The sequence below is a fragment of the Leucoraja erinacea genome, chromosome 29 (assembly GCF_028641065.1).
Source record: "Leucoraja erinacea ecotype New England chromosome 29, Leri_hhj_1, whole genome shotgun sequence".
Taxonomy (NCBI): domain Eukaryota; kingdom Metazoa; phylum Chordata; class Chondrichthyes; order Rajiformes; family Rajidae; genus Leucoraja; species Leucoraja erinaceus.
The window spans coordinates 5,362-110,125 of NC_073405.1; the positions used below are offsets into that span (position 1 = coordinate 5,362).

The 104,764-nt window shown below is 44.4% G+C and overlaps 1 protein-coding gene across 6 annotated transcripts; it reads left to right on the forward strand.

The window, feature by feature from the left end:
- Window positions 1–11,345: 11,345 nt before the first annotated feature.
- Window positions 11,346–85,431, forward strand: chaf1a (chromatin assembly factor 1, subunit A (p150)). Of its 6 annotated transcripts, none has more exons than XM_055658257.1 (15): window positions 11,346–11,591; window positions 16,260–16,313; window positions 34,949–35,748; window positions 47,000–47,047; window positions 51,139–51,371; window positions 52,674–52,734; window positions 53,911–53,991; window positions 56,530–56,759; window positions 60,788–60,956; window positions 68,775–68,852; window positions 70,420–70,512; window positions 71,067–71,319; window positions 72,180–72,706; window positions 80,316–80,424; window positions 85,050–85,431. In XM_055658257.1, the coding sequence occupies exons 1-15, from the start codon at window positions 11,522–11,524 to the stop codon at window positions 85,232–85,234; spliced, it is 2,991 nt and encodes a 996-aa protein (XP_055514232.1). In that variant the 5' UTR covers window positions 11,346–11,521; the 3' UTR covers window positions 85,235–85,431. The 6 variants fall into 6 exon arrangements, with proteins under 6 accessions (XP_055514232.1, XP_055514233.1, XP_055514230.1 ...); XM_055658255.1 differs by having other exon boundaries at window positions 11,403–11,591; window positions 51,136–51,371; XM_055658259.1 differs by having other exon boundaries at window positions 11,588–11,609; window positions 51,136–51,371.
- The last annotated feature ends 19,333 nt before the right edge of the window (window positions 85,432–104,764 follow it).

The window sequence follows — 104,764 nt, forward strand, 5'->3', positions numbered from 1 at the left end:
CAATTGAAATTAAATGTCATGAGACACAGGATCAGCCATTGAAAGGATTGTAGTGAACCCTACAGGGTAGCAGAATACATTGACTACTGTAATTCACTGGCACAGCAACATGCCAGCTTTGTTGAAGGGCAGCACAGTGGCAGAGTTGTTGCCTTACAGCGCCAGAGACACGGGTCGAGACACGGGTGCTGTCTGTACGGAGTTTGCACGTTCTCCCAGTGACCAAGTGGGTTTTCTCAGAGATCTTCACTTTCCTCCCACTATCCAAAGATGTGCAGGTTTGTAGGTTAATTGACTTGGTATAAAGTCAAGTCAAGTAAAGTTTATTCGTCACATACACATCCGAGATGTGCAGTGAAATGAAAGTGGCAATGTAACATTGTCCCCAGTGTGTGTAGGATAGTGTTAATGAGCGGGGATCGCTGGTCGGTGTGGACTCAGTGGGTCAAAGGGCCTGTTTCCACACTGTGTCTCTAAATGTGAAACTTACCATGTCGCATGAAGTGTTCTCCCCGACACTGCCCAATACCGTGCCCTTTACCTTGGACATTGAAACCCTGTCCACAAACAGAAACAAGCGGTCAGGCAGTTCAAATAACCATATAACAATTACAGCACAGAAACAGGCCATCTCAGCCCTACAAGTCAGTGCCAAACACTTATTTTCCCTTAGTCCCATCTACCTGCACTCAGACCATAACCCTCCATTCCTTTCCCGTCCATATACTTATCCAATTTATTTTTAAATGATAATATCGAACCTGCCTCCACCACTTCCACTGGAAGCTCATTCCACACAGCCACCACTCTCTGAGTAAAGAAGTTCCCCCTAAACATCTGTCCCTTCATTTTCAAGTCATGTCCTCTTGTTTGAATCTTCCCTACTCTCAGTGGGAAAAGCTTATCCAAGTCAACTCCGTCTATCCCTCTCATCATTTTAAAGACCTCTATCAAGTCCCCCCTTAACCTTCTGCTCTCCAAAGAATAAAGCCCTAACTTGTTCAACCTTTCTCTGTAACTTAGTTGCTGAAACCCAGGCAACATTCTAGTAAATCTCCTCTGTACTCTCTCTATTTTGTTGACATCCTTCCTACAATTGGGCAACCAAAATTGTACACCATACTCCAGAATTGGCCTCACCAATGCCTTGTACAATTTTAACATTACATCCCAACTTCTAGACTCAATGCTCAAATACTGGAGAAACCATGACAAACCAGATACTACTTTAACCGACAAATAAATACTTTGAATTAAATGAGACGTACAAGTAAAGGAACAGTAGTGAAGTTTGGCCCAGTTTATGCAACATTTGGCAGAATGGGGAAGATAGTCTAACCCTGGCAGACTCTTCCAGCATCAGAGAACCCAGTCTTTGGAGATCCTGGGTGGAAACCAACACTAATTGGTCACCCCTTTAGAAAGGAGCAGAGAGGAGAGGAAATTGATTCTGGCAACACAGACAAACACACTAAACCAAATATAGATTTAGACCAATTCCAAACAAAGCTACAGTTGGGTGAATGGAAGGGGCAAGTTATTTGTAATTAATTGTAATCAAGTGTCATCAACATTAAACTGCTTTCCCTGCAACAGCAGCCAACTAGGATTACTTCAACCAGGGGATGTAACCTGGTCCAAAACAAAGTGCTGGAGGTACTTGGCAGATCAGGCACCATCTACCCGACCACAAAGGGAATGGACAGATGCTGTTGTTTCCCCATTGGGACCCTTTCAGACGGATGGAATCGGGCAGAGAAAGTGGGAAAGAGGTGGGAGCAGGACAAAGCCCGTTATGTGATTCATGGACACGGGGAGAGGGTGTGATGGGTTGTGACATTGGCTAGAGGTGACAAGGAGACAAAAGGTGCAACAGATGAGAAGAGTGAAACGTAAAGCTGGAGGGAGGGAGGGGTACGGGTGGAAGGGGATAGAGTGAAATGTGAGACTGGTTTGGGAGGCGAGCATACAGAGGGAAGGAGCAGATTGACCAAGGTGTTGAGGGAAGTGTTCACACCAGAGTGGGGGTGCAGGGAAAGAGGGGGTTTCCATCATCAGGGTGGGAGGTGCAGGGAAAGAGGGGGTTCCCATCACCAGGGTGGGGGGTGCAGGGAAAGAGGGGGTTCCCATCACCAGGGTGGGGGGTGCAGGGCATGAGGGGGTTCCCATCACCAGGGTGCAGGGAAAGAGGGAGTTCCCATCACCAGACCCAATTAGGGAATATAACCAAGTCTAAAAACAAAGAACGGGTGGTTCTCAGCAAATGAGGCAGCATCTTTGTCACCACAAAGTGAATGGACAAGCATCATTTAGATCAGGACCCTTTTTCAGATTGAAGATGCAGATGGGGAGAATGTGGAAAAGATGAGGTGGGCCAAACCCTTGCGACTAGTAGATGGATATAGGCACCTTGTACCTATCCATGTTCTCCACAGATGCTGCCTGACCCACTGAGTTACTCCAGCACTCTTTGTTTTGAGCAAGAACATCCAAATATCTTTACAAATCTCTACAACAGTCTGTCCAGCCCACAGCTCAATGAATGAACACTCCACACAACGCACACAGATTCCTTTCACCTGAAAGTCCTTCACAAGAACTCATAATAAACAAGCTGTGATTCAGGTAGTTAACATTAACCATTTCACATAAGTGGTTAACAACTAGTTCACATTAACTTCCCTCAACCAAGTACAATGTAGATCCACTTTAAATTCCTCGCTGTCTTCTTAATCATCAACTGAAAACTAGTCTTCATAAAGTGAATGCCCCAATTAAAACACAATTGGACAGCTATCCATGAGACAAATTCATACTTGCCACTGCCTTCATGAGGTAAACAGAACCACACCCAGAAATCAGTCCAAGGCTCCCAACCCAAAATCCCACCTATCCATGTTCTCCACAGATGCTGCCTGGCCCGCTGAGTTACTCCAGCACTGTGAAACGTCACCTATCCGTGTTCTCCACAGATGCTGCCTGACCCACTGAGTTACTCCAGCACTTTGTGTCTTGTTTTGTAAACCAGCACCTGCAGTTCCTTGATTTTCATCCCAAATCTTCCCTGGTTTCAGGGCTTTTACTAAGTTTGGCATCTGGGCAATGGGTGCATTACGGGGAAAGGTAAAGGGTCACAGACTAACAAAGAACCATTTTGCAGTAAAGAGCACAATATCTGAAAGGTGGCCGATTAGGAAAAGGGGGAGATGCAACGAGACCTGGGTGTCATGGTACACCAGTCATTGAAAGTAGGCATGCAGGTGCAGCAGGCAGTGAAGAAAGCGAATGGTATGTTAGCACTCATAGCAAAAGGATTTGAGTATAGGAGCAGGGAGTTTCTACTGCAGTTGTACAGGGTCTTGGCGAGACCACACCTGGAGTATTGCGTACAGTTTTGCTCTCCTAATCTGAGGAAAGACATTCTTGCCATAGAGGGAGTACAGAGAAGGTTCACCAGACCGATTCCCGAGATGGCAGGACTTTCATATAAAGAAAGACTGGATAGACTTGGCTTGTACTCGCTAGAATTTAGAAGATTGAGGGGGGATCTTATAGAAACTTACAAAATTCTTAAGGGGTTGGACAGGCTAGATGCAGGAAGATTGTTCCCGATGTTGGAGAAGTCCAGAACAAGGGGCCACACAGTTTAAGGATAAAGGAGAAATCTTTTAGGACCGAGATGAGAAAAACTTTTTTTTTTTTCACACAGAGAGTGGTGAATCTGTGGAATTCTCTGCCACAGAAGGTAGTTGAGGCCCCACAGTTCATTAGCTATATTTAAGAGGGAGTTAGATGTGGCCCTTGTGGCTAAAGGGATCAGGGGGTATGGAGAGAAGGCAGGTACAGGATACCGAGTTGGATGATCAGCCATGATCATATTGAATGGCGAATGGTGCAGTCTCGAGGGGCCTACTCCTGCACCTATTGTCTATGTTTCTATCTAATTTGTAGACAGGAACCCCCAATATGCAGTGAATTCACACAACAGGTCGCTCCAGTTTGTGGTCAACACTCCCACCGTGTGGATTAAGAAAGAACACGCAGATGCTGGAAAAATCAAAGATGGATAAAAATGCTGGAGTAACTCAGCGGGTGAGGCAGCATCTATGGAGAAAAGGAATAGGTGACGTTTCAGGTCGAGACCCTTCTTCAGACTGATGTTGGGGTGGGGGTGCGGGATAGAGGAAGGAAGAGGCAGAGACAGTCGGCTGTGGGAGAGCTGGGAAGGGGAAGGAGGGAGAAAACACTGGAATTGGAGAATGGGAAGATGTGGCCAATGTTGGGATCCCGTTGGAGGTGGAGAAATGTTGGAGGATTCTCTGTTGTATGTGATGGTGGAAGGCGAGGACAATAGACAACAGGTGCAGGACTAGAGGCCATTCGGCCCTTCGAGCCAGCACCACCATTCAATGTGATCATGGCTGATCATCCACAATCAGTACCCCATTCCTGCCTTCTCCCCATATCCCCCGACTCCACTATCTTTAAGAGCCCTATCTAGCTCTCTCTTGAAAGTACCCAGAGAACCTGCCTCCACCGCCCTCCGAGGCAGAGAATTCTACAGATTCACAACTTCTGTGAGAAAAAGTGTTTCCTCATTTCTGTTCCAAATGGCTTACTCCTTATTCTTAAACTGTGGCCCCTGGTTCTGGACTCCCCCAACATCGGGAACATGTTTCCTGCCTCTAGTGTGTCCAAGCCCTTAACAATCTTATACGTTTCAATGAGATATCCTCTCATCCTTCTAAACTTTAGAGTGTACAAGCCCAGCTGCTCCATTCTCTCAGCATGTGACAGTCCCGCCATCCCGAGAATTAATCTGGTGAACCTACACTGGGCTCCCTCAATAGAAAGAATGTCTTTCCTCAAATTAGGGGACCAAACTGCACACAATACTCCAAGTGTGGTCTCACCAGGGCCCTGTATAACTGCAGAAGGACCTCTTTGCTCCTAGACTCAACTCCTCTTGTTATGAAGGCCAACAGGCCATTCACTTTCTTCACTGCCTGCAATGGGGGACATGGGACTCTGTCCTTGTTACGAGTAGGGGGATGGGGAGTAAGAGCAGAGCTGCGGGATATAGAAGAGACCATGATAAGAGTGCTGGAGAAACTCAGCTGGTCAGGCACCATCTCTGGAGGAAAAGGATGAGTGATATTTTGGGTAAGACCCTTTTATTCCATCCCAAAATCAACCTGACCCACTGAGTTACTCCAGCAATGTCTATCTTTGGTATAAACCAGCATCTACAGGTCTTTGTTTCCACATTTACACGAGCCAGATTCAATTTCAGTTGTGATAAGGTTAGGGTATCATCACTTTAGTAAACATAGAAAATAGGTGCAGGAGGAGGCCATTCAGCCCTTCAAGCCAGCACCACCTTCATTGGGATCATGGCTGATCATCCCCAATCAATAACTCGTGCCTTCCCCCCATATCCCTCGAATCCACCAGCCCCTAGAGCTCTATCTAACTCTCTCTTAAATCCATCCAGTGACTTGGCCTCCACTGCCCTCTGTGGCAGGGAATTCCACAAATAAGATTCCAAAGTTACATTCTTTTATTCTGACACTGTGCCCTCTGGTGCGAGACTCTCCCACTAATGGAAACATCCTTTTAGTTTGGAGATACAGCACAGAAACAACACAATTCCAGTTGCACCAGAAAAAAATCCTCATTAAAAACCCTGGACACTTCAAATGACAACAATTGAAAGGAAAAGTCAGCAGAATTAATCAAAGATGCAACACAATGCAGTAGAAAGCTGTAGTGTTCTCACCAACCTCATGCCCTGGAGATGTAGATCCACATCAGACACAAGGGGAGACTCCCTGTCTCTACCCAGGACAACTGCTCCCATCCACAGCCCAGGCCAACTGCACTCAGACACTCCACAACTCCGCCTTTTATACACAGCAGCTGACAATTTTCTAATCAGCTTCAATCAAGCCAATGACCACATTAACCCTTCGCCCACCAGTGGCCAATCAATGTTTGTATCACACATCATGATATCCACCTGGGGCAGTAGTTGTCTGTGGGACAATTATTGACCAACATGCCCCATCTACACTAGTCCCACCCCGACCAACATGCCCCATCTACACTAGTCCCACCCCGACCAACAAGCCCCATCTACACTAGTCCCACCCCGACCAACATGCCCCATCTACACTAGTCCAACCCCAACCAATATGCCCCATTTACACTTTTCACACCCGACCCACATGCCCCATCTACACTAGTCCTAGTCCCACCCCGACCAACATGCCCCATCTACACTAGTCCCACCCCGACCAACATGCCCCATTTACACTAGTCTCACCCCGACCAACTTTCCCTTTCTACACCATCTACACTCTCACTCCCCCCTCTCTTCTCCCCCCCCTCTCATCTCTCCCCCCTCATCTCCCCCTCTCACCTCTCCCCCTCACTCTCATCCTCTCTCTCCTCCCCTCCACCTTTTCCCCCTCACCCACCCCACCCTCCCTCTTCTCCGCCTCTCCACCCCCCTCTCCCTCTTGCCCCTCTCTCTGTGTCCCTGTGTCTGCCCCCTCTCTCTCTCTGCCCTAACTCTCCCCCCCCCCCCCCCCCCCCCTCCCCCCCCCCCCTCTCTAGATGTGACTGCAAGTTGGGGGTTATGCGTCAGTAGATAGGGTGGTTATGGGTAAAAGAAGCAAATTAAATTAATTAATATCAAGGGGGGTAATTAGCGTGAGTGCGGGGGGGGGGGGGGTGATAGTTAGTGTGTGTGAAGCTGCATGGCGCCCTCCCCCCCCCCAACAACCGCAAGTTGGGGGAACAGACCCAACGGTCTGCACTTGGTCTAGTATTTATTAGTCTACTCACAGTACACTTCAGCAAAGTGTTAAGGCAAGCATAGCAGCTACTTAAACTGACTTTATGAACTGAATTCTGATAATATAAACTACATAGTAACCCTAACCCTAACCCTAATAAAGCACTACAATTGGTTAGTATGAAGTAACCAATCTACACTAACTAACTTCCTTCCTTTCTTCTATACATCCATCTATTCATCTATACATCCATCTATACAACCATCTATCCATCGTCTATATCTCTCTATACATAACTATAATACAACTCTTGAGACCTGGGTGTGCTTGTACATCAGTCACTGAAAGTAAGCATGCAGGTACAGCAGGTAGTGAAGAAAGCTAATGGCATGTTGGTCTTCATTGTGAGAGGATTTGAATTTAGGAGCAAGGAGGTCCTAATGCAGTCGTACAGGACCCTGGTGAGACTGCACCTGGAGTACCATGTGCAATTTTGGTCTCCTAATTTGAGGAAAGACATTACAGCTATTGATGGATTGCAGCGTAGGTTCACCAGGTTAATTCCCGGGATGGCAGGACTGACATATGATGAAAGAATGGGTTGACTGGACTTGTATTCAATGGAATTTAGAAGGATGAGAGGGTATCTTATAGAAACTTTTAAAATTCTTAAAGGATTGAACAGGCTAGATGCAGGAAACATGTTCCCAATGTTGGGGGAGTCCAGAACCAAGGGTCACAGTTTAAGAATAAGGGGTAACCATTTAGGACGGAGACGAGGATAAACTTCTTCACCCAGAGAGTTGTGAGTCTGTGGAAGTCCTTGCACAGAAGGCAGTGGAGGCAAATTCACTGGATGTTTTCCTTTTTTTTTAAATAATATTTTTATTAGAAGCATGTTCATATCATAATCAAAACACATTTTGTATATCAATTACATATTGTTAATAGATGGGATTTCAAATATCAAAGTACTAGTGGTCCTCATTTAACAATTGTATATTAACTCTAATTCTATTTGGTTTTTGTTTTATAGATAGGAAGTGAGAAGTAAAAGAAAAAAAGAAAACATGATAAAAATGAATAGAATAATTTACCGATAATACAACTTTGGAGATAGCTCCGTAGATTATAAAACATAACTATTTATCTAATCCTGAGTTCGAGCTTCAGTCAGACTTCCGTGCCGGACTAATTTACCCTTTCAGAAAGTCAATAAATGGAGACCATATTCTAGCAAATAATTCTTGTTTGTCAATTAAGACAAGTCTAGTTCTTCCCAAATGTAAGATCTCCGACATCTCCATAATCCACATTTTAATTGTGGGGGTTGTAGGACCTTTCCAAAATGTTAATATTAATTTTTCCCAGTTATTATACCATAATCAATTATGTTTCTTTGGCTTGTTGTGAGTTTTAGGCTTTGTTCTGATATTCCTAATATTATTAGTTTTGAGTCGGGATCCAATTAACAACTTCAGAAATTATTCTAAAAATATCCGTCCAGAAATTTTTAATTTTTATACAATTTACAAAAGTATGAGTTAAGTTAGCCTCTTGAGTATTGACATTTATCACAGATAGGAGAGATATGTGGGAAATTTTCTATTTAATTTTGTTTTAGAGTAATGCAGTCTATGTAATTCTTTAAATTGTATTAAAGAATGTCTGGCATTTAACGAGCATTGATGTATATGTTGTAGACTTTCGTCTCAAATATCTTTTGTTATAGGTTGGCCTAATTCGTTTTACCATATTTGTCAATATAATTTCATCGATGGGACCTCACTTTCTAAGAGGGTATTATAAATATGAGATGTTAATTTATCTGTATTAAGATGTTTATTCAAACATTCATCAAGAGTTTCTGGTTCTCTAGTTCTGTAATCTTGTGTATGTGATTTAACATAATCTCTAAATTGTAAATATCTGAAATAATTATTTGAGTGTAGTCCGTAATTCTGTTGTAACTCCTGAAATGAAAGAAAAATACCTTTCCTATAAAGATGTCCCACCTTTTAAATTCCATAATTTTTCCATTGTGTAAAACCTTTATCCAACACTGAGGGTTTAAATGAAGGATTGTTTACAATGGGAAGGAGTGATAAATTATCTAATTTTAAAGTCTTCCAAATTCGTATACCACTATAGGGTTTTCAATGTAGCTTTTTTTGTTCAGTTTTGTGGGAGCTAACAGAATCGAGCCAATCTCAAAAGGCAAGCAGTCTTCCTTTTTCATTTTTAACCAGTCTAGTTGCTGGTCCATTTCTTCCAACCAGAAGTTCATATTTTTTTTTAATATTGACTGCCCAGAAGTAAAACAAAAAATTTGGTAAAGCTTTCACCCAATTCTCTCAAGCTGATCACAGAATTTCTCACGCTCTGTCGTGAGAACATCAACGTGAATTTCAAAACTAATACCAACAGATGGGCTGCAACTCCTCCACCAATACCAACCAGAGGGGGTGCAGCCCCTCCACTTTTTTTGGCGAGACACGTTTCATAACCCAAAATTATCCGGCCTGCAGGTTTATTTTTCTCTTCTTCTGAGGACCTCCGAAATCCAGAATCTCAGAACAAGCGCACTGACGGTGAGCGTGGCAAAACCACGACCAGCCATGACGACCCCGTGAAGTGCCCCATAAAAGATTAGATAGCACCTGTAGACTTGAATATAATAGCCCAGGGGGTCTGATATGGGCTTCATGTGTGGGCCAGATATGTGGTCAGAGGGTCTAGAAGCAAGGCCAAGTGTGCATCCAGAGTCAAGGTCTGGAACTGTACTAGGTGTGCAGTCAAAGTTGAGACAATGGAAGTGTTCTGCACTGAGAACCAAGTCAAGTCAAGTCAAGTTTATTTGTCACATACACATACGAGATGCGCAGTGAAATGAAAGTGGCAATGCTCGTGGACTTTTGTGCAAAAGACAAACAACAAAACAACCAAACAAATTATAAACACAATCATAACACACATATTATTTTACATAATAAATAATGGAAGGAAAAACGTTCAGTAGAGTTAGTCCCTGGTGAGATAGGCGTTTACAGTCCGAATTGCCTCTGGGAAGAAACTCCTTCTCAACCTCTCCGATCTCACCGCATGGCAACGGAGGCGTTTGCCTGACCGTAGCAGCTGGAACAGTCCGTTGCAGGGGTGGAAGGGGTCTCCCATGATTTTATTTGTTCTGGAGTTGCACCTCCTGTTGTATAGTTCCTGCAGGGGGGTGAGTGAAGTTCCCATAGTGCGTTCGGCCGAACGCACTACTCTCTGCAGAGCCTTCTTGTCCTTGGCAGAGCAATTCCCAAACCAGATGGTAATGTTCCTGGACAAGATGCTTTCCACCGCCGCTGCGTAGAAGCACTGGAGGATCCTCAGAGACACTCTGAATTTCCTCAATTGCCTGAGGTGGTAAAGGCGCTGCCTTGCCTTACTCACGAGTGCTGAGGCGTGTGATGCCCATGTCATATCCTCAGAGATGTGGACTCCCAGATATTTAAAACAAAAGCAGGTAAGCAGCTATGATCAGGGTAGAATAGGGGGGCAGGTGTAAGGCTGGACTCAGGGTCAGGAATGAGATGGTATGCAACTGGAGTCAGGGTCAGGAGTAGTACCAGGTGTGCAGTGAGACCCAGGTTGGTCAACATGAGCCAAGTGCTTGATTATAATCTGATTTCCATACATGAATATACTAAATTAATTCATTTGCTGCACCTGTTGATCAGAGCCTGGCTCTACTGAGGAATGTGATTTAGCCTAACCTTATTCCTAGCTAATCCAATTTAAAGCACAAATGTTGCATTCAAGTGTAAGTTACAGTAAGCTACAGTATGCAGCTGATTGCACAATTTCAAGCTGAAAAATGCAAAAGCTCCGTGCCATGCGAGGGTGGACACCCCCCTTCCCCCTCCCCCCACCCCCTCCCCCCCTCACACCCCTCTCCCCCCCCCCCCCCCCCCCCCCCCCCCCCCCCCCCCCCCCCCCCCACCCCCCTCTCCCCCCCCCCCCCCCCCCCCCCCCCTACCCCCCCCCCCCCCCCCCACATTCTCCCCCCCCCCCCCACCCTCTACCCCCCCCCTCCTCTCGGTCGCAAGGCTCCCTAGGGGTTGGTCTCTCGCAATTTCTCACTCCCAACACCCACCCACCGTTGGCAGCCCTGCATCATGTTCTATGTGTCTATGTTCTGTGTCCGATTGGAGATATTCTGCGCCCACCGGTCACTGAGCTCACAGCGTTCTGCCTTTGTCACCGCTTACGAACACAGTTTAAACTAAAGATTACTCCAGCCTATCCGTGGCAGCCCGTTAGGCAGTTTGTGGAGCATCTTTAACCTTTTGAAAATCTTTGATTTCAACTTCACATTTGTCACATTGTGAATATTACTGGAATGTTGGCGTGACGTTACTGCAGGGCCCACGTGGGAGGCGCCAGTCAATCAGCAGCCAGGCGAGGGTTGCTGGCGCTTCCCGCCAAATGCGAGCGGACGGCAGGGGGCGGTGCCGCGGGAACGCGCGGGGGCGGCGCGAGGGACCGCGGGAACGCGCGGGGGCGGCGCGAGAGCGGGTTGGCGGTTGGAGCGCGCGCTGAGCGGGAGTGGGGGGAGGGGAGCGCGGGAGCCGAGTGCTGGCGGCGGCTGGAGAGAGGGAGAAGGAAGGAAGGAGGCAGTGGCGCGGTGGCCGGGCTCCTCCACCAACAGCCGGCGGGAGGCAGCGCCGCCGGAGATGCTGCAGATCCCGAGACCAGGACACGAGCAACAAGCGGCCACTGACAAAGCGGCGGGAGAGAGCAGAGGTGGGAATGAGTGAATGAGTGAGTGAGGGGGAGGGAGAGAGGGAATGAGGGCCTGTGTGAGTGAGGCCGCGGTTGGTCTTAGGCCCCGGCCTGGCCCGGCCCGGCATTGACAGGGCAAAGAAACACCTGAGCGGCCTTGCCCAAACGAACAACGGCTCCATGCCGGCTCTGATGAACGCGTTTTATTCCGTGGCAGCTTCTTAAAGAAATGAAACCTGGTTTTAAGGCGCTGACAGGAAGTTCACCTTGGCCCCAGTCACTTGTACTCAGCTGCTGAGCCGCAGAAAGGCGGGAGAGCGAGTCGGGCACTCGGATTAAGTAGCGCCCAATCCAACAACGATCAATCGCTCGAAACAATTGGCTTTTTACAACAAATCACATGGTTTGAATGGCTAGTTGGTTTATGACCAGGGTTGCTGAAACTTATGATACCGTTGGACTGCTGTTTTGAATTGGTATTGTTGACATGTTTCTTTTCTGTATTCGGATTTTCATTATCTCCGGAGGTATTCCTGTTTGCGGAATTCTTTCTATGATTTGGTGCTTCGGTAGAGGGAGTACAACTTTTTTTTTGTCGTAAAGTCACGTGGAAATCTGATACATTAAGAGTGATATTTCAAGTTTTGCAAGAAAAAGTTGACTCGTGCAATTTGATGTTCAACATTATTCGTGCTGAATTCGAGTATACCTGCTATATTTCGTCTAGTACGTGCAGCATTTCATTGGGGGAAACTTAACCCTTTGTGAATATTTGAACAGTGATATCACATGTTATCTTGCTGATCAACGGGACAGGCAGCATCTCTGGAGAGAAGGAATGGTCGTTCCCGCTGAGTTACTCCAGCTTTTTGTTATCTTCGGTTTAAACCAGCATTTGTAGATTCTTCTTGCACATTAAAATTTGTATTATACGTGTTCTGACAGTTTTCATATTTATCTATCCATCGTATAATTTGAAAAACAACTGCACAAAACCACCTTTGCCTGTTCTTGAAACTAAGTAAGAGGCAAGATTGGACGTGGCGGAGTTGTCTTTAAAAAAAGCAATATACCGTGGCAGGAAGCAAAACGGTAATGATTGACAAGTATACTTTATAACCATTGCTCAATGCATAGACCCATTTGTAATATATTAATCGCGTACCTGAAAGAATGCACGATAAGTTTGCAGATAATTTAAAAATGTTTTTTTCGGAGGGGGATAAAAAATTAAATTCCACGGAAACCTCACTGACCTGGTCAGTTGGGTAATAGATAGAACTTAATCCAAACAAGTGAAGTAATGGATTGAGATGGAGCAAGTCAAGGGAATATACATGTTGAATATTAAATTGTGTTAAGGATGATAGGGTACTGTAATTGTTATTGGTTCATTATTGCCACATGTACCAACATTGTTTTGCATACCACGTTTTACACTATCGAGCAAATCCTACCATTGCAATTTAAAACAAAATGCAAGGGCTGCACTGAGGGATACTGGAGAATTCCCTCCCTAGCATTTAAGGTGGCCATTCAAGAGACTGGTAATGGTGGAAATAATTGAAAAATAAGGAAAGGAAAACTAATTATGTCCATATTAAAATGCAGAATGTCACCAATATTCTGATGTACACAAGTTGAAAAACAAATTAAACAACCTAATACCATCTTCTAATCCAGAGCGCATCGCCATGCAGGTCTTGACTCTTTGGGTACATACCCAAGTACCGTTTAAACATAAGGTTTCTGCCATCATCACACTTTCCTACTGCAAGTTTTACATCCTATCAACTTCTGTATGAAATAATTTTCCTCATCACCATTCTAATCCAACTATCAATTGCTTAAAATCAAATGTCTCCTGATGTTTGATCCTTTTATGGACGAAAATACCTCCGTTGTCTTTATCTTGCCCTGAATTTTTTTTTTAAACTCAACAGTCTCATCTGCTCCGTTCCTGAAATAATCCCGAGCTTGCACAATTCAACAATTCTAGCAATATTCTTACTCTTGGCTATCACCCCCCCCCCCCCCCCCCCCCCCCCCCCCCCGAAGTTTAGTGACCAATAGACTATAGGTGCAGGAGTAGGCCATCCGGCACTTTGAGCCAGCATCGACATTCAATGTGATCATGGCTGATCATCCCCAATCAGTACCCCGTTCCTGCCTGCTCCCCATATCTTCTGACTCCGCTATCTTTAAGAGCCCTATCTAGCTCTCTCTTGAAAGTATCCAGAGAACCGCCCTCTGAGGCAGAGAATTCCACAGGCTCACAACTCTCTGTGAGAAAAAGTGTTTCCTCGTCTCTGTTCTAAATGGCTTCCCCTTATTCTTAAACTGTGGCCTGGAGTCCCCCAACATCGGTAACATGTTTCCTGCCTCTAGCGTGACCAGCAATGTAAACGTTACTTGGGTTGCAGCACAATTGAACAGGGAAGATAGAAGACTTTTGCCTTCCATCACAGTGAAGAGGTGTTTGGAGATTAACTGATGGATGTTTGTGTGGAATTGTGTTAATTGTGTGTTTTTTTTTGTTGTTATGACTGCAGGAACGTAATTACGTTTGAACTTATGTTTAAATGACAATAAACGGCATTCTGATTCTGCATTGTCTTGTGAAGCGTTGCTATTGCCTCAGCTTCTGGGGCTGGGTTTGATCTGACTTCTGGTGGTTTGTGTGGATTTTACACATTCGCTCCATGACTGAACCAGTGTTCTCCAGATGTTCCAATTTCCTCCTGTATCCCAAAGATATGATGAGAGGTTAATTGGCCATGTACCCAACTGGTATAAGTTAACGGTAAAGAGGATCAAAGGAAGTGGGTGGGCTTGTATTGGAGAACAATTTGTGGGTACAACAAATGAATGAGATGTGTAGATCGCCATCTTGGTCGGCATGGGCAAGTTGGGCCGAAGGGGCTGTTTCATTCTGTGTGACTCAATTGCTTGGAGTTAAAAGAAACTGCAGATGCTGAAATATTAACAACAAAGTGCAGGGGGAACTCTTGGACAGGCAGCATCTGTGGAGGGAATGGACAGATGTTTTGGATGGGATAAAAATGGTAGATAAGTAGGAGTGAGCAAAGCCTGGGAAGTGATACTGCTGAAGAGTTGTGATTGGCAGATAGGTGGAGTAAATGGCTACAGGTAAAGAGGTGTCAGTGAAGAGGAAAAAAGAGATGTGACATTTCTCCAGCCATCCAAGTCACTCTGCTACTTTCCCCTCCATCTCCCATTCCTGAGTCTCACGTTTCTTTTATCCTGCTTTTTCGCATCCCCATCCATCCACATCATTCCCTCTGGGTTTACATTTCATTCCCCCGTTCCTTATCTGAAACCCTTTTGCCTGCATCTGGCCGCAAGAAAACATACCAACACCTCTACTCCCTCAGGAAGTTAAGGAAATTTAATGTCTCCATTGACTTACCAATTACACCAAATACACAATGGAAAAAGTCCTGATGCTTCTCAGCTCGGTTTGGCTCCCCCGCTCTGCCTGAGAATGCAAGCAATTGCAGAGAATAGTGAACACAGAAACCAACCTATTCTGACATTTTGGACGATTTTGCTACTTATGTAAAACTACTTGCCGTTTGAATTAGAATCGTGAACACTCATCTGTGTTTTTCATCATCAGCCTGCTGCATATTACTTTTCCTTCAATGATCAGTTGAGATTTAAAACATCTCACTGGGATGCAATTCTTCCTTTTGTACTTGATGGTAGCCCTTACTGGGCACACTGCTATTGTTCGCATGGGAAAGATAATTCGTAAATCAGAGGTACTGCTTTGTTACTACTTGAAGATATTTTTTCATGTCTATCCCCCTCCTCCATCTTTGAACCTTTTCAAATCACATTCCTGCTTTTTTGTTGTAGGTTATGGTGTGTGTCATTCAAACTTCTTTTCACAAAGTATACTGTAGATTCTGTGCTTCTGTAATTAAGACAATCCAATGTCTTCCTAAATATTTGAAGTATTTTGTTAAACTACCAGATATTAAACAATTCTATAATAACATTGAGATTAGGGTCTGAAGAAGGGTCTTGACCCAAAATGTCACCCATTTATTGTCTCCAGAGATACTGACTCTGCTGAGTGACTCCAGCATTCTTTGTCTCTTCTTTCTATAATAACATTGGATGTCTTGAAATACTCCCCTACAGTATATTGATTCTTACTTATTATTAAGCTGCTGAAACATTGCATTTTAGTCTGATAAAGACTGAATGTTCTTGCATTATCAAATGATTTTGTTTTGCCAATGGCTAATTGAATTTAATCAAGGTTGCCAAATTCACCTCTTTAGGCCTTAATTGGGATTAATCCTTAATCAATACTTTTTGTCACTGTTGTAAGATTTCAGCATTTTTTGTAAATGCTTTTTCCATTAAATGGAGAATTTACCCCTCTGTTAAGCATTTAATTCAACTTGGTTGATGCAACGGCCTACTCGTATTTTCACTGCTACCCTGAATAAACAAAATATAGATGTTCAGTTTTTTGTGAAAAAATTGAACCTGAAATCCAACATTTTAATCCTGTGTATTTTAAATTAAATTCAAAATACTGAGTTGCTATGGTTGGGTTGTGCACTTTGGCAATATTTAAATGACATTGAATCAACATTTCAGCTCCTACAATTTTCAGGTTTTACTTTAAGTAACTTTTTCTTTCCTTTGTAGTAATGGAGGAATGCAAATTGACAGCAGCGAATCCAGCAAAGAAACTAGTCCAAGGTAACTTAATTATTACACTACACTTGCATTTCCTGAAGTTCATATAATAAATTATAAAGTGGTCTTTTGAGATTTGTTACAGTCCTTTCGAAGTCGGTAATGACTACGGTTGTTTAATCCGGTAGAACATTTGATTCATTTTCTGAAATCTCCTTTGAAGTTTATTTCATAACTTTTATTCCTCGCCTTACACCTGGTGTCCCCAGAGGTGTTATTATCCATCATCCGTTGGTATCTCTGGCACCTTTACAGTGATCCTGAAGTTGTTTGTCTTAGTTTTGCGCTGCTGATATTGCGGTATTGCTATTTGTTATCACTGCAGACAATGCCTAATGAGCGTTAGGTGGATACAGGTGAGGGGAGGAATAGATATAAAGTGTGACATAAGGATAGATGATGTGCAAATGGTGAAGCCAGAGAAAGGATTAGAGGTGGAGGGGAGGAAATGAATATGAGTTTGTGGAGCACAGGGAAGGTGGCAGGGTAGTTTTGCGGGTTAGTTACCTAAAATTGGAGAATTCAGTGTTCATACTGTTTGGGTGTAAGCTACCCAAGCAGAATATGAGGTGTTGTTCCTCCAGTTTGCGTGTGGCCTCATTCTGGCAATGGAGGAGGCCCAGAACAGAAATGTCAGTTTGGGAATGGGGAGAGGAGTTCAAATGGTTAGCAAACAGGAGATCCAGTAGTCCTTGGCAGACCCTGCACAAGTGTTTGGTGAAGCAGTTGGCAAGTCGAGGCTTGACCTTGCTGATGTAAAGGAGGCCACATCGGGAACACCAAATACATTCGATGAAGTTAGAAGGGGAGCATGTGAACCTCTGTCTTACCTGGAAGGACTGCTGGGATTGCTGGATAGATGTGTGTGAGGGTGGAGGTATAGAGATCGGTGTTGCATCTCTGGTTGCAGGGGAAAGTACCTGGGGAGGAATGGCCTGGGTGCAAAGTGAACCAAGGATTGCAGATGGAACAGTCTCTGCAGAAAGTGGTAAAGGGTGGGAATGGGTAGAGTGGGGACGCCGTCGACTGTGGTTGCCCAGCCTGCAGCTGTCCTTTCACCCTTTTTTATTTCTAGTATGTTAAAAAGTTTCGTTTTGGAGGTCTAAGCTTTTTTTATGTGGGGGAGAGGGGGAAACTGTTTTTCGCAGTCCCTACCTGGTTGGAGATACGTCATTTCTTCGAGCTGCATCGTGGAGCTGTGAGGGTCTACGGAGCTTCCAGTTGCAACGGCACTGACTTTGAACACCACGGAGCCTGGGATCTCTCGCCGAGGTCGCTAGTGTCGGAGCTCTGACCAGCGCAGCCTGTGGAGTTCAGGAGCCGCGGTCTCCGGGGAGGAAGCGGCCGTTCCAGACGCTCCAAGCCGCTGAAGAGTGTTCTCCTGACCGCGAGCTCCATCATCCAGCGAGAGGGCCTGTAACATCGGACCGCCGTTGCAGTGACTGCGGAGGCCTCAAAAAGGTCCCGACCACGGGGTGAAAATAGAGGGAGAGGACTGACTTTGCTGCCTTCCCTCACAGTGGGAACCATTGTGGGGGGGATGCTTTTATGTTTAATGTCAAGTTCTTTAATCTTGTGTTTTTTTTTTTAAATTGGTGTGCTGCAAATGGCAACTCAAATTTCACTGCACCAGAAATGGTGTATGTGACAATAATTGTCCTTTGTAATATTCCTCGCTCCCCGACCCCGTGACCCACTTGGATACGCACCCATTTCTCCCTTTTTACCTGCTGAATGTGGATGAGGGGTACTGAATGTGGATGATCAGCCATGATCACAGTGAATGGCGGAGTGGCTCGAAGGGCCGAAATACATACTCCTGCACCTATTGTCTATTTAATCCATCCCTGAGCTTCACAATTTGTACATGTTGTACCCTTATCTCACACCTTTTGTCTTTTGATCTCTGGCATTCATCAAACCATCAGCGAATTGACCATGAGACCACATCTGGAGTATTGTGTACAGTTTTGATCTCTTAAGTTGAGGAAGGACATCCTTGTGATTGAGGCAGTGCAGCGTAGGTTCATTGAATATTGAATATTTATTACATGTCATTTGAACCTCAATGAGGCTCAAACGAAACTTAATTTCCACAGCCTTACAAACAGAGACAATTCCTACAAGACACACACACAATTCAATTTACACAAACATCCATCACAGTGAATCTCCTCCTCACAGTGATGGAAGGCAAAGTCTTTCTCTCCCCTGCACCATTTTTCTCCCGATGTTGAAGCCCCAGACGGGCGATGGTAAGTTCCACGGCCATGTACGGCCCTGCTCCAGGCCCAAAAGTCACAAGTTGGAGCCCCCGGCAGGCGTTCGAATGTCCCGCAGCCATTAAAGCTGCGACAGGCGATGTACGGCCCTGCTCCGGGTCGTTCCAACCCTGCGACACGGGCTGGAGAAGTCGCGTTGCGGGAGCACCGGAAAGCGGTCTGCTACCCGGACTCGCGAGATCCCGATGTCACAGTCCACCGGACCTGCAGCTGGAGCTTCCGAGCTCCGGGGTCGGGCCACAGCAGCGAGCCACCACCGCTCCCCACGCTCCGAGGCTGGCCAGCCGCACGATGGTGAGTCCGCAGGCTCCGGGACTAGAGTCCCGAGGTCGTTCCGGCTAGAGGCCGCTCCACTGTGCTAGGCCCCAATGACAACGGAGACCCGACAGGGAAAAGGTCGGGTCTCCCGTGCAGGGAAGAGATTTTTTAAAGTTTACCCCCCCCCCCCCCCACCCCCGCCTGCCCACATATACACAGTTAAAAACACTATTTAAAAAACAAGAACAACTACATTTAACTAGACAAAAAATTTAAAAAAAGACAGACAGACTGAAGGGGCCGCTGCAACAGTGTCACGCCCAACATGTTCACGAGATTGATCCCTGGGATGGCGGGACTGCCCTATGAGGAAAGATTGAAAAGACTATGCTTGTATTCACTGGAGTTTAGAAGGATGAGGGGGAAATCTTATAGAAACATATAAAATTATAAAGGACTGGACAAACTAGCAGCTGATTGGGCGCAACCTCAGGTTAGCATTTGTGCTTTCTGGTTAAAGGGGCAGTGCTTTAGTAAAGGTACAGTGAGCCAAGGGTACAGTGGGCTAAAGGTACAGTGCTTTTTGTTTATATAATAAAGGTGCAGTTTAAAGGTCACGAGGGAGCAGCTGTTGTGAGTCAGATACCTGCTGATTTCTCCCAGCAGTTTCTAGTGTATTATACTGGTATCAGACCCAGGGTAAGGCGGGAGAATGACAGTCAGAGCAGTATACTGTTCCGGATGTCAGATGTGGGAGGTCATGGTGTCGGATGGCCCTCCAGACATCCACATCTGCACCAGGTGCAGCGAGATGGGGCTCCTAAGGGACCGTATTAGGATCCTGGAGCAGCAGCTCGATGACCTCGCTCTGATCAGGGAGAGTGAGGAGGTCATAGAGGGGAGTTATAGAGAGGTGGTCACTCCAAAACCACGGGAGAGAGACATATGGGTCACGTTAAGGAAGGGCAAGGGGCAGAGGCAGGAACGAGTGAGTACTCCAATGTCGGTACACCTTGCAAATAAGTACTCCTGTTTGAGTACGGATGGGGGTGACAGCCTACCCGGGGGTAATGACAGCGGACAGGCCTCCAGCACAGAGTCCGGCCCTGTTGCTCCAAAAGCTAGGGAAAAAAAGAGGGCAATAGTAATTGGGGACTCTATTGTTAGGGGGTCGGATAGGCGATTCTGTGGACGCAGTCGGGAGACCAGGATGGTGGTCTGCTTCCCTGGTGCCAAGGTCTCGGACGTGTCTCAACGCATCCAAGATATCCTTAAATCAGAGGGAGAGGAACCTGAGGTCGTGGTACATATAGGTACCAATGACATAGGAAAAAAAAGGGAAGAGGTCCTGAAGGGAGGATTTAGGGAGTTGGGAGGAGAGTTAAGAAAAAGGACCAAAAAGGTAACAATCTCAGGATTACTGCCTGTGCCACGCGACAGTGAGAGTAGGAATGGAGCGAGGTGGAGGATAAATGCGTGGCTGAAAGACTGGTGCAGAGGGCAGGGATTCAAGTTCCTGGATCATTGGGACTTCTTTTGGGGAAGGTGGGACCTGTACAGAAAGGATGGGTTGCACTTGAACCCGAGGGGGACCAATATCCTAGCGGGGAAATTTGCAAAGGCAGCTGGGGAGACTTTAAACTAGAATGGTTGGGGCGAGGGATTCAAATAGCGAAAGGGAGTAGACAGAATGGGAGGCAGGAAGCAGAAATGGGAAGCACTCGGACACAAGAGGAGAAAGGAAAAAAAGGAAATAAACAGAGAATAAGAGACGGGGGTTTTCTTAAATGTGCATATTTTAATGCTAGGAGCATTGTAAGAAAGGTGGATGAGCTTAGAGTCTGGATAGACACCTGGAAGTATGATGTTGTGGCGATCAGTGAAACGTGGTTGCAGGAGGGCTGTGATTGGAAACTAAATATTCCAGGATTTTGTTGCTTCAGGTGTGATAGAATTGGAGGGGCAAGAGGTGGAGGTGTTGCATTGCTAGTCAGGGAAGATATTACAGCAGTGCTTTGGCAGGATAGATTGGAGGGCTCATCTAGGGAGGCTATTTGGGTGGAATTGAGAAGTGGGAAAGGTGTAGCAACACTTATAGGGGTGTATTATAGACCGCCAAACGGGGAACGAGAATTGGAAGAGCAAATATGTAAGGAGATAGCAGAGATTAGTAGTAATCACAAGGTAGTGATTGTGGGAGATTTCAACTTTCCACACATAGACTGGGAAACACATTCTGTAAATGGGCTGGATGGGTTGGAGTTTGTAAAATGTGTGCAGGATAGTTTTTTGCAGCAATACATAGAGGTACCTACTAGAGGAGGGGCAGTGCTGGACCTCCTGTTAGGAAATGAGACTGGACAGGTGGCGGAGGTATGCGTTGGGGAGCACTTCGGGTCCAGTGATCACAATACCATTAGTTTCAATATAACTATGGAGAGGGTCAGAACTGGACCTAGGGTTGAGATTTTTGATTGGAGAAAGGCTAACTTTGATGCGATGCGAGATGATTTAAAAGGAGTGAACTGGGACATTTTGTTTTATGGGAAAGATGTAGAAGAGAAATGGAGGACATTTAAAGGGGAAATTTTAAGAGTACAGAATCTTTATGTTCCTGTTCGGTTGAAAAGAATCAGTAAAAATTGGAAAGAGCCCTGGTTTTCAAGGGAAATTGGACATCTTGTTCGGAAAAAGAGGGAGATCTACAATAATTATAGGCAGCATGAAGTAAATGAGGTGCTTGAGGAGTATAAGGAATGTAAAAAGAACCTTAAGAAAGAAATTAGAAAAGCTAAAAGAAGATATGAGGTTGCTTTGGCAAGTAAGGTGAAAGTCAATCCAAAGGGTTTCTACAGCTATATTAATAGCAAAAGGATAAGGAGGGTTAAAATTGGTCCATTGGAGAGACAGAGTGGACAGCTATCTGCAGAGCCAAAAGAGATGGGGGAGATATTGAACAATTTTTTTTCTTCAGTATTCACCAAGGAGAAGGATATTGAATTATGTGAGGTAAGGGAAACTAGTAGAGTAGCTATGGATACTATGAGGTTCAAAGTAAAAGAAGTACTGACACTTTTGAAAAATATAAAAGTGGATAAGTCTCCAGGTCCTGACAGGATATTCCCTAGGACATTGAGGGAAGTTAGTGTAGAAATAGCCGGGGCTATGACAGAAATATTTCAAATGTCATTAGAAACGGGAATAGTCCCCGAGGATTGGCGTACTGCGCATGTTGTTCCATTGTTTAAAAAGGGTTCTAAGAGTAAACCTAGCAATTATAGACCTGTTAGTTTGACTTCAGTGGTGGGCAAATTAATGGAAAAGATACTTAGAGACAATATATATAAGCATCTAGATAACCAGGGTCTGATTAGGAACAGTCAACATGGATTTGTGCCTGGAAGGTCATGTTTGACTAATCTTCTTGAATTTTTTGAAGAGGTTACTAGGGAAATTGACGAGGGTAAAGCAGTGGATGTTGTCTATATGGACTTTAGTAAGGCCTTTGACAAGGTTCCTCATGGAAGGTTGGTTAAGAAGGTTCAACTGTTGGGTATAAATGCAGGAATAGCAAGATGGATTCAACAGTGGCTGAATGGGAGAAGCCAGAGGGTAATGGTGGATGGCTGTTTATCGGGTTGGAGGCAGGTGACTAGTGGGGTGCCTCAGGGATCTGTGTTGGGTCCTTTGTTGTTTGTCATCATGTACATCAATGATCTGGATGAAGGTGTGGTAAATTGGATTATTAAGTATGCAGATGATACCAAGATAGGGGGTGTTGTGGATAATGAAGAGGATTTCCAAAGTCTACAGAGTGATTTAGGCCATTTGGAAAAATGGGCTGAAAGATGGCAGATGGAGTTTAATGCTGATAAATGTGGGGTGCTACACCTTGGCAGGACAAATCAAAATAGGACGTACATGGTAAATGGTAGGGAATTGAAGAATACAGTTGAACAGAGGGATCTGGGTATAACCGTGCATAGTTCCTTGAAGGTGGAATCTCATATAGATAGGGTGGTAAAGGCTAGCATACCAAAGAAAGCTTTTGGTATGCTAGCCTTTATAAATCAGAGCATTGAGTATAGAAGCTGGGATGTAATGTTAAAATTGTACAAGGCATTGGTGAGACCAAATCTGGAGTATGGTATACAATTTTGGTCGCCAAATTATAGGAAGGATGTCAACAAAATAGAGAGAGTACAGAGGAGATTTACTAGAATGTTGCCTGGGTTTCAACAACTAAGTTACAGAGATAGGTTGAATAAGTTAGGTCTTTATTCTCTGGAGCGCAGAAGGTTAAGGGGGGACTTGATAGAGGTCTTTAAAATGATGAGAGGGATAGACAGAGTTGATGTGGACAAGCTTTTCCCTTTGAGAATAGGGAAGATTCAAACAAGAGGACATGACTTCAGAATTAAGGGACAGAAGTTTAGGGGCAATATGAGGGGGAACTTCTTTACTCAGAGAGTGGTAGCGGTATGGAATGAGCTTCCAGTGGAAGTGGTGTCGGCAGGTTCATTGGTATCATTTAAAAATAAATTGGATAGGCATATGGATGAGAAGGGAATGGAGGGTTATGGTACGAGTGCAGGCAGGTGGGACTAAGGGGAAAAAAAAAAAAAATTTGTTCGGCATGGACTTGTAGGGCCGAGATGGCCTGTTTCCGTGCTGTAATTGTTATATGGTTATGGTTAACTAGATGCAGGAAAAATGTTCCTAATGTTGGGCGAGTCCAGAACCAGGGGCCACAATCTTAGAATAAAGGGGAGGTCATTTAAGACTGAGGTGAGAAAAAACTTTTTCACCCAGAGAGTTGTGAATTTATGGAATTCCCTGCCACAGAGGGCAGTGGAGGCCAAGTCACTGGATGGATTTAAGAGAGAGTTAGATAGAGCTCTAGGGGGCTAGTGGAGTCAAGGGATATGGGGCGAAGGCAGGCATGGGTCATTGATAGGGGACGATCAGCCATGATCACAATGAATGGCTGTGCTGGCTTGAAGGGCCGAATGGCTTCCTCCTGCACCTATTTTCTATGTTTCTATGAATTGAAACCATGCCCCCAATCATTTACTTGTATGTCACTATCACAGGCTTCGCTCTCCCCTCCTCTCTTCCAGCTTTTTCCTCCCTCCACCACCACTATCAGTCTGTCCTTGAAGAGTGTTGACCTGAAAGGTCACCTATCCACGTTTTCCAGAGGTGCTGCCTGACAAACTGAGTTAGTCCTTTTTTGTAAAGCCGCATCTGCAGTTCCTTGTATTTAAAGTGTAACAGGAAGTGTTTACAAAGATGGCTCACCAACTCTGTGTGCTAGCTCTTTGTATTAGTTTATATAACAATCATTTAGGATTGTGATATATTCTTTATTTGCTTTCTATAGTCATAAATCAGAGAACTCTTATAATGGAGATTATTCATCCTGTGGTGCCCTCACTGGTACAAAAAAGATGCTATCAAGCTTTATTTCCCCAACCCCACTACACTAGCTCTGCCTTGGATCGGCCTTTACGTTGTTAATTAGCTTGCTACGTGACACTATAAAAACCTTGCTGAAATCCTTTCGTCAAACCTCTTTGTAACCATCTCAGAAAATTCTAATGAGGCTCAGTCAGACACAATCTTAAGGAATCATCAATAGACAAAAGGTGCAGAAGTAGGGCATTCTGCCCTTCGAGCCAGCACTGCCATTCAATGTGATCATGGCTGATTATCCCCTACCAGTACCCCGTTCCTGCCTTCTCCCCATATCCCCTGATTCCGCTCTCTTTAAGAGTCCTATCCAGCTCTCCCTTGAAAGCATCCAGAGAACTGCCATCTGAGGCAGAGAATTCCACAGACTCACAACTGTGTGGAAAAAGTGTTTCCTCATCTCCATTCTAAATGGCTTACCCCTTATTCTTAAACATTGGCCCCCTGGTTCTGGACTCTCCCAACATCGGGAACATGTTTCCTGCCTCTAGCATGTAACCCTTGATAATCTTATATGTTTCAATAAGATACCCTCTCATCCTTCTAAACTCCGAAGTTTATCAGCCCAGTCGTTCCATTCCCTCAGCATATGACAGTTCCGCCATCCCGGGAATTAATTGAATTTCCTTTATTGTCATTCAGACCTTACGGTCTGAACGAAATTTCGTGCCTGCATTCATACATACAATGATACAATAATAAACAACAATAAACACAAATTAACATCCACCACAGTGAGTCCTCCAAACACCTCCTCACTGTGGTGGAGGCAAAAATCTTAGGGCTGCAGTCTCTTCCCTCTTCTCCCTCTGCGCTGAGGCAATTCCCCACCAGGCGATGGTACAAACAGTCCCGCAGCTCACCGAACCCCGCGAACGGGCCGGTTCGGCAGCCGCCGGCCCGCGGCTGAACCCAGGACTCTGGACACCGCCGCCAGAACGTCGTCCCAGCCACCGGAGCACCGTCCCAGCCCCCGGACCGGATCGCCCTCACGTGAGTACCGTTCCACCCTCGGGCTGGGCCGCTCCAGCGGGAGTGCCGTTCCTCCCTCGGGCTGGGCCACTCCGACGGGAGTGCCGTTCCTCCCTCGGGCTGGGCTACTCCAGCGGGAGTGCCGTTCCTCCCTCGGGCTGGGCCACTCCAGCGGGAGTGCCGTTCCTCCCTCGGGCTGGGCCACTCCAGCGGGAGTGCCGTTCCTCCCTCGGGCTGGGCCACTCCAGCGGGAGTGCCGTTCCTCCCTCGGGCTGGGCCACTCCAGCGGGAGTGCCATTCCTCCCTCGGGCTGGGCCACTCCAGCCCCTCACCATGCCGCTCTCACGGGAGCACCGTTCCATCCCGGGCTGGGCCGGGAGCGAGCCCAGGACGAGTCCTGTCAGCTGCCTCCAGAGTCCCGAGGTCGCCGGCTCCGCTAGGCCTCAGCGTAGACGGAGGCAAAGAAGGGGGACACGACAAAAAGGTCGTATTCCCCCGAAGGGAGTGACAGCAGCCCCCGTTTCACCCCCCACCCCCCTCCCCACATAAACACAGCCTCAAAACCATAACTAGACAAAACGGGAAAAAAAACAACACAAAAAAGTAAAAGACAAACGGACTGCAGGCGAGCCGCAGCCGTTCCCAGAGTCGCCACTTCCGGAATTAACCGTCTAAACCTACGCTGCACTCCCTCGATAGCAAGAATGTCCACCCTCAAATTAGGGGACCAAAACTGCACTCCAGGCGTGGTCTCACTAGGGCCCTCTACAACTGCAGAAGGACCTCTTTGCTCCTCTTGTTATGAAGGCCAACATGCTGTTCGCTTTCTTCACTGCCTGCTGTACCTGCATGCTTACTTTCATTGACTGATGTATAAGGACCCCCAGATCCCGTTGTACTTCCCCTTGTCCCAACTTGACATTTCGATAATAATCTGCCTTCCTGTTTTTGCTACCAAAGTGGATAACCTCACATTTATCCACATTAAACTGCATCTGCCCACTCGCCCAACCTGTCCCAGTCATCCTGCATTCTCATAGCATCCTCCTCACAGTTCACCCAGCTTTGTGTCATTGGCAAATTTGCTAAAGTTAATTTGAATCCATTCATCTAAATCATTGATGTATATTGTAAATAGCTGCGTTCATAGCACCGAGCCTTGCAGTACCCCACTAGTCACTGCCTGCCATTGGAGGGGGGGGGTGAAGGGGGTTTAGGGGAGAGGAAGGGGGAGAGAGAAAGAGACAGAGCGGAGGGGGTGGAGAGAGAGAGAGAGGGGGAGGGGGGAGAGAGAGAGGCACACAGAGGGGGGGGGGGGGCAAAGGGAGAGGCACACAGAGAGGGGGATAGAGAGAGAGAGAGAGGGGAGGGTGGGTCGCAAGGTTTATTTCAAAGCTTGCTCGCCAGCTTAAAAGATTTTTTCAAAGGAGTTTGGTTTGAAGCTGTGAGTGAGCGGCGACTGTGAACGGTCACCTCCGGATCTGCAGAAAGCTTGTTCTTTCCAAAGATCCTTTACCCGCTATGGGATCTTTGGTTATTTCGGCGCAATTTGAACAACGGGGGGGGGGCGGGGGGTTGCAGCGGGCGGGGGCGAGCATGGGGACACCAAGGCACACAGTGAAGACTCGAGTTCGGGGGAAGGAGCGCGTATCGTCACACACACAAAGCACCCGCCCCCACAAACAGATGAGAGTGTCTGCTTGAATGGGAGAGCGCGTGCCCACGAACAGTCACACGCAAACGGTTTTTTCTCCCCTGAAGCAGGTCGGTCGGGCACAGTTACCATAAGCTGAAAAACTGCGGCTGTGGTTCTGGCAACAGCCGGCGTTCTGCTCTGTCTGGGGGGAGAGCGAGTGGATAGGGGGGAGGATAGGGGGGGGACGTGGGGGGGGGGGGTTGGAGCGGGCGGGAGTCGAGCTGCGTGTGGGCGGCGCGACTTTTGTCAGCAGCGGCCTCTGCAGTCCATCTGTATTTTTATTATTTTTGTCTCGTTTCTATGTAGTTTTTTATTTTTTTTTTTTGTCGGGGGATGGGGTAACTTTAAAATCTTTCCCCTGCTCGGGAGACCCGACCTTTTCTTGTCGGGTCTCCGTTGTCGTTGGGGCTGCAACGTGGAGCGGCCTCCAACAGGAACGACCTGGGGCTCCAGTTGCGGAGCTGCGGTCCTACTCACCGTCGCGGAGCTGGCTGAGTCCGGAGCGGGTGAAGCTGTGGTGGAGCACTGCTGCGACCCGACCCCCGGAGATTCGGAGGCTACAACTGCGGGTCTGGCGCACGGCAACACCGGAAGCCCGTGGGTCCCTGGTGGGAGACCGCTTTTCGGGGCTTCCGCAGCGGCGACTTCTCCCGCCAGAGTTGAAGAGCACCTGGAGTGGGTACTTACCATCGCCCCGCGCGGCTTGGAATGGCCGCGGGACTTTGGCAGCGCCCGCTGAGGCTCTAACGCCAAGACCCGGTGCGCGACCTTGCATCACCCGGCGTGGCTTTAATGGCCGCGGGACAATCACCATCGCCCGGGGGGGGACTTTGACTCTGACTGGGGGGGGGGGGGGGGGGGGGGGGGAGTGCGTGCAGTGGAGAGAAGTTTTTTTTTTTTGCCTTCCATCACAGCGATGTGATGGATGTATGTGTAAATTGTGTTGTGTCTCGGGTCTTGTTCGTTTTGTAATGTATGGCTGCAGAAACGACATTTTGTTTGGACCGCAACGGGGTCCAAATGACAAATAAATTGTATTGTATTGGGAGGCGTGACGCGAGCGTACTTGGCATGGTGCGGGCAGCGGTGGGGGGTGGAGGAACGCCGGGCTGCCAAATGAAGAGAGAATGTGAGAGAGAGAGAAGCGGATTCTGACTCTGTAAACCCACAGCTGGAATGAGCACGCAAGGCTTCACGAGCTGCGCCAACAGTGATTATAAATCGATGCCCAGAGATTTGTAGAATAAAAAATCTACAGCGGAACGGAGCTGTAGAATGTATGTTCTGCAGAAGTTTCTCGATCTCTGCGCCTTTAATCCACAGCGGCAGGGGGGCAGGGCCTGGATTGGTCGGCATGTGGGATTGTGATGTCAGCAGCTCGTGTCCCATTTAAATTTTAGGTAAGAAAATGAGTGAGAGGGGGAGGAGGAATTTATTATAAAATGTGTACATAACAATGACCAAATGTAATGAGGAGTGGATTAGCAAATGTAAAAATGAAATCGCTAGCGAAATGGGAAAAAAAAATCCGGGGATCTCAGCATGTGCTTTTGGTCGACCAAGGAATCAGTGGGCAAAAACAAAACCACACGCGCGCGCGCGCGCGCACACACACACACACACACGCGCGATCTGATTGGAAAATTATCACCAATGCGTCCACGATTTCTAGAGCCACTTCCTTAAGTACCCTGGGATGCATACCATCAGTCACTAGGGATTTATCAGCCTTCAATCCCATCACTACCCAACGCCATTTCCTGCCTAATGTACATTTCCTTCAGTTCCTGTCACCCAGATTAGTTATCTTCTGTTGCTTTTTAAACATTACTCAATTCTCTTGCTTCCTGCTCATCTTTGCTATGTTGTACCCTCTCTTTTATTTTTATACTCTTCCTGATGTCCCTTGTCAGTCACGGTCCCCTTGGAATCTTTTTTCTTCTTTGCAATGAACTGATCCTGCACCTTCTGTATTATTCCCAGAAATACCTGCCATTGTTGTTCCACTGTCATCCCTGCTAGGGTATCCTTCCAGTCCACTTTTGCCAGCTCCTCCCTCATGGCTCCATAGTCGCCTTTATTCATCTGTAACACTGACACCTCCGCTCTACCCTTCTCCCTCTCCAATTGTAGATTAAACCTGACCATATTATGGTCACTACCTCCTAATGGCTCCTTAACCTCAAGTTCCTTTATCAAATCCAGTTCATTACATAACACTAAATCCAGAATTGCCTTCTCCCTGGTAGGCTCCAATACATGCTGCTTTAAGAATCCATCACGGAGGCATCCACACAAACTCCCTTTCTTGGTGTCCAGTACCAACCTGATTTTCCCAGTCCACCATTGCATGTTGAAATCTCCCATAACAACCCTAGCATTACCTTTACTACATGCCAATTTTAGCTCCTGATTCAACTTGCACCCTATATCCAGGCTGCTGTTTGGGGGCATGTAGCTAAGTCCCATTAGGGTCTTTTTACCCTTACAATTCTCTAGTTCTATCCATACTGACTCCACATCTCCTGTTTCAATGTCACCCTTTGCAAGGGACAGAATTTAATTCCTTGCCAACAGAGGTACCACACCCCCTCTGCCCACCTGTCTGTCTTTTCGATAGGCAGTATACCCTTGGATATTCAGTTCCTAGCCCTGTCCCTCTTGCAGCCATGTCTCTGTAATTCCCGCCACATACTTGGCAATTTCTAACTGAGCCTCAAGCTCGTCCACTTTATTTCTTATTTTTTGCGCATTCATATACAACACATTCACCTCCGTATTCACCTCCCCCCTCGCACAGCTCGCAATTGGCCCTGACCTTACTCTTTTATCCTGTGGGAAATTAGAGAGCCATATCTGTAATTCCCACAACACAACACCAATTTCTAACTGAGCCTCAAGCTCGTCCACTTTATTTCTTATACCTTGCTTATCCTTTCTTATCAACAAGTATTTAATATTTTTAATTTCTAAATGAAGATGAGTGTCAGAGTCTTACAGCATGGAAGCAGGCCCTTCGGCCCAACGTACATATCGGCCATCAGTCCCATCTGTCTACATTTAGTCCAGGTCCCTCTAAACCTATCATATCCATGTACCTGTCTAAATGTTCCTTAACTGTTGCGGTAGTGCCTGCCTCGACTACCTCCTCAGACGTCACCCTCTGTGTGAAAAAAAAAGTTACTCCTATTAAACCTTTTCCCCCCCCCCCCCACCTCACCTTAAACCTATGTTTCCTAGTTCTTGGGCAAGAGATAGTGGAATCAAGAACTATTCCTCTCATGATTTATCTACCTTCATCAGATCACCCCTGAATCTCTCACACTCCAAGGAATAGAGTCTTAGCCTCCTCATCCTCTCTCTGTAGCTCAGGCCCTCGTGTCCTGGCAACATCCTCATAAATATTCTCTGAACTCTTTCCAGCTTGACAACATTGTTGCTATAACATGGTGCCCAAAACTGAACACAATACTCCCAATGCGGCCTCACCAACGTCGTGTGCCAAAAGCCTTTTTGATCACCCTATCTACCTGTGATGCCACTTTCAATGAACTATGTACCTGTAATACAAAATCCCTCTGTTCTATAACACTCCCCAGAGCCCTACCATTCACTGTGTAGGTTCTGCCCTTGTTGGTGCTCCCAATATGCAACACCTTTCAATTCTCTATTAAATTCCATCAGCCATTCCTCAGCCCACCTGCCCAATTGATCAAGATCCTGCTGCTATTTTTGACAACCATCTTCACTATCTACAATAGTACCCACTTTTGTGTCATCTGCAAACTTGCTCGCCATGCCATATACGTTCTCATTCAAATCATAGATATGGATGACAAACGGCAGTGGGTCCAGCAATGAACCCTGAGGTACACCACTAGTCACAGGCCTCCAGTCCGAAAAGAAACATTTCACGTTCACATAGAAACATAGAAAATACGTGCAGGAGTAGGCCATTTGGCCCTTCAAGCCTGCACCGCCATTCAATATGATCATGGCTGATCATCCAACTTCGCATCCTGTACCTGCCTTCTCTCCATATCGCATGATCCATTTAGCCACAAGGGCCACATCTAACTCCCTCTTAAATATAGCCAATGAACTGCCCTATGACCCTCTGCTTCCTTACATTAAGACAATTTTCTATCCTTTTGGCTATCTCCTTGAATCCCATGGGATCAAATCTTCCAGAACAGCTGAAATCGATTAGTACACCATCAAGCAGCACTGCCATCATCGACCTTTTTGGTCACATCCTCACAAAACTCAATCGGATTTGTGAGCTTAACATCTCCCATGTACAAAACCATGCCCTTGTCCATCTAAATGCATGTAGATCCCATCCCACCAAATACTCTAGTAATTTTCCACCCACAGATGTTAAGCCTATTCTCTGCAGCCGCTTCTGAATAGAGGTGCAACGTTTGCCCCTCTCCAGTCTTACACCTCGCCTGTATTTAATGACGACGCAAAAATCTCAGCGAGTGCTCCTGCAAGTTGCTCTCTAATTTCCCACAATATCCTCGGATATATCTGATTAAGCCTGTGAGATTTGTCTATCTTCATAAACGTCACGACCATCAGCACATCTGTGATCGTAATACTGACTGCTCTTGAGACTGAGACACTTCCAGTGACTCCCTCAAGATCCTCTGTCCTGTCTTTCTCCATGGTAAAAACAGAGGAGAAATATTTGTTGAGGACCGTGCCCATCTCCTGATGGGTTCTACTTTCTCTCTGCTGTCTTTTTCTCTTTATGTGCTTATAAAATCTCATGGGATTATCCTTAATGCTATCTGGCAGAGTTATCTTCTGTCCCCTTTTTTGCACTTCTAATTTACTGTTTTAGCAGGCTCCTTAGTTCATAAGATCATAAGTGATGGGAGCAGCATGAGGCCATCGAGTCTTCTCTGTCATTCAATCATGGCTGATCTATCTCCCTGCTAACCCCATTTTCCTGGCTTCTCACCATAACCTCTGCGAGCCATACTAATCAAGAATCAATCTCTGCCTTAAATATATCCACTGACATGGCCTCGACAGCATACTGTGGCAAATAGTTCTACAGATTCACCACCCTCTGACTAAAGAAATTCCTCCTCCTCCCCTTCTGAAAAGAATGTCCTTTAATTCTGAGGCTATGACCTCTAGTCCTAGACTCTCCCACTTGTGGACACATCCTCACCAAATCCAAGCTTTTCACTATTCTGTACGTTTCAATGAGGTCCCCTCTCAATCTTCTAAACTCCAGTGAGTATAGGCCCAGTGCTGTCAAACGCTCATCATATGTTAACCTACTCATGCCTGGGGTCATTCTTGTAAACCTCCTCTGGACCCTCTTCAGAATCAGCACATCCTTCCTCAGATATGGTGCCTAGAGTTGCTCACAATATTCCAAATGCGGCCTGACCAGTGCCTTATAGAGCTTCAGCGTTATATCCCTGTTTTTGTATACAAGCCCTCTCGAAATAAATGATAGCATTGCGTTTGCTTTCTTTATTACCGATTCGACTTGCAGATTAACCTTCTGGGAATCCTGCACGAGCACTCCAAAGTCCCTTTGCACTGTCGATGTCTGGATTCTTTCCCCATTTTAAAAGTAATCTAAGCCTTTATTCCTATTACCAAAATGCAAGACTCCACACTTTCCTCCACTATATTCCATCTGCCACTTCTCTGCCCACTATCCCAACCTATCCAACTCCTTCTGCAGAGTCACTTGGCCACAAAGCCTTCAATCCCTTCATCCAAATCATTAATATACACCGTGCCCTGCGGAACTCTGCCAGTCACTGGCAGCCAACCAGAAAAAGCCCCCTTTATTGCCACTCTTTGCCTCCTGCCATCCAGCCAACCCGATATCCATGTATCTTCCCTTTGATACCATGGACTCTCATCTTCCTCAGCAGCCTCCTGTGTGGCACCTTATCAAAGGCTTTCTAAAAATCTATGTAAATAACATCTAATGACTCCTTTGTCCTGCTATTTATTTCTTCAAAGAATTCCAGCAGATTTGTCAGGCAAGAGCTCCCCTTCACAAAGCCATGCTGACTTCGGCCTAGTTTATCTTGAACTTATAAGTACTCCATAACCTCATCCTTTGTAATAAATTTTACTAACCACCGAAGTCAGAATAGTTCCCTCTATTCTGCTTTGCTCCCTTCTTGTGCAGCGGGGTAATATTGCCAATTTTCCAATCATCTGGAACCACTCCTGAGTAGTAGTTCTTGAAATATCACTATCAATGCCTCCACAATCACAAAGCCACCTTTTTCAGAACCCTAGGGTGCAGGAATCTGCTCCAGGTGACTTATCCACCTTCCGCCCTTTCCCGAGGACCTTCTCACTAGTAATAGCCACGCCACAAACTTCCACCCCGACTATCGTGAATTTCAGACACGTTGGTAGTGTCTTCCACTGTGAAGACTGATGCAACAAAGTTATTCAACTACTCTGCCATTTCTTTATTCCCCATTATCACTTCTGCATTATTTTCCGGTGGTCCACTCTTGCCTCTTTCTTGCTCTTTATATAACTGCAGCAACTCTTGCTATACTCTTATATTATTAGCTAGCTTACCTTCGTATTTTATCTCTTCTCCCTGTATTGCCTTTTGAGTTTGAGAACAACCTTATGTTGTTCTTTAAAAGTTTCCCAGTCCTCTGGCTTCCCACTGACCTTTGCTATGTTATATGCCTTCTCTTAGTTTTATACTGTCTTTGACTTTTCTTGCCAGCCACGGTCGCCTTTCTCCCCCTTGAATCTTTCTTCCTCTTTGAAATGAAAAGATCCTGCATCATCCGAACTCCGAAGGTCCCGAAACTCTTCCAGGGATGCATGATTCTTTTTCTATCAGACAACCTACTCCAATCTACTGTATGTACGAGTACCTGTCTCATACCCTCAAAGTTGGCCATACCCCAATTTACCATTTTAACTTGTGGGTCCACTTGGTCCCTATCCATAATTATCTTAAACACAATACCACTGTTCCTGGTTCCAAAAGGTTCATCCACAAACATATCATCCACTTGCCCCTCCCTATTTCCCAAGACTAAATCAAGCGTTACCCTCTCCCATGTAGGGTCCTCAACATATTGCCGAAGGAAACTTTCCTGAACACGTTTTACAAATTCCGCACAATGACATTCCCAGTCAATGTAGGGAAATTTAAAATCCCCCACTACGACAACCTTATTTAAACCTACTACAGCCTGCAATTTGCTGTTCTAATTCCCGTGGACTATTTGAGGGCCTGTAGTACACCCCCAACAAGGTGATCACTCCATCTTGTTCCTCAGCACCACGCATATAACCTCACTAGACGAACTGCCCATAATGTCACCCCAGACCACTGCCGTGACAGCCTCATTAACCAATAACGCAAACTCTCCATCTCTTGTATTCTCACCTCTCTCTCCTAAGGCACCTGTACCCTGGAACATTGAGCATTGAGGGTATTGGTTCCCCTTTCAAACTTGATTTCAACAAATTGCCCAACTCTGAAGTTGAGTAACATGACCTACAATTCTTCAGTTTATTCATTCGGCCCTTAAATAAAAATACATTAATGTTAGTAATCCTCTGACACTTTCTGGAGTATGAACGAACAATTATGTCTTAAGTGTGGTCACAAGGGACTGCAGATGCTGGTTGAGTAACTCATCAGGCCAGGCAGTATTTCTGGCAATCGTAGGTAGGTGCCGTTTCAGAGGTCTGAAGAAGGGTCCTGGCACAAAACGCTCCCTATCTACATTCACCAGAGATGCTGCCTGACTGGCCGAGTTACTATTTTCTTTTGTTTCCCAAGGTTGACCAACAAAATCAAACTCTGGAAGGAATTACTAACTTCCTGAAGGGAATGAAAATTAGAATTGGAAAGGAAACTAGAATTTATTTGTAATGTTAGAAATTGCTCCTTATTTCTTAATCTTAATGCTTGTAATTTTTTGTTGCAGCACGATTACCTTTCAAACGTCTCAATCCTGTACCAAAGCCTGAAAATGACGAGACTGATGATGCCAAGCGGATAAAAATATCTGCCAATTCACCTGTGCAACTAACTTCGGACACACTGAATGCCTCTGGCGAGGATGTTGAGAATGACTGCAAAATTAACTTGGATGGCCAAACTGGAAATCTAGCGACTTTGGATAGCGGTCTCATTCCCTCCACACTTGTAAATGGGAAAGGACCACTTGATAATTTCATGAATTTCATTCGGAAGAGTAAATCCGTGTCCAAGGTGCACAACAGTGAACTTCATTCCACTATTGACTTGACATATGATTCCAGCAGCGAAGTTTTGGACAGTGCAGACACCACAAATATAAAAATGGTGGTTTCTAAATGTCCAAGTATGAAAACAAAAGTTGATTGTGAAAAAGCATGTAACCCATTGAGACCTAGCTTAACAACAACAGTTAATTCTGCTCAGCCTATGAGTTATGCAAATTCAGCATCTGGGGAGACCAGCAGTGAGACAAAAGCCAAGGAAAGGCACAAATCTGAAAGTGACAGCCCTATTTCTCTCCGCTTTCTCCGAAGAGTTCCAGTAGTGATATTAAAAGATATAATGACTGATAAATCATGCTGGGATGTGAACCTGACAAATGGGATAGTTCGAGCTGAAGTACCACAGTCATTTGCTTACAGAAGTGTCAGCTCCTTATCAAGTTCCTTTTCATCTGTTGAAAGCTCGCCAGAAGCAAGAACTTCCAAAAGTCCAGTATCTACATTAACAACTTCAGTCACCAAGGTTATTATCTCTGCATATTTTGGATAGAGAGAAAAGTACCTATTTTAATGAGAAATAATTTATGTGATGTATAACATATGAGCAAGGAGATCTCCCACTGACCTGTGAATTTCCCAATTTTTCCAGATGTCCTGCTCCCACCTCTACAGTTTCCCTTTCCCCATTTCCCCCGCCCCACCCCTTCAATCAGTCTGAAGATGGGTCTCGACCGGAAATGTCGCCTATTTTCTCCAGAGATGCAGTCTGACCCGCTGATTTACTTCTGCTTTTTGTGTCTATCTCCAGAGATGCTGCCTGATTTGCTGAGTTACTCCTGATTAGAGAAACTCTGTGCAATGTTGTCTGTCTGAACGCAAGTGTCAGCTGGTGTGGCCATGCCCACATTTTGAGGTTAATATTTGTGTATGGCTTGGGCATTGGAAAAAGATGAAAGCTTCTATGCTAAAAAGTGGGCATGTGATAGAACTTGCCCTCAATTTTCATGAAGATTTATCTTCCCAATGCCCCCACTACCCCCTGTTAACCTTTTTGTCATTTGTCAAACGTTGTCATGTTTTGTCCAAAATTACAGTATTTTCCAACACCAGTTAATTCTGTTGTTCTAGGGGGGTTGGTAAATTTTGAGATTACGTACATTTTAAAATCAAGGTGTTTCCTAGGTAAAAAGCACTGTGGGTTAATAGGTGACTCAGTGAAGAAGGAGATGGGCAGCAAAGTATTGGCGACATTGGCCACTCTGGCTGCAACATTTCTATACTGAGGCCTTTTAACTTTGAACTCGGTATAAGTCTTGAAAGCTATAACCCGCTTAATTACAGTTTAGTATTTAAATTGGAAGGCTAGATTCTATTCTTTGAGACTGGATTTGTCGTAACATTGTAAAAAGCTGAAAACAGAAGTCAGTGCTCTTAAGATTTGGATGCTCAGAATTGTATTTGTGGACCACACAAAGGTGTTTTGCAAAGCAGTGAACCAGTCGAATTTGATTTCTCTTATCTAGAGGAGAGTGCATCGTGCGCACCAAAAGCAATAAACCAAAGTAAAAATACGACCGGTGAATTGCTATTTATGTCCCTGTTCAGTGGGAATGGATGGAAGTCCCCAGGTACTTTTTCCTGCAACCTCAGGACATGCAACATCTGTCCCTAAACCTCCTCCCTCGACTCCGTCCTAGGACCCCGACAGTCCATTCAGGTGAGGCAGATCCTCCAACCTCATCTGTATCCGCTGTTCCAGCTGTGGACTACTATATATCGGCAAGACCAAGCGCAGGGTCAGCAATCGTTTCGCTGAACACCTCCACTCAGTCTGACTCGGCCTAGTCGATCTCCAGGTTGCTAAACATTTTAACTCCCCCTCGCATTCCCATCCTGACCTTTCTGTCCTGGGCCACCTCCACTGTCAGAGTGAGGCCCAATGCAAATTGGAGGATCTGCACCTCATGTTTCGCATGGGCAGCTTACAACGCAGTCGTATGAATATTGATTCCTCTAACTTCAAGTGACCCTAGCTTTCCCCCTCTCTCCATTCATCCCCCACCCTGTCCTTCTGATTAATTTTACTGATCGCATGCCTCCTTGTCACTTCATCTCAGCTGACAATGAACCATTCTACATGTCTTTATCAACGTCTGTTTGATCTGTCGTTTTCACACTATACCAAGGTTCAAGATTTGTTTATTATCACCTGTCCATATCTCTAGATACCCTCTCCCCTGAGTCTCAGTCAGAAGAAGGGTCTCGGCCCGAAAAGTCACCCATTCCCTTTCCAGAATTGCTGCCTGTCGGGCTGAGTTACTCCGGCATTTTGTGCCTATCTTCGGTGTATAACCAACATTTGCAGTTCCTTCCTTCATGTAGATTATGGCAAATGAGTAAACCCGGAAATCAGAAGGAACACTTTTTGGTAAGAATGGAAGGGAGAATGTTGGTGGTGCCACATTAAAGGTGGAGTGAAATTCGGAGCATGATCCAAAAAACATGGCAACTTGTGGGATGGAAAGGAGGATTTTCACTTCTACCCACGCAAGTATAGGGAGATGGTATGAGCTAATGTGCAGGAAATCAGAGATCCATTTGAGAAGCTTTTTTCGTTTAGGTTAATGTATTGTCATGTACTGAGGTACAGTAAGAAGCTTTTTTGTTGCATGCTAACCAGACAGCGGAAAGACTGCATGATTACAATTGAGCAGTTCCTAGTGCACAGAAGAATGATAAGGGTAATAACGTTCAGTGCACGGTGCAGTCCAAGAAAGTCTGATTAAAGGTAGTCTGAGGGTCTCCAATGAGGAAGATAGTAGCTCTGGACGGCGCACAAGATGTTGATAGGATGGTTCAGCTAGAACGATAGTGTCCCTAAATCTGGAGGTATGCATTTGGACATGGATAGAGAAGAAGAGGGAGTGACTGGCGTGTGAATCAATAGAAAATAGGTGCAGGAGGAGGTCATTCAGCCCTTCGAGCCAGCACCGCCATTCAATGTGATCATGGCTGATCATCCCCAATCAGTACCCCGTTCCTGCCTTCTCCCCATATCCCTGACTCCGCTATTTTTAAGAGCCCTATCTAGCTCTCTCTTGAAAGCATCCAGAGAACCGGCCTCCACCGCCCTCTGAGGCAGAGAATTCCACAGACTCATCACTCTCTGCGAGAAAAATTGTTTCCTCGTCTCCGTTCTAAACGGCTTACTCCTTATTCTTAAACTGTGGCCCCTGGTTCTGGACTCCCCCAACATCGGAACATGTTTCCTGCCTCACGTGTCCGAGCCCTTAACAATCTTATATGTTTCAATGAGATATCCTCTCATCCTTCTAAACTCCAGGGTGTACAAGCCCAGCTGCTCTATTCTCTCAGCATATGACAGTCCCGTCATCCCGGGAATTAACCTTGTAAACATACACTGCACTCTCAATAGCAAGAATGTCCTTCCTCAAATTAGGGGACCAAAACTGCACACAATACACCAGGTGTGGTCTCACTAGGGCTCTGTACAACTGCAGAAGGGCCTCTTTGCTCCTATATTCGATTACTCTTGTTACAAACGCCAACATGCCATTTGCTTTCTTCACTGCCTCCTGTACCTGCATGCTTACTTTCATAGACTGATGTATAAGGACCCCCAGATCCCGTTGTACTTCCCTTTTTCCCAACTTGCGCCATTTAGATAGTAATCTGCCTTCTTGTTTTTGCTACCAAAGTAGATAACCTCACATTTATCCGCATTAAACTTCACCTGCCATGCATCTGCCCACTCCCCCAATCTGTCCAAGTCACCCTGCATTCTCGTAGCATCCTCCTCACAGTTCACACTGCCACCCAGCTTTGTGTCATCTGCAAATTTGCTAATATTACTTTGAATCCCTTCATCAAAATCATTGATGTCTATTGTAAATAGCTGCGGTCCCAGCACCGAGCCTTGTGGCACCCCACTAATCACTGCCTGCCATTCTGAAAGGAACCCGTTAATCCCTGCTCTTTGTTTCCTGTCTGTCAACCACTTCTCTATCCATGTCAGCACTCTACCCCCAATACCATGTGCCCTAATTTTGCCGAATAATCTCCTGTGTGGGACCTTACCAAATGCTTTTTGAAAGTCCAGGTACACTACATCCACTGGCTCTCCCTTGTCCATTTTCCTAGTAACATCTTCAAAAAATTCCAGAAAATTAATCAAGCATGATTTCCCCTTCGTAAATCCATGCTGACTCGGACCAATCCTGTTACTGCTATCGAAATATTTGGCTATCTCATCTTTTATAATTGACTCCAGCATCTCCCCCACCACCGATGTCAGGCCAACTGGTCTATAATTACCTGTTTTCTCTATCCTGCCTTTCTTAAAAAGTGGGATAACATTAGCTACCCTCCAATCCACAGGAACTGATCCTGAGTCTATAGAACATTGGAAAATTATCACCAATGCATCCACGATTTCTAGAGTCACTTCCTTAAATAAATTGGATAGTTTTAAAAATAAATTGGATAGTTATATGGATGGGAAGGGAATGGAGGGTTATGGTCTGAGCGCAGGTATATGGGACTTGGGGAGATTATGTGTTCGCCACGGACTAGAAGGGTCGAGATGGCCTGTTTCCGTGCTGTAATTGTTATATGGTTATTATATGGTTACCCTGGGATGCAGAACATCAGGCCCTGGGGATATATCAGCCTTTAGTCCCATCAGTCTATCCAAACCATATCCTGCCTAATGTGGACTTCCTTCAGTTCCTCCGCCACGACTATATCAGGAAGATTGTTTTTGTCCTCAGTGAAGACAGATCCAAAGTACCTGTTCAACTTATCTGCCACTTCCTTGTTCCCCGTAATAAATTCACCTTTTTTGGTCTTCAAGGGTCCAACTTTGGCCTTAACTAATTTTTTCCTCGTCACATACCTAAAGAAGCTTTTACTATCCTGCTTTATGTTCTTGGCTAGCTTACCTTCGTACCTCATCTTTTCTCCCCCTATTGTCTGATGTTTGTTAAACATTACCCAATCCTCTTGCTTCCCGCTCATCTTTGCTACGTTGTACTTCTTCGCTTTAATTTTTATACTTTCCCTGACGTCCCTTGTCAGCCATGGTCGTCCCTTTTTCCCCTTGATTCCTTCTTCCTCCTCAGAATGAACTGATCCTGCACCTTCTCTATTATTCCTAGAAACACCCGCCATTTTTGTTCCACTGTCATCCCTGCTAGTGTATCTTTCGAGTCAACTTTGGCCAGCTCCTCCCTCATGGCCCCATAGTCCCCTTTATTCAACTGCAACAATGACACCTCCGATCCACTCTTCTCCCTCTCCAATTGTAGATTAAACCTGACCATATTATGGTCACTACCTCCTAATGGCTCCTTAACCTCAAGTTCCTTTATCAAATCTGGTTCATTGCTTAACACTAAATCCAGAATTGCCTTCTCCCTGGTAAGCTCCAATACAAGCTGTTCAAAGAATCCATCACAAAGGCACTCTACAAATTTCCTTTCTTGGGGTCCAGTACCAACCTGATTTTCCCAGTCTACCTGCATGTTGAAATCTCCCATAACAAACAGCATTACTTTCACTACATGCCAATTTTAACTCCTGATTCAACTTGCCCCCTATGTCCAGGCTACTGTTTGGGACCCTGTAGATTAGTCCCATTAGGGTCTTTTTACCCTTACAATTCCTTGGTTCTATCTATACTGACTTCACATCTCCCGTTTCAATGTCACCCCTTCCAAGGGACTGAATTTCATTCCTCACCAAAAGGGCAACCCCACCCCCTCTGCCCACTGTCTGCCTTTTTGATAGGAGGTATACCCTTGAATATTCAGTTCCCAGCCCTGGCCCTCTTGCAGCCGTGCCTCAGGAATCGTCCTTGATTATGCCAGTGGCCTTGCAGAGGCAGCATGAGGTGTAAATGGAGTCAATGGAAGTGAGTTTGGTTTGTGTAATGGTCTGTGCTTCGTCGTCAATTTCCAATCCATGCTATGATGCATCTCGATAAAATGCTTTCCGAGGCACATCTGTAGTGTTGGGGACATGCCAAACTTGCAACTTTCAATTGCAATGGATGATATTTCATAGTTAAAATAAATATTTTGCCAACAGATCTGAAAATGTTATCCAGATGGCTCTGATGGGGCCTCAGATGTTGAGAACATTGAGTCTGCGAGAAACTCTTAAATGGGGTGTTCGCAATTATTTTTTTTAAATGCAATGGCTTGAAAATGGCAACATAAGTTTTAAGGAAATAGTAGAAACTGTACACACTAAAAATAAAGGTATCATAAGTGATAAGAGTAGAATTAGGCCATTCGCCCCATCAAGTCTACACCGTCACTCAATCATGGCTGATCTATCTCTCCCTCTTAACCCCATTTTTCTGCCTTCTCCCCATAACCTCTGACAACCGTACAAATCAAGATTATATCTATCTCTGCCTTAAATATATCCACTGACTACCTCCACAACCTTCTGTGGCAAAATAATTCCACAGATTCTCCACCCTCTGACTAAAGAAATGTCTCCTAAAAGAACATCCTTGCCTTTAATTCTGAGATTATGACCCAGTCCTAGACTCTCCCACTAGTGGATACATCCTCTCCACATCCACTCTATCCAAGCTGTTCACTATTCTGTATGTTTCAATGAGATCCGCACTCATTCTTCTAAATTCCAGCAAATATAGACACAGTGCGTCAAACGCTCATCATAGGTTAACCGACCCATTCAGCCAGCACATACTTCCTCAGATACGGTGCCCAAAATTGCGCACAATATTCCAAATGCGGCCTGACCTCTCAGTTTTGCATTGCATTATGGAAAATGTGAGCTTTTATAACTAAACTAGACTAAGTGGGACCTGTTGGGTCCCAGCATCACATGGGAGGGCTGGTCCCCCAACACAATATTCCACCTCTCCACCAATTCCAATATTGGTGGCCAGTGGGGGGGCTTTCTGGAGCGCTAGTATGGGTGTTATGGGCTGACGGCACTGGTTTCCAGAGGGCTAGTATGGACATTGTGGGCATATTGGATTCTTGGGCTGGCGGTTCAGTCCCTCAAGCCTGTTGTGCTGGCAGCTCACTCACAGCTGGTGTGCTGGCAGTTAACGCACAGTTATTCCTTGAAATTCCATTTCAAGCAGTGTGCAAGGCCACTAAAGACAGCAAACTGTGACCTCTCACTCCTCCATCTTGCAGAGACTGAGCCACGCCCACACTTCTGGGTTTTACAGTTTGCATAGCATTTCCAAACCAAAGGCAACACAGCTTTAGCATTTCCAAGCTATATTTTCACATTAAGGGCACTGACCGGTCAATAAAACCACTCACAGTTTAGTAGACATGTGTTCAGTGTTAGTCAAAACTGCTCAGATTGAGAGACGTGACCCTCTCGCTCCCCCATCTTGCAGAGACTGACTGAGGCACTCAACACTTCCGGATTTTATAGTTCCTCCGGAAGGGGCATAGCCTTCAGGAGAGAGAATCTCAACATTTTTTTAAACTTAATAACTCTTATTTTTCATCGATGGGAAAAATCCTCTTGTCCTGCACAGCGGAGGGGGACTCTGAGTAAGATGGCCAAAAATCACAGCCGTAAGTGGCAGTGTTTTTTCTAAAATCAATATACAGAGCAACAGGAAGTGGTCAAGATCAGACTTTTAGTAATATAGATATCATTTTGCTTGTTACTTTCTTAGTCCATTTAGGTTATTATGAGAAGTAGAGCCACAGCAATATTTCTGAAGATCATGCCATATCCAACTGCTTTTATTTTAATTATTCAAAACTTTCTAGATTGCTCTTTACAAAGTTATGCAATTCAAATGACAGATTCTGAAATACTTGCATTGGTTAAATACAATGTGCCTCCTGTTACTTTTGCTGCCTTGTTTGCTAATGAATTTTCATCTTTGACTTGGACATTCTTTTAACTGACTAGAATTTATTCCTGCTTCCTGCTGCTAAATTATTTCAATCTGCCTACTTTTTATCTTCGGACAGAACATTCCATCGCTGGTCTGTGTTAGATTAATTGATGTTGTTTGAAAATAAAGGAGAGTTCAATAGTTTTTTATGGACTGCTGAATTGGAGAAGGGGAAAGGTGTTGAACTGGTCCTGAAATTATCTAACAATACCTGTTGTTTTAAAACGTTCAATGCAAATGCCCTATTTGTGCGATCTCTCACAATGAACTGCTGACCTTTGCGGCAAATCACACATGGGAATAGCATTGCACAGAGTTTTCTGAATTTTATTGTTACTTGTTTGTTCTCCAGTGCAATCTCCTAAAATATTCTGTGTACGAAAAAACTGCAAATGCTGTTTTAAATCTAAACATAGAAACATAGAAAATAAGTGCAGGAGTAGGCCATTCGGCCCTTCGAGCCTGCATCGCAATTCAATATAGTCATGGCTGATCATCCACAAGATAGACACAAAATGCTGGAGTTACTCAGCGACTCAGGCAGCATCTCTGGAGAGAAGGAATGGGTGATGTTTCAGGTCGAGGCCCTTCAGACTGATGTCGGGAGTGGGCTGTACAGAGATAAAATGTTGTTTCGCTGAACACGGCTCAATCCGCCTAAACCTACCTTATCTCCCGGTTTCTCAACACTAAATCCCCCTCCCATTCCCACACTGGCCCTTCTGTCCTGGCAACCCTCCATTGTCAGAGTGAGGCCCAGTGCAAATTGGAGGAACAGCACCTCATATTTCACTTGGGTAGCTTACAACCGCAGTGGTATGAACAATCACTTCTCTAACGTCAAGTAGTCCTTTCTTTCCCTCTCTCTTCATCCCCTCCCTCTTCCCAGTTCTCCGACCAGTCTTACTGTCTCCGACTACATTTTATCCCTGTACCCTGACATCAGTCTGAAGAATGGTCTTGACCTGAAATGTCACCCATTCCTATAATATTCAGTTATTTGTGCATAAAAGGAAACTTGGAAAAGAGGTAATGATCAGAGAAAAGGAACAAATGTCATCCATTGTTGAATAGGAAGGTTTTAGCATTGATACTGGAATTCAATCGGGTAGACAGATCTAAACTGAATTTTTTAAATATCTTTCAAACCCTGATAATGTCAGTGTTTTGAAAGATGTTGTACTGCAGTGCTTCTTATCAATGCCAATCTCAACAAGATACATAATGTCAATAAAAGTCTACCATCCTTTTGTAAAGCAGCCGTAGTTTCCATGGAAAGCTTCCCAAGGAAGTGTTTCTTCCCCAAAGATTACCCAAAGTTGCTTTCCTTTTCATATTTAAATATCTGCTTGGCCTCTACATGTTTCCTTTTTTGTCTTATTTAGAGCTCTGATAATTTCACAACTTTCATCTCATTAATATTTTTTAAACGTGCATTGCATTTGGTGGTTGCTAAAATAACTAATATCTTTCCTTACATTTTAATGCAATGGGTCTTTTGCACAGACCAGACATGATCTAAATGTTACTCTACTGCTGCAATCACACCACAGCCTCTGGATAACCATAAAATCCTGAACCACTATTTATTTTTATTTTTTTGCAACAAGTTAAGAATATAATTGAACTGGATTCTTATCTAGATTCATGAAGGTAATAGTAGCAATGTTACAAAATTTTGAGATTTTAAAAATCAAGTCTGCAATTTATCCCATCAGATAAAGCATAAAAATAAGTTTAATTTGACACCTAATTCACTTTCATATCTCAAGTATTAAAAAAGTTATGGCCAATTTCATACTCGGAAATTAGCATCTTGTTCCCTATTGATTTTCTATGGACATAACAAAAAAGCTGTGGACAGTCAAAAGCCCATAATTTCCTTAAAAATTAAGAGAACTGAATGAAATTTTAAGTTATCATAGATTGAAGCATTCTGAAACAAATATAAAATAATTTTACTTGGATGACCTGAAATTAAAGCATATAATTAGTTAGTTACCTAATTGTAGCTAATTCCAAACTTCAATTACTAGATCTAAACATCTATCAATTGCTTAATAAATGATTAACGTTTTTAAATAGCCTAAGTATCCAAATAATATTCACAAATAATTCACAATAAAACATGATTTTTAAATCTCATTTACATTATTTATAGGCCAAATGGAAGGAATTTAGTGTTCAATTGCTGTAAATTAAAGTCCACAAATGAGCTTTCTAGTGGGATCCTGTGAACGTGCTGGTTTAGAACGTTCATATTGCGGTAGATTTGTGCCCTCAAATGCCCAGAAAAATACTGCGGGATATAATGGGCCCAAAATTAGTTACTCGCAACATTAAACTTTGTATAAAGGGATCTTAAGAAGCCCTTTTTAATGTAAAAATAAACAGCCTACCTTCCGTTTTCCCCTGTATGAGATCTGGCCCGTTGTCGGCGGTCGGGGGTTTAGAGGTTAAATTTTAACTACTATAACAATTAAATAAAGCCCTTAAAACTAATAATAGCTCAAGCGAGGGAATCTTCCAGTGATTTTTCGTTGATAATTAACTAGGCTGAAAAACCTCGATTTGAACAGCCTAAGGAAAATCGATTTTTAAACCCGCCCCCCTCTAAACTGCGCCAAAATCGCGCACACAGGCTGGGACAGATTTTCAGCAACGCTTCAGGTACGTTTTGCAACATACCTAGTAATAGGAAATATTGAAAGCTCCTAACATCTTTACCCTTTTTAAAGTTATATTCTGGGGTATCATGTAGCAAATGTTTCATTATTCTGAATTGTGTTTTGGAAAGAGCACTGTGTTGTGATTATGGTTAATTTGGTATTATGGTAAACTTATTGAAAGGGTAGTATCTAGTCAATGGTCATTTTGGCATAGTCATGAAAGCCATAAGGAGCTATGTGATGTGATTGGCAAAATAGTAATTATCGGATATAGATTTGAATCCAGCTTTAACTGCTTGGCAATTGCCATTGGCATGCCATGATGTAATGATGTGGATGCATTATTCTGATCCTTGGCATGCATGGTTGTCACATTCTGGCAATGATACCAATCCAAACAAATTTTGCACCAGCACGATCATAACGTTTCTGCAAATGCATCTTCAAACTAGTTTGGAAAAGATGTTCAGATACATATCTTCAAAAGCTTTCCATGTTTCATAATGAATTGGGTAAATAATCCAAAATTTAAATTCATAGTAAGAGCGTTGAAATGCCCTGCCTTAAAATCCTAGAAACCTTTGTCGTACCCACAAAAAAAACACCTAGATTTCTTGGTTTAAAGACTTGTTTCTGGGTCTGTGGTTGCATAATTCCAAATGAATGCTCCCACTAACTGCAATTTCATGTTAATTTGTGGTTGAATAGCAATTGGCCATTAATTCTGTGTAATGTAGCAGAGTGAAATTCTGTAACAATGTGTTATCGTTTGTGTGTAAATAACTCAATTGGTTCATGACCATAACCTTTTTAAAAATGCCTAAGATAATCTACTGATCTAACTTGAATCTACTATTGGATTTTGTAAAAGTTAACTTTGGTAGCCCGAGTTTAAGTACTGCAATTGTTATAAACCCTTAAGAAACTTAGTTCTACGTATTTGTAATTAGTATGAAGATTTTTAAGTTTAACGATGACTAGTTGCATATCTTATCATTTAATTTGATTTTACAGCCTATTGTAATCCATAATCAATTTTGAGTTGAATGTTATTTTAAAAAGATGGAATACATGCTGCAAGAAGCAAATTAATTGTGCCAATTTGTTTCTATTTAATAATGTACATAGCCATTTTATTTCTATGCTCGATTTATGAAGGTTATTATGATTTGCAGATCTCCCAGACTCTTAATGTGCCAGGCAAGAAGTCTCCACTGCAACAGGTATTTTGCTTTATTAACAAAGTTGGTATTGAATTAATATTTGGTGAGAAGCTATTTAAGAAACAGGCAACAATTTGTAGAAATAGGTGAACATAAATCCACTTACATGAACATAACTTGTGGAGTACCTCAACGGTCTGTGTTGGGTCCAAAGCTTTTCATATTATACATTAACGACATATGCAGAGTATCAAATATACTGAAATTGATTATATTTGCTGATGATACGAATATCTTTTGTTCCGGTGACAATTTGAAGCAGCTTTTGGAGGTCATCACATCAGAATTGAATAAATTAAAACAGTGGTTTGATGTCAACAAATTGTCTCTAAATTTAAGCAAAACAAAGATAATGCTATTTGGAAAACATAAAACAAACCCTCAAGTACAATTAAAAACAGATAACATAAGTATAGAAAGAGTATATGAAAATAAATTTCTTGGTGTGATCTTAGACCACAAAATCTGCTGGAAACAACATATAAACCATGTCAAAGCAAAACTGGCAAAGTCTAGCAATATTGGGAAAATCAAGACAAATTCTGGATTACAAATCTTTACATACTCTGTATAATACATTCATATTGCCATATCTGAGTTATTGTGTGGAGATATGGGGTAACACCTACAAAACCAATCTACAGCCGTTATGCACATTACAAAAAAGAGCAATAAGAATTATCAAGATACAGGATACAAGATACATTTAATTGTCATTTGGACCCCTTGAGGTCCAAACGAAATGCCGTTTCTGCAGCCATTCATTACAAACACATAGACCCAAGACACAACATAATTTACATAAACATCCATCACATCGCTGTGATGGAAGGCCAAATAAACTTATCTCTCCACTGCACCCTCTCCCCCCCCCCCCCCCCCCCCCCCCCCCCGATGTCAAAGTCAAAGCCCCCGGCTGGCGATGGCTATTGTCCCGCGGCCATTAAAGCCACGCCGGGTGGTGCGAGGTCGCACACTGGGTTCTTGATGTTAGAGCCCCCGGCGTGCGCTCGCAGAGTCCCGCGGCCATTCCAAGCCGCGCGGGGCGGTGATGTAGGCCCCGCTCCAGGAGCTCTTCGACCCCGCAACTCGGGCGGGGGAAGTCGCTGTTGCGAGAGCCCTGAAAAGCGGTCTCCCTCCAGGGACCCGCGGGCTCCCGGCCACCGTCCACAGACCTGCCGTTGAAGCCTCCGACTCTCCGGTCGGGCAGCAGCAGCAGCAGCAGCAGCGCTCCTCCACCGCTCCACCCGCTGCGGACTCGGCCAGCCCCGCGACGGCACCAGAGTCCCCGGTCTCTTCCTGTTGGAGGCCGCTCCTCGTTGCAGCCCCAACGATAACGGAAACCCAATAACGTTGGATATCTTGAACATACCAATTTATTATTCTTAAAGTCACATGCACTGAAGTTCACCAATCTAGTTAAATTTAACTGCACAAATCGTGTACAAAACAAGAAATAATTTACTTCCTGGAAATATACAAAAACTGTTTATGGAAAGACAGGGTGGGTATAATTTGAGAGGGGAATATAATTTAAAAAAACTCAATGTCAGAACAACTCTTAAATGTATGTGCATAGCAATCTGGGGTGAATTTGTGGAATGGTCTGAAACAGGAGATAAAACTTAGCACAAACATAATTCAGTTTAAAAAGATGTACAAAAACACTTTTTTAAAAGGATATTGGGATAAGGAGAGGTGATTGTGAGTGGGATATTTGTTATACCGATTGTATTAGGAAGGGTGATTAAAGGGTGATGGGTTGTATCTGACTAAGAGATACTGTATAGTATATAAGGGTTTTTTTTTGGGGGGGGGTTCTCTTTGTATGGCTGTAAATATTTGATTAGTGTATAAATGTAAATAATTTGGTGTACATATAGCTGCTGGTGTACATATAGCTTCTAAATTTGTATAAGATAATTATAAACAGTTGAATAAGGGGTGGGAATTAATAAGCTTTGGCTTATTCCTGCTCCTTTTCGGACACATACGATTTCATTTATTTGTAGATATTGTTTCTGACAATTTATAAATATTCTTGTTTTGTTTTTTTTGTTTTTTTGTATGCCGTTTCACACTTGCTTTTTATTCTGTTCGAAATAAAGAATTAAATTAAATATTTCACTCTTGCCGATAACTTTCTGCTAGGTTTTCTTTCCCCAGTGCTCTGGGTTATATAAGCAGTCCTCATCATCTGTGGCAACAATCCTCTCAAATTGTGGCTGCATTTAATGGCCCAAGACCAGATAACATGCCTTAAATTTCCAGGAATGTGTGTTCAATTAAAAATCGAGATTATAATGCCTACATTCATCATTTTGGACTTGTCTGTGCTGACCTAATCTAACATTCAAGAAATACTGTGACTGATGCCAAGTAACCCTAAAAACATTGTTTCTGGGATAATGTTGCTTGCTTCAGTGGTACTGAGAAGGGCAATTGTTTGCACAATAGAATTTTTAATAGAAAAAAAAACTTGTTCTAATATAAACAACAGTTGGTAACAGATATTAAGTAAATTAAGTTACACATCTATTTGCAGCTTTGCTATAACTGACAAGGAGCATTGAGTGCACTTTGCTAAAGAATTACTACATCTGTAGCAATGAGTTTCTTGCTCTACCTGCACTTGATCCGCAGTCTTTGTTATTAATTTAAAAAAATTGACGCCTTTTGTCTGTTCATTGGCAACTCTTTGGTAGCAAAAACAGAAGGCAGATTACTATCTAAATGACATCAAGTTGGGAAAATGGGAAGTACAACGGGATCTGGGGGTTCTTGTACATCAGTCTATGAAAGTAAGCATGCAGGTACAGCAGGCAGTGAAGAAAGCGAATGGCATGTTGGCCTTTATAACAAGAATCGAATATAGGAGCAAAGAGGTCCTTCTGCAGTTGTACAGAGCCCTAGTAAGACCACACCTGGAGTATTGTGTGCAGTTTATAAGGTTAATTCCCGGGATGGCGGGACTGTCATATGCTGAGAGAATGGAGCAGCTGGGCTTGTACACTCTGGAGTTTAGAAGGATGAGAGGGTATCTCATTGAACCATATAAGATTGTTAAGGGCTTGGACACACTAGAGGCAGGAAATATGTTCCCGATGTTGGGGGAATCCAGAACCAGGGGCCACAGTTTAAGAATAAGGATTAAGCCATTTAGAAGGGAGACGAGGAAACATTTTTTCTCACAGTGAGTGGTGAGTCTGTGGAATTCTCTGCTTCAGAGGGTGGTGGAGGCAGGTTCTCTGGAGAGCTAGATAAGGCTCTTTAAAAATAGCAGAGTCAGGGGATATGGCGAGAAGGCTGGAACGGGTTACTGATTGGGGATGATCAGCCATGATCACATTGAATGGCGGTGCTGGCTCAAAGGCCCAAATAGCCTACTCCTGCACCTATTGTCTATTATCTTCTGGAATTGAGTTCAACATCCTTTCCCCATGGCCTTTGTAGTTATAACTTCATATCTGGTGTGCCATCTTTATTTGACTTGGATCTTCAGTATTGCCTTCTTTTAGAACATGAGTATTTCACCAATAGTTGTGCCAACCTAAACAGCAACCTCTGGTGACCTTGCCCACCACCCAAGGTTTCCATGAGGTCACCGGAGGTTTTAGTCACTCTCCCTAATGGTCGAAAGTGGTTTCCACGTGGTCGAGGCTTCATCTAGGTTGCTGCTATTTTTTTCATCATGATTAAAACCGGCCTCGACTAAAAATAGGTTGCTGTTTTTAAAAAATCGATAATTTTTTAGTCGCAGGTCTAGTCGAAGCCAGTTTTCTTCATAGTCGAGGAAGGTTTTCAACATCTGCATGGGAGGTGGTAGGAGGTTGCAGATCACCTCGACCTTGATTTTTTTTTTTGGGTGACGGGCAAGGTCACCAGAGGTTGCTGTTTAGGTTTCCTAAGTGGGGCTTTAGCGTGGCAAGGATTGCAGCTATTGAATCAGTGACAAGGGAAAATCAAGCAAATTCGCCTTTTATTTGCTAGATCACAAAAGACGAGCCAAAATGGGTGCTTCCAGCATTTTAATACCAGCTGAGAAACGTTTCCTTCGTCATATGTTGATACTCTTGTTTTTGCCATAGCAGCGTGAAGAGAAACAGCAGAACCATAAAATGCTTAAGGAAGAGCGGGAGCGTGCAAGAGAAGAGGCCAAACACGCCAAAGAGCGTGCAAAAGAAGAAGCAAAGAGGAAAAAGGATGATGAAAAGGAACAGAAAGACAAGGAGAGGAAAGAGAAGAGAGAGAAAGAAGAAAAGGAGAAAGCAGAGAAGCTAAGATTAAAGGAGGAAAAACGGAAAGAAAAACAAGATGCATTAGAGTATGTAGCCTATCCATTGAACACCTTAAAAATTACAATTGTTGGGTTTTGTCTGAAAATCCAAGTCAACGTGCATGAGAAGTGCAACAATCGCACTTTACTGGATATGTAGTTTGTTTATTTCAGATGTTGATGCAGAATGTAATGTTACCATGGAGCAAAATAAACCAACTGGATACAGAATTGGCCACGGTATGAAGCAGAGGGTGGTGGATGTTTTTTAGATTTGAGGCCTAAGATTTGAGTTTGCCTCGGGGATTGGTGCTGGGCCCATTACTGTTTGTCATCTATATCGAGGATTTAGATTAGAATATAGGTCTGATTAGTAAACTTGCAGATTAAAGTAAAATAGAGGTTTTAGGGATTTTAAAACAGAGATAGTTATCAAGAATTGCAACAAGATCTTGATCAGCTGGGCAAGTGGGCTGAGGAATGGCGAATGGAGTTTAATTTAGATAAGTGTGAGGTGTTGTATTTTGGGAAGCTCAACCAGGGTAGGACCTTCCCAGTGAACAACTACATAGTTCCCTGAAAATGTCACCTTGGCACATTGGCCATCTTATGAAGATGTATAAAATCATGCGGGGAAAGCATTTCTTTTTCCCACGGTATGGAAATCAAGAACTAGAGGACATTGGTTTAAGGCGAGGGTGGTTGGGATTCGAACCAGAGGGGAAATTGTTTCACACAGAGGGTGGCAGGTATATGGTACAAGCTGCCAGCGAAAGTAGTTGAGGTGGTTACAATAGCAGCTTTAAAAGACATTAGGACAGCTGCGTCAGCTGGAAAGATTTGGAGGATTATGTGCCAAACACTGGACTAGCTTAGATGTGGCATCTTGGTTGGCTTGGATGAATTGGGCTGAAGGGACTGTTTTTATGTTATGATACTGTGGCTATCTTTCATCAGTTGTATCTCCACCTGTGAAGAGATGGTGGCTTGATTCCTTTATCATGTATCTGTACACTGGAGGCTCGATTGTAATCATGTATTGTCCTGCCGCTGACTGGTGAGAATGCAACAAAAGCTTTTCACTGCCCCTCGGTAGATGTGACAATAAGCTAAACTGAATTGCTTCATATAGTGTGCATAAAGCCTCTGTTCTTTAGTGAAGTGTTAGACGAGGTTGTGTACTTTGATTCATGGTGCAATTTGAACCCACAATCTACTGAATGTACAGAACCTGATACCAGCGCTGCTAGTTTGAATATCATTCTTTTTTTCCTCTTTAGTATATTAACTGACCATTACTTGTTGTTTTTAATTTGTCGATATGGATGTAAAATATCTAATATTTTACAGGGCCAAATTGGAAGAAAAGAAAAAGAAGGAAGAAGAGAAACGGTTAAAAGAGGAAGAAAAGGTAAAAATAACAATATTCTAAATTTCTTTGGCTTTCCCTGATAATTTTGCAGCTCTTTGCTCTATATACCTAATTTTCTTTGCCAACGCATTAGCATTCTGCCATCTCGGATTGGCAAATAAACCACTCCTCTGCTCATCCCCTGGCCCCATCTTTATCCAAGTCTAACAGAGTGCATGATCACAGTTGTCGTCAACACATTACAATGAAGGGAAATGCTTCTTTGGAGAATTTGCATAGACTGGAGAATCTTGTTCATGAGGTGAGAGTGGGTAGGTTAGAATTGATATTCACTCGTTTAAAAGAAACCAGCATAGTAATGCACTAGATAGACACAGGCAGCATCTCTGGAGAGAAGGAATGGGTGATGTTTCGGGTTGAGACCCTTCTTCAGTCTGAAATGGGTCTCGACCCAAAACGTCATCCATTCTTTCTCTCCGGAGATGCTGCCTGTACCGCTGAGTTACTCCAGCTTTTTGTGTCTATCTTCGGTTTAAACAAGCATCTGCAGTTCTTTCTTACACAAAGTAATGCACAAAATATGAAGCCAAATGGTGAACACGAATAACTGAAGTCTTTTTGTTTGGGTGTGGTGCATGGATTTAACATAATTGATAGAAGGATTGGGGGTGTGAGGGGAGGGGGGGTGGTGAAGAGGTGGTTGTTGGAAATAAATTGATTTTTATCCATGTTAAGAGTTGAAACTCACTAATTGAAAGGGTGATAGAATCAAAACTCCATATCTCACACAACATAGAAACATAGAAAATAGGTGCAGGAGGAGGCCATACGGCCCTTCGAGCCAGCACCTCCATTCATTGTGATCATGGCTGATCGTCCCCTATCAATAACCCGTGCCTGCCATCTCCCCATATCCCTTGACTCCACTAGCCCCTAGAGCTATATCTAACTCTCTTAAATCCATCCAGTGACTTGGCCTCCACTGCCCTTTGTGGCAGGGAATTCCATAAATTCACAACTCTGGGTGAAAACGTTTTTTCTCACCTCAGTCTTAAATGACCTCCCTTTATTCTAGTACCTACATAAGCATTTGAATTGTTATTACCAAAATATTGAAACTGATGCTCTGTTTAGATTGTAAAATTAATCGTAATGCAGTAGTGAATTCGTTTCTAATGGTAACTTCTGAAGTATACACGTCAAATATGATTGCAGCGTTTGAAGGCAGAAAAAGTGAAGGAAATTTCAGAAATAACTAGATTCTTCCAAAAACCAAAGGCTCCACAAGCCCCAAAGGTAAGGGATTTTTTTTAGACTTGAATACTTTTTTTTATCTGAAACCAATTATCTCTTGTACAAACCAAGTATAAGGGCATTTTTGCCACTGGTTCATTAATACCCTATTCTCGTTGTTATATAAAAATATATGTTATTCACAGGCTTCAAAGAGTTTTTTTATGTGTGTTCCATTTTACCTCAACCATGTAAGAAGGGAAAAAATTTCCTGGTGATGTATCATTTCAACTGTCATTACATAGTAGGAATTTTGCAATAATTGTGTCATCTTGTGTGTTTTCACTCTTCAGAATATGCTTTTGATCTAGCTGCAGGATTCCATCTTTTATCTTCTGGAGGGAAACTTTGTTTGCCTCTTCTTGAAGTATAGAATGGAAAGATCAAAAATTAAAATCTAAAACTTTTGGAGCAAGATTACTTATCAAGATAATGTTTCTCTTAACTGCCCTCTTCATCCATCATTTCAACCAACAAAACTTCTCCGCATTGAATTAATACAGGGGGTACTTTATGCTTTGGTTCTGGTAATTAAAAATATAGCATAATATTTAACTACTGGTAGCAATGCAAAGGAAAACAAACTTGTTTTAATAAATTTAGTAATTAAGACTGAACTATCCAAGTTTTTTGAGCGGGGTAGAGAAGTTTTGATTATGCATGCACTGATGAGATGGTAGAAAATCTGAAATATTAATATACCTGTTGATGGGAAAAGAGACAACAGTACAAATTAACAAAAAGTAGATATATGGTTGATGCCAAGAGAGAATGATCAAATCACAAAATGGACTTCCTAATAAAAACGCAAGAGTTGAAATCTAGTTGAAAAGCTTGTAGCTAAATTGGGGATGTTTCGACCGATGAGTCAAATGGTCCTGCTGACCTATAATTGTCACATGCAAATTGGCTGACATAGTCCGTAAACCTTTTAGAATTAAACTTTGTGAATATTTGCCAACAGGATGTTCATCTGATTGCACTTTGTGGCAATTCCACTGTCTTCCCCAGATATTGTAACGTGCACTTTGCTGGATATTACTACTGAGGAAATTCTTTGGAAGATTTTTCTGTTTTATTCTGTTGTGAATGCTGATGAATCATCAAGACTTGTATTATCCATTTGTCTTCTATGTCAAAGAGTCATACAGCGTGGAAATGGGCCCTTTAGCCTCTTGCCCACGCCAACCAACATGCCCCATCTACACTAGTCCCACCTGCCTGTGCTTGACCCCTATTCCTCTAAACCTATCCTATCCATGTACCTGTCCAAATGATTCTAAAAAGTTACAATTTGTACCTGCCTCAACTACCTCCTCCAGCAGTTTGTTCCATACACCCACCACACTTAGTGCGGGGCAAAATGTTACGCCTCAGGTTCCTATTAAATCTCCTTGAACCCCCCTCCCTCACCTTTCACCAATGCCCTCTGGTTCTCGACTCCCCTACTCTGGGCAAAAGACTGCATTTACCCAATCTATTCCTCATTATTTTAATACATCTCTATGAGCACCCCTCATCTTCCTATGCTCCTACGAATAAAGTCCTAGCCTGCTCAACCTCTCCCTATAGCTCAGTCCCTCCAGTCCTAGCAACATTCTCATCAATCTTCTCTGCACCCTTTCCAGCTTGGCAACAGTTCCTATGGCATGGTGACTAAAACTGAACATGATACTCTAAATCTAGCCGCACAACTGTCCTCCCAACTTCTATACTCAATGCTCTTAATGATGAAGGCCAATGTGCTGTAAGTCTTTTTGACTCGCCTAACTACCTGTGATGACATTTTCAAGGAACTATGTAACTACACTCTTAGATTCTAACTGCTCTCCCCAAAGCCCTACCATTTACTGTGTAGGTTCTGCCTATGTTAGACTTCCAAAAATTCAATACCTCCCATTTCTCTGTATTACTTTCCATGAACCATTTCTCAGCCCACCTTCCCAACCAATCAAGATCCTGCTGCAATTTTTGGCAACCATCTTCACTATCTACAATAGTATCCACTTTTGTGTCATCTGCATGCTTGCTAATCTTGCCGTGCACGTTCTTGTCCAAATCATTGATATAGATGACAAACAGCAATACGCCCAGCACCAAACCCTGAGGCACACCACTTGTTACAATCCTCTAGACAAAAACATAACCTTCCACCATCACCCACTGCTTCCATCCATTAAGCAATATTCTAACCATTTAGCTCTCTCTCCTTGAATACCATGCAATCTAATGTGTCCCATTTGTCTTTCATAAAGCATTCTTTCTCATCTGTGTCGGCCTCTGGGACAGAATTTAATTTATCAGAATGCTTACTGTGACAACATTCCTAATCTGATTCCATTAAAAAATGTTTTGCTTGGATCCTTTCTCTATCTCTAATGATTTTGTGTATTTGACAAGTAGCCATATTTCCTTTAATATTAGAATAAGCAGTACATGGAAACTGAATACTCAAACAATAGTTACACACCACTGAGGATATTGCCATTGTATGTGTAATCTCATTCTGCACCTGTAACTAGAAGTGCATCTGTTCCACAGACTCTAGCTGGATCCTGTGGGAAGTTTGCTCCTTTTGAAATCAAAGAACACATGTTCCTTGCTCCAACAAGTCGGCTATACTTAGATCAAGAAGTTCTGGAGCGATTAGATGAGTTGCTGGAACATCAGAGTTTCAGTGCTAATTACTTCAAAGAATTGCACACCAAGAAGCCCAGAACATCTGGCCCAACAAGCCCCAAAATAAACATCACCGAATGCAGTTCATGCAGGTAAAAATCAAATTGCCACGTTTATCATTATTTTGCTTTGGAATAAGTAGGAGACCAGTGAATTGATATGAAATGTTTTCAAGTTTGCAGAAGATAGGTGAAGGGGCGGGTAGTGTCAAGCAAGCAGGGATTTTGCAGAAGGACTTGGACAAGTTGGGAGAGTGGGCTAAGAAGTGGCAGAATGAATACAGCATAGCGAAGTGTGGAGTCACGCATTTGGTACTAGGAATAAAGGCGTTGACTATATTCTAATGGGAAGATAATTCAGAAATCGGAGGTGCAAAGGGACTTGGGAGTACTGCTGCAAGATTTCCAAAAGGTTAATTTGCAAGTCGAATCGATAGTTAGAAAGGCAAATGTAATGCTGGCGTTTCTTTCTGGAGGACTAGAATATAAAAACAGGGATGAAATGCTGTGGCTTTGAGGCACTGGTCAGAATGCATTTGCAATATTATGAGCAGTTTGGGCCACATATCAAAGGAAGGATGTGCTAGCGTTGGAGGGTCCAGAGGTTTACGGGTATGATCCCTGGGTTCACTGGTTAAAGTATGATAAGGGTTTGATGGCACTGGGCCTGTACTTCATTGAAACTTACTGAATAGTGAAAGGCCTGGAGAGTGAATGTGGATGTGGAGAGGATGTTTCGACCAGTGGGAGAGTCAGGGATTCATTGTCACAGACGGATGTGAAGGCCAAGTCGATGGATATTTTTAAGGCGGAGATTGACAGATTCTTGATTAGTAAGGGTGTCGGGTTATCAGGAGAAGGCAGGGGAATGTGGTTGAAAAGGAAAGATAAATCGTGCATGATTGAATGGCGTAGACGGCGGGCTGAATGACCTAATTCTGCTCCTATAGCATGAACTTTTCTCCTTCCTATAATTAAACTAAGCTGATCATGAACCGATTGCTCTTAAATACAATTTTTTTCTGAAATACAAGCAATTTTTTTTTTTTTTTTTTTATCAACCATATCTCGTCCTTTTTATTAATTGAATCCTTTTTATTTCAACATTTGTTGAAGATGATTTTAAGTGCCAACACTTGTTCATTCCATCATCTTAACCAAGATCTCTTGCAAGTCCCTTTTAGTACTTAAAATTAATTTGCAATGTTTCTATGTCACTGTTTGCAAATTTGACACTATTTTCAGTTGTGTGTCTATCCTTGTGTGGTTAACAGAATCCACTTTTGTGTAATTTGCCCTTTGCCTGATTAAAAAAAAAGGCGCGGAGTGGTCGAGTTGTTGTCTTACATCGCTTTCAGCCCAGTGACCCAGGTTTGATCCTGACTATGGGTGCTGTCTGTACGGAGTTTGTATGTTCTCCTTGTGACAGCACGGGTTTTCTCTGAGATCTTCGGTTTCCTCACACACTCCAAGGACGTACTGGTTTGTAGATTAGTTAGCTTGGTCTAAATGTAAATTGTATTTAGTGTGTGTAGGATAGTGTTGATAAGTGGTCATGTGATTGGAGCAGAAATAGGCCATTCGGCCCATCAAGTCTCCGCCATTCAATCAAGGCTGATCTGTCTCTCCCTCCTAACCCCATTCTCCTGACTTCTCCCCATAATCCCTGACACCCGTACTAATCAAGAATCTATCTATGCCTTAAAAATATCCATTGACTTGGCCTCCACAAACTTCTGTGGCAAAGAATTCCACAGATTCACCACCCTCTGACAAAATACATTTCCCCTCATCTCCTTCCTAAAGGAAAGTCCTTTAATTCTGAGGCTATGATTTCTAGTTCTAGACCAAGGGTCGGCAACTTGTTCATTCCGAAATCCTAAATCATCCGGCCCGCAGGCGTATTTTTTTTTTTCAATTAGGTTTCATGACCTGGGAACCGTAGCCAGTCCCGGGGACGTGAGCTGATCTGGCAACTGCAGCGAGTCCCAGGGTACGTAGGCGACCTGGGCGCTACAGCCAGTCCCGGGGCAGGTGAGCCGACCTGGGAACTGCAGCCTATCCCGGGGACGAGAGCTGATCTGGGGACTGCAGCCAGTCCCAGGGAGGCAAGCAGATCTGGGACCTGCAGCTAGTCCCGGGGCACGCAGGTGACCTGGGAACTGCAGCTAGTCCCGGGGCACGCAGGCAACCTGGGCGCTACAGTTAGTTCCAGGGACTAGAGATGATCTGGGAACTGCAGCTAGTCCCCGGGCACGCAGGCGACCTGGACATTGCAGCCAGTCCCAGGGCAGGCAAGCCAACCTGGGAACTGCTGCCTGTCCGGGGAACGAGAGCTGATCAGGGAACTGCAGCTAGTCCCGGGGCACGCAGGCGACCTGTGCGCTACAGCCAGTCCCGGGGTAGGCGAGCCGACCTGGGAACTGTAGGCAGTCCCGGGGTAAGCTCATCAGCACATCCTTCCTTAACTATGGTGCCCAAAATTGCTTATAATACTCCAAATGTGGCCAGCGGCTTATTGGGGATGTGCAAGGATCGCTAGTCAGCGCGGACTTGGTGGGCCAAAGGGCCTGTTTCCGCGCTGCATCTCAAAATTAAACTAATCTACACCAGTATATCTTTACTTGTCTATCCGTATGTTGCATTCCCTCCATCTCCAGAGCTGTATAACTTCTCTGCCAAAAGCTGCAGACCCATGATTTTGATTTTTCTAATATCGTTACCAAATTTGTCCCAGACTGGGGGGAATTAACAGATGGGTAGATAGAGGTCAATCAATAAATACTTATTCTGAGAGACATGGGAATTGGCTTGTTCCGGACTTTTATGGTGCTATTTGTAGCATAATTCTGAAATTATTCACAAAGCATTGTTTTTGTTTGGTACATAAAAGTCACAATTAATGTCAGATAATTTTGGTTTAATTTGCATATTGAAAATCATCCCTAGTTACAAGTGGAATTTGGTTTGGAAGTAATAAGAAGAAGGGTCTTGACCCGAAGCCTCACCCATTCCTTCTTTTCAGAGTTGCTGCCTGTCCCGCTGAGTTACTCCAGCATTTTATGCCTATCTTCAGCATAGTATCTTCATCTGTAGCAAATAGATTGGTGACGTTTTAGGTCGGGGCCCTTCGACAGATTGATTGTAGGGGGATCTGGAAGCTAGAACAGACCAGAACAAATCAGGGCTGGCAACAGATTACCTCGGGCAGGGAGGTTCCCTGATGTGCCAATTTGTTGGCTTAGTGCGGTGTGATCCCAAGAGGGGTGCATTGTTGCAAACTATGGAACCTGGACATCAGTAGTTGCTGTCTTACAACGCCAAAGACCTGGTTCCTGAGACCGCATTCCTGATTACAGGTGCTGTCTATGGAGTTTGTACGTTCTCCCCGTGACCTGCATGGGTTTTCTCTGGGTGCTCCGGCTTCCCCTCACACCCCAAAGACGTTCAGGTTTGTTGTTTAATTGGCTTCGGTGAAATTGTAAATAGTCCCGTGTGTGTGTGGGATCGCGTTAGTGTGCGAGGATCACTACTTCCACACTGCATAACTAAACTAAACTAGCGAATTCAACATTCATACCACTGGGTTGTAAGCTACCCAAGCAAAATATGAGGTGGTGCTCCAATTTGCGTGCGGCCTTACTCTAGCAATTGAGGAGGCCCAGGACACGGAGGGCAGGATAAGAATCGGAAGGGGAATTAAAATGATTAACAACTAGTAGATCTAGAAGACCTTGGTGGACCAAGTGCAACTGTTCGGCGAAGTGGTCAAAACTGTAAAAGTACATTGCTAAGATGATAAGGATAACGTTATTAATCGTTGTTACAGCTGTGTATAGAGAGAGAAAAATAAGTGCAGGAGTTGCCCATTCGGTCCTTCGAGCCAGGACTGCCAATCAATATGATCATGGCTGATCATCTCAACTCAGTACCCCGTTCCTGCTTTCTCCCCATATCATTTGATTACTTTAGCCCCAAGAGCTAAATCTAACTTTAAGTCTTTTGAAAATGGGCAGGGTTTAGGGTTGCAATGAATAATTAGCATCTGAATAAATCTGCCATCTACATAATCTACATTCATGTCCAAATTGGTGTTAATTTTGGTTTATCTTTTTAAACAGTGATGTGATTGTGATAGACACCAATTCAAGTAGTGGGACCATTGATAGGAAGAAATTATGCAGGATGAAGCTGCTGCAGTTTCGAGAAAATCACCGTCCTGCCTATTGGGGGAGTTGGCAGAAGAAGAGTGCAAAGGTGAATCCCCGGAATCCTTTTGCTAAAGATGAGGTAAGGAAGATGGAGCGATAAATGAAATAATCACACATAATTAGGGACTTCTCCTGCAATTCCCAACCTTTAAGTCTTTGAAGATAATGTCACACACTTGAAAGTTGCCTATTTGCAATAATTGGATGGTTAATTCTGCTAGGAATAAAATATAAGTTGTAGCAATAACAACGATTGATTGCAGCTTTGCCACGTTCCAGGTGAACATTTAAGGCAGGGGTCGGCAACCTTGTCCTGCATAGGGGCCAGGACGCATGTCTGAGCGGATGGCAGGCATCAAATCACGTGTTCACAGAAGGTAGACATAAATGCTGAAGAAACTCAGTGGGTGAGGCAGCCTCATGCAATCCTTGCATGTCTCACCCGCAGAGTTTCTCCAGCATTTTCGTCTACCTTCGATTTTTCCAGCATTTGCAGTTCTTTCTTAAACGTGTTCACAGAAGGTGCACGGCCGTGCCGGCGGCTTTGCGCGGATGCGGTACAGCCAGAGCTCGGCATTCTGCGGGCCGGATGATTACGGAGGAAAAAATCCACTTTTGGGGTGGATGAATTCGGGTTACGGGTCACATTCGGCCCGGGGTCTGTAGGTTGCTGATCCCTGATGTAAAGCAACGTTCACTGACGGTGAGTGGCTTGTTATTAAAAACAAACTGTTATAGAAAATATACCACCAGGAGGCACCGCTCAAGTCGACTCAAGAGAGTTTATTGTCATGTGTTCCAGATAGGACAATGAAATTTTTGCTTGCTGCAGCATAACAGAATATTGTAGGCATAAATACAGAACGGATCGGTGTGTCCATATACCATAGAATATATATATATATAATAGGCTGTGGGGAAGAAGCTGTTCCTGAACCTGGATGTTGCAGATTTCGGGCTCCGGTACCTTCTACCTGATGGCAGCAGGGAGATGAGTGTGTGGCCAGGATGGTGTTGGTCGTTGATGATGTTGGCAGCCTTTTTGAGGCAGTGACTATGATAGATCCTCTCGATGGTAGGGAGGTCAGAGCAGATGATGGACTGGGCAGTGTTTACAACTTTTCGCAGCCTTTTCTGCACCTGGACGCTCAAGTTGCCGAACCAAGCCACGATGCAACCGGTCAGTATGCTCTCTATTGTGCACCTGTAGAAGTTCGAGAGAGTCCTCCTTGACATACCGACTCTCTATAATCTTCTCAGGAAGTAGAGGCGCTGATGCAGGGCTCTTGCTTAACTTTTTTTCCCTGTTGCCAGCCGGGCAACCTTGACAGCTTTTTAGGTTGCCAACTTACAGTTTAGGTGGTCATTTAAGACGGTTTGCATGAAGCGTGTGATAATGTGCTTGGACGAAGTGCGTAGTTACCAGTTGGAATTATGCTCAATGAAGCAGTCACATATTATGTTCAAGAAGGAACTGCAGATGCTGGAAAATCGAAGGTAGAGTGCTGGAGAAACTCAGCTGGTGCAGCAGCATCTATGGAGCGAAGGAAATAGGCAACGTTTCAGGCCAAAATCCATCAGTCTGAAGAAGGGTTTCGGCCCGAAACGTTGCCCATTTCCTTCGCTCCATAGATGCTACCGCATCCGCTGAGTTTCTCCAGCACTTTTATCTACATTCACATATTAATTCTGCTTAAAATAAAGTCACAAACTAAACATATTCACCAATCAAGACATTATATATACAGCAATGACATGCAGCAAAATTATAATACAATATCTCAACTCTTTTTATATATTGCAATTGATGCATGTTTTCTGTGAAGGACTGAACATTACCATGACATAGCCATAGCATGGGTCGTTATTGCTATTGGCACAGAAACACTCTGGCTTCCCACATAATTTATCCATAACAAAATAGTTAATGTTCGCTCTGAAGACCATGAAGCACAATAGGGTCAGGGGGTGTGTGAATCAGTGCGGGATGGATAGATATGGCGGGGGGGGGGGGGGGGTGTTGAGAAGGCAATCGGTGCGGAATGGATGGCCTCTGCAGTCCGTCTGTCGTTTTTTTTATTTTTTGTCTCGTTTGTATGTAGTTTTAATTTTTTTTTTTAACTGGGTATGTGTGTGGAGGGGTGGGGGGGGTAACTTTAAAAAATCTTTCCCCTGCACGGAAAACCCGACCTTTTCTCTGTCGGGTCACCGTTGTCGTTGGGGTCGAGCACCGTGGAGCGGCCTCCAACCGGAACGACCTGGGGCTCACCCACTGAATTTACCCACGGACTTACCCACCATCGTGGAGTTGGCCGAGTTCGGAGCGGTGGTGGCGCGCTGCTGCGACCAGACCCAGGAGATTCGGAGGCTTACCGCAGGCCTGGTAGACAGTAACACCGGGAGCCCGCGGGTCCCTGCTGGGAGACTGCTTTTCGGGCCTTCCGCAACGGCGACTTCTCCCGCCCGAGTTGCGGGGTTGAGGATGGCCTGGAGCGGGGCCTTACATCGCCCCGCGCGGGTTTATAATTGTCGTGGGACTTATTTTCCATCGCCCGCCGGGGGCTTTGACTCTGACATCGGGAGGAGAACGAGGAGTGCAGGGGAGAGATAAGACTGCCTTCCATCACAGTGAGGAGATTCACTGTGATGAATGTTCGTGTAAATTGTGTTGTGTCTTGGTTCTTCTTGTTTGTATGACTGCAGAAACCAAATTTTGTTTTAACCTCTTGGTTCAAATGACAACAAATAAATTGTATTGTATTGTGTATGCAACGTATCGGGTCGAGACCCTTCTTCAAACTGTTCCTCCCATTCTTCTTGAATTGGGGGGGATCAGTACAGGATAGATTGGGGAGGGTCGGCACAGGATGAATGGGGGGGGGGTCAGTACAGGATGAATTGGGGGGGGGGGTCAGGGACTGGATCTGAGGGTCTGCAGGATGATGGGAGATCACTACAGGATGAATGAGAGATCACTACAGGATGAATGAGGGGATGGAGGGGGGGTCAGTACAGGATGAATGAGGGGATCAGTAAAAGATGAATGAGCGGATCAGTACAGGATGAATGAGGGGATCAGTACAGGATGAATGGGGTGGAATCAGTAAAAGATGGGGAAATTACTACAGGATGGATGGGGGGGGATTGGTGCAGGGTAAATGGAGGGTGGGTCAGTACGGGATGAAGGGCGGATCAGTGCAGTATGAATGGGGGGAGAAGTGCAGGATGTATGGGAAGGGGGGTCAGTACAGGATGAATTGGGGGACCAGTGTGGGATGGATGGGGGGTGGCAGGAGAATCAATGCGAGGTGGGTAGGGTGATGAATAGATTGGGTGGCGGGGTAGATGGGGAGGGGAGCACAGGGGATGTCAGTGAGGACTGGATAGAGGAGGGAATAGGGATCAGTGCGGGATGGAGAGGAGGGGTCCCAGGATAAGAGGGGTGGAGGGGGGGGGGTACAAGAGAGAGGGTGGGGTGGGAGGTGCAGAGGAGGTGGGGAGGAAGGAAGGTCAGCGCTCCTCGGACAACATGGCCCCACTGCCTTGGCCGTCCCTGTCCAACGCCAAAGTGCAGCCACCTCCTCACCACCGCCCCTCCTCCGCCAGCCGACAGGAAAGGTGCGAGGCAGAGCGGTGCAGCTCAAAGATCCTATAGCTATAGGGTCTGTCATGCAGCTGCTTCAGACGGCAGAAGGAGGCCTCCGCCTCCCCCTTCCTCTCTCCCTCCTCCCTTCCTCGGCGTGCGAGAGGGTTGTATTGAAAGCGCCGTTGGCAGATTTGCAAGCAGTGGCCGTTATCAGGGCGATAGCGGTCGCTGCTTGCAAATCCGCCAACGGCGCTTTCACAACCCCTCTTGCATGCCGAGGCCGGGAGGAGGGAGAGAGAGGGAGGTTCCTTCCGCCGAGAGGGGTGCGGGAGGAGGAGGCGGCGGAGACGCTACTGCGACCGCTGTTGCCGTTTGGGACTGGCACTTCGTTACCACGCATCTAGTATCTTTGCCCCACAATCAAAGATACTAGATGAATACAGCCGCCGCCACCGACACGAAACATCACGTTCCTATTCTCCAGAAATGCTGCCTGAACCGCAGAGTTACTCCAGTTTTTTGTGTATCGGTATAAACCAGTATTTGATTGCCAAGCCGGGCAAAATGAGTCGGCATTTAGGTTGCCCGGCTGCACTTTGAGTGGTCAATGGCACCCGGGCAACCTCTAATTTCGAGCCCTGTGATGTGCTTGCTTTATAATTACATCAGTGTTCTGGGACCAGGAGAGATCTTCGGAAATATGCACGCCCAGGAATTTGAAGTTCTTGACCCTTTCCACCATCGACCCGTTGATATAAACGGGACTGTGGGTCCCCATCCTACCCCTTCCAAAGTCCACAATCAGTTCCTTGGTTTTGCTGGTGTTGAGAGCCAAGTTATTGTGCTAGCACCATTTGGTCAATCGGTTGATCTCACTTCTATATTCTGACTCGTCCCCATCAGTGATACGTCCCACTACAGTGGTGTCGTCGGCGAACTTGACGATGGAGTTCGCACTATGTCCGGCTACGCAGCCATGAGTATAGAAGGAGTACAGCATGGGGCTGAGCACACAGCCTTGAGGTGCTCCCATGCTGATTGTTATTGAGGATGACACATTTCCACCGATACGGATGACTGTGGTCTGAATGAGGAAGTCGAGGATCCAATTGCAGAGGGATGCGTAGAGACCCAGACCTGAGAGCTAGGTAACCAGCTTGGAGGAGATGATTTTTTTTTTTTAATTTCAAAATAGACTTTATTCAGGTAATAAATATATATATACTATACATGAACCGTGCAAAAAAATCATCAGTCATGTGGCCCACTGGCATGGAATCCCTTCCTTTATTTTGAGTGGCGTCTCCACCACAGCCTGACCCCATGTCCAGCAGCTGAAGGACCATGGGATGAGGATAGGTGATTGTGTGGGATATTTGTTATACTGATTGTATTAGGAAGGGTGATTATAGGGTGATGGGTTGTATATATGACTAAGAGTATATGAGGGTTTTTGCTTTTCTTTTTTCTTCTTTTTTCTTTTTCTGTATGGCTTTGTAAATATTTGATTAGTGTATACATGTAAATAATTTGGTGCACATCTAGCTGCTGGTATATGTTTAGCTGCTAAATTTGTATAAGATAATTATAAGCAGTTGAATAAGGGGTGTGAATTAATACGTTTTGGCTTCTTCCTGCTCCTTTTCGGACACATACGATTTCATTTATTTATAGATATTGTGTATGACACTTTATAAATATTCTTGTTGTTATTTTGTTTTTCGTATATTGTTTCACACTGGGTTTTTATTCTTTTATTCTGTCCGAAATAAAGAATTAAATAAATAGATAGCTAAATAAATAGAAGTTCTTGAATTTAAGGATTGGGGTGGAGGGGAACTGCAGTAGCCATGGTCAGATCCTTGAAGTACTCTTTGGGCTTTTACTACAATTAGTAATAGTCATAAAGCGTGGAAACGGGTCCTTTGAACCAACTTGCCCATGCTGACCAACGTGCCCCGTCTATGCTCGTCCCACTTGCCTGCATTTGGCCCATATCTTTCCAAACCTGTCCTATCCATGTATCTGTCCAAATGTTTGTTTTTAAACAATGTGATTATACCTGCCTCAACTATCTCCTCTTACCTATATCCCTTTGTGTTTTTTGTTTAAAGTTGCCCTTCAGGTTCCTATTAAATCTTTCCCCTTTCACCTCAAACCTCTGTTCTCTGGTTCTCAATTTCCCCTACTTTGGGTAAAAGACTGTGCATTTACCCATCTATTCCTCTCATAATCGTATATACCTCTATAAAATCATCCCCCGTCCAGGAATAGTCCTAGCCTGCTTAACCTCTCCCTATGGCTCATGCCCTCGAGTCATGGCAACATCCTTGTAAATCATCTCTGTATCCTTTCCAGCTTGACATCTTTCCTATGTCATGGTGATCAAAACTAAACAAAATATTGTAAATGTAGCCTCACCAACGTCTTCTATAACTGCATCATGACCTCTCAATTTCCATACTCAAACGCAGGAGGATGAGGTTGATCTTATGGAGGTGTACAAAACCCTGAGAGCATAGATTGAATAAATGCACAGTCTTTTGCATTCAAAATCAAAATCGAGAACCAAAGGGGGTGGGGGGGGTGAAATTTATAAGGAACCTGAGCGGGAACTTTTCCACAAAGGCTGGTGGGTGTCTGGAACGAGCTATCGGGTCCTCGTCTCGCCCACTAGTGGATATTTTAATCCAGGATAAAATGATATGAGTGAAAAACATACCATAAGAATGCTTAACCTCCACATAACCTGGGATTTAGTGGGCATAGGGAGTTTGCCTTGGGAAAATCAAAATTAAGGACTGCTGTCTAAGAGTACAACCCCTCAATAATGCTGTGGTGACCTATAACACCGGTCGTTTTTTTAACAATACAAAGCGCAGTGTCGTATCTCGTGGGTAGACAAAAATGCTGGAGAAACTCAGTGGCTGAGGCAGCATCTATGGAGCGACGGAAATAGGCAACGTTTCGGGTCTACACCCTTCTTCAGACTGATGTGAAGGTGGGGGAGGGGGAGGGGGCGGGAAAAAAAAAATGAAATGAAATGATTCAATTTATTGTCATTGTCAGTGTACAGTACAGAGACAACGAAATGCATTTTTAGCATCTCCCTTGAAAGGGAGACACAGGGCGTCGCGGTGTGCCCGCGCCTGCCGCCGTAACATTCCATTACAGGCAAAGGTGGGTGAAGTGTCTTGCCCAAGGACACAACGACAGTATGCACTCCAAGCGGGATTTGAACCGGCTACCTTCCGGTCGCCAGCCGAACTCTTAGCCCATTGTGCTATCTGTCGTCCTTGTAGAAGAAGAAAGGAAGGCGGGGACAGTGGGCTGAGGGAGAGCTGAGAAGGGGAGGAGAAAGCAGGGACTACCTGAAATTGGAGAAGTCAATGTTCATACTGCTGGGGTGTAAACTGCCCAAGTGAAATATAAGGTGCTGCTCCTCCAATTTACGGTGGGCTTCACTCTGGCCAGGACAGAAAGGTCGAATTCGGAATGGGAGGGAGAGTTGAAGTGCTGAGCCATCGGGAGATCAGGTTGGTTATTGCGAACCGAGCGGAGGTGTTGGGCGAAGCGATCGCCAAGCCTATGCTTGGCCTCACCTATGTAGAGCAGCTGACATCTAGAGCAGCGGATGCAATAGATGAGGTTGGAGGAGGTGCAGGTGAACCTCTGCCGCACCAGGAAATACGGCTAGGGCCGTTGAATGCATTCAAGGGGGGGGGGGGGGGGTAAAGGGACAAGTGTAGCATTTCCTGCGGTTGCAAGGGAAAGTGCCAGGAGAGAGGGTGGTTTTGGTGGGAAGGGACGAATTGTGTCGTATCTTGTGCTACTTTGTCAGTTGTGCCTGGAAATCAAAAATGGCAAAGGCTCACTTGGTACCAGATTTCATTGGCAATAACATTATTTCTTGGGCTCAAGTAATTCTGCTTGCTTTTGGAACAGTTGCATGGTACAGGCGAAGTAACTTGAAAATCTGAATTGTGCTATGATGTGCTATTAATATGATTAGTCTTTCTGAAAGCAAACAAAATGAGTTGTTTTGCGAATATGGAATTCATAGAATACTTTGGCAGATTCTTTCTTGATGTAATTATACAATGTAATGTAATAATGGAGAATTGTAAAATGAAGGGATAATGGGTTACTTGGTTTTGCTTTAAATCAAGTGAAAAACATTTGTATTTTATTGATATAATAACAAGGGAGTTGATTTTGCAATGTAATTATTTGCCAGTATCAAAATTGAAGTTTGAAGCATTTAAAGCTATTTTAAATCGGAGTGTGAATTTTAATTTGTTCCTTCAACAGTTACTGGATTATGAAGTGGACAGTGATGAAGAGTGGGAGGAAGAAGAACCTGGAGAATCTCTCTCCCACAGTGAAGGAGTTAGTACTTACTTTTGAGTGTCATTTGATGATATCTTGCATAATATATTCATTAATATTTACTCACATTCTACTTTTTTGTAATTGGAAAAATGATGTCCTGTTGGAACAGTTTCATGCATGTTTTACCATTTTATATCAGTGGATCATAGAAATTGCACCTAATCGTCTTCCTGGGCAAGAGAACTGTTCTGTTAGTGCAGAAAAATGTATGTAACTTGGAGTTTCTTTGTGTCTAGATTGTATTCTCTGGAACATTAAAGGTTCAGGGGAGACCTGATAGAAGTATATAAAATTGATATCAATAGAGTAGATGGTCAAAGCCCTACCCCAGCTGCAAAGCCCAGGGTGGATATTACAGTCTACAGGTCATTATTCTAAGGTCGGAGGCGGAATGTTTAAGCAAAAAGTTATTTTCTGCATGGAGTGGTAGGTTCCTGGACTCGCTGCCAGGGGTGATGGTGAATGCAGATGCTATAGTAGTGTTTCAGAGTCTTAGATGCCGATACACACTGCAGGCATTGGAGGGACACGGATCATTTGTTGGCAGAGGAGATTGGGTTTTTCTTGGTATCATGTTTGGCACAGTCATTGTAAGCTGAAGGGCCTGTTCAGTGCTGCACTGTTCTATGAATTGGAAAACACTGCACTGATAGGTCAGTACAGATCTTTGTTAGAATTACTTATGGTACAGATATGAACTACGGATTGAAAACATGCCACACCGAGCTTTTCTTATGGAATGTTGGATGAGTTTAAACCTGTACCAGTTGCTATGGGTGATAAGAAAAGTCAGTAGCGAGTTAATCTTTTAGTAAGGATCCAGTAAATCAATAACAAAATATCCTGGTTTCGACAAATTTAACTTGCAGCTATGAATCTGGCACAAAAGCATGTCCAACTTGAGAAATTTGCAAATCTTTTAAAATAAAATCTGCAGATGCTGTAAATCTGAAGTTTAAACAAAATGCTGCAAATCTTTTGAATTGATGACCTAATCCTCAGAACTGCAAGCAGTCTGAAACTTGAATTCTGTTTCTTACCTTCTGTTTTCTGCACTGCAGAGTATTTCCAACATTAAAAAACAAATTACATTAACATTTCATAATTGATGTAATTTGATATGTTTTAGTAAGTGAGTAAGTACATTTTATTTATATAGCACGGTTAAATCAACTCTCGTTGAAACCACACTTGTTCGATGCTCAATATATTCTAAAAGGAGCACAGATGATCGTACTTTTAATGAAATTGTAAGTTTGGCTGGTTAAGATAACTAAGCTGCGAAAGAGGGGTATTCCTAGAAAAACATATTGCAACAGCTAAAAACTGAAGTAGAACATGTTGGCACAGAAAATCTGACATACGTTTATTTTAGATGTTTGTATTTTCATGTTTCCATGCCGACATTGGGAACATTTGATTGAGAGTGCAACATCAAAGTGGCTATGAGATGTAATTTATCATTTTCTTGCTGGTTTATTGAAATTGTTTGTGCTCTTGGGATGTGAATGTGATCCAATGCAATCATTTTGTGCTTAATGAGGTTTTTTTCCCCTTTGTTTAGGATGATGATGATGAGGGAGATGATGAAGATGACGATGATGGGTTTTTTGTTCCCCATGGCTATTTGTCTGACGGAGAAGGCGCGACCAATGAGGTATGGCTTCATCAGCAGAGGCTGCTAAGCCTCTGATTAATCACTCGCATGCTGTTAATAACGTCTGTATAATAACATGAATAACCCTAACCCTAATGCAAGTGATGCAACAAGTTATTCATTAGGTTTAATTTCTAGTTTGTGCTAAACATTGATCTAAGCTGATGCAGGATTTAAATTTAGTACACAATGGTGAAAGAGGGAACTTGAATGCCATGATTGCATATCAAAGGAACAAAATAGAAACTTGATGGTGAGATTGGCTTGTGCTGTGTTCCAAGTATGGTCCATGATTGTGCAAATAATTCCCAGGGTGAGGTACAAGTGAATTGCCTATGCAAACCAAACCCTTTGCTTTACCCTACCCTACTCCCAAAATAAGTATTTGAAGAAAATTAGATGCACTGCAAGATTCTTCAGTGGCTTGCCATTCCGTCCAATTAGGGGAAAATAACAACAATAAGCAGATGTTAGTATTGTGATGAATACTATTTAAATCATAATTCTTCAAAGAAAGATCGGGTAATTTTGTGTTTAACATTTGATTTGTCCAGGAGGGTGAAAATCCTGAAAAACAGAAAATCCGTCAGCGAATGAAGGCAAAAGAATGGGACGAATTAATGAAAGGAAAGAAATTTCAAGTGCTGCAGCCCACCCTGCTTGGATGTTTTTGGGAGATTGACAGTGACATGCTGCACAACTCCACCATGAGGGCTCTTCAACAGTTTTCAATTCACATGTTTGAAAACCAGGCTGAAGATGAACAACTGCAGGGAATGTACAATGGGAAATTAAAAGAAGAACAAAGTAAGGAACCCTCAATCTCAAATTCTAAATGCAGAGACCAGTCACTGCAACTGAAATCGAAATTGTGTAGCAATTGTTAAATTCCTTAGCATGAATAAATGTAAATGTACAACACTTTAATGGCCTGCTCCTAGACAATTAGATTGTTGGCAATCAATTTACCAAATACCCAAAGTTTTATCAGTTTACATGGACTGTCTGTAAAATTAGAAAAATGTTTTCAATCCAGGAATTCTTCAGCATGCCCAAATATAACATGAATGCAGAGGCACTAATGACCACATCTTGCAAAAAAAAAAAAGCATCTGCATCATTTTTGCCCTAAAATTCTGAGAGCACAGTATCAAAAGTGCCATGTTGCACGATGGGTTGATTTGTTTTTAGTGATAAGCTTAGTTCGGTCAACTGGGGTAACAAAATTTTTGCTCTTCAAAGAATATAGTCTTTTGCAACTAAGTCCTGTTGAAGCTGTAGCCTAGTGACGTCTGCAAGACAGCATCTCAGTCTCTTTACTGCACTAAAATATCAGCCTTGCTATTATGTGCACTTGGCTGTGGTTGTGTCTGAATCTGGAACCTTTGGATTTGGGCAAGAGTACTTTGAATTATGTTGACATTATCACTCATCTCCCAACTTTCCAGTTTTTTGCTTTACATTTGAGATCTAAACTTCTGCTCGCTGAGAAAATATTAGAAATATTAAAGAATTTGGACCAAATTCCTGATATTTCCCTTGCAAGTCGCCATAAGAATATAGTTAATTTTGGAGGTTATGTACATTTGATGGCCGAATAAAATCAAATTACAGATATTTCCATGTTTACTATAAAATCATTAATGTGTGTATGTTCTTTTGTTCAGTATTAATGAGCCTGCTTCCACTACTTCACGGAAATGTGAATGGACGAAAAGCCATTATTAAGGAGTTTCAGGAGTGGTACAAAAATAAACCACCTGCAGATGTGCTGGCACTTCCTCCTTCTGATTCATCAAGTCCTCCAGGCTCTGATGCCTCCAGACAAGAGACATCCACGGTGGATGAGGATGTGTCCATCCCATCCAAGGCAAAATTGCAACGGCTTATTACAGAAAACGGAGTATATGAGAAAAGAATGGCATTCAGACTGAGGTGCTGGTATGTACATGAAGAGGTGCTGAGAAAGTTTAGGATGGAAAACCTTCCTGTTCCAGGACAATGGAATTACCTCACACAAGTCCAGTCTACAGTCAAGGAAGAGAGTGCCGTTACAGCAGGAAGTGGACAGAATACTCCTAGTTTGGTTAGGGCCACGACACAATGCACACCTGGTTCAGGAAAGCGAAAGCCAGCTGGAAGTATGTCCATAAAAAGGTTCATGCAGAAGTGTGTAGACACTGAAGCCGATCAGGTGAGAGATTGGCCCATTAATTGCCATTCATTTTCTTCCTGAAAAATGTACCTCCCTTCACTGCTATCATTTGGGAGGTGGGGAGGTAAAGTGTTTAGCAACCAGGAAATCACATATGCTTAGGTGGACTTAATCTCCCCCATTCCCATACTGACCTTTGTATCCAGGGCCTCCTCTACCGTCAGATTGAGGCCCAATGCGAATTGGAGGAACAGCACCTTGGGCAGTTTCAACCCAGTGATAGGAATATTGATTTCTCCAACTTCATATGGCCCATATCTCTGTAAACCCTATTCTCTAACTTCATGTGGCCCATATCCGTGTAAACCCTTATTCTTAAACCTATTTTGTCAGCTGTCGAAATATATTTTAAACATTATAATTATGCCTGCCTCTATCGCTACCTCTGTCAGTTCACTTGCAGATTATGAATTGATACAGCACTGGAGGAAGTATTTCATTGAGCAAAGTGGGTGAAATTCGAATAATTATTTTAATTGTTGCATATCTATGCAAAATCAGCCTTGAATGTACGTTATTTGGATCGTTTTCTTAATTTAAAGTTGTCTTTTTTTTTTTTTTTTTTAAGTCCTGTAAGTCTTTAAGAGTACATGTACAGTTAAAATGCAGTCCATCAAATGTTTTAAATTAATGTTCCAGTTTCTGTGGGTTACCTAATAGTCATTTTTTAAAATATTTGGAACCCTGTCTGAGTTGTATTGAGCTACAAGTCTTTCCTATTTAGCACAAAAGAACCTCGGGCGACAATGAGCATAGAAACATAGAAAAAATAGGTGCCGGAGTAGGCGCTTCGAGCCAGCACCGCCATTCAATATCATGACTGATCATCCAAAATCAGTAGCTCGTTCCTGCGTTTTTCCCCATATCCTTTGATTCCTTTAGCCCTAAGAACTAAATCTAACTCTCTTGAAAACATTCAGTGAATTGGCCTCCATTGGCTTCTGTGGCAGGGAATTCCACAGATTTACAACTTTCTGTTTTTTCCTCATCTCAGTCCTAAATGGCCTACTCCTTATTCTTAAACTATGACTCCTGGTTCTGGACTCCGCCAACATGAACATTTTTCCTGCATCTAACCTGTTCAATCCCTTAAGAATTTTATATGTTTCTATAAGATTCCCTCTCATCCTTCTAAATTCTAGTAAATACAAGCCCAGTCGGCCCATTCTTTGATCATATTCCGTGAACTAACCTGGTGAATCTATGCTGCACTCCCTCAATAGCAAGAGCGGAGACTCGTCGATTGATTACCTTGGGTGAAATGCAGTAATCTAGAGCATTTATAAAAATTAAAAAAACTTGTGGGAACAAATTGCACTGTAGAGGTTTGTGTAAATTATAAAATATTTTCCAATGCTTGATCTTTTTTAAAGGTCAACAGCGCAATTTATATGTTTTTAAACAGCCATTTCGGCTTTGGAATCTTTGTTCTAAAAATGGATAAATCACATTTCTTAACCTCAACTTCAAGCCGAAATCTATGTGACACTTACGTGAAAGGTTGCTATTTCAGTTTTGTAATGTTGGTCTGTTCTCATTAATCATTCTGCACACTGTTAATTTACTAAATCGTGTCTTGAACTGGGAAACTAGATTTACTCTGCCACCCTGTTGGGAGGTTTGCAATTTAGAAACTTTGCACTAAAATATTGACTAAAATAAACAAATGCTGGGGGCACTCAGTAGGTTAGATAGTATCTATTGAAAGAGACCGTTAGCATTTCAGTTCTGATAAAGACAATAATCTGGAAAATAAGAGGGGATCTAGGGTGGAGGACACAAAGAAGGGTCTGTGATAGGATAGAGACCAAGGTTGTCAGATGAGATAACTATTAGTGCCGTTGGAGAGGGAAATCTGGAGATATGTAAATAGTGGAAGATTAAAGAGGACAGTTAGGGGTAAGAAAACAATTCTAAGTTATAGAAACAGCAGTTGGTGGAAATAGAAGAGAATGTTGGAGATATCCAGCAGATCAGCCAGCATCTTAAGAGAGAAAAATATAAACAGCACAGGCAAATGACCTTGTATCAGTTCTGAAACAAACAGGAAAAACTGGTTATCTGAAATTGTTAAACTTGTTATTGACTCTTGAGGGCTGCAAGATGGTGTTATGCCTAGAGCATTGATTGGGCTTTTTTTTAACTTCTACTGTAAAGTAAATTTTCGTTATAAAGGCTTGTGGGTGGTGCGGGCAGCAAGCACTAAGCGGTGGGTGCGTGAACCGGAGGTGACGTGGTCAATTATCGGTAGGTCAGTCAGCTATAATCAAAATCTATTACAAAGAAGTCCGTTAAATCGAGGGTTTACTGCATTTCAACTGAGGTCAGAATGGGGCGGTGAATTACAGTGACTGACATATGAAAGAATGGATCGACTGGGTTTATAGTCACTGGAATTTAGAAGGATGAGAGGAGATCCTAGAAACATAAAATTCTTAAGGGATTGGACAGGCGAGATGCAGGAAAAATGTTCCTGGTGTTGGGAGAGACAATAGGTGCAGGAGAGGGCCATTCGGCCCTTCGAGACCGCCATTCAATGTGATCATGGCTGATCATCCGCACTCCGTTCCTTCTCCCCATACCTCTTGATTCCACCAGCCCTAAGAGCTCAATTAAACTCTCTTTCGTATGCATCCAGTGAATCGTCCTCCACTGCCTTCTGAGGCAGAGAATTCCACAAATTCACAATTCTGTGTGAAAAAGTTTTTAATCGTCTCAGTTCTAAATGGCCTACCCCTTATTCTTAAACTGTAGCCCCTGGTTCTGGACTCCCCCAACGTCGGGAACATGTTTCCTGTATCTAGCGCGTCCAATCCCTTAATAATTTTATGTTTCTATAAGATTCCCTCTCATCCTTCTAAATTCCAGTGAATACAAGCCCAGTCGCTCCATTCTTTCATAGAAACTTAGAAATTAGGTGCAGGAGTAGGCCATTCGGCCCTTCGAGCCTGCACCGCCATTCAATATGATCATGGCTGATCATCCAACTCAGTATCCCGTACCTGCCTTCTCTCCATACCCTCTGATCCCCTTAGCCACAAGGGCCACATCTAACTCCCTCTTAAATATAGCCAATGAACTGGCCTCAACTACCCTCTGTGGCAGAGAGAGTTTCAGAGATTCACCACTCTCTGTGTGAAAAAAAAGTTCTTCTCATCTCGGTTTTAAAGGATTTCCCCCTTATCCTTAAGCTGTGACCCCTTGTCCTGGACTTCCCCAACATCGGGAACAATCTTCCTGCATCTAGCCTGTCCAACCCCTTAAGAATTTTGTAAGTTTCTATAAGATCCCCTCTCAATCTCCTAAATTCTAGAGAGTATAAACCAAGTCTATCCAGTCTTTCTTCATAAGACAGTCCTGACATCCCAGGAATCAGTCTGGTGAACCGTCTCTGCACTCCCTCTATGGCAATAATGTCCTTCCTCAGATTTGGAGACCAAAACTGTACGCAATACTCCAGGTGTGTGGTCTCACCAAGACCCTGTACAACTGCAGTAGAACCTCCCTGCTCCTATACTCAAATCCTTTTGCAATGACATACCATTCGCTGTCTTTACTGCCTGCTGCACCTGCATGCCTACCTTCAATGACTGGTGTACCATGACACCCAGGTCTCGCTGCATCTCCCCCTTTCCCAATCGGCCACCATTTAGATAATAGTCTGCTTTCCCGTTTTTGCCACCAAAATGGATAACCTCACATTTATCCACATTATACTGCATCTGCGAAACATTTGCCCACTCACCCAGCCTATCCAAGTCACCTTGGAGTCTCCTAGCATTCTCCTCACAGCTAACACTGCCCCCCAGCTTAGTGTCATCCGCAAACTTGGAGATATTGCCTTCAATTCCCTCATCCAGATCATCATTCCATCATATGACAGTCCCAACTTTCCGGGAATTAACCTCGTGAACCTATGCTGCACTCCCTCAATAACAAGAATGTCCATCCTCAAATTAGGAGGCCAAAACTGCACACAATACTCCATTTGTAGTCTCACCAGAGCCCTGTACAACTGCAGAAGGACCTCTTTGCTCCTATACTCAACTCCTCCTTATGAAGGCCAACATGCCATTAGCTTTCTTCACTGCCTGTTATACCTGTATGCTTACTTTCAGTGACTGATGTTCTAGGGGCGCTGCACTGGCAGCAGCCTTTACCTACAGCCTGTCTGTTATTTCTATCTTTTTTTTATTTTTAGTTAGTCTAAAGTCTTGTGTTGGGGGAAACTTTAACTTTTCTATGTGGGGGAGGGGGGCAGGGTAAGGGGGAAACAGTCTCCCAGTCTCTTCCTGGCGGGGATGCGACTATTACTCCGAGCCGCGTCCTCGCCCCCCACCTCGCGGCCTACCAGCTGGATCGGAGCGGTCTTTCCTGCCGGGGACCGGGAACCGGACCAGGGCTGCTACAGCAGCGGCGCAGCGCTGGAGTCACCGCGGAGCAGGCGATACCTACCCGGGTCGCCGTTTGGAGCTCCGAAGCGTTGAGCCGTTGCTCCAACATCATGGAGCTCTGGTGCGGAGAGCTTCCAACGCGGGCGGCACTGAACAACACCGAGGAGTCCTGGGGCGCCTTGCAGAGGGTCTGGAGCAGCAGTCTCCACCCGGCGCGGCCTGCGGACTTTGGAAACTGCCGATTCCGGTAGGAGGGGGCCGACTCTGGTGTCCACGCCGCTGAGGACGTCCCGCAGCCCCAACGTCGGACTTATAACACCCCGGCGAGCGGTCCTGAACATCGGGCCGCCCGTAGCGGCAACTGCGGAGGGCATGGGGAGGCCCTGACCACGGGGAACAATGGAGGAAGAGACTGACTTTGGTGCCTTCCCACACAGTGGGAAACTTTGATTTTTGCTGTGGGGATGTTTTATGTCAAACCCTATAGTGCGTTGTGTCCCTTTTTTTATTGTATGGCTGTATGGGAATTTCATTTCACTGTGCCATCTGGCACATGTGATGAATAAATCTATCTTGTATCTTGATGTACTGCGACACCCAGGTGTCGTTGCACATCCATTTCCCTAACCTGACACCATTCAGATAATAATCTGCCTTCCTGTTCTTGCCTCCAAAGTGGATAACCTCACATTTATCCACATATTGCATGCACCTGCCCACTCACCCAACCTAGCCGTGTCACTCTACGTCCTCATAGCATCCTCCTCACAGTTCACACTGCCACCCAGCTTTGTGTCACCTGCAAATTTGCCAATGTTACTTTTAATTCCTTCATCTAAATCATTTGTATTGTAAATAGCTGCGGTCCCAGCACCGAGCCTTGTGGCACCCCACTAGTCACTGCCTGCCATTCTGAAAGAAACCTGTTAATCCCTACTCTTTGTTTCCTGACTGCCAAGCAATTTTCTATCCATGTCAATACCCTACCCCCAATATCATGTGCTCTAATTTCACCCACTAATCTCCTGGGTGGAACTTTATCAAAGGCTTTCTGAAAGTCCAGGTACACTACATCCACTGGCTCTCCCGTGTCCATTTTACTTGCTACATCCTCAAAATATTCCAGAAGATTTGTTAAGCATTATTTCCATTTCGTAAATCCATGCTGACTTGGACCGATCCTGTTACTGCTCCCCAAATGCGCCACTAATACATCTTTGATAATCCACTCCCGCATCTTCCCCACCACTGATGTCAGGCTAACTGGTCTATAATTCTCCCCCTCCTTTCTTTAAAAGTGAGATGACATTAGCCAGCCTCCAATCCCCAGGAACTGATCCAGAATCTATAGAACATTGGATAATTATCACCAATGTGTCCACGATTTCTCGAGCCACCTCCTTAAGTACCCTTGGATACAGACCATCAGGCCCTGTGGATTTGTCAGCCTTCAGTCCCATCAGTCTGCCCAACACCAATTCCGGACTAATGTGAATTTCCTTCAGTTCCTCGTCACCCTATGTCCTCTGTCCCTTAGTACAGCTGGAAGATTGTGTCTTCCTCAGTGAAGACAGAACCAAAGTACCTGTTCAACTCGTCTGCCATTTCGTTGTTCCCCATAATAAATTCGCCTGTATCTGTCTTCAAAGGACCCACATTTGTCTTAACTAATTTTTTTTTCTTCACATACTGAAAGAAGCTTTTACTACCCTCCTTTATGTTCTTGGCTAGCTTACCTTCATACTTCATCTTTTCTCCCCATATTGTATTTTTAGTTACCTTCTGTAGATCTTTAAAAGTTGCCCAATCTTCTGGCTTCCTGCTCATCTTTACTATGTTATACGTCTCCTCTTTTATTTTTATACTGTCCTTGACTTCCCTTGTCAGCCATGGTCGCCTCTTACTCCCCTTAATCTTTTTTCCTCTTTGGAATTAAATAATCCTCCATTTTCTGGATTATACCCAGAAATACCTGCCATTGCTGTTCCACAGTCATCCCTGCTAGGGTCCCTTTCCAGTCAACTTTGGCCAGCTCCTCCCTCATGCTAACATAGTCCCCTTTGTTCAACTGCAATACTGACACTTCTGATTTACCCTTCTCCCTCTTAAATTGCAGATTAAAACTTATCATGTTATGGTCACTACCTCCTAATGGTTCCTTTACCTTGAGTTCCCTTATCAAATCTGGTTAATTACATAAGATGTTTCTATGTAAGAGAGTTGGATACAGCTCTTAGGGCTAACAGAATGAAAGGATTTGGGGAGAAAACAGGAACGGGGTACTGATTCTGGATGATCAGACGTGATCATATTGAATTGCGGTGCTGGCTCGAAGGGCCAAATGGCCTACTCCTGCACCTATTTTCTATGTGACAGAAGACTTGAAGCACAATGCACACTTACGGATGAGAGGTACTTTGAGAAGCAATCTCCTCGTCTGCATTTGGATTCTCTATTGCAGATTGACCACATCCGCTGTTCTCTGCACTTCTCCTGGAGCTGGCGAAGGGAGAAGACCATGTCTACTGTTGATCGTCCAGTTCGGAAACCGCACTGTGACTCTGGGTAGACATGTTCTGCTAGCTTCTGCAGGCGGATCAAGATGACCTGAGCAAAGACCTTGCCGACGATGTTGAGGAGGGAGATGCCTCTGTGCTTGTTGCAGTTGCTTCTCTCGCCTTTGTTCTTGTCGAGGGTAATGATCGTGGCATCCCTCATGTCCTGCGGTACAGCTCCTTCTTGCCAGCACTGGCAGAGGACTTCATACAAAGGAAGCAGTAAGGTAGTCTTGCAATGCTTGATCAGGTCAGGGGGAATCCCGTCGCTGCCTGGGGCCTGGCCTGAGGCCAGTCTGTCAATGGCCTTGCTGAGCTCTACTACCGGCTCTGCGTCTAACATCCATGGTCGGCAGGCACTCGATGGCATCTAGGGCTGAGGGATGACACAGTGTTCTCTCTTGGGGGCCAAAGGGATGGAGGATAGGGGAGCAAAACGCTTCCCTTAAAGTGGAGGGGGAATCATGTGATCAATTTTCCACTCGTGGCTACTCGTAGTTGGGTCAAGAGAGCTTTTGGGTAAACTCGGGAGAGCTCTTGGGTAAACTCGCATCGTGGGACAGGGCCTTCACTCTTGCACAAGGCATGCAAGCTGACATGAGGAATGAGACTAATTTTATACCCTGATTTCGGTTGTAGGCTGAAATAATGGAGACTGATGGTTTTCAGGCAGATACAGAAGATGATGATGAAGCAGATTGTGTAATTGTTGGTGTACAGATGAACAAGCCTATGCCAAACGATAAAGGTACATGTTTTGCTTGCATAAAGTTTCCTCCTTTGCAACACTAATAGTGTATTTTTGCAAGACCAAGTGTTTTAAACAGATTTGCACTTATTTTTGTTTTCAATCACTTTTATATTCTAACGTCCCCATGTTTGTCCAATTGTCCATTACAGCATAACTCACTAAAACTTAGTTATAAATGTGCACCACTGATTTTTTTTTCCTCACTTTGCAACTGGTGGTCCGGCACCTCCTTTAATCCAGACAAAATTATGAGAGTGCACTTGAAATTCCCCCTGGAAGTTGTCACCCTGTCCTTATCAATAGACAATAGGTGCAGGAGTAGGCCATTCGGCCCTTCGAGCCGGCACTGCCATTCAATGTGATCATGGCTGATCATCCCCAATCAGTACCCCGTTCCTGCCTTCACCCCATATCCCCTGACTCTGCTATTTTTAAGAGCCCTGTATTGCTCTTGCTTGAAAGCATCCAGAGAACCTGCCTCCACCGCCCTCTGAGGCAAAGAATTCCACAAACTCACCATTCTGTGAGAAAAAGTGTTTCCTCGTCTCCATTCTAAATGGCTTACACCTTATTCTTAAACTGTGGCCCCTAGTTCTGGTCTCCCCCAACATCGGGAACATGTTTCCTGCCTCTATTGTGGCCAAGCCCTTAACAATCTTATATGTTTCAATGAGATATCCTCTCATCCTTCTAAACTCCAGAGTGCACAAGCCCAGCTGCTCCATTCTCAAGATACAAGATACATTTAATTGTCATTTGGACCCCTTGAGGTCCAAACGAAATGCCGTTTCTGCAGCCATACCCCCCCCACGATGTCAGAGTCAAAGTCAAAGCCCCCGGCTGGCGATGGCAATTGTCCCGCGGCCATTAAAGCCACGCCGGGTGATGCAAGGTCGCAGCCACGCCGGGTGATGCGGGTCTTGGTGTTAGAGCCCCCGGTGTGCGCTCGCAGAGTCCCGAGGCCATTCCAAGCCTCGCGGGGTGGTGCTGTAAAGGCCCCGCTCCAGGAGCTCTTCAACCTCGCAACTCGGGCGGGGGAAGTCGCCGTTGCGAGAGCCCTGAAAAGCGGTCTCCCTCCAGGGAGCCGCGGGCTCCCGGTGCCACCGTCCACAGACCTGCCGTTGGAGCCTCCGATTCTCCGGTAGCAGCAGCAGCAGCAGCAGCATCAGCGCTCCTCCACCGCTCCACCCGCTCCGGACTCGGCCAGCCCCGCGACGGCGACGGTGAGTCGTAGCACCTGAGTCCCCGGCTTCTTCCTGTTGGAGGCCGCTCCTCGTTGCGGCCCCAACGACAACGGAAACCCGACGAGAAAAGGTCGGGTCTCCAGTGCAGGGAGAGATTTAAAAAGTTTTCCCCCCCCCCCCCCCCCCCCCCCCCCCCCCCCCCCCCCCCCCCCACACACACACCCCCCAACAAAAAATAACAAAAACTACATTAAAACACAGACAAAAAATAATAAACCGCGGACAGACTGCAGAGGCCGCTGCTGACGAGAGCATATGACAGTCCCGCCATCCCAGGAATTAACCTTGTAAACCTACGGTGCACTCCCTCAATAGTAAGAGTGTCCTTCCTCAAATTAGGGACCAAAACTGCACACGATACTCTAGGTGTGGTCTCACTAGGGCTCTGTACAACTGCAGAATTACCTCTTTGTTCCTATATTCGATTCCTCTTGTTTTAAAGACCAACATGCCATTCGCTTTCTTCACTGCCTGCTGTACCTGCATGCTTACTTTCATAGACTGATGTACAAGGACCCCCATATCCCATTGTACTTCCCCTTTTCCCAACGATGACATTTAGATAGTAATCTGCCTTCCTGTTTTTGCTACCAAAGTGGATAACCTCACATTTATCCGCATTAAACTTCATCAGCCATGCATCTGCCCACTTCCCCACCTTGTCCAAGTCACCATGCATTCTCATAGCATCCTCCTCACAGTTCACACTGCCACCCAGCTTTGTGTCATCTGTAAATTTGCTAATGTTACTTTGAATCCCTTCATCCAAATCATTGATGTATATTGTAAATAGCTCCGGTCCCAGGACCGAGCCTTGCGGTACCCCACTAGTCACTGCCTGCCATTCAGAAAGGGACCCGTTAATCCCTACTCTTTGTTCAAGAAGGAACTGCAGATGCTGGAAAATTGAAAGTACACAAAAATACTGGAGAAACTCAGCGGGTGCAGCAGCATCAAATGCACCCGCTGAGAATCCCTACTCTTTGTTTCCTGTCTGCCAACCACTTCTCTATCCATGTCAGCACTCTACCTCCAATACCATGTGCCCTATTTCTGCCCAATAATCTCCTATGTGGGACCTTATCAAATGCAAAGTCCAGGTACACTATATCCATTGGCTCTCCCTTGTCCATTTTCCTAGTTACATCTTCAAAAAATTCCAGAAGATTAATCAAGCATGATTTCCTCTTCGTAAATCCATGCTGACTCTGACCAATCCTGTTACTGCTATCCAAAGCCACTGTTCGGCTATCTCATCTTTTATAATTGACTACAGCATCTCCCCCACCACCGATGTCAGGCTAACTGGTCTATAATTCCCTGTTTCCTCTCTCCCACCTTTCTTAAAAAGTGGGATAACATTAGCTACCCTCCAATCCACAGGAACTGATCCTGTGTCTATAGAACAATGGAAAATTATCACCAATGCATCCACGATTTCTAGAGCCACTTCCTTAAGTACCCTGGGATGCAGACCATCAGGCCCTGGGGATTTATAAGCCTTCAATCCCGTCAGTCTATCCAACACCATTTCCTGCCTAATGTGGATTTCCTTCAGTTCCTCTGTCACCCCAGATCCTCTGGCCACTACTATATCAGGAACATTGATTGTGTCCTCCTTAGTGAATCTGCCATTTCCTTGTTCCCCATTATAAATTCACCTTTTTCAGTCTTCAAGGGTCCAACTTTGCTCTTAACTAATTTTTTCCTCCTCACATACCTAAAGAAGCTTTTGCTATCCTGCTTTACATTCTTGGCTAGCTTACCTTCGTACCTCATCTTTTCTTCCCGTATTGTCTTTTTAGTTATTTTCTGGTGTTCTTTAAACATTACCCAATCCTCTTGCTTCCCGCTCATCTTTGCTACGTTGTACTTCTTCGCTTTAATTTTTACACTGTCCCTGACATCCCCTTTCAGCCATGGTCTTCCCTTTCTCCCCTTGGAATCCTTCTTCCTCCTCGGAATGAACTGATCCTGCACCTTCTGTATTATTCCTAGAAACACCTGCCATTTTTGTTCCACTGTCATCCCTCCTAGTGTATCTTTCTCGTCAACTTTGGCCAGCTCCTCCCTCATAGCCCCATAGTCCCTTTCATTCAACTGCAACACTGACACCTCCGATCTACTCTTCTCCCTCTCCAATTGTGGATTAAACCTGACCATGTTATGGTCACTGCCTCCTAATGGTTCATTAACCTCGAGGTCATTTTGGTGGCAAAAACGGGAAAGCAGACTATTATCTAAATGGTGGCCGATTGGGAAAGGGGGAGATGCAGCGAGACCTGGGTGTCATGGTACACCAGTCATTGAAGGTAGGCATGCAGGTGCAGCAGGCAGTAAAGAAAGCGAATTGTATGTTGGCTTTCATAGCAAAGGGATTTGAGTATAGGGGCAGGGAGGTTCTACTGCAGTTGTACAGGGTCTTGGTGAGACCACACCTGGAGTATTGCGTACAGTTTTGGTCTCCAAATCTGAGGAAGGACATTATTGCCATAGAGGGAGTGCAGAGAAGGTTCACCAGACTGATTCCTGGGATGTCAGGACTGTCTTATGAAGAAAGACTGGATAGACTTGGTTTATACTCTCTAGAATTTAGGAGATTGAGAGGGGATCTTATAGAAACTTACAAAATTAAGGGGTTGGACAGGCTAGATGCAGGAAGATTGTTCCCGATGTTGGGGAAGTCCAGGACAAGGGGTCACAGCTTAAGGATAAGGGGGGAATCCTTTAAAACCGAGATGAGAAGAACTTTTTTCACACAGAGAGTGGTGAATCTCTGGAACTCTCTGCCACAGAGGGTAGTTGAGGCCAGTTCATTGGCTATATTTAAGAGGGAGTTAGATGTGGCCCTTGTGGCTAGGGGGATCAGAGGGTATGGAGAGAAGGCAGGTACGGGATACTGAGTTAGATGATCAGCCATGATCATATTGAATGGCGGTGCAGGCTCGAAGGGCCGAATGGCCTACTCCTGCACCTAATTTCTATGTTTCCTTCATCAAATCCGGTTCAATACATAACACTAAATCCAGAATTGCCTTCGTCCTGGTAGGCTCCAATACAAGCTGTTCAAAGAATCCCGTCCCTTGCTAAGATTTCAAATCTTTGTTGCATATCTTGTTTTTTATCTAAGTTACAGAAAGTCACTTGGCAGGTTCTCTATTTGAAAACTTTTTTTAATAGCCAAGTACTGATTTGGATTTCTGGTGGGTATTCCAATGTGATCGCTTGCACATCTCAAACACAGGTCTTTGTGATATGCTTGTTTTTAGCGAAAGATTGTATAAACTTTGTGTTCTTTTGCCACTTTATTGAATATGAATGGAAGTTTACATTACTATTTGTTCCTGACGATGTTTCTCTTTCCCCATTTGCCTTCAGAGTGTGACAAGGCGCCTGAGGATTTGTGCTCTTTGTTGGTCAAGCGTGAGAAGCCTATGGAATTGTGTTACCAATTGGCACCTGACATCCTGCCTCCAGAACTGATCGCAGAACTGGCTGCTGATGAGACGATGGACATTGAACCCTGTGAAAATGCTGCTGTCTACTCCCCCCACCATACCTGAATCGAGATATATATGTGTGTATATATATATACTAATAGCTTTATGTACGTAGGGTGCTCTTTTTCTCCTTAGAAACTTTTTAAAAACATTTTCTGTATAATTTCATAAACTTAATACTTGAAGTTCTGTAAAAAAATAAATAAAATGGCACTTTTGCAACAAAATTGTGATTTTCTAATTAAAAAAATTAACACGTATCATTGGAAATGTTGGCATTAATAAACACCCAGTTATGTACAATGCAAAAGCTTGACATCTGACACTTGAAACATTACTTTTGGATTTTCTGAAAATGGACGCACCGAAGGTTATTAGATGTAGATTATAGTTTGACATTTATTGCCTTATCAGTCCCCTTGCAAATTATGTTCAGTATTGAATAAGAAACCTTGTCTGTAATGCTATTTACTTAATCTATTTTTGAAACTTTTTGTATTTAAATACTGTCATTCATATTTACTTCCTCTCCCCATCAACTCCTTACAGCATCCTCTCGAACATGATCTCTGCAAAATACTTAATACATCTGCATGTAATTTAATTGGAAGGAGGTTAGTCATAGATGTATGTGGCAACAGCACAGAAAGTTGCCCATCTTGCCATTAGCCTGCTTTTGGACAATATTTTCCTAAACCTTTCCTATCTATGTATCTGGCTGTACAATTTAATTAAAGTTGCTGATTAGTCAGAATAAGCCCTGATAGATTGGTTCTGTAGGTGTACTGTATCATTTTCACTATTATACTGATGAAAATGAGTAGATTTTACTGTTAATTTAAGGTGGCACTTTTGTGTCACTGTTTTTCCATATGTATACTGGCCCAGTCGTCATGAACATCAAAGGTGGCAGTGCTGAAGTAACCATGTGTCAGGCGCATCTCTGGAGAACATGGATCTGTGGTATTGGGTCAAGACCCTTCTTCAGACTGAACAGTCATGTTGTGAACACATCAAATAATTTTCACCTGTTGCTTTGTGCATTCTCATCCCTGGCAGCCATCTTGCCAAATATGAATATCAAGATGTCAAGTGGGAGATTGTAATATGAAACACTATGTTGGGGATGTCCAGAACTAGGGGTCACAGTTTGAGGATAAGAGGGAAGTATTTTAGGACCGAGATGAGAAAATCATTTTTTACGCTGAGTCAAGTCGAGTTTATTTGTCACATACACATACGAGATGTGCAGTGAAATGAAAGTGGCAATGCTCGCGGACTTTTGTGCAAAAGACAAACAACCAAACAAATTATAAACACAATCATAACACACATATCATTTTGCATAATAAATAATGGAAGGAAAAACGTTCAGTAGAGTTAGTCCCTGGTGAGTGCGTTTACAGTCCGAATTGCCTCTGGGAAGAAACTCCTTCTCAACCTCTCCGTTCTCACCGCATGGCAACGGAGGCGTTTGCCTGACCGTAGCAGCTGGAACAGTCCGTTGCAGGGGTGGAAGGGTTCTCCCATGATTTTATTTGCTCTGGAGTTGCACCTCCTGTTGTATAGTTCCTGCAGGGGGGGCGAGTGAAGTTCCCATAATGCGTTCGGCTGAACGCACTACTCTGCAGGGCCTTCTTGTCCTTGGCAGAGCAATTCCAAAACCAGATGGTAATGTTCCGGACAAGATGCTTTCCACCGCCGCTGCGTAGAAGCACTGGAGGACCCTCGGAGACACTTTGAATTCCCTCAATTGCCTGAGGTGGTAAAGGCGCTGCCTTCCCTTACTCACGAGTGCTGAGGCGTGTGATGCCCATGTCAAATCTTCGGAGATGTGGACTCCCAGATATTTAAAACAGTTCACCCTATCCACAGGATCCCCATTTATCCTCAATGGAGTGTACGTCCTCAGATGATGTGCCCTCCTAAAGTCCATGATCAGCTCCTTCGTTTTTTTCAAGAGGAGGCTGTTATTCAACCAGAGTGCTAGATCAGCCACCTCCTCCCGGTAGGCCTTCTCATCGTTGTCTGAGATGAGGCCCACCACCACAGTGTCATCAGCAAACTTAATTATTGAGTTGGAGCTGAACCTAGCCACACAGTCATGTGTGTACAGGGAGTACAATAGGGGGCTGAGGACGCAACCCTGGGGCGATCCTGTGCTCAGGGTGAGGGACTCCGATGTATTCCCTCACATCTTGACTACCTGGGGCCTGGCGGTGAGAAAGTCCAGGACCCAGGCACACAGGGAGGTATTGAGCCCCAATTCCATTAGCATTAGAGTGGTGAATCTGTGGAATTCTCTGCCACAGAAGGTAGTTGAGGCCATTTCATTGACTATATTTAAGAGGGAGTTAGATGTGGCCCTTGTGGCTAAAGGGATCAGGGGGTATGGAGAGAAGGCAGGGATGGGATACAGAGTTGGATGATCAGCCATGATCATATCGAATGGCGGTGCAGGTTCGAAGGACCGAATGGCCTACTCCTGCACCTATTTTCTATGTTACTAGTATTTCCGAAAGGGAGAGGTAAAAATGACTGGATCAATGAGCCTGAATATAAAGGAATAAGGTGACTTGGCAGCTTTATGAAGTCAGGTCACAGAGCAGCCATTACATATATGAAGGGGGGGGGAGGAGATTAATCATTGTTGAATCAATGAATTAAAATATAAAGGATTATGGGGAGAAAAGGCAACTTCATGAAGTCGGGTCACAGCAGCTAGTTTCACTGAGATGTAGAAACGAAAAATTGCAGGTGCTGGTTCATACCATAGACACAAGTGTAACTCAGCGGGTCAAGCATCTCCTCTGGAGGAAAAAGATAGGTGACACTTCAGGTTGGGACACCTGGTCTGAAGAAGGGTCCTGATCTAAGCCCTCTATCCTTTTTCTCTCCAGATTCTGCCTGACTCGCTGAGTTACTCCAGCAATTTGTGTCACTAGAGTTTCACTGAATATTGAAAAGCTCAAGGGCTAAACAATCCTCATAGAAATTTTCCTTTTAATGAATGTGGGATTAACTCAATGAGCTGCATAGGAAGTAAAAGATTGTGGCGCGGCGATAAGCCTGAAATGAAGGCGAGGAGCCAGGTTTTTTGGGAGTAATTTTATTAGTTCTCTTGTCCAGTCGGGTCTGCAAGAGGACGATCACGCCTAAAACCCTGCCCTTTACCCCTGTAGCTAAGAGCCGCCCCCGGACTAGTCTGTTCCCGTGCCGAGCGGTTTGATAGTGGAATGGTCCGACTCTTGCAAGCCGCCACAGAACCCCCCACCAGAACAAGAGACACGAAATGCACCGGCGGCCATACAGCCCGATTGGACCGCGAACGGAAGTTGGCCGACAGAGAGGACAACGGAGGCACAGATGGAGGGAGCCATGAAGGGGGGTGACCTCGCGGCTGGGCAGTGGGGGGGGACCTGTCCAAAGGTGCTGGCTTTAACCAGTCAATCGACACACTGCCGTCCCCCCCCCCCCCCCCCCCCCCTCCCGCCGCCCCCCCCCCCCCCCCCCCCCCCCCCCCCCCGCCATGTCCAACACAAAGGTCTGTCCGTGCTCCAGCACCCAGAACGGGACCTCATGGCCTCTGGAGCGCCGTCCGGTGGGCATCAGGGCACAGGAAAACATAGGGGCAGTCCCGGAGGGCCGATGACACGTGCGGACGGAATGTCCCATGGCAGGATGTCGGCACGGGCGCGAGCTTGCCAACTCGCACACAAAGGCGCTGTAGGGTGGATGAGGGCGGTCCCTGCTGCCCCAGCGCCAAAGGCACAAACTCCCTGGGCACCGTGAGTGGTGACCCGTAAACGAGCTCCGCTGAAGACAAGGCCAAGTCCTCCTTAGGCGCAATTCGGATGCCCAACAAGACCCATGGCAGTGCGTCCATGCAGTCCGGGCCCAAGAGTCACGCCTTCAGCGCTACCTTGAGCTGCCGGTGGAACCTCTCCACCAGGCCATTTGCCTGTGGGTGATAGACCGTGGTGTGGTGCAGCCGCACACCCAACAGGTGAGCCATGGCCGATCACAGCTCATAGTATATTTATATTAAATGTATCTTGTATTGAAAATAATTTATATTTTAAAAAGTAGCTTGTCAGTGTCGTGGTTTTCAAGACTCAAAGTTTGGGTAAGATGACACAGACACGGAGAATTCTTCAAGAAGACGAAAAGCCTTTATTTGCACAAATTTGGGCTTGGAACATTCAGAGACACCACAGCTTGGCCACTCTCCAAATGTTATTCGATTCATAATTTCAGACAGCGTTTTATTACAGTTTTAGTCCTTATCTTTGGCTGCTTAGCATGCGTGTTTTACTAACTTTAATCTCTCGCTGTCCTTGCACTTTACCTCTAATTATTGAGCCTACCATGATGTTCTTAGCTAAAGCAAAATAAACTAAGCAGTAATTTGTTTTTGTGCCTTGACGTCTGATCACATAAAAATAGCTGACATCTGCGAGCTTTACTAAATGTTTTAAGCATATTGGTTATATGTCTACACACAAAGATACAAATGGTGCAGAAAGTAAAAGTGAGAAGTAACCTTTTCAATCTTCTATATTACTTCTATATCAGTGGGGCCCATTCTCAGGTCACAGGCCATTTGCTCTTTTGTTATGACACATTCCTGAGCTCTAGTGGAGCACAAAGGACTAAGGATTTATGACTGTTTATACGTCCAAGACAACAAGGCTGGAATAATAATGGATTCTGTATTAAGTTTGCTATGTTTAATTACACATATGTTGAGATAAGAGATGATACATTTGTGCAGGTTATATCTTTTATTTATATATATATATTTATATATATATATATATATATATATATATATATGTAGTGGCCATTTGGCCTGTTTTGCATGTCATTGAGGATGGCATGTGCCTTTAAATTTTAGACTGCCCGTTAAATTGTGAGTGGGATTTGTGACGTGTTTGGAGCTTAGATGCTTGCGCAGAAGTCTAGTTTTTAGATTAGTTTGGAGACGATGGAGGTGGTCAATCCTTCGACCATGTTGTGGTGCGTGGGTCTCAAAAAGGAAGAGAGGAGTCAAGTATTTTGAGAGGCACCTTTAATTATGTTCCTCCCGGTTGTAGGGAAGTCCAAACGAGAGAAAGATGGCACCCAAACCCCTGCCTTTAAACCCTCTGGTTAAGGGCCGCCTCCGGACTGAACCACTCCCGTGCCGAGGGGTTTGACAGTTATGATGGCGCGACCCTTGGGAGCCGCCACAATTACGGAGACAGGAGGAGTTTTCTAATGTCTAAAGTAATAAGCTGGAGATCGAAGTAGATTGTAGTAACGAGTCGGAAGAAACTTGGATGTATCTTACTGTTTTCTATCAACAATAAAGCATATATTCATCAAAAAACTGTTTTGAAGTCATATCTGAGAAAAAGCTCTGAAGGTCTCTGTGAGTGAGCTTACATGCGTTCAACCATTCTCATGCAAATAACGGCTCGGGTGCTAATTACCTGAAAGATTTGAAAATCTGCTGCTACATTATGTAGAAGGAAACCTCCGACAGGGGGGTTAAATACCAGTCCCAGAAAGTGGGACAGAAGATTAAATCAAAGCAGGATGACCAGGCTAAGACCTCGGAGAGGCACAGCCAAAGAAGACTGTTTTCAGTCGTGGGACTGAAGGAAAATACAAGTCGAAGAGAGAAAGACAAAAGATTGGCTAAGATTCTCGGAGAGGTTTTAGCCAGAAGAAAGTGGTTCCAGAAGGAACTAGATCTCGGCCAGAGAAGGGCCTTGAGGTCCATCTGCAGCATCGAGACTTATCTGAAGAAGTGTCACTGAATTTGTGAGTACAAATCAATTATTACTCTTTGAATTAAAATCACGGCTTTAATTAAAAGACTTCTGTAACAGAGAACTCAGAAAGTGTTTTTTGAGTCTGCATGGAGATTCTAGCCAGACCGACCTTGGATTGTTTTGAGTCTCTTGATAAGCGCATTCCATTTGAATTAGGATTATCATTTTGCACCTGAAGTTAGAGAGATGTTCTCTACATTATCAGTATGTTTTGGTTTTGAAAAGAAATGTTGACAAAATAGAGCCACAACTACTAGCAGAGTCTTTTTGTTTGATTAATTTAAAGACTTGGCAATCTGCCAAGACCTCTTTAAAATCATGGAATTAGAAGAGGAAGGCAGAGCTATGCCAGATGAACCACGTGGCAACTTCAAGAAACAGATATTTCACAAGCTGCCTGTTTGAGAGAAACCGAGAAAGATAGAAACTAATTATGGTTGCAGGTTACCAGATTAATTGATACACAGAAGAAACTAATGGAATCAGAACAGAACGTGATCAAGGTGAAATCTAATATGAGCCAACTATGGAACCTCTACTAGGAGGTTGGAAAGAAACAGAATGTACTGCCGTGTTCAGTGCTGTCTTGGGAAGAAGGCAGAAGACATACCCAGTGGGATGAAGACGCAAAGAAGATATTCAATGGTTTCATGAAAAAGGCAGAGAAGTGGTTATCTGAAATTATGTCACAAGTTACAAGCTTAGTAGCTGGAAATGCGAAGCAACAAGGTGCCAGAATGGAAGACAAAATTAGACGACGAGATAATATCTAAAATATATCTTCTCGAGGATCAAGACATAAATCTGGTTGCTCAGCCAGTTTGGTTCCGAGGGCTTCTGCTCAATTGGGAGCAAAGGCTGATTTAGCTGCGCTCTCAATGGAAACGGATACCATGAGGAAAAAACATGAGGTGGCGCGACAGCAAGAAGAGATGACGCGATGTAAGGAACAACTGGAATTAGACACAAAGATGGCGAGAGCCAAATCCAGGAAGGACATACTGGAAAGTGAGGGGTCAAGATGCAGCTCTAGATCGTCGAGGATGATGAGCTCTGGACCAAGAAAAAAAACTGCTCTAAATGAATTAGCAGTTGGATCAATTCCACAGTCAAGGCCCACCGGATTTCTATGCTTTGAAAACCCATTGGAAAAGAGGATGATGGGTAAAACTGCATCTCAGCAAATGAGTGCTAGATCAAAACCAATTACTATTGGAGCATCTGTGGATGCTCGAGACAAACCATTACCGGACCATGCTTTTTCGAGGCCTGGTGCACAGGCTCGAGCAAGTCAGTTTGAATCACAAAGGCCTGTTTATCAACAGGTGGAGCCAATTCCGAGTTATCATGATGGATTATTGGCACTGTTGAATAGGCAAACTGAATTCAGCGAGATTATAGCTCGACAAAATACCTCTCTCATTCTACCACCAGTAGAAATTCCTATATATGGTGGAAATCCTTTGCAGTATGAAATTTTCGTAAGGGCACTAGAGGAGGTATTAGAGATGAAAGTTAAGGATGAAAAAGAGCGCTTAAGATTTCTGGTGAAGTACACAAGTGGAAGTGTGAAGGTACTTGTAGAAAGTTGTCAGTTGGAGCCAGGCGACCAGGGCTATAAAAAGGCGAGAAGATTACTAAAGTAACGTTTTGGTGATGAACAGAAGATTGCGAACGCATATATTGAGAAGGCCCATGCTTGGAAAGAAATCAAGCCAGAAGATTGGGAAAAATTGAGTGATTATGCAATATTTCTGAGAAAATGTTGCAGCTCGATGAAAAATCTCGCCTACGTGGAGGAAATGAATCTTGCAAGTAATATGAGAATCATCATTAACAAGTTGCCCAGAAGAATGAGAAAAGTGGAGAGATGAAGCAGGCAAAATACGAGATGAGAGGAACCAAGTAGCCAGGCCACCAGACCCGGTGGAATTTGTGGACAAGAAAGTACGGAACATGTTAGACCCACACTACGTGAATATTGAAGATTACAAACCGATGGCAACATAAAGGTTCTACCTTTTCCAAAACTGAAGAAAGATCTGAATCTAAGAGAAGTAGTTTTGCCATCACAACCATACCTGTGGAAAAGACAGATGAAAGAAAAAGAAATGTGTCTACTAGCAAACAAATAGCATTTTGTTTGTTATGTGATGAAGTTGGTCACACCATAAGATGGTGTCGTAAATTCAAGATGAAAGAATATGAAGACAAGATGGATTTCTTGAAAGAGAAGGGAATCTGTTTTGGATGTATGAAAAATAGGACATATGGTGAGAGACTGTAAGAGTCCTATAATTTGTTATGAGTGCAATCAATATCATTTTGAAGCACTTCACATTGAAGAACAGCTGCCTGAGCACCGGGAAGAAGAAGAAGAAGAACTGGAACAAAAGGATGATGAAATACCAGAGCAAATAGAAGAAGATGAACCAGAACAAACAGAACAGGACGAGAAGCCAACTACTAGAAATGCTATCACCTCGCCTCAAGTAACTGCTCATATTGGGGCCGGGCTAAAACCTTGTAATTTTTCTATCTTACCAGTACAGGTAAGGAACAATAAGATGCAGTGTTGCAAACATATGCTTTTCTGGATCATGGAAGTTCGACTACCTTTTGCACAGAAAGCCTGACGAGAAGGCTGAATATCACAGGAGAAGAGACTTAGATTCGATTACGTACCATGAATAAAGATAACGAGAGCATGAGTCATTGCATTACGAGTATGGAGATATCCAGTTTGGATGAAGATAATTTCATATCGATATCTGAAGTGTTTACGCATGGAATTATGCCTGTTGGTCGTCAAAATATACCAAGACATGAAGAATTAAAACAATGGCCTTACCTGAAGGATGTCAAGATATCTGAAAGAGATTCTAGTGTTGATCTACTTATCGGAATGAATGTTTTGAAGCCTTTGGAACCTATACAGATTGTTAGGAGTCAAGGTGAAGGACCGTATACAAATAAAACACGACTTGGATGGGTTTTCTATAGCTCCTTGAAAAGGAACTGTGAAATCGGAAATCAGAAGAACTTTCCTACCATTGCTGTTAATCAAATGTCTACCGATAAATTAGAAAAGTCGGTGATGAAGCCATACAATCATGACTCTAAGGAAACTACCAGCAAAGAATCTGAAGAGATGTCGAATGAAGAATTGAAGTTCATGGATGTTATGAACTGCTCAGTGAAAACTGACGGACACTATTGTGTGGACTTACCTTTCAAACAAGAAAGTGTTAATCTGCCAAATAATCATCGTATGGCAGAGCAACGTACCCAGACTTTGAAATGCAAGTTTGGCGAGAAGAGTAAATTACATGAAGTAAGAATCTCTTTGAAGAATAATTTCTACAGGGATAATTGCTTAAAATCTATGTCTACTGAGCAGGAAGCAATTCCACCAGTAGAACATCTGACTTCTCTTTGTCTATGTCTACTGAGCAGGAAGCAATTCCACCAATAGTCAATAGTCAATTTAATTGTTATTTGGACCCCTTGAGGTCCAAACGAAATGCCGTTTCTGCAGCCATACATTACAAACAAATAGACCCCAGACACAACATAATTTACATTTTACATAAACATCCATCACATTGCTGTGATGGAAGGCCAAAAAAAACTTATCTCTCCACTGCACTCTCCCCCGCCCCCCCCCCCGATGTCAGAGTCAAAGTCAAAGCCCCCGGCTGGCGATGGCGACTGTCCCGCGGCCATTAAAGCCACGCCGGGTGGTGCAAGATCGCACACCGGGTCTTGGTGTTAGAGCCCCCGGCGTGCGCTCGCAGAGTCCCGCGGCCATTCCAAGCCGCGCGGGGCGGTGATGTTAGGCCCCGTTCCAGGAGCTCTTCGACCCCGCAACTCGGGCGGGAGAAGTCGCCGTTGCAGGAGCCCTGAAAGGCGGTCTCCCTCCAGGGATCCGCGGGCTCCCGGTGCCGCTGTCCGCAGACCCGCAATAGCATCCTCTTAATCTCCGGAGGTCGGGCCGCAGCAGCAGCAGCAGCGCTCCACCACCGCTCCACCCGCTCCGGACTCGGCCAGCTCCACGACGGTGACGGTGAGTCGTCGGCACCAGAGTCCCCGGCTTCTTCTGTTGGAGGCCGCACCTCATTGCAGCCCCAACGACAACGGAGACCCGACAAGAAAAGGTCGGGTCTCCCGTGCAGGGAGAGATTTAAAAGTTTCCCCCTCCCTCCCACCCCACCCCCCACCCCCCCACACACACACCCCAACATAAAATAACAAAAACTACATAGAAACACAGACAGAAAATAATAAAAACGCGGACGGGCTGCAGAGGCCGCTGCTGACCAGAGTCGCGCCGCCTACCGGTGGAACATCTGACTTCTCTTTGCAATAAGGGAGGATTTATACTTTCGAATTGGAACGGTGACAATTGTGAAAGCAATCCACTAGATGACAGAGCCAAAGAAACCAGAGAGTTGGATTTGGACATAGACGATCTGCCAATGGAAAGGGGATTGGGAGTTACTATTGTGGTACAACTGAAGTATGTTGACACTGAAGAATATCCTGTGAATGAAGTTTCCAGAGAACTGGCGGTGAACTGTTTCTTAAATGAGAAGAAATGGATCAATGAACTAAAATCTCTCTGCAAGCCAGACAGAGAATGGCCAAAGCTTGAGCTGGGATTTGAAATCTCTGCTAATGACTTGGACATTAAATCAAACTTAACGGTGAACTTTATTGTTAAAGATCCTGTTATTCTTTTGAAGGATTTTCATACTTCAACATTGCTGTTACAACACATCAATGAGTTGATCGGACATGGAAGAAGACGTTTCATGCTGTCAAAGCTTTGGACTATTATCTTTTGGACTATATACTGATTTTAAGGGTTTGGTATGCACAATACAACTTTGAATTAAAACCATTGTTGTAATAAGATTAATAACCAAGTTGTGCTTGCTTCTAGAAGGCAAAAGTGAAGATGGAAGAATTGATGAAGAATTCTGATTGCGGATTTATAGTGCATGCTATTTTTTCCTCGTTAGTGTCCCCGCCTGTCACGTGTTAGACTGGGGTTCAAGTTCCCGACGAGGAGCCACAGGGTTTTATTCCCTGACCTTTTGCTTTTGATATGTGTTAAGCCTTTATGGCCACTTTTTTAATGTTTATTAGTATTTGCCTCATTATATACTCGGAACAATTAGGGGCCGGTATGTAGTGGCCATTTGGCCTGTTTTGCATGTCATTGAGGATGGCATGTGCCTATAAATTTGAGACTGCCCGTTAAATTGTGGGTGGGATTTATGACGTGTTTGGAGCTTAGATGCTTGCGCAGAAGTCTAGTTTTTAGATTAGTTTGGAGAGACGGTGGAGAAGGTCAATCCTTCGACCATGTCGGTGTTACGGAGACACGAGGAGTTTTCTAATGTCTAAAGTAATAAGCTGGAGTTCGAAGAAGATTGTAGTAATGAGTCGGAAGAAACTTGGATGTATCTTACTGTTTTCTATCAACAATAAAGCATTTATTCATCAAAAGACCGTGTTTTTAAATCATATCTGAGAAGAAGCTCTGAAGGTCTCTGTGAGTGAGCTTGCATGCGTTTAGAAGACACCCCCTTCAACCATTCTCATCCAAATAGCGGCTAGGGTGCTAATTACCTGAAAGATATGAAAATCTGCCGCTACAATGCTGTTGGTGAGGAGTCCTAAAGAGGCCCAGGGATGAGTTTGGAATTCCATCCCCTGGAGATAGCAAGAGAGGGGGAGAGTGTGTGAGCTAGCCAAGAAGCAATTATCATTTATCAAGTGTGACATTTATATGACCCCTGTGTGCGTGGAGATAGAAGGTGTGTGATTGGAATCCGCTTTAAAATCTTTGTAGACTTTGCAAGGATAAGGCAAATTCATACTTTTCAGGTTTATAATACATAGTTAATTATATTCTAACTGATGTGTAATCAAAACCATCTGTGCTCTCGGATGAGGTATGTTGTGTTTGAAAGGATTATAACCATTAGGACCCTGTATTTAGGTTTATAGGTTAAGAGATAACATTCTTCCCTGAGACGTACAGCGATTAATGGCAACAATGCGTCTTGTTTATATAAATATCGCTTATATTTTGAGAAGTGGGTTCTGGGAATTGAGTCCACTTTTCTTTGATTTAACTTTGTTAAAATGAAATGACTGAACAAAGAATTCAAGAGCATATGGCTGGCAGAGGCCAGAAAAAAGGAGTCACGTGACTACCTACATTTGTTGCAAATATGGAAATGTACTGGGAAGGAGGAGATAAGTGGGAGCAAGTGATTGGCTGATGATGAGGGAATGTCGGCAAATGATTGGATATAGAAATGTAACGGGTGGGGCATGCAGTTGAACATGGTATAAAAAGAGTTTGTGGCTCAGAGCTCCACGTGGACTGATGACGTGGGGTGATCCAGCTTTAATTTGCAAATAAAAATTTAAACTTCTTGAAGAATTCTCCGCGTTGCCCGAGTTAATTTTGAGTATTGGAAACCATGACACTCAGAGGTGAACTGTGGCCCCCGGTCCAAGGAGTTGTCCACCGGCACCCCAAATCAAGCAATCCAGTGCTCGGAAAACGCACGAGCGCACGTAGCTGTTGAAGTATCGGCCAGCGGTAGGGCCTGTGGCCACCGCGTGAAGTGGTCCACCACCATGAGGAGGTGGGCGATGCCCTGGGACGGCGGGAGAGGCCCCACAATGGCCACGTGGAGGTGGTCAAACCGCCGGCGTGTTAGACCGAACTGGAGGGGCACCTGGACGTGTCGCTGGATTTTTGAACCGCACAACCACAAGTACCCGTCATTACCCGGATGGATGGGTGAACCAGCCCGTGGATCACGTCAAAAACCCTCCGCCGGCAGGGGCGCGGCTGACCGGAAGACACATCGCAAAGTATTGTTGCTCCTCCAGGGCCGAGAGGGACATCCTCAAGGCGAAGGCCGGAGATGGCAGTCCAGTAGACGGGCATCTCACTGTCCATGAGCTGAACCTCCACCAGGGCAGAATAGTCAATGCCGGGCGCCACCTCGAAAACGGTGTCGGCCACCCAGTTCTTCTTCTCCTCGATGAAGCAGATGGAGGTGGTGTACCCCGAGATGTATGCCAACTGCTGCTACTGCCGTGCGGACCAGGGGTCGGAAACCTTTGCCAGCGCGAAGGTGAGCGGCTTGTAGTCCGTGTAAGCGGTGAATGGGCGGCCCTCCAGGAAGTAGCGGAAGTGACGCACCGCCAGGTACAGAGCCAGTTCACGGTCGAATGCGCTGTACTTCCTCTGGCCGTTGTTGAGGCGCCAGCTGAAGAAGGCCAGGGGCCGCCAACCCCCGTCCGTCAGTTGTTCCAGCACGGCACCAACCGCTGACTGCGAGGCGTCCACCGTAAGGGCAGTCAAGGCATCCCCCCGCGGGTGAACCAGCAGTACGGCCCGAGCAAGGGCCTCCTTCATAGAAACATAGAAAATAGGTGCAGTAGGCCATTCGGCCCTTTGATATATAAGGCCTCTTAAATATAGCCAATGAACTGGCCTCAACTATTTTCTGTGGCAGAGAATTACACAAATTCACCACTCTCTGTGTGAAAAATGTTTTTCTCATCTCGGTCCTAAAAGATTTCCCCCTTATCCTTAAACTGTGACCCCTTGTTCTGGACTTCCCCAACATCGGGAACAATCTTCCTGCATCTAGCCTATCCAACCCCTTAAGAATTTTGTAAGTTTCTATAAGATCCCACTTCAATCTTCTAAATTCTAGCGAGTACAAGCCGAGTCTATCCAGTCTTTTTTCATATGAAAGTCCTGACATCCCAGGAATCAGTCTGGTGAACCTTCTCTGTACTCCCTCTAAGGCAAGAATGTATTTCCTCAGATTAGGAGACCAAAACTGTACGCAATACTCCAGGTGTGGTCTCACCAAGACCCTGTACAACCACAGTAGAACCTCCCTGCTCCTATACTCAAATCCTTTTGCTATGAATGCTGACATACTATTCGCTTTCTTCACTGCCTGCTGCACCTGCATGCATACTTTCAATGACTGGTGTACCATGACACCCAGGTCTCGTTGCATCTCCCCTTTTCCTAATCAGCCACCATTCAGATAATAGTCTACTTTCCTGTTTTTGCCACCAAAGTGGATAACCTCACATTTATCCACATTACACTGCATCTGCCATGCATTTGCCCAGTCACCCAGCCTATCCAAGTCACCTTGCAGCCTCCTAGCATCCTCCTCACAGCTAACACTGCCCCCCAGCTTCGTGTCATCCGCAAACTTGGAAATGTTGCATTCAATTCCCTCGTCCAAATCATTATATATATTGTAAACAGCTGGGGTCCCAGCACTGAGCCTTGCGGTACCCCACTAATCACTGCCTGCCATTGTGAAAACGACCCGTTTACTCCTACTCTTTGCTTCCTGTCTGCCAGCCAGTTCTCTATCCACATCAATACTGAACCCCCAATACCGTGTGCTTTAAGTTTGTATACTAATCTCTTATGTGGGACCTCGTCGAAAGCCTTCTGAAAGTCCAGATATAACACATCCACTGGTTCTCCCTTATCCACTCTACTAGCTACATCCTCGAAAAAAATTCTATAAGATTCGTCAGACTTGATTTACCTTTCATAAATCATGCTGACTTTGTCCAATGATTTCACCACTATCCAAATGTGCTCCTATCCCATCTTTAATAACTGACTCTAGCAGTTTCCCCACTACCGATGTTAGACTAACTGGTCTGTAATTCCCCGTTTTCTCTCTCCCTCCCTTTTTAAAAAGTGGGGTTACATTAGCTACCCTCCAATCCTCAGGAACTACTCCAGAATCTAAAGAGTTTTGAAAAATTATCACTAATGCATCCACTATTTCTCGGGCTACTTCCTTAAGTACTCTGGGATGCAGCCTATCTGGCCCTGAGGATTTATCGGCCTTTAATCCATTCAATTTACCTAACACCACTTCCCGGCTAACCTGGATTTCACTCAGTTCCTCCATCTCATTTGACCCCCGGTTCCCAGCTATATCCGGCAGATTGTTTATGTCTTCCTTAGTGAAGACAGAAACAAAGTAGTTATTCAATTGGTCTGCCATGTCCTTGTTCCCCATGATCAATTCACCTGTTTCTGACTGCAAGGGACCTACATTTGTTTTAACTAATCTTTTTCTCTTCACATACCTATAAAAACTTTTGCAGTCAGCTTTTATGTTCCCTGCCAGTTTTCTTTCATAATCTATTTTCCCTTTCCTAATTAAGCCCCCTTTGTCCTCCTCTGCTGGACTCTGAATTTCTCCCAGTCCTCTGGTAGGCTGCTTTTTCTGGCTAATTTGTATGCTTCATCTTTTGTTTTGATACTATCCCTGATTTCCCTTGTTATCCACGGATGCACCACCTTCCCTGATTTATTAATTTTCCAAACTGGGATGAACAATTCTTGTAGTTCATCCATGCAGTCTTTAAATGCCTTCCATTGCATATCCACCGTCAACCCATTAAGAATCAATTGCCAGTCTATCTTGGCCAATTCTTGTCTCATACCCTCAAAGTTACCTTTCTTTAAGTTCAGAACCCTTGTTTCTGAATTAATTATGTCACTCTCCATCCTAATGAAGAACTCAACCATATTATGGTCACTCTTGCCCAAAGGGCCACGCACAACAAGACTGCTAACTAATCCTTCCTCATTACGCAATACCCAGTCTAAAATAGCCTGCTCTCTCGTTGGTTCCTCTACATGTTGGTTTAGAAAACTATCCCACATACATTCCAAGAAATCCTCTTCCTCAGCACCCCTGCCAATTTGATTCACCCAATCTATATGTAAATTGAAGTCGCCCATTATAACTGTTTTACCTTTGTTGCACGCATTTTTAATTTCCTATTTGATGCTATCCCCAACTCCACTACTACTATTAGGTGGCCTGTACACAACTCCCACTAGCGTTTTCTGCCCCTTAGTGTTTCGCAGCTCTACCCATATCGATTGCACATCCTCCAAGCTAATGTCCTTCCTTTCTATTGTGTTAATCTCCTCTCTAACCAGCAACGCTACCCCACCTCCTTTTCCTTTCTGTCTATCCCACCTGAATATTGAATATCCCTGGATGTTCAGCTCCCAGCCTTGGTCACCCTGGAGCCATGTCTCTGTGATCCCAACTATATCATAGTCATTAATAACTATCTGCACATTCAACTCATCCACCTTATTACGAATGCTCCTTGCATTGAGACACAAAGCCTTCAGGCTTGTTTTTACAACACTCTTACCCCTTATACAATTATGTTGAAAAGTGGCCCTTTTTGATTTTTGCCCTGGATTTGTCTGCCTGCCACTTTTACTTTTCACCTTGCTACCTATTGCTTCTAACCTCATTTTACACCCGTCTCTCTGCTCACACATTTAAGAAACCCACCACGTCTTATTCTGTTTATTATCTTTTTCTTCTTACTCCCCTACATGTTGGGTCTGAGTGCTTCCCTTCTCTGCCTCCTGCCTCGCACACTGTCTACTAGCTTTCCCTATTTGAGTCCCTCCCCTCAACCATCAAATACCGCCACCGCCTCGTCGGTCCACTCGACGTCCTTACGCCCTCCCGCCAGAAGATGATACAGCGGCCGCAGGATGTGGGCCGCGGATGGCACAAAATGGTGATAAAAGGCCACCATCCCGACGAACTCCTGCAGGCCGCACAGTGTGTGGACGGGGAAACCGGCGGATGGCATTGACCCTGTCCGGCAGGGGAACTTGTGAAGTCACGTGGTGGCCGAGGAAGTCGATGGAGGTCACCCCAAACCGGAATTTGGGGAGGTTGACAGAAAAACCATGCTCACTGAGCCGCTGGCAGAGCTGCCGGAGGTGGGCACAGTGCTCCTGCCGCGAGCGGTTGGCCACCAAGATGTCGTCGAGGTAGATGAATAAAAACTCGAGACCGCGGCACACCCCGTCCATTAACCGTTGAAATGCCTACGTGGCGTTCTTAAGGCCGAATGGATCGATAGTGGAATGGCCCGACCCTTGTGGCAGCTCCCAAGGTAAGCAGTGACCACATGCATCTGTGTAATGCAGTTAACCAAATAATGCAAAAGGTATATTAAATGATCGAATTGCTGAGAGTACTTTATTAACTAAGAACATATAATGTTTGAAAACAGAAAACACAGAACAAACATGTGCATGTGTTAATAGTTTCATTCTTAGCTGTAAAATAATCACTTAACAAATGTACAATATTCCAATAAGTTAAAATATTAGGCAATTATACAGCTATAGTTAAAAAAAAAGCCTTTGACAGTTTTCTCCAAGTACAAATGCAACAGTGTTTAGTTTAGAGATACAGCGCGGAAACCGGCCCACTGAGTCTTCGTCAACCCTTAACATTATCCTACACAGACTAGGGACAATTTACAATATACCAAGTCAATTAATCTACCAACCTGTCCACCTTTAAATTGTGGGAGGAAACCGGAGAAAACCCACGTAGGTCACAGGGAGAGTGTACAATCTCCACACAGACAGCACCCATAGTCAGGATCAAACCCGGGTCTCAGGCGCTGTAAGGCAGCAACGCTACCGCACTGCCCCTTTCTTTCCAATTAATCCATTTCTTGTAAAACTTAACTCAAATTGTGTAAAAATGTTTTCCATTACCTTCGTCGACTCCAGGAGTTCCATTCTCTAGGCCCCCATCCCCTCATCTTCACCATAGTTGTCCAGTCACTCTACATCTCCATCCCCCACCAGAAGGGTCTCAAAGCCCTCCGTTTCTTCCTCGACCGGAGAAGCAACCAATCCCCGTCTACTGATACTCTCCTCCGCCTAGCGGAGCTGGTCCTTACCCCAACTTTTCGTTTGACTCCTCCCATTTCCTCCAAATACAAGGCGTAGCTATGGGCAAAGGCATGGGCCCCAGCTATGCCTGCCTCTTTGTAGGGTACGTCAGACAATCCTTGTTCGAGACGTACAGTGGCCCTATCCCCAAACTCTACCTCCGCTACATTGACAAGTGCATTGGTGCCACCTCCTGCACCCACATACAACTCACTGACTTCATCCACTTCGCCACTAACTTCCATCCGGCACTCAAATACACTTGGACCATTTCCGACATTTCCCAATCATTTCTTGACCTCATTATGTCCATCGCAGGTGATAGACTCCTGACTGACATCCACTACAAACCCACTGACTCCCATGACTATCGGGACTACACTTCTTCCAACCCTGCTTCCTGTAAGTACTCCTTTCCCTACTCCCAATTCCTCCATCTACGCCGCATCTGCACCCAGGATGAGGTGTTCCACACCAGGGATTCGGAGATGTCCTCATTCTTCAGGGAACGGGGGTTCCCCTTTTCTACCATAGATGAGGTCTCTTCAATACCCCGTGACTCTTCTCTCTTTCCCCATCCCCCTCACTCGTAACAAGGACAGAGTCCCCCTTGTTTTCACCTTCCACCCTACCAGCCGTCAGGTACAACAAATAATCCTCCGACATTTTCGCCACCTCCAACGTGACCCCACCACTTGCCACATCTTTCCATCTCCTCCCCTGTCTGCTTTCCGCAGAGTCTGCTCCTCTGTAACTCCCTGGTCAATTCGTCCCTTCCCACCCGAACCATCCCCTCTCCGGGAACTTTCCCTTGCAATCGCAAGAAATGCTGCACTTGTCGCTTTACCTCCCCCCTTGACTCCATTCAAGGACCCAAGCAGTCGTTCCAGGTGCGACAGAGGTTCACCTGCACCTCCTCCAACCTCATCTATTGCATCCGCTGCTCTAGATGTCAGCTGCTCTACATCGGTGAGACCAAGTGTAGGCTTGACGATCGCTTCGCCGAACACTTCCGCTCGGTTCGCAATAACCAACCTGACCTCCCAGTGGCTCAGCACTTCAACTCCCCCTCCCATTCCAAATCCGACCTTTCTGTCCTCAGCCTCCATGGCCAGAGTGAGGATCACCGTAAATTGGAGGAGCAGCACCTCATATTTCACTTGGGCAGTTTGCACCCCAGCGGTATGAACATTGACTTCTCTAATTTCAGGTAGTCGCTACTTTCTCCTCCCCTTCTCAGCTCTCCCTCAGCCCACTGGCTCCACCTCTTCCTTTCTTCTTCCCCCCCCCCCCCCCCCCCCCCCCCGCCCCCCCATCAGTCTGAAAAAGGGTTTTGGCTCGAAACGTTGCCTATTTCCTTCGCTTCATAGATGCTGCCTCAGCTGCTGAGTTTCTCCAGCACTTTTGTCTACCTTCCATTACCTTAATTTGACAACAGAAATAAAGTTATCTTGATTCAAGCATATATTTTGGTAACTGCATCAATGTGTGACATTACTTTTAAATTATTTGCAACAAGTGGGTATTCTATTAATTGACGTAGAGTGAAATAGTGAGCAAATAACTAGTGCTAATCATGATCATAAGTAGTTTGATAGTATAATATTCGGCTTTGCACCTTTTTAACAAATAAACTAGTCAGTAGTTTTGTCAGCAATGCACCATTTAGCATTTGGAAAAAAATATAAACATACACTGACTGAGAAACGGCAAGCTAATCCGCAATATTACACAATTTGTTAAATACTGCCAACAACTAAACTCTCACAATCAATCGTAGACATAAAATGTTGGAGTAACTCAGCGGGACAGGCAGCATCTCTGGACAGAAGGAATGGGTGACGTTTCGGGTTGAGACCCTTCTTCAACTTCTGCAGTTCTTTCCTACATCTACCTTCGATCTAAACCAGCACCTGCAGTTATTTCGTACACATTCTCTCACAATCT

Bases quoted from the DNA above. Each gene is read 5' to 3' on its own strand.
- chaf1a (XM_055658255.1), top strand. From the start codon at position 11,522: ATGCTGCAGATCCCGAGACCAGGACACGAGCAACAAGCGGCCACTGAC. The intron at 71,320-72,179 runs GTAAGGAACCCT...TCTTTTGTTCAG, and splicing joins GAAATTAAAAGAAGAACAAA to TATTAATGAGCCTGCTTCCA. The intron at 72,707-80,315 runs GTGAGAGATTGG...TTTCGGTTGTAG, and splicing joins TAGACACTGAAGCCGATCAG to GCTGAAATAATGGAGACTGA.